General features: G+C 35.2%; 2 protein-coding genes and 1 non-coding gene across 6 annotated transcripts; 2 read left to right on the forward strand and 1 right to left on the reverse strand.

The window, feature by feature from the left end:
• The first annotated feature begins 3,742 nt into the window (after nt 1-3,742).
• DCL1 (dicer-like 1) lies at nt 3,743-37,979 on the forward strand. The gene is made up of 20 exons (XM_039027565.2): nt 3,743-5,572; nt 5,673-5,786; nt 12,074-12,284; nt 12,403-12,797; nt 12,875-13,106; nt 30,854-31,026; nt 31,112-31,234; nt 31,321-31,481; nt 31,770-32,003; nt 32,087-32,237; nt 32,324-32,506; nt 32,769-32,930; nt 33,025-33,120; nt 33,222-33,850; nt 34,097-34,197; nt 34,287-34,486; nt 34,568-35,488; nt 36,845-37,009; nt 37,131-37,504; nt 37,588-37,979. Exons 1-20 carry the CDS (start codon nt 4,403-4,405, stop codon nt 37,763-37,765), a joined length of 5,973 nt encoding a protein of 1,990 aa, XP_038883493.2. The 5' UTR covers nt 3,743-4,402; the 3' UTR covers nt 37,766-37,979.
• Nucleotides 37,980-80,839: 42,860 nt separating this feature from the next.
• Nucleotides 80,840-80,946, forward strand: LOC120070368 (small nucleolar RNA R71). The gene has a single exon (XR_005479864.1). It is a non-coding gene; the product is annotated as a small nucleolar RNA R71 (small nucleolar RNA).
• A 33,772-nt stretch (nt 80,947-114,718) lies between these two features.
• LOC120079344 (basic helix-loop-helix (bHLH) DNA-binding superfamily protein) lies at nt 114,719-117,588 on the reverse strand. Of its 4 annotated transcripts, none has more exons than XM_039033537.2 (4): nt 116,795-117,588; nt 116,007-116,549; nt 115,503-115,877; nt 114,719-115,117 (listed from the first exon to the last, which is right to left on the reverse strand). In XM_039033537.2, the coding sequence occupies exons 1-4, from the start codon at nt 116,897-116,899 to the stop codon at nt 114,983-114,985; spliced, it is 1,158 nt and encodes a 385-aa protein (XP_038889465.1). In that variant the 5' UTR covers nt 116,900-117,588; the 3' UTR covers nt 114,719-114,982. The 4 variants fall into 4 exon arrangements, with proteins under 4 accessions (XP_038889465.1, XP_038889530.1, XP_038889608.1 ...); XM_039033602.2 differs by having other exon boundaries at nt 114,719-115,170; XM_039033680.2 differs by having other exon boundaries at nt 117,181-117,525.
• Nucleotides 117,589-144,179: the final 26,591 nt, after the last annotated feature.

The raw sequence follows: 144,179 nt of genomic DNA on the forward strand, positions 1-144,179 counted from the left end.
TAACTCTTTACACCGAATTAACCCTCATTTGTTAACTATCGGGTCACTCCATTAAAGCCCACTAGTTACACTCTCCTCACTGTAGATATATTGTGTCCACTCGATATAACTATAATTAGTAAGTTAACCCTTCACAGGTTGTTTGTAATAAGGGCTGGATCAAATGATTGTTTTATCCCCGGGATTACCTCTTGTTCCTTAAGTTCCACTGATCATCTAATGAACAATTTGTTTGTGATCCAATCAACAAATAGAATCCCTCTCAGCTAATGAGAGGGTGGAGCCCCTTATTCAAGACCTGAAATCAATACTTAAGGGAACAACCTTTCTATTATCCCTGAAAGTGGGTAGGAGTGAATTACATCTTGCACCAAATTTCCCCAGCTATCTACCCGGTCTTACCCCTGAAATGGGAGACTTATTGAGCCGGCGTTGTTAAACCAACCCTCACCCATGAAAATCTAAAGATAATCCCAAATAAACAGAAGTTCATAGTTAGCTTAGGATTAGGGTCAAGTTACTTAGGTCATCGTTTTGAAATAGTCAGTTTTAAACAGTAAACAACGTTATAAAGTAAGAGTGACTTATTTCTTGGTCCGATCTTATGCAAACTCATTACACAGGATGTCCCCACTCCTCATGTCACCACGTGAACGAATTAGGATCACTTCGTTTGTAGCACTTTACAACTTCTTCTAACAACTACAGAGTGGGCCGCATCCGATAATGTTACTAGAATAAGGCACCCAACCTTATTCATATACTATATTTTGTCTATTTATTCGAATATGATCTGCTCTTATGTCTCCACACAAAGTTCAAGTACTCATGTAATAGTCGTGGATCTTTTAGTTTATTAGATTTATTTCTAAAACTAAATAAGCAATTCACATCTTCATTAACAAATTTATCGATTTATAGAATGAGTTTATTATTTACAAACCACGAGTTTTAGGACATAAAACCCAACATTAGTCTATCACGCTTCTAACGTATCTAGACTCATTAGTGACAATTTGCTGTATTAGGATATCAATTTTTTTATGAAATATTTGCAAATGGTATATATGATTTAGTTACTTTATTTAATTAATAAATGCATGTGGTAGCTGATTTGCTATATTTTGCAAATGAAATATCTTTTGAACTGGGATCTAAATGAGACAAATGATGCATTCCTTGTAGTTTCTTTTTCCAACTTTTTAATTCCTCCCCTGTCTCATTAAAATGACAACAGGCAAATCGTGCAGTAAATACATCACCCGCCGGGGGTTCGAGATATTTAATAATTGATGGGGAATCATATCTAACATATATTCTTAACCTCCTTCGAGGACTCATCTTAGTATGGTGGAACAATTGGAACATATACTGCACATCCAAAAATTTTCAGCTGGGAAATATTTGTCTCATGGCCATAAGCTAATTGTAATGACAAGTACTTATGATAAGCTATTGACGTAACATGTATAAGTGACACTGCATGAAAATTAGCATGTCCTCATATAGATGTAGAGAGCTTAGCTCTCATAAGCAATGGTCTAACAATTAACTACTAAGCAATAGATGCGTCTATCAATACCATAAAATATTTAAATGGACCCACTTGGTGGGTTAATAGGTCCACATATATCACAATGAATTCATTATAAAAATGTAGGTGATTCAGTGCCCACTCTGACTGGTGATGGTTTAATGATTATTTTTTCTTTAGAGCAAGCATCACATGATAATTCATTAGATTTAATGATCTTCTAGCTCTTCAATGGGTGTTCATTTGAATTCTCAACAATTCTCCTCATCATTGTAGACCCTGGATGACTTAATCTATCATGCCAAATTGTAAATATGTCTGAATTCATGAACTTCATGTTCATTGTTACATATGTTTCAATTACTAATATATGAGTATAATATAATACAAAAGATAAAGTAAACAACTCTTCCAGTATATGTTTTTCTTATGAGACAGTAGATATGATATGAAGATACTCCATATTATTCTTTTTATTAGTCACAATATGATAACCATTGCAACGTATATCTTTAAAACTAAGTAGTTTTCTTTTTGATTGACTAGAGAACAATGCATTGTTCATTGTAAGTTTTGTTCCTCTAGGAAAAATAATATTTGTTTTTCCAAAGCCTTCAATCAGGTTTGCAGAACATGATATCGTATTGACTTTTGCTTCCAACATTGTTAGTTTGGAAAAATATTTTCTATTTGTAACTATTGTATGTGTAGTTGCACTGTCTGCTAGACATATATCTTATTTACTTATTTTGAGTCACCCAACATATGAAAATGATCCAAATTTCTCCATTAAAAGAAAATAATTACAATAAGAAAAACAACATTTGGAATATACAAAGGTGAACATCTACTAAGAGGAAAAAAAAAACATGGAGATGGATTAAAAAACAACATTAAGTCTAGATATTTCCAAAGTCAAAGAAAATGTTTAATGTTCCATCAATTCTGATGATTTTCTCTTCACAATATTCAAAGAAGTCTGCCACATCCAAATTTGTTATATGAGATGAGTCAAATATGTCATTATCCTTGTATGCAAAATTTGCTACTACATTTTTTCCTTTTTCTTTCAGGGAGACTTAATAGAGATCAACTAAGTGTTTTGATGTACGACGGGTATGTGACCAATGCTTAGTCATTCCATATCGGAAGCATTTATTTTCAATACTTTTGTGGAGGTTTTTTCCTCTGTTGTGATCATCATTTTATGTGGTTTTTTTTTTTTTTTTTTTGTTTTATATATAATTTGAATGACTAGAACGACCACCACGAAAATAATAAATATTTATTCCTCTGTCACGATCACGACATCGACTACGATTATTAACATTCCCAACATTCACTTCAGGGAATGGTGTCGTTCCAGTTGGTCAAGATTTATGATTTTTCATCAATAACTCGTTATTTTGTTCAGCCACAAGAAAACATTAAATTAGTTCTGTTTAAAACCTTTATCTCGATATTGCTACTGTAGGAGCATATCCGAAATATAAAAAAATATCTTCTCTAACATATTGATTTAAAATTTTGGAACTTCAAATGCATCCATTTACAGATTTACGGAAAAAGAATTATTTTCCAAACATCACATTTTTATGGCATCCACGTGAATCTTGGCATCAAGCAATAATTACAAATAATTATTACCATTAATATAAAATACTACAAATTCTAGGTTTATAATATTTTTATAGTAACAATATAAAAAAAATATTATATTTATATTAGAAATTTAATATATATTAGATATGTAAAAAAATATTTAATCTATTAATTATAATGAAAAGAGAAAAACCGGCATATCTTTAGGACTTATCTTTAGCGAGGAAAACGATAAGAGCTCGTGTTGATGATGTGTTGTGAAATTAAGGAGTACAATACGACTACAGATACCATTAAAATATAATATTAAAATAATGTAATATAATAATAAAATAAAATAAATAAATATTAAAATAAATTAAACGTAAAACATAAATATATGAAATAAATAAATAACAAAATTAAATAAAGAAAAAAAATGGATTTCTTAAATTTCTCAAATTTTTTTTATTTTTGTCCAATATGTATCTTACAAAATCCACTAAATTTCACTATTTATAGACAATTTGATAAGTAAAAAGTAAATTGTATAAATATTAATAATATGTAATATTTGAGATGCATAAACAACACCTTGAAAATAGAGACATGACAACCTTGTCAATTAGTATTATCATAATATTCATAATAGAGGGATAATTAATAATGAAAATTGTATTTCTCGTAGTGGAAAAAAGAAAACCGCGACAGGGAATGTGTCTGGGTGCTTCGGAGCTTAGTTTGGGGTATAGCAGCAGGAGCTTGAGAGAAAGTGAGGAAGCAGGGGAAGTTGCAGAAGCAAAATCTGAGGGACAGAGACATGAGAGAGAGAGGGGAAGACGAAAGTGCGTGGGGTCAAATTCAAACAAGTATTTAACAGAGGCAGAATAAGGCGTTTGATAGGCCGTGGAATCTCAAAGAATCACGCTCAAAGTTTATGGGTGTTTAGGGTTTCTCCACCCCCTACTTCCAACCCCAAAATCCTTAACTTTTGCGTGCTTCGTACGGTCTATCACTCTCCCAACTTTCTGCAACTTATTCTCCTTCTCTCTCTCGCTCTCTCTGCGTCTCTCTCTCCATTCCTTCATTCCCCAGCTTCCGCTCCATCTGCGTCAACCATTCACTGCCGAGCATTTTTCTATCTTTATTGAGTTTTCTATCTTTTTGTAGAGATTTTGTCTTCAATTCGATTTTCTTTTATGCCTTTTACTTTTTTTATTCAAGTTCCAGAAATTGAAATTTCTTAGTTCTTGTTCGCTTCTAATTTATCTGTTATACTAGTCTGCTATGGAGGATGAGACTAGGGTTCCGGGAAGTTTTAGCAGCGAGCCAACATGTTCACTGGGGGTTTCTTCTTTCTGGCTTGATGCCTGTGAGGATATCTCCTGCGACATCATCAATGATTTTGTGGATTTCCACGCGTCTATTGCCCCCGGATCCTCAGCTGAACACACTTCCGATCAACAGAACCTGGCCAACGATTTTTTTGGTGGAATTGATCACATTCTTGACAGTATCAAGAACGGGGGAAGCCTCTCTCCGGTAACTTGTAATGGCGATCGTGATTGCACCGTGGGGGAAGGCTTTTTCATTGAGAATGAGGCATCTGGGGTTCGTGGTATGCCGGTTGATAGCTCAACTGTGCAGTCCAATGGTGTACAGATAGAAATTCTTCAATGTAATGGGCTGAGCAAGGATAATCTTGATAATGGTCGTCATATCTGCGAGCGCTATGAATCTGATGATGGGTTCCAGCAACCAAATCGATATGAAGGGCTCAGAGTTGTTGAAATCCCTAGGAGAAATGGAATTCAAAAACATGAGGGGAGTAATGATGTGCCGTTGAGAGATTGGGGTTGTGATAATGAGGAGAGAAGCAATAAGAGACCTCGTATTAGCAATGGCAACAATGAGAGGCATTATGCAAACAGGGGACAGTGTCCATCTAGGGATAGAGAAAAGTTTCACACTAGGAAGAGGTTGCGTGACCGAGACGAGATAGGTAGAAGGGAAAAAGGTTATTTTAGGAGGAGAGAGCATTATTGTACAAGTGGAAGGGATTCAAGAGATAGGGATTTGGGGGAGCGGGAACAAAAAGGTTATTGGGAGAGGGACAAATCAGGGTCAAATGACATGGTTTTTCACTCAGGGATGTGGGAAGCGGATCGTAACAGAGAAACAATGACTGATAATGACAAAAACCTGGAATTCCAGGGAACTGCGGAGAAAAGTTCCGAGGAGATTAAAGAAAAAAATCCTGAGGAACAAGCTCGTCAGTATCAGTTGGATGTTCTTGAACAAGCTAAGAAGAAAAATACTATTGCTTTTCTCGAAACTGGTGCTGGGAAGACACTTATTGCTGTTCTTCTCATTAAAAGTATTTATAATGATTTACAAACTCGAAACAAGAAGATGCTTGCTGTATTTTTAGTTCCCAAAGTTCCACTTGTCTATCAGGTTAAAAAACAAGTAACTAATGTTCAATAGAGTAATATTGCCTCCGGTAGCTGTTCATTGTGTAAGGAATTGACTGTATTATATTTCTCTGTAATTTCAGCAAGCTGAGGTTATACGTGAGAGAACTGGCTATCAAGTAGGTCATTACTGTGGTGAAATGGGTCAAGATTTTTGGGATGCTAGAAGGTGGCAGCGTGAATTTGAAACCAAACAGGTAAGAGCTCCTCTTTGAAAGCATATTATTCATCCTGTATAGCTCCTTGAACTTTTAATTTCATCAAATCGAACCCTAAACTTAAAAATATGTTGCCATTTTTAAACAAATGTTTAATTTTCACTTAATTCACCCACTAAAATTAACAAAAGTATCTCTCAAAACTTACTTATTTTGATAAAAACCAAACCTTACGCAAAAGGAAGTGCAATTAATGCATAAGATCGACATTTGAATAGATATTTCAAAACTCACAAATTTAAACAAAAATCATGTCGTTTTTCTTTAAAGCTTCATTAATCTTGTACTAGATACGTGCTTCATATTCGTTAGATGCAGTTGATTTTTTTTTTTCCAAAAAAAATTAGGGCCAAAATTGACATTTTCCCTCTATCCGAGTCTGGAACTTTTGAACCTACGCTTCACACAAAAAGTAGGTCTTTTATTTCTATACGATTTGTTACTCCATTTTATCATATTCAATGAATATTCGGTTATGTTAATCCATTTGATCTAATAGAAATCAATCACGTCAGAATGAAGCCAAAGTGTAGTTACCCCCTTAAGTCTTTGCTTATAATTTTTCTTTGTAATTCTACCAATACCTTTTAATGTTTTTCAATTATGTTTTTGTTGGATATGAGTAAGGAAATACCATTTGAATGGCTTCGAGCCGTACAAAAAAGGGTAAAAACGTAAATGACAAATGGACAAGGTTTTTTTTTGCAAAACAAAAGATCATACAAAAGAAGCCCTTCAATCTAAGTTGATCATATTAGTAGAGTAGTTATAAAAAAACTTGTGCAAACTATACATGGTCATAACTAAGTATAGTTAGAAAATCTATACTTATTTGAAAAATTATAGAGTTCATTTCCATCCAAATATACACAGAAGAGTTCTCGAGGTGTTTGACCAAAACAGCCTTTCTGTCTTTAAACCACCAACACAAATTTGAGGGGAGAAATGGATGTAAAGGAGCCTTCTTTAGACCTTACCTATGTTTATGTGGAGAGTAAAAAATTGACCTCGTTTGGGCATGAACCTTCATGGATTAGGTTGCCCAACTTGGTGGCCAAAAGACCACCAACATAAATTTGAGGGGAGAAATGGATGTAAAAGAGCCTTCTTTAGACCACCTATGTTTATGTGGAGAGTAAAAAATTGACCTAGTTTGGGCTTGAACCTTCATGGATTGTTGCCCAACTTGGAGGCCAAAATTCCTCCATCTTCGTGAGGGCTAATGGAGCTGATTTGGCTGAGAAAATATGGTGCTAGATGTCCTCTTACCTTAAAATAGCTCATCCTTGAGTTAAAAGCTAATGAAGTTGATGAGAGATTGTATTTAGTATTGAGGCTGGCGGTGTGATCGAACGGAGAGACGCGGCTGTGGGTGGTGGCGTGAACGAAAACAGAAAGGAGGGGAAGTCGGCGTTGTGCGGCTGGAAGAGAAAGAGAAGATGAAAATTTTTCCTCTGGCACGCTTCTCATGGCAATTTCCCTTTTCCATTCCAACAAGGAAATCTCCTTAAATCCCTCAACCAAACAAACTTTCAAACTTAAATTCAAATCTTCAACATCCTTTATCAAAATAAACATTAATCTATTTTTCCTCCACCCAAAATAAATTCCAAATAAAAAAAAATCAAAATACAAAAAAAAAAAAAACCCAATTCACATAAGATACTCAAATTGTAAAATTATCTTAAAATTTTGGAACCTCATACTTAGCGCCCATATCATATCCTACAAACTAATCACTATATAAAAGGATTCAAGGCTAAAACACAGCCCTTGCAAAGAAGGAATAAAGATACAAGAAAGACAGCTTCCAAACAAAAGTACTACAACAAAACACCAAAAAGCAAACAGCCTAAAAGCAAGAGCAAATATGCTGTAAAGATAAACGCCTGCCAGCTTAAACAAAAATCTTGAATGGAATAGGCCTCAAAATGCTTGGATTGAATACACCACAAAGAAGCATTCCGTCGGGCGACTTCAAAACGTTCTGACCATCCAAGGATTTTATCATGAAACACCCTTTGGTTTCTCTCAAACCACAATTCAGCCAACAAAGCCTGCATTGATCCAAATCAAATGAAGCTTTCTCTTTAACTGAGGACCAATTAAAGAGATCATAAGGAACTTCTTTTGGGAGGGCCACAAAGATGGTAAGACAAATCACTTGGTAAAATGGGAGCTTGTCTCTAGAAAGCAAGAAGATGGAGGACTTGCGTTAGGAGGCTTGAAGGCTTAAAAGCATTGATCCAAAGCATTGATCATAAGGAACTTTTTTTGGGAGGGCCACAAAGGTGGTCAGACAAATCACTTGGTAAAATGGGAGCTCGTCTCTAGAAAGCATTGATCCAAATCAAACGAGGCTTTCTCTTTAAATGAGGACCAATTAAAGAGATCATAAGGAACTTCTTTTGGGAGGGCCACAAAGGTGGTAAGACAAATCACTTGGTAAAATGGGAGCTTGTCTCTAGAAAGCAAGAAGATGTAGGACTTGTGTTAGGAGGCTTGAAGGCTAGAAACTTTACTTGGTGTTTTTAGCTAAGTGGGGATGGTGTTTTATGCACGAAAACACCTCTCTTTGGAGACAAGTTGTTAAGAGTATCCATGGAAGATGTATTTTTGATTGGCACACTTCCGGAAAGGTAAAGTGTAGCCTTCGTAGTCCTTGGATAAGCATCTCAAGATCATGGTTGAAAGTGGAAGTGTTGGCAGCTTTTAAGTTAGGAAATGGCAGCATAATAGCTTTTTGGCATGACCCCTGGGTAGACAATATTCCCCTTAAAAACAACTTCCCATCCTTGTTTGGAATAGCTACCAACCCAAATGGTTCAGTTTCGAATCATTGGGATCCTCAAACATCTTCGTGGTCCATCACTTTCAGAAGGCTCTTAAAGGAAGAAGAGATTTTAGAGTTCCAGAATTTGCTATTCTTGGTCCAAGAAAGAATTAATGAATTGTCAAGACTCTCGCACATGGTCCCTAGAAGCTAGTGGCTCCTTCTCAGTAAAATCACTGGTCAAACATCTTTCTTTGGCTTCACCACTCGCTATTTGCCTTCAGAAAGCATTATGGAAGTCCAATAGCCCTTGGAGAGTAAATATTACAGTTTGGATCAGGCTTTTTGTAGCCCTTAATTGCTCGAGTTTTACAACAGAAGTTGCCTTCCCATTTTCTTTCTCTCAATTGGTGTGCTTTATGTAAATCAGAAGGGGAGATCTCCAACACATTTTCTTTGACTGTGCTTATGCCAACAATTGTTGGAGAGCTCTTTTTGAATGCTTCACCATTTGTTGGGTCTTTGATAACGTTTTCAGGGATAATGTGCAGCAGATCCTTGTTGGGCCTTTCTTAAAAAAATCTTCAATTCTGTTGTGGACTAATGCTGTAAAAGCTTTGCTCGTTGAACTTTGGTTTGAAAGAAATCAAAGAGTGTTCCAAGATAAGGAAACCCCTTGGTTTGCTCGGTTTGAGGCTGCTAAACTTAATACTTCACTATGGTGCTCTCTTTCTAAAGCATTTGCAGCCTACTCTCTACAAGATATATGTTTAAATTGGCAGGCTTTCATCCATATGGACTTGCTCTCTTTCTAAAGCATTTGCAGCCTACTCTCTACAAGATATATGTTTAAATTGGCAGGCTTTCATCCATATGGACTGACAGAAGCAGGAAGTTGGTGGACTCTGTTTTAGAGCTTAGTGTGGTCTTGCCTCTTAGGATTTTGTTGTTGATTTCCTTTGTATTGTGTTTGTCGATGGTTGTATTTAGTATCTCTTTTGTTGCTTTGTAAGGTTTTCTTTTAACTTTTTTCTTTGAGTTAGTTGGTTTGGATGTGACGAGGGTGCTTAGGGGGTGTCAACCTAGTTGAGATGTCCGGGTGCGCCTCCTGATCCTTAGTTCTTTGTCTTTTTGCTTCAAGTACACAACTCCTGTACTTTCTTTTTATAAATAAATAAAAAGGCTTGTTTCCTTTTTTTTAAAAAAAATGAGGACCAATTAATATCTGCCGTACATTATCTCTAAAATCATTGCTAAGCACCCATGAGTATTGAAAAAATTGAATAGTTTCCACCAACACTTAGCTGAATATGGGCAAGTGAAAAAGAGATGTCATAGATCTTCTGCATTGTAAGCACATGGAAGGAGACAAGCAACTAGAAGACAGCTTGCGATGCATAATTAGGGAGACGTTTGGTAGACCAAAGACCATTATCCACACAAGATGTTGACACGTCTTGGACAATTTGACTTCCATAATGCCTGATAGATTGATTTGTCCAAAGGGGAAGATGGAGATAGATGTGCCGAAAGAGATTTCATGGAAAAAATCCTACTCCCTTCTAGTTTCCAAGATCTTTTATCAAAGTTTTCTGTCACTTTTCTATCTGAAATTTGCCCAAGCAGACTCTGATACTCAATAATTTCCTCCTCTTTAAGCAAGCGACGAAAGATAATTGACCAGGAAGCCAAAGAATAATCCCTTAAGTCTTGGGTACAAAATATTGAAAGGAACCATGCCATCCCAAGCATCCACCCAAAAAGCAATCTGGCTGCCATTTACAAGATTATACTTAGCTAGAACATCCACTTTCAGCCAAGTCCTAGAAATGCTTATCCAAGGACTTCTCAAACTTCTTCCATCTTTACTTGCCGCATGCCAATTATAAGAGTCTTTACCATGGATGCTTCTAACAACCTGGCACCATAGTGAATTTTCTTCTTCCATATATCTCCAATCCCACTTTGCTAAAAGAGCCAAGTTTTTTGCCTTAAAGCCTCCCAAACCGAGACCTCCATCTGCTAGAGATCTATTGACTAGGCTCCATTTCACTAGATGGTTAACCTTGCTACCATTGTGACATTCCCAAAAGAAATTTCGCAATATTCTTTCTAAGTTTGAAATAACAGTTTCTGGCCTCAAGAAAGTTGACATGTAGTAAGTTGGAAGATTAGACAACACTGATTTACATAAAGTAGCTCTCCCTCCACTGGACAGGTTGGCATGATTTTGTCTATTACCGGTTGCCAAAGAGAAACCTGTTTAGGGTAGCCTCCCAACGATAAACCAAGGTAGAGGAAAGGCATATGAACAGCTTCACAATTCAAACTAGCAGCAGTGGACAGCAGCTCATTGTCATCCACATTAACACCACACAAGGCAGATATTTCCCAATTAATCTTCTGATCTGAACGAACAATTCAAGAGATTCCTTTAAATTCACTAGCATATTATTGTCATACTTACAAAATATCAAGGTGTCATTTGCAAATGGAAGGATGGAAACATGGATCTTCTCTTTTCCCACTACAAAGTCTTCAAAAAGACCCATTTCGATGAAGGTTATCCACTAGAACTCCCAAGACTTGACTAACTAGAAGAAAGAGGAAACGCCAAAGGGGATCACCTTGCCTAATTCCCCTTGATGCAAAACTTCATCCCCTTGGTCTACCATTAATGAAGCCTGAATATCTAGGGTTCTTAACACACCCCATAATCCACTTAATCCTCCAGTGCTATTCAAGATCTTTGTCTTAATTGGAATGTTATCTTTCTGTCGTAATTTCTGAGTGTATGATTTTATATTCCCTTTTAATGGTTCTTGTGTTTTGAGCATTAGTATGTTTTTCATTATATCAATGATTATTATTATTATTATTATTATTATTTTAAATTTTTACCTTTTTTAAAAAAGAGTTATGCAACTATTTGACAACTTAAGTATAGCTTAACTGGTTAAAGCATATGCTCTCGACCAAGTGGTCAAAGGTTTGAGTCATTTCACCCTCACTTATTGAAATTGAAAAAAGAATTCTGTAACTATTTGCTAGGTCTTATTCTTTTAGATTTGATTTCTTTTATGTATGCATTGGCTTTGTTTCTCCTTTTCTTGGGTTGTTTTTTTGTGCAGTTTTTGTTCTTTTGTTTTCATTCATGTCTCTCAAAATGAAAGTGGTGTTTCTTATTTAAAAAAGGGATTATATGTACTGGTGCCTTATCTTTCTTGGAAGCAAAGGTTTATCTGGGTTGCTTTTATCACTTGTCAATCCTTGTGTAAACATGCTCTGTTTCTTGTTTGTTCTGTAGCTTTAAGAATTTTGCTAAAACATACTTTTTGATTATTAGAACACTTCAATGGTAAGAATAAGAATAAAAAATTGGGAGTTTTGTTGCTTTAAAATGCGTGACATACATGAAATTCTATTTAACCATTCATGTTATGGTCCACTGATCAACGTGGTGTCATGCAATATAACTTTACTTCAAATGCAGGTTCTGGTTATGACGGCACAGATACTGTTGAACATTTTGAGGCACAGCATAATAAAAATGGAAGCAATCAATCTGCTGATTTTGGATGAGTGCCATCATGCTGTTAAGAAGCACCCCTATTCCCTAGTTATGTCTGAGTTTTATCATACCACACCAAAGGAGAAGAGACCATCTGTATTTGGAATGACTGCTTCGCCTGTTAATTTAAAGGGTGCGCGACTTTGGGCTTCTTCTTCCAACTCTAGTTTACATGTTGAAGTCCAATATCTTGGAGTTAGTAATAGTTAATTTTTTTGTTGTGATTATTGCTTTAAATATGCCATACACAGGTGTTTCGAACCAAATAGACTGTGCAATTAAGATCCGTAACCTTGAAAGTAAATTAGATTCCACAGTCTGCACAATAAAAGACCGCAAGGAGTTGGAAAAACATGTTCCAATGCCATCGGAAGTTGTTGTGGAGTATGACAAAGCTGCCACTTTGTGGTCCCTTCATGAACAGATAAAGCAAATGGAAGTGGAAGTTGAGGAAGCTGCAAAATCAAGTTCTAGGAGGAGTAAATGGCAACTTATGGGAGCTAGGGATGCTGGTGCTAGGGAAGAGCTGCGCCAAGTTTATGGTGTTTCTGAGAGAACAGAAAGTGATGGTGCTGCTAATCTAATACAGAAGTTGAGAGCGATCAATTATGCACTTGGGGAGCTGGGTCAGTGGTGTGCTTACAAGGTTTGGGTTTATAAGTATGTCTGACAAGATATAGTCTTAACTTGTTCGCCGAATAATCCCATCTAGCATTTTGGCAGGTTGCACAGTCCTTTTTGACAGCTTTACAGAATGATGAGAGGGCTAATTATCAACTGGACGTCAAGTTTCAGGAATCCTATTTGAACAAAGTTGTCGCTCTCTTACAATGCCAGCTATCAGAAGGAGCTGTTTCTGACAAAGATGGTAAAGCTTCAATTTATGAGGAAGATGTCGCTAATAACAGATCAAATCATGATGAGATCGAGGAGGGGGAACTTCTTGACAGCCACGGTGTGTATGATAGAACTTCTTTTTGCTGTTTGGACTTGCATGCTAACTAGGCCACGTGCTCTCAGTCAGCGACTTGGCAGGTTGAAGGCGTGATCACTGGAAAAAGAAAAAAATGTTTATTTTTATCCCCTCCTTGCTCTACATAAAAAATGAAAGAAAGATAAAAAGAGGAAAGAGAAGAAAAGAGAGTAGTAATGGATGAAAACTACTCTCCAAGAACATATCTTGGCAGAGTACTCCGTGAATATCAGTAGTTCATAATGCTATTCTAATTATGTTGCATTAGATTGCTAATTAAATGCCATTAGTTTGACAAAACAGATTTGGAACGGGCAAGGGGGTTTCATCAATCGCTCAGGGGACATGACCTCATTCCTATTATGTTGATATACTTTTATTTGTTTATTTTTATGAAATCAAGTTTTCATCAAGAAAAATGAAAGAATACAAAAGTACAAACAAAGAGGCATACAAAAAGGCATCTTAGAGAAAAAAGGCAAACTACTAATTGGACAAAAAAAGCTTCAAGCCAAAATGATCAGACGTAGTGAATAATTACAAAAATTCTGAAATCAATCCTCAAAGGGAAGCAATGTACCTAAGAAGTGATCAAACATCCTCTAAAAATCTCTCCAAATGCCAAAAGAAAGAATCCTATTGTTTCTTTTCAAGCCAAAGGCCATAGAGGACTACAAAGAATCACACTCTACATTTCTAGCCAAACAAACATCAAACAAGTGGGAAAAAAAATCCCATATTGACTAGGCAAATTGATGCTCCAAAAGGCGTACTATTATAAAGAGTGTTCTACTAGGGTACAATAGTCCAAGGTTTTCACCCTCATGAGCAAACTTGCCAAACAAAAAAAAATGTTTTTATTTGGAATGTTAGTCTTCCACAGCTAGGAAACAGAGGGAAGCATAGAGGGAGAGGAATCACAGAAAGTTACATTTCCCAAAAAAAAAAAAAAAAAAAAAGGGAGGAATCCCACAAAGTTAGGGGTGGCAGATTGAGGGGCTTTGGGAAGATGGGAAAATGTAGTTGGATTAGAGTAAATTAAGATATGTAGATCAAATCCGTAATTAATTAGGATTATGATTGGTTTTCTTGATTGTTTAGGTTTACGATTAGTTTCCTTGGTTTATTAGAATTAAGATTACTTTCTTTGATTAGTTAAGATTAGAATTAGTTTGCTTTTAGAGGAATTATCTTATTGTATTGATAACCTTTGATTTATAATAAAGACTTTGATTTTATTGTTGGAGATTTCTCTCCTCTATTCCTTTAGGCTACATCAATTTGGCATCCGAGCTAACGTTTTAAGCCAATATTGGCTGCCATCGGTGGAAGACCGAGAAACTCTTGGCGACGCAAATTGAAAGAGTGAATTTTGTGAGCTGTTCTCGTTGCGAAACAACGCACACCTAATTAGAGAGAACCCTTTAAATTCAAGAAGAGCAAGAACAAATTTGAAGAATCATTCAAGAATGGAGTTCTACAATGCTAGTAGAATGCAGAAGTCCAAAAAATACTCTGTTGGTTATGTAAAACGACGAAGAAGGGTGGAAGCCTATTGAAGAGCTTCTGTCACTTCCTACTACAATTATCCTGAACCTAGCAAAGTAGTTGGCGTATCATAAGTCAATCCCAAAGCACTAGAAGAAATTCAAAAAGAGAGACCAATGTTCGTGGTATTTTGTAAAATGATGCAGAATTTAGAACTTTCAAGAAGACAACAAGAATTCGAAAAGGTTAGAATTGCAAATACTGTGAGTAACACATGAAATTTGAATTGCAAATATTGTAACACTCATGAAATTCAAGAACCTAGCCGGAGCTATAAAACTGTGCAAGCAAAAAATGAAACAGAATTTAGGAGATTTGAGGCTTGAGTGTGAAGGAGTGGTAAGCAAACACGTTGAGATTTAGGACTCTGAGTGTGAAGGATGTTGTGGATGGCGAAGAAGAAAAATCAATTGAAAAAGAAAACCCATACTCAAAGTTGCACAACCTATGTATTGACAAAATTGCGAGCAAGAAACAAGATGGGATGATGGGATGATGGTACCTAAAACCCTATTTGCAGTTCAAGGAAGAATATGCGACTGCTTTCAACCAAATACTTATCCAACCTGGCCCGACTTGTTTTGGTATTTTTCTTTTCGACCCACAATCTACGTATTCCAACGTAACTCCCTCGATTTTGGCCCCATGACCCGTGCAATCTGACCAAACTTTTGCTTTCTTCTTTTCTTTTCCTTAATCCGTCCAAGGCTGATTACAAAACATCAGAGCCCATTCTTTTTACACAATTAAGTCAACCCATTTTTAACTTTGGATATATGAGAGCTTCTTTTGTTAAAGTCAACAATTTTCTCTTCAAAGCACACTATTACTTGCATTCAATTAGCTTGGAAGATGAATATCTTCCACGTTTTACGACGTTTTTTGATGTCGAGGATGTTTATTATTATTATTATTATTTTTAATAGTACTCATTTTCTTTCTAAAACTTGAGGACAAGTTTTTTATGGGAGGGATAGAAATATGTAGTAGGTTAGAGTAAATTAGGGTATCTTGGTCAAATCCTTAATTGATTAGGATTAGTTTTCTTGGTTTATTAGGATTAGAATTAGTTTCTTTGATTAGTTATTTAAAGCCTTGTGGAAATCAAGTTGTCCTAGAAGAGTAAATATTCAATTTTGGTGATGATATTTGGAGCTGTTTATTGTTCTCAAAGTTTGAATCATGCTTAGTGGGCTCGCCATTAATCACAAGTTCAACATTTGCAAGATATTGTGGTGGAAGTTTTTCTTCTATTTGTTTCGGGCTTTTTCGAGTTTAGGTTTTCTGGAATTTGGGTTTCTCTTGAGTTATGTGTTTAATTGGATTGTTTTATTTTTTCTCTAGAGTTTATCTTTATGATGTAATTTGGTCCTAGCCTTGTATTGCATGCTTGAAGTTTCTTCTTTGTTTCCTCTCATGTACTTTGAGCATTAGACTCTTTCATTATATCAAAATAGTCTCGTTTCCATTTCAAAAAAAAAAAAAATAAAAAAATAAATCAAGATTAGGATTAGTTTGCTTTCTAATTCTTTATAAATAGAGGAATTGTCTTCATGTATTGATAACTTTTTATTCATAATAAAGACTTTGATTTTATTCTTAGAGATTTCTCTCATTTATTCCTTTAAGCTTCATCATGGGAGGGTTATTGCTTTATAGGAAAGTTACGTTACGGGCCATTAAATGGGTATTGAGCTCTTGGATTTGGAGGTTTTTGGAACTTTAGAATTAAGAAGCAACTGCAGCACCTTGAAAGTTTGGAGGTGGGGAGGGGCGAAATGAGTCTTTTAAGGAGGAGAGGGCGAGTTTGTGGAAATGCAAAAAGGAAAGTGGACTAGGGATGGGGACTGTAACACAATCACAAGGGTGGAATTGTGCCTACGAATGAAATCTTTCAGAAGAGTTGTTTTCTTCCTTAAATCAAACCCCCTAACATTCCATGAGATGATAATCATTTGGGAATGCTATCCATCTACACCATGGCTATTATTCAACTTGTCATAATTGATTGATGTATGAAGATTTGGATACTCTCCAATCCACTTATTCTGTTTCGTAGTCTTGGTGGGTTTCTTTTGGTTACTAGGAATTTTATTATATTATATAATTTTTTAATAAAAGCCAAAATATTTCATTGAATTGAATAAATGCAAAGAGACTGATGCTCAAAGATACACTAACCTTTAGTGGGTGTTTGGAGCAAGGAGTGAAATAGTGAGCTCCAAGTAGTTATGAAGTCTTGGGAGTTGTGAACTCTTGGGGCTCACAGTGTAAGCAGTTGATAAGGTATAAAATTGATGTTTTTTAGTAGTGGGACCACAAACTCCTTGGGCCAAACACACCCTTAAGAGATGAGAGAAACTGATAAAAACAAAAAGTAGACAATACTATTGAGATACAATGAAAGGAAAAAACACACACACACACACAAAAAAAAGAACTCTTATAACCTAACAAACCAACATCAAAAAGAAACCCAAAGCCATAGATCATAATAACTTTAAAGCCAATGCCAACTGAAGACCCGCGAGGAGACGGGGAAAAAGGTCCATGAAGACCAAAGGTGAGAGCTGCAAACTGTAAAACAACCCAACTTCTAAATGGCTGCTTCCAAGCTTGCAAACTGCAAGGAAAAATATCACAACTTCTTCAAAGCAAAACAGTAAGGCTTAGTCTCAAGCTCACGGGAATTTCACAATATTAGTTCCAGCCCTAGACCAAACCACCTAGCTAGACTTCAACAAAAGGAGAACAAGGTGGAATTGATTTCAATTGCAAACTACATTTTTCAATTAAAACACATAATTTGATAGAGATTATGGGTGGTTTTTCTGCTTGAACATTTTCACCATTCTGAAACAAGGTACCAAAACCATCTGCGAAGTAAGCCCCTGAATTAGCATCAACAATAAAATCTACTTGTATCTGAGAGTTCATAATATGCTCCCTGCTTACACCAACAGCGGATTCTACATCAGAATCATAAATAGAAAGATTGTCTTTAGGAGGGGAATGACTAAACTCCTTTAACAAAAGAAATATTTGATCTCGGGATATTGATGACTGATTGACTGAAATTCATACCAGGACGCAATGAATGTAGAATGTCTACTAGCTGTGAATTTGCTATTAAGAGACCTGCACAAGACTCCTCAAGAGCATCTGAATTGTACTCTAAATGTTTCTTTGTAGATAGCTGCTTCTTTCTTCAACAGGTAAAAAGAGGTTAAATTGATAGGGAGATCTTTCAATGTCCATAACCTCTTACCGCTCTTTAAATCAACAGACTATGAAGTGTTAACAGAAACTTCCAAAGGAAAATTTTGATTCCCTTTGGGAAGCTGAACTGCCTCATTCCGAGTTAAAACAATATGAGTTTCCTTGTGTAACTGAACGGGAATAGAATCTTCAATTAAATCAGTTACCTCAAACACATCTTCATCTCACTTAACTTCAACGAATCTTGCAATTTCCAAAGAGTTTGAAAAATCTTTGGAAAATAACTCACCTTGAAGGAAATTTGGAGGGTCTAGTAGAGAAATATGACCAAATCTAAGATGAAAGTTGGAGTTAGTTTGATCTTTAATTTCTATTTCAGCAGGAAGAAAAACACACAAATTTCTTAACTTCAATACAAGCTTCAGAGCAATCCAAAAAATTCAGGGTTTGAGAAGAACTACTAACCAAATCCCCAAGGTTTTCCCCAATGGCTTCAAATGTAGGACGTGTCCGAAAAGGAAAAGGTAAGTTTTTTTTATTTTTATCGAAAGCCAACCTCTATTACTCACAATGAACTTCGGATGAGAATGTGCATTATAAGACCAATTTTCTACTTTCAAATGGAAGTTACCAATTTCCCGTCATTTGCCATCAAAGTCCATATCAGCGAAATTTTCATCAAGTTTTATCAATGCCTTATCAACATCAAAAGAATTGATTAGAACTTTAGATTGAAAATGATCTTCCAAAAAGAGGCAAATATCTTTCCATGAATAGGAGGCAAACAATTTAAAACTAGAAATTGATTGTCGAAGTTCATACTCAACACTTCCCGATATTTCCTAAACCAAAATGCGAAATCAATGTCAGATGGAGTACTACTTGAAAAATTATTAAAAACCTGCTAGAAACGTCCTGAAAGTTTTTGGGGACCTTCAAATCATATGAGAAAGTTGAAACTAAAGACTCACCAAATCTAATCTGACCAACCCCAAACCGAGGGGAGGAGAACCAACATGACTTCACTTTGTTAAGAAAATCTCTAATCATCTCCCAGAAAACCATTCATCCTTTCTTCAAGAAACCAACAGAAACATGCAGATTTTTCTTGCCACCAGTAGGGGGCCAAAATAGCAGATTTAGAATACCTTTCGTTGAACGATTTAAACTTAGCCAAACGAATGAATCTATAGTTGTTCCAGCCTTTCCTGGAGAAGAATCCATGAATCGAATCCTATAATAACTTAACCAAGGCTAGTTCAAACCAACCGAAATGAGAGATTGAAAGGAATATCTTCTGATTATTTCTTGAGTCATCAATAATAAACATGTTCTTCTCACAATTGGATACTAAAGGAGTAGTTCATGCTTCAAATTATCCTTATGTTTCTCCTTCTCTTTCTCATTATGTAAATGAATAAATGAAAAGAGACTAATGCTCAAACTTCAATGATACAAACTTTGCAGGGAGTGAAAAATTGAACCTTATAGAACACGAAAGGAACCACTACTATACAAAAAAAAAAAAAACTTTCACAACGAAAAACACTGGTCAAACCAAACAAAAAGAAGCTAGTAAAAAGAAAGACCGAAAGATCAATCTCACACTTATGGTTTCCATTTAAAAATTGAGTAAAAAATGCTCTTGAGAACCAAAAGTTTTGGACGAGCTGAGCCCAAAAGGAAGAGCTACTTGGGAGAAAAATAGAATGAAGCCTCGAATCAATAAGTGAGAAGCAATTAACCCAAAACACCAATGATGAAGACAAGAGTCTTCGAGAAATGATGAAGACAAACCACAAATGATGAAGATAAGAGTCCCGGAGACAATCTTGAAAGAATGATGTTATTAATAATGAATATAAAGTTGAATAGAAAAGCTTTTTAAATAGGCAAAACATGACTGGCTACCTATTGGAAAGGTAAACAACTAGAAACTATCGTTGTAAAATAGTCCAACCAAACGAACAAATAAAAAAAGACTTCCCAACATATAAACTAATAATAATTCTTAAAAATACTCCTACATCAATTCTTCCCCACCAAAAAAACTCGACCTTGAGTCAAGAGGCTAAATGGAATTCATCAGGAGCATAATAGGGTGGTAAGTCAACAATATTGAAGGTAGAGCTAATGTGAAAGAAGGTGGAAGGTCCGCCTGATAGGCATTCTCGCCAATTTTGCTTATGACTTGATATGGGTCAAGTCGTTTGTTTGTAAGTTCCCACCGGTAGCCTTGACTTCCTTAAGCAAACGATCACCAAATCTCCCAATTGAAACGATTGCTTGCAATTGTGAGCATCTGCTTGAGCTTTATAGGATTCAATAATTGCTTCCAAGTGTTCCATGACCTCTTAGTGAAATTGTTGAGTTCTTTTAGCTATTTGCTCAGCTTCCTTACTACGATCAATGGTAGAGGGAAGGTTAATGAGATCGCTAACTGTGACATGGGAGTTTTTAGTATATACAACCTCAAATGGACAGTTCCTTGTAGATTTATTTTGCTTACTGTCGTAGGAAACTTTGGCCTGAGCAGGGCAAATATCCCATTTTTCAAGGGTTTTCACCACTAAGGTATCGTAGGAGGTTGCCAAGGATTCTATTTGTAACCTCCGTCTAGCCGTCAATTCGAGGGTTGCTAGTTTTGCTAAATTTCAAGCTTGTTCCAAATTTATTCCAAAGGTTCTTCCAAAAGTAATTCATAAATTTGATCTCTATCTGAAACAATGGTTTTAGGAATGTCGTGTAATCTAACAATTTCCTTGAAGAAAGGTTAACAATATAAGGCATCCACCGTTTTTTTTTGTGCAAGCAATAAAATGGGCCATTTTACAGAATGCATCCATGACCGCAAAGATAGAACCATATCCTAGTTGAGTCCTTGGTAAGCCGAGGATGAAATCTATTGAATGATCTTCCCAAATAATAGGTGGGACAGTCAAGGTGTACACAAACAAGTGTTTTGAGATTGACCTTTAGAAGTTTGACAAACATAAGATCTTTTGTTAAAACTAGCTATAAAACACATGCGATGCACGTGGCTAGAAGTCTTTAGAATATTAATTTTGTTGGTAATTTTTCTATAACTAATGAATATAGATTTCATTAAGTTTAAATAATAAATATATGACATAAGAATTAAAAATAATAAAATATCTAATGGCTAAAACTATATATGATCTTATTTTAGGTTAACTCACAACAAATATAAAATGACTTGCGCGTGTTTGAGAATCTTTGTAACACTTGGAACATAAATTTTGATGGTGAAATAAATTTTGAATCAGTAAACATTTCATGGGAGTATAAATTGTAAATTTTTTGGCATGAAATTAGAAAGTGATGAAATAAGAATATATACACTTCTTTTTTACATGTGGGAAATGTGTCCCACATCTACAATTTGCCAAGAATATAGTGTCTATGCTCCTATAGGTGTCTCGGTCTTCTTGGTTTTTTGGAGGATTAAGATCCCCAGGAAAGTAAGGTTCTTTACCTGGAAAGTTCTTCATGGTGGTGCTAATACGATGAATTGGCTGATGAGGAAATTACCTTCGCTTGTTGGGCCGTTCTGCTGTTTTCTTTGTTGGAAGGCGGAGGAAGACTTGGATCATATCCTTTGGCAGTGTGAGTATGCTAGTTCAGTTTGGGAGCTGTTTTTCCAGATGTTTGGCATCTCTCTGTCTCGTCAGAGGGGTACTCGTAGATTGAGTAGTTCCTTATCCATTCGCCGCGAGGGGAGAAGGGTCGTTTTTTACGACATGCTGGATGTGTGCTATTTTATGGACTTTGTGGGGCGAGCGGAATGACAGGACTTTTAGAGGGAGGGATAGGGACCCTAGTGAGATTTTGTCCCTTGTTCGCTATCACGTTTCTTTGTGGGTTTTGATTTTGAAGATCTTTTGTAACTAATTCCATAGACATTCTTTTTCATAGAGTGTCCATGTTTCATAGTTATATCCCAATGGACAAGGATTGCCGCTTCGAATATCATTCTTTTTTTTATTTGTGATGGAGTGGCTATATCATCAATAGTATATTATCAAAATACTTGAGAATTATACATCTTTCCAGAATTTGATAGATACTTAGGTGAATCATGGCCTCTCCCCCCTCTCCTTTCTCTTTCTCTTCTTCCTCCCCACCTTCCTCCTGTTAGCCTCCCCTCTTGTCAACCTCCATTGCCATCCAGATTTCATTCTCACCTAATTCCTCACGTTTTCCCAAGTTTTCATTCAAAGTCTTCAGAGTTATTGTTGAATATGGAAATCAAAAGTGAACACTTTTACATTGAGATTAATTTGTAGGATATGATGAGGGCGCTAAGAGGGTGTCAACCTAGTCGAGATGCTTGGGTGCGTCTCTTGATCCTTAAGTATTATGCTTTATGCTCTTTATATATATCCCTTGTACTTTGAGCATTAGTCTCGTTTAATTATATTAATAAGAAGATTTTTTTTTTTTTGTTTAAAGAATATGGAAATCAAAAGTAGTTGCATTAGGAATATTTATTTCGATATTTGGCATGAGGACAACAATTTTATCTTAGAAGATTCGACTTTTGAGAGAGATTTCTCTATCTTTGCAATGGTTTGAAGAAAGGTTAGTGGAAATGCTTCAGTCTCCCATCAAGGAATTCTTTCAAAAGAAAGATAGTGTTAAAAATAAAAGAGTAGGGAAGAGAATAACAACCCAATTATGTGGAAACTCTAGTACAGGGAGAAAAACCACAATATAGAGTCTTTTCTTATTATTTTTATCTGATACACTGAATACATAGGGACACACTCTATAAATAGACAGTAGGAAACCCTAGGGGTCTACACAATTACATAAACGTCCCTAGGTTAATAACCCTATTTCCAACACTCCCCTCAAGTTGGAGCATAAATATCAACAAGGCCCAACTTGCTTACACAATAATCGAAGCTTTGTCTCAGTAACCCTTTTGTAAGCACATCAACAACTTGTTGATTTGAAGGAATATAAGGGATGCGTATGTTTCCACTGTCCAACCTCTCCTTTAATGAAATGTCTGTCAATCTCTATGTGTTTAGTTCTGTCATGTTGAACCGGGTTATTTGCAATACTGATGGTAGTTTTATTGTCACAAAACAATTTCATCGGAAGCTCATTATCTTGTTGGAGATCTGATAACACTTGCTTCAACCAAATTTCTTCACAAATCCCCAGACTCATGACCCTATACTCAGCCTCAGCACTACTTCTAGCAACAACTCCTTGTTTCTTACTTCTCCAGGTGACTAGATTATCCCAGACAAACGTACAGTACCCAGACGTCGATTTTCTATCAACAACAGACCCTACCCAGTCGGAATCAGTGTAGGCTTCAACAGATCGTTTATCGGTCTTTCTGAACATTAGACCTTTGCCAGGAGTTCCTTTTAGGTACTGGTGGATATGTTCAACTACTGTCATATGATCCTCACATGGAGCTTCTGTCTGGTGCGGCGGCTCCCATGGACGGCGGGTCTCTGTCGATTGCAGTTGGACGACAGAAAGTAACTCCAGTAGGGCTGCTTGAAAACACTCTTTTACGGCCGCTCGAATAGCAGCCTTCATGTCAAAACTCGAAGTTCCATCAGCAGAAGATGATTGTGCTTGATTCTCTTCCATAACGGCTAGGGTTTCGTCGCCTAGCTTTAATACCATGTTAAAAATAAAAGAGTAGGGAAGAGAATAACAACATAGTTTCGTGGAAACCTTAGTACAAGGAGAAAAACTACGATATAGAGTCTTTTCTTATTATTTTAATCTGATACACGAAATACATAGGGACACACTGTATAAATAGATAGTAGGAAACCCTAGGGGTCTACACAATTACATAAACGTCTCTAGGTTAATAACCCTATTTTTAACAGATAGAAATGAGTTAGAAATGAGTTAGAAGTGATTCAGCTAGCAAAATTTCGTACTGCAAAGGGCTGGTTTTTGGAGTGTGCTTTACGGCCTGCTACTGGAGGGAGATCAAACTTACATGTTCCAGCTGGTTTTAACAAAAGGGGTTGGCTTGTATTCTGGGAAATGTTAAGAGATTTTCTCACTTCTTTTGGAAGTTTTCAAGCTAAGATATGATCAAAAGTGTTGAGAGTTTGTTCAGCCTAACCTGAGTGTTGAAAGATTGGACAAGAGAAGCTTTGCTGAAGTCGTTTCAAAGGATCCTTCCAGTCCTACAATCTTATTTCATCTACTGCAAGAGTTGCATTGGAAAAGTCGTGTGTTAAAAATTCTTAGTTTGGGTTCGAAAGGAGAAAGAGGTGGTGAATTTACAGCTTGATTCCATATTGGTAGTTACTAGAATGAAAGCACATTACTCTTGGATGAAGATAAAATTGGTTCTTGAAGACTTTTTTCAGACTCCTTTATCAATTAATCCATTTATGGATGATAAGGTTTTGATCAAGGGATCCAAAGATCCAGTCTCATATCTTCATAGGAAAATGGAATGTATTTGATGATTTGCACCTTAAAATTGAAAGTTGGTCCAATTACCTTCACTTCAAATTGGAAGTTATCAAGTGTTATGGTGGCTCGATAAAGATAAAAAACCTCCCATTACCATATTGGAAAATCAGTATTTGAAGCTATTGGCAAACAATTAGGAGTTTTATTAGCCATTTTTTCTCAAACTCTTCATGGCCTTGAATCTTGATTATTCTTCAACATTAATAAAGATTGAAAAGAATTTGTGTGGTTTCATTCCAGCTTCTATGAGTATTCAAGATCTTATTCTTGGTGCCTTCTCTATTAGCTTTGAAGATTCCTATTTTGAAGAAGCCCAAAGGTCAGAAATTTCCAGTTTTGAAAATTTTGGATTTGAAAATTTCTCGAACCCCTTAGATATTTCCCGAGCTGATTTAATTCTCAAGGATATGGAAAAGTTTCCAGTGGTGTTGGGCAGTTCAAACATTACATTATTGCATGGAAAGGGCTGAACTGTGAAGATAAAGTCTTGGATCTCAACAGCAGATTTCTCTCTCCCCTGCATTAATTATTTTGGATGCTCAACGATCTGATTTCTTCTCCCTTCCAAAGCATTGTGCTGGAATTGAGGATTTTAATGCCGATTCTGAAATTATAGTTGTCAACCTTCCAATTTCTCCCCCACCTTGCAGTTAATGTTGCTTCTCTCTCATCAATTTCCAAGGAGGACTTAATTCCTTCCTTTTCAGATTTAGCAAAGGACAAAGAGAAAGTTGAAAACCCTCAACATCTCTCTCCAATAGTCGAGCAAATTTCCAAGAACGAGGGCACCCCAAGGGTTTTATTGGAATATAAATTTCTCCCGCATGATATTAATGATCAGACAGTGCAGCCACCTATTTCCCCTGATATTAAAGGAGTAGATTTATCATCAACATCTAATTCGGTGGCAAACAACTTTAGAAATCCATTGGAGGAAATGGAAGGGTCAGATTCCCATGCTTTCAAAATTCCTCAACATAAAATTGAAAGGCCTAGCTTCTTTCCTTCTTTTAAAAATTTTATTCTTGTAAACGTGGGGCCTAAGTAGTATCAAACGGTGCTGATTTCAACTCAGATGTGATTGAAGCATATTGCACTCTTGCCCAAGTTCGAACATTAATTAGAGAACATCCCGATATTAGAGGTAAATGCTCAGACCATACTGTTACAAGAATGTTTGTTCCAATTTCAATCTAGTTAAAGATGTTCCATCCATTTCAAGTCCAAAAAGTCATTTGATTGAGGAAGAGTCTGATGATGAATCTTTGGTAAGTGTTACTAGTGAAGAAACGAATATTTTGGTTCCAAATTCGGCCTCAGATCAGGAAGACATTTGTTTTGGGAAAGAAGTAGCAAATCTCTTTCAAACTCCACCACTCAAAAAGTCACCTCAGTTATCCTCATGTAAGCTTTCCTTAATTAAGTCTCATCAAATTCCTTCTAAGTTCTCCTCCCTTATTGAAGCCTATGGTTTGAAACTCGGTACGGTCATTCATCACTAATCAATATAATTTTGTTGGAGAATAGGAAATTCTGAAATTTATATAATGATCTAGAAGAGGTCTTGGGGTTTTTTCATCTAAAGTTGGTGGTCTTGGTCAGGGTGGCTTACAATAATTGATTGTCTCTTCTTGTTTTTTGCGGTTGGAGATTAATTCATGTCTCAGATTCTAGTTGGAGGAAAATGATCCAAGGCTTACAATAGAAAAGTTCTTTTCTTATGTTTGTTGGTTGGTCAGAATGGTTTGAGTCTTTGGGAACGGTTGCTTATTTTTGGGTTGGAGAATCAATGACATGGGCTAATTTATTTTGGAAGGCATTGAAGTTGTAGATTTGTGGATTTTCAGCAGTTGCTTCTTGTTCATTCAAGTTCAAAGCTGGGGTTATTTATCCCGTCCCTTTCTTCATTTGGCAGCAACTGGTTTTATGGAAAAAGAAATTTTCAAAGGCCTTTTAAAGTTATTTTGTCCCAAAAGTTCATCTCTCCTTCCATCAGGCCATTATTCTATTATTTTGTTTGAAGCTTTAGTCAATTTTCCATCTGCGTTGGGTTTTCAGTGTTCCTTTGGCTTGCTCTTTTTATCGTTCTTTTTAAAGTTCAAAGATTCTTCGGTTCTTATTGATGTCCTCGTTCTATGATTTATGTGTATTTTATCTCCAAATCTCTGGTTTAATTGGAGTGCTTTTATTTCTTCATTGTAATGCATGGTTTTCTGGGTTTGTTCTTTTTAAGTTTTCTGGCTCTTCACTTTGTTTCTTTGTAATTTGAGCATTGGTCTCTTTTCATTTTATCAACGAGAAGTTCTGTTTCCATTAAAAAAACAATATAAATCATTAACTAACCCATGAAAAATCTTTGATAATTATTGGTTTTGCTGGCTTGTGATTCAAAAGGATTTATTTCCCTCCTACATAAATAGCACAAACGATGTTATTAGAGTAAATTTGATAATAAATCCAAATAAGGAATATATATGCTAATACCTTTGTTTTAGATCTTTTGAATCTATCAAACTTGATTATGTTGCTCATCACTATTGTTGCCATGTGTAGTTCTAACACTGAATAAAAATGTTAAACTCAAACTCAAGCACAAGAAAAAATGGTAAAACTTTTGGTTCAAGTAGATAAATAAGGTATCTAAGATTGTGATAAAGTCGAAACCAGAGAAATCTAATCTAAGATCTAAGATCTAACGGAAAATAATAAAATAATAATAATATAAAATTTCACGAACTAACAAAAACTACATGGTCAACAACAATGTTCTACGTAATCAGAATTAAAATTTGAAAATACCCAAACATTGTTAGTGTTTAAAAACAAATCTACTAATCAACAAAATTTCTGCTAATGAACAATAATTAAACAAAATTTAAATATGAAGATAACCATTATACCTTTTCGTTAAAGAAAATATGTTCATGGATTACCAAGGATTCATTTTGGCATGACCAGTATTTTTTTTTTAAATATTTTTTATTTTTTTATTTTTTTATGAAGAACAAAAACTTCAATTATCATTCTATAATTCTATAATTCTTTCTATCATGCCAAAGAAAAACAGGAAGGTCTGTAGGAAAGTTTGCATTGATTCTTTGTAAAGTATTTAATTATTATGTGAAGGGTTGTGTACTTATTTGTAAGGGATGTGTCTATATGAATTTTAGTTATTATGTGAAGGGATGCATCAAGAGAATTTCACGGAATCCGAAAAGGGGTGATTACTTATTTATCTATTGGCAAGGTGTACCCTTATGTGAGGGAAAATAGGAATTAGGGGATGTGAGGGTAAAATGAGAATTGTGAAAAATTTAAGGGCCAAAAGGAAATGTAAAAATTCTCCCTTATTGCTCTATTTATGTACATTATAGATATAGATTATTGATATTTTTGCGTAACTTTGACAAAAAAGGCAACATTCAGAAATAGAAAGAAAGGAGAAAGGAGAAACTCTTGTTTCCTTAGAGTAAAACTCTTGTTTCATATGTGCTCCATTTTGAACGAGCTGCTGGAAGTGAAGAAAGGAGAAACAACGTCGAAAGCTACAACACCCATAGAAAGATTCACCGGAAGGCTTCAAAGGAAATTCCAACGGAGGAGCTTCTGATGACAAAAAGCTGAAGAACAATAAATCAACTTAAATTCATACTCGAAATCTTGAGTTCAATCTTAATTTGTGGTGACTTGAGGCCTGATCTTTATCATCTGTGAACCACACTCCTCTATTAAGGAATGAAATTTGGATGGGATTGAGGAAGGAGTTAAGGGATACTTTTTCACTGATGCTATTGTAAGTAAAGTCTTATTCGAACTATCAATTGAGAAGAGATTATCAAAAGCTTCCGTGAGAGTCTTCATTAGGAAGATCATATAACTGAGTATTAGCTAATTGCTCATCGACCTCCTCACTACTCATACTAACCTCATATCTGCAAAACTTGAATTCCCATTATGATCAGATTGAGTGGAGTTAGACGCCTTAGTAATGGTAGAGGACAAAACATTTTTGGTAAATACAACATTTGGTCTTGGAGGAATGAATCCTGTTATAAGTGTATGGATTTAAAGGAAGTGAAGAAGGTTGATATAACTATTAACTTTGTGAGAAACGCAAACCTTAACGTAGCAGTAAAGAAAAAAAGAAAACTCTAGGAGGCTCTGATACCATGTACTCTATACTTTTGGAGAATATTCTATCTTATTTTATTCAGAATAAAGATACATATATATAGGCAAGCAAGAAACCTTAATCTAGGAAACATATAATTACAATAAAGGATTACTATACATAATATTCATAGTATTACAAATTCATATTATAACGATTGAATACATGAGAAAGGTTGATGTAGTAGGATTAAGATAAGTTAGGGTATTATGGTCAAATCCTTAATTGGTTAGGAACTTAGGATTGAGATTAGTTTCCATGATTGATTAATTAGGATTAATTTCGTTGGTTTATTAGGATTAGGATTAGTTTCTTTGACTAATTTAGGATTGGGATTAGTTTCTTTGGTTAATTAGAATTAGGATTAGTTTGCTTTCCAATTCTCTATAAACAGAGAGATTGTCTTCTTGTATTGACAACTTTCGATTCATAATAAAAACTTTGATTTTATTATTGGAGATTTCTCTTCTTTTATCTCCTAGGCTACATCAATTTGGTATCAAAGCAACCATTTGGGCCAACGTTGACTGCTATTAGTGGAAGATCGGGAGACTCTTGACGACGTAGATCGCAAGAGGGAGTTTCGTGAGCTGTGCTCGTTGTTGAACAATTCACATCTATATCGGGGAACCCTTTAAATTTTAGAAAAAAAAAAAAAGATGCCGAGATTTTTTTTTTCAAGATTTTGCAAGAATGGACTATTACCGATCAAGGAAGACGGCGAAGAAAAATTATAGCAGTTGGTATAGGCAAGAAAGTCAAATTTCCTCCCAAAAGCAGTGTTGGAATTATGATTCAAGTGATTTAAAAGAAGAATTCCAACATAATAATTTCGCCCATGCTCAATTTTCTTAAAGAACCTATCATTATCCACATTTGAAATTTGATTATAGTGATTCTAGTGATTCCGATGAAGATTCTAAAGCAGTTTTGAACGGAATAACAAGGCGACATTATCAACAAATAGGCCGACGATCTAATCAAACCAGTTTCTCAAGAAATCGACGAAAGAATTGGGAGTTAGATGATTCAGAAAATGATTCAGAGTGTGAAAGAAATTATTATCATAGACATGAAAGAACACCCATGAATCATTCCAACACAAATTTGGAGGTCGAAATATTTTCAAGAAAATAGAAATATTCAAATGAAAATATCTATCAAGAGGACTTTCAAAAGAGAATGAATGAAATTCGGGTTCTTTTGGAAAAAATTCAAGAAAGACATAATTATAATCTTCAAGATTTTTCTAGAAACCATCAAGAATCACATTTAGTCACTCAAGAAGGTAAAAAACTCATCCAAATGGGTTGTGAAATTGTGCAAAACATGAAAGGAGTAGAAGAAAAGAAAAAATCTATTGAAGACGAGTTGAATAAGAAAGGTACAAAGATCAAAGAGGAGTCTACGTTGGAAGAAGAAAAAATCGATGGGACTAACACGGAGGTTGCTCAATTCGAACTAGATGATGAGGAACTATTAATCGATGAAATCAACGATGGAGGTGTTGGTGAACATGAAGGCACTGGAAAAATTGTCCATTTGGTCAGATAAATTAACTGAGCCACAGAATCAACCACAATTACCTCCACTGCAAGAGAATATAGCAGAAATTAGCCTTGACCACCATTTTCGTTTAGAGATGCGTCAGTTCGAGTGACTTACTTTTTTATTTTTATATTCATTTTCGTTTTAAAACTCGAGGACGAGTTTTTTTTGGGAGGGATAGAATGATGCAGTAGGATTAGGATAAGTTAGGGTATTATGGTCAAATCCTTAATTGATTAGGATTGAGATTAGTTTCCATGGTTGATTAGAATTAGGATTAGTTTCCTTGGTTTATTAGGATTATGTTTCTCTGACTAATTAGGATTAGGATTAGTTTCTTTGATTAATTAGAATTAGGGTTAGTTTGCTTTCCAATTCTCTATGAATAGAGAGATTTGTCTTCTTGTATTGATAACTTTTGATTCATAATAAAGACTTTGATTTTATTATTCGATATTTCGCTTCTTTTATCTTCTAGGCTACATCAGAGGTTTTCTATTTATAGAGAATAAAATTCTAAAAGGAAGCTGAAAAGGAGAACTAAAATCCAAATAGGAAGTTGAAAATGATTAATCAAGGATTAAGACAAGATTAATATGAATTTATCCCAATCCTACTATTACTACATCATCCCTTGCGTACAGAAGTTTGGCCCTTGTGTACATAACAGATGCATCACAAACACACTGTCGTATCAGAATTTGATGGTAATTGTTTGATGTTCTTAAATTTTGCTTTATTTTGTACCCAACAGTTGTCTCCGGTGGGGAGCATGTAGATGAGATAATAGGAGCTGCTGTGGCTGATGGAAAAGTGACTCCGAAGGTGCAATCACTCGTTAAAATCCTGCTCAAGTATCAACACACTGAAGATTTTCGTGCCATAATCTTTGTTGAGAGGGTTGTGTCTGCCTTAGTTCTTCCAAAGGTGGATTATTTCATCAAATAATTCTCTTGATTTAGCACCTTCTCATCATCTTATTTCAATATGTGATATCATGTTCATTTTGCAGGTCTTTGCAGAGCTTCCGTCTCTAAGTTTTATAAAAAGTGCAAGCTTGATTGGTCACAACAATAGTCAAGATATGCGGACATGTCAAATGCAGGACACTATATCCAAATTCCGGGATGGTCGTGTATGTGCAATTATAGATCACTCTTCCATTGAAAAATGTGGATTTTTTTATTGGACTCATAATTGTAGACATTGTACATCTTTCAGGTGACACTATTAGTTGCTACTAGTGTTGCTGAAGAAGGACTTGATATTCGACAATGTAATGTTGTGATGCGCTTCGACCTTGCAAAAACAGTCTTGGCATATATTCAATCTAGAGGTCGTGCCAGAAAGCCGGGTTCAGATTATATTTTGATGGTCGAGAGGTACTTCATTTACTTGCATGTCCAACTTTCTGGCTTTTAAGGTCGTAAATATTTGTAAGTCTCATATGCATCTAATTCTCTTGTGGCTATAAATCCTCGGATTAATGATAATGGTTCTGAGATTTCCAGTTGTATATTCCTCTATGTTGATGAATAGAAAAGGTTCCCATGTTTGATATCCTCTTTTAGATGATTATCTGTTGGTAAGGTATCTTTATTGGCTGTCTGTTTATGATGTTTCAAATATTTGTAGATGTCAATAGACTGAGGTTTTTGTAAGTTGTACAGGGGAAATTTGTCTCATGCAGCATTTTTAAGGAATGCTAGAAATAGCGAGGAGACCCTGCGTAAAGAAGCAGTGGAGAGAACTGACCTTAGTCATCTTGAGGATACTTCAAGGTTGATTTCCATGGACACAGCACCAGGTACTGTGTATCAAGTTGAGTCAACTGGTGCTGTCGTTAGCTTAAATTCTGCTGTTGGTCTTGTCCATTTCTACTGCTCGCAGCTGCCTAGTGACAGGTTCTGTTTTTGTATTATACAAACTGGTTTCCCCATTTTTGTATTATTAGATGATAATTAAATATATATTTTTATCCTACTAGGTATTCCATTCTTCGACCTGAGTTTGTGATGGTGAGGCACGATAGACCAGGTGGTCCAACTGAGTACTCTTGCAAGCTTCAACTTCCTTGTAATGCACCATTTGAGGATCTGGAAGGTCCAATTTGCAGCTCAATGCGCCTCGCACAACAGGCATGTTATCATTTTATCCAAAATTTTTTATTCCAGGTTTATCTTTATAGGCCTATAGCATGACCTTAAACATCTCTATTTAGCAGGCTGTTTGTTTGGCTGCTTGCAAAAAGCTCCATGAAATGGGAGCATTTACTGACATGCTCTTGCCAGACAAAGGAAGCGGAGAGGAGAAGGAAAAGGTTGAACAGAATGATGATGGAGATCCACTTCCTGGTACTGCTAGGCACAGAGAGTTTTATCCTGAAGGTGTAGCTAATTTTCTCCAGGTTTGTTTCCTTTCAACGTAATTTGGTCCAGGATACTTTCCAATTCTTTTACTATGTAGGTGACTAGAAGAGCAACCCTTTTTGTTGATAATTAAACTTTGAAATTAGAACTTTTTGCAGTGTTGTTTATGTGCAGGATAGCAATGAGAAGTTTTCTTTGTTTGATTTACTTTATGTTTGTCACTTTGTTATAACTATTAATTTGAAGGGTTTTTCTCAAGTCGTTTACTATTTAATGGAGGGTGGATGGTTTCATTTATAGGGAGAATGGATATTAACTGGGAGAGATACTTTCAATGATTCCAAATTGCTCCATCTTTATATGTACACTGTTCAGTGTGTCAACCTTGGCTCTTCTAAAGATCCGTTCTTGACTCAAGTTTCCAATTTTGCAGTACTTTTTGGCAATGAGCTGGATGCAGAGGTGGTTTCTATTTTTCAATTCTAGTCTATAAGCATCTCTCACTCTCGCACACAATCATGTGTATGCACTTATTCACATCATTTACTTTTAACAGGTGTTATCGATGTCGATGGATCTTTTTATTGCTCGAACTATCACTACCAAGGCATCTCTTGTCTTCAGGGGTTTATGTCATATTACTGAAAGCCAGGTTAGTCATCAATTTTCTCACTGCATTGAACGGTATATTTTATTTTCTGTTGGCTTTTGCTATTGATCCATGAGAAAAATTTGAAATGTGGCATTGTACAGTTGGTATCTCTCAAGAGCTTTCATGTAAGATTAATGAGCATTGTGCTGGACGTGGATGTGGAACCTACTACCACTCCTTGGGATCCTGCAAAGGCTTATTTATTCGTCCCTGTTGTTGGTGATAAGTCTGAAGATCCAGTGAAAGAAATTGATTGGGATATGGTTAAAAGAATAATTCAGACGGATGTCTGGACCAATCCCCTTCAGCGTGCTCGGCCAGATGTCTATCTTGGCACAAATGAGCGAGCATTAGGTGGGGACAGAAGGGAATATGGATTTGGAAAACTGCGTCATGGTATGGCTTTCGGACAGAAATCTCATCCTACCTATGGTATAAGAGGAGCAGTGGCACAGTTTGATGTTGTGAAGGCATCTGGTCTGGTACCTGACCGTGGGGCTGTTGAATTGCAAAGGCACCCAGATCTACCCAAAGGCAAACTTTTGATGGCTGATACTTCTATGGCTGCAGAAGATTTGGTAGGGAGGATTGTAACGGCTGCTCACTCAGGGAAAAGGTTTTACGTGGATTCGATACGTTATGATATGACTGCAGAGAATTCCTTTCCGAGGAAGGAAGGGTATCTTGGTCCCCTGGAATACAGCTCATATGCTGATTATTACAAGCAAAAGTATAAGACAATTCCAGTTTTGAATTGCCTTGTGGTTGGCCTAACTTTCTTGTATCTTAAGCCGTTCTTTTTTGCATGGACCTGATAGCCATAATGCAATGCTAATGTTGTGCTGGAGAGAGAAGTTATTCTAATCTGCATTGGAAGAATGTAATATTGTGGAAGTTTTTTACAGATTGGAAGAGCTTTCTTTTCTACTTGCACAACAAAAGGGTTGCATTTGGCTATTATGTCTTTTTTATTCAGGTATGGAGTTGAATTAGTATATAAGCATCAGCCTTTAATAAGAGGACGTGGTGTCTCGTATTGCAAGAATCTCCTGTCCCCTCGGTTCGAACATGCGGAAAGTATGCTGTCATTTTTTCACTATACTTTCTCAATGTTTCCTATTTATTTGCTTGTAGTATTGGGCTGATGAAGCACCTTGTCTGATCAGGTCACGAAGATGAATCTGAAGAAACTCTGGACAAAACATACTACGTTTATCTCCCCCCTGAGCTGTGTCTGGTACATCCACTGCCTGGATCACTCGTTCGTGGTGCACAGAGATTACCATCTATCATGAGAAGAGTTGAAAGCATGCTGCTTGCTATTCAGTTAAAACATATGATAAACTACCCTGTTCCTTCCTCTAAGGTAATATTAAAAAAAAAAAAAAGGATCCTGCACTTGTTTTTTTTTACCAACCACTTGACATTTGTATTCTATTAACTGCAGATCTTGGAAGCTTTAACTGCTGCCTCATGCCAGGAGACGTTCTGCTATGAAAGAGCAGAACTGCTGGGAGATGCTTATCTGAAATGGGTGGTTAGTCGATTCCTTTTTCTTAAATACCCTAGAAAACATGAGGGCCAGCTTACTAGAATGAGGCAACAAATGGTCAGTAACATGGTCTTGTATCAATATGCATTGAGCAAAAAACTTCAATCTTATATACAAGCCGATCGTTTTGCTCCATCTCGATGGGCTGCTCCTGGTGTGCTTCCCGTCTATGATGAGGATACGAAGGATGGGGAATCATCCTTCTTTGATCAGGACAAATCAAGTTCTGATGGTATTAGCGAGATGGATCACCATCTTGATGTTTTTGAAGATGGTGAGGTGGAGGACAGAGAGGTGGAAAGTGACTCTAGTTCTTACAGAGTCCTTTCTAGCAAAACTCTTGCAGATGTTGTGGAAGCGCTCATTGGAGTTTATTATGTTGAAGGGGGAAAGACTGCTGCAAATCACCTTATGAGATGGATAGGGATTAAGGTCGAGTTTGATGCTGATGAGGTTGAGTGTGGAACAAAACGATCAAACCTTCCAGAGAGCATACTTCGAAGTGTTGATTTTGATGCATTGGAGGGTGCCCTGAACATCAAGTTTGAAGATCGTGGTTTGCTGGTAGAGGCTATCACTCATGCTTCCCGACCATCTTGTGGCGTTTCATGTTATCAGCGGTTGGAATTTGTTGGTGATGCAGTCTTAGATCATCTGATTACTAGGCACTTGTTCTTTACATACACAGATCTACCCCCAGGCCGCTTAACTGACTTGCGAGCAGCTGCTGTAAACAATGAAAATTTTGCACGAGTTGCTGTTAAACACAATCTCCATATTCATCTTAGGCATGGCTCAAGCGCTCTTGAAAAGCAGGTATCATACGTAATCCTTTTTTATTTGGTTTGCTTCTTGTACTTTGGGTATCATTCGATTCTTTTTATTAATAAAGAAATAATTTCATTGATGAAAGAAATAAAGAATTAAAACTCCAAACACCTATAGGTGAAATAAAAAAAGCTCTACTAGTGGAGACTGGAGATTAAGTAGGAAAAGCTATAAAGAGTAAATGGTTGCTTGTTCTTGCACCAGAAAAAAGCAGTAGAAGTTCCAAAAAATGATAAAAAAAAGAGTAGGAAACCTCTCCGAAGAGACGACCATTCCTAGCACCCCATAGAATCTAGAAGAAAATACGATTGAAAGCGAGCCAAATATCCTTTTAATGCCATGAAAAGGTTAACCGGCCGAAATATTTTTCAGGAGGTGTGAAGTATTGTTGGGAAAAGGTAAAGACCAACCAAAAGTTTCCTCCACAGGCTCTGAGGCTCCTGAGTATATCTCCAAGTTCACATATCCAATAAAGCCAAGTTTAGATAGTTCCTATACTTTCAATAAATCTTTAAAATTAGTCTCTATTTGTTAGTTTGAAGTTAGTTATTTTCTTGCAAGAAAAGATACAAGGTGAGCATATTTCCAAGATTCATACAAGGCTGATGGAGACCAAATATTTTGTTAAATTTGAAGGAATAAAATTATTCTTTGTTTTGAATATGTGCCATTTAGGTCTTCTTATATAGGAGAAAGTCCTCTTACAAGTTACAAATAATGAGAATAAAGGTAATAAAGGATAAATATTTAATATTTAAAATTTATACACAAAATGAATCACAAATAATTGAATTCTAACATGTTTTGAAAACTATCAACACTAAACTAACTGCAGGGATAAATTTTAAGCTTTTATCAAAAGTATAGGGACCAAAATTTGATATTTGATGGTGAAAAGACTACAATGAAATGAAACCTAAAGTACAAGGATCAAAATGATATTTTAACTTACTATTGTTAATATGCAAGGTCACATGTCACTTTTTTATGAGGGTCAGAATTGGCTCAGAAACTTATTTTATCTTAAAAGAGGAATTGCTATTATGTTCTATCTCTTCACTACAAATTCTACGAGTTCAATCCATTTTCAATTAACTTTCTTTTATCTAATACAAAATGAGTCATTCTAAATCACATCTCACAAAAGGAAATGCTATCTCAATGTTTGAAACTATGCAGCATTTCCAGCCTGAATGAATAAGAAGATATATATATTTAAATTGTAAAACAAAATAAAAAAAATGCTTTAAGTGCTTAAAAGGGAAAGAGAATGGTTTCCATAAACATCGACTTGTATTGGTTGTGGTTAGCAAACCATCAAGTATGACCGACCCATGTATGCAGATTAGGGACTTCGTGAAGGAAGTTCAAGATGAAGTACTGAAACCTGGTTTCAACTCCTTTGGCTTGGGAGACTGTAAAGCTCCAAAAGTTCTTGGTGATATTGTTGAATCCATTGCTGGTGCTATTTTTCTTGATAGTGGACGTGACACTGCTGTTGTCTGGAGGGTTAGTCTCTCTCTCTTTCCCCCGGGACTTCTCAATTTAAATATTATTTTCTAGGTAAAAAAAAAAAAAGGCAAATTGCCAATACTATCTTTTCCTTTTTACTAAATATTATATGTTGTAGGTATTTCAACCACTGTTGCATCCAATGGTTACTCCTGAGACACTTCCAATGCATCCGGTTCGTGAGCTGCAAGAGCGATGCCAACAACAGGCAGAAGGTCTGGAGTACAAAGCAACTCGCAATGGCAATTTAGCTACAGTTGAAGTTTTCATTGATGGGGTCCAGATTGGAGTTGCTCAGAATCCTCAGAAGAAGATGGCACAGAAACTAGCTGCGAGGAATGCACTTGCTGTTTTAAAGGAGAAGGAAATGGATGAAGCCAAGGAAAAAATTGAAGACAATGGGAAAAAGAAGAAGAATGGCAATCAAACATTCACTAGACAGACCTTGAATGATATCTGTCTACGTAGAAATTGGCCCATGCCTTTCTATAGGTGACGAAATTTTCTCTGTAATTAACTCCTGTCTATTAAGTACAGTACAATATTGCTAACAGCGATTGGTTTTGCATGTATAGGTGTGTGAATGAGGGTGGCCCTGCACATGCAAAGAGGTTTACCTTTGCCGTGCGGGTGAATACTACAGACAAGGGATGGACCGATGAATGCGTGGGAGAGCCTATGCCTAGTGTCAAAAAGGCCAAGGACTCTGCTGCAGTTCTGTTGCTGGAGCTACTGAATAAATTGTACTCATGATTCCACCGGTGCCAATGTGGACATAAATTGTGTAAAAATGTGTAGAAATTTTAACCTCTTGGATTGATTTTGGAGGGCCAACTGAATGACAACACATCTCATTATATTCGTGGTTTGTAATATTTTATGGTGAAATTTTCAATCAGCACCACTGAAAAGCCGAGTTAAGCTCGCCTATTATCCGATTTATACAACCATGCTACATTGAATGTGAGTTTCATTTGTTCTTATCCTTATCGGGCTGCTTCAACCGGCACTTTTATGCCTTTCGGGATGGTCATTGCCACCAAGTACGAGAGAAGATAAAAGAGATCATCTGCCTAAAAGGTACTTTTACTTTTAAATCCGTGGACCTTCCTTTTATTTGAGCTTGTGGATGTGATCAATTGAACTGAGTGGTTACAATTCTTTTTTGATGGCTTCTATCATTGATAATATGTTATTAGTGATAACTTCTAGGTATTTCACTCACACTTTAATTCAAGATTTAATTTTATTAATTAATTAAATTCACTAAATTGACTATTAAATCATCAAAGATTAAGCTATCAATGATAGGAATATTAGTGACTACCAATGATAGACTTTCATCATAGATTATCAATTTTGAAACATCACTCAAAGTTGTGAATAGTTATTAATGAGAATCTTTTATATTGATCATCAATGATAGGAATATTAGTGACTACCAATGATAGACTTTCATCATAGATTATCATAGAATCTTTTATATTGATCATCAATCATAGACTTTAATCATTAATAAATTTCTATTATTGATATCTATCCAAGTTTGATATACTAATACATGAATATGATTTATATCTATGTTGGTTCTATCACTAATCACTAAAAATTGATATTACCAATACATAAATACACATGTTTTAATTTGTGTTCTTCATTTTGGATTATCTATGCCATTTTTCAAGTTTATTACTGATAGATAGATTTTATACTCTTTGAAGTTCTATAAAATGAAAAAAAATTATTAGTATGTTTGATAACTTTTTTATTTCTTATTTTTTTTTTGAGAAATAAGCTTGTTCAATAACTCTTATCGTTTCTTATTTTAAACTTTTAATAAATGTTTCTAAAAATGGTATAAATTTGAGGACTAAAAGAAGTTTTTTTTTTCAAACATGTTTTCATTTACTATTTATATTTAACGTTTAGCTACAATAATCAAACTTGATGGTTGACTTGTTGGTATTAAGTCACTAATGAATTAGGTATTTTCAGGGTCTTGGATTTGAAATGGACATCATAATTCTTTTTTTTTCCCTTTTTTTTTTTATGTTTCTAGTGGGAAAGAAAAGAAAAAAAATGGAGGAAGGAAAGAAAATAAAAATAATAAAAAAACGAAGAAAGGAAAGAAATCAAAGAGATATGGGAGAAAATGAAAAGGAAGAAAGGAAAGGAAAAATCTGAAGAAATGGAAAAAAAATAAAAAATAAAAAAAGAAGAAAGAGAAGAAGAAGGCATACAATAAAATAAGGGACGGTAAAATTGGAAATTAGAATAAAAACCAAAAGTTGACTGGTCAACACTTTCATATTTGTAAATATTTTAAAGAGATATTATATTTTTAGATTTTTTCCCTTATTTTGTTATCTATTACAAATATTGTAAACCCATAAACTTAAATTCCTAAATATCTATGTTTGGAAGTTTGCCTTGTTATCTATTGATTTAAAAAGTATGGTAAACAAGTTAGCTTAATTAGTTAAGATTTGAAGGAAGTAGCCAAGTTTAAAAGAAGGAAAATCATCTAACTAGCTAAGCTTTGATGCGGAAGAGCTAAGCTTAAGTGTGGAATAAGATATTCTAAGAATAGGAAAGGGAGCTCTCGGGTGAATTTGGGTGGTCTCCAACACTTTCATAGAATTTAGAGAGCAATGGAATTTAGAGAGCAATAGAATTTAGAGAGCACTGGAAAAGGAGAGCCATGATAAAAAAAAAAAATTTCATGCTGAACAGGATTATTCGCAATACTTATCGTTGCTTTATTGTCACAAAAAAAATTTCATCGGTAGTTCACTGTCTTGATAAAGATCCGTCAACACTTTCTTCAACCAAATCTCTTCATATATCCCTAGGCTCATGACTCTATACTCATCTTCAACGCTACTTCTGCCTATAACCCCTTGTTTTTTACTCCTCCAAGTAACTAGATTACCCCAGACAAAGGTGCAATACCCAGACATCGACTTTCTGTCAACAACACAACCTGCCCAATCGGAATCGGTGTAAGCTTCAATACAACGTTTATCAGACTTTTTGAACATCAAGCCCTTACCAAGAGCTGTCTTCAAATATCTCGAAATGCGCTCAACAGCTGTCATATGCTCTTCATAAGGAGCTTGCATGAACTGACTAACAACACTTACTGCATAAGATATATCAGGTCTAGTATGGGGTAAGTAAATTAATTTCCCAACTAGCCATTGATATCTCTTTTTGTTGATTGAAACTCTGCTATTCATAATGCTAAGCTTTGCATTGTACTCCACAAGTGTGTCAGCTTACATCTAGTCATACCTGTCTCTTTAAGCAAGTTTAGAGTGTATTTTCGTTGAGAAACTGAAATATCCTCTTTGCAACTTCCATCTCGAGATAATATCTCAATTTTTCGAGGTCTTTAAACTCGAACTCTTCGGGCATTTTCCCTTTTAAGTCTCATTATCTCAGTTGCATCATCACCAAATAGTACTATGTCATCAACATAGATAATGAGGACCACAATCTTCCCTGACATAAACTTCTTGGAAAACAACGTATGATCTGAGTGCCCTTGATTATTGATGACATGCAGAAATGCACGTCATCTTAGGCCGTTTATTTAGAATTATGAAGGCTGTTAAGCAGAATATGCGACAATTATGTTAGGAATTCATGATAAAATAAGTTTGCGTCGTTCAACATTAAGAATCTCGGCTAACCCACTATTATACGGTATTATGCGTTCAATTGTCTATTTTTGTAGCTAACGCAGGAATCAGACGCAGATGCGGAAGCCAAGCTATCGCAAAGACGACCGTATGCGGAGAATTTCTCTATCGCAAACGCAAACGCATACGTTCAATGCATGGGTGTTACGGTAATCAACTGCATGGGTCCATCGTATAGGAGTTGCGATCGTCAAGCGATTGCGGTCATCGTGTAGAAGTTGCGGTAACCAAGCGAATGCGGTCATTTCAAGATTGCGGCTACACGATGATAACCATAATAGCAGGATTACCACAAGGTTGGTGGAATGGAAGCATCAACGCATATCTCGGGAAAATCAAAAGATGATGTTGACATTTCACCTACCATGCCGTTAGCAGCCGAGATTCAGAAAAGAACCAATGCACCACTAATGTCAAAATCAGAGCAGGTCCATTAATGCTGTCAGCGATCAAGCTCTATAAATAGAAGCCGCCGAGCATAACTTCAAACCATCCAAGGTTTCCATCCAAGGTTTTTCGCCTGAGGCTCGCCTTAGGGCGGATCCTTGTGATCCAGACGAACACGTTAGAAGAAAGCTTGAGAGTTTTTCATCTCCTTCATCCATTCCGAGTGACGACAGGAGGCTTGGTCAGAGTTAGATCTCGAGAGAGTCAGCTCCACCGCCCTTCCATGGCACCACTGGTAGCCTTGACACACATCTGCTGGAAGCAAGACATTGCTTCCAGCTGGCCCTTTCATTTTCTCTTCTTTTCTTATATTGTATTGTATTACATTTTGGATTAAGAAATTAATACATTGGGTGTTCTATGCATTTCTATATTTCCTTCGATTCCATCTCCATCTTTCTTTACTTAGCATCCTTAACTTTCATCGCATCACTTAGTGAGATTGCTAGAGTATCACATACTTAATCATGTGGCATAGGAATATGAAGCATGTAGCAAACCACCGGGAGGTGTGCGTTGCATGAGTGTGTGAGAAAACCTTATTTGCTTAGTATGAAGTTGTAGCAACGCTTGTCTATAAATGGAGCAATGCTTGTCTATGAGTAAAATCAACAACAACTAACTGCCTGGGAGGGTAAGTGGTTGATCACATTAAGTTGTGTAAGCAAGTGTTCGCTAGAGATAGGAATAATCTTACGTCAACCAGGCTTTTGCGACCTTGTCTTATGTATGCGTCAATCACACCTTTAGAGCTACTCAGGAGATAGTCTAAAGAAAGAACCTAAGACTCGGGAAAGCTAGGTTAAAATCGATGCTCGGGAGAGCTAGATTAAGATCGCATAAGCAAGAATGGGGACTTAGGAATAAGTTCCGTTTGCTAATACAAATCATGTGCATTTGCGGCGGGCGTGTATGGTATGAACGCATTAGTTGGCGTTGGCTGAGGTTGCCCTTGCGGTCAAGCTTAGGGTTGCGATGAAGACATCTTCACATTTTATCTATTTTTCCATGCATTTACTACGTGTCAACAGTTGTTGTGTCTCTACCTCTCATTCATACTTCCAATGCTTTGTCTGTCAGTTAGGAGTAGGAGTAGTTATCAGCTTATACCCCTCATCATTCTTTTATTCATCTGTCGCATACACATTACCGCATACGTTTAGCTACAAGTCCTTGAGTTCGACCTCGGATCACCCGAGAAACTTGCGTTCGCGTTATACTTGGCGTGAGCGCAAGAAAACTTGTGACGGGAACGCATGGTCATCGCATACATTCGTTAACGTATAGTTTCATTCCAACGCATGACCACCGACACATGAGTATCAACGCATAACCTTAAGACATGCATTGCATATTGTGCTCATTTAATTTTTGTCATCAATTATGCCCTTGGGATTTAACAAAGGTAGTAAATCTGTCAAACTAAGCTCTCGGAGACTATTTCAACCCATACAGAAACTTCCTCAGTCTGCAAACTCGGTGCTTAAACTGACTTTCGAAACTAGGGGGAGGACTCATGTAGACTTCCTCTTCTAATTCCCCATTAAGAAACACGTTTTTTACATCAAGTTGATGAAGAGGCCAATCTTTGTTCACTACTACTGATAATAACACTAGGACGGTATTAGGCTTGACCACTGGGGAGATGAGTAGTCTATTCCAAAGGTCTGAGTAAAACCTTTGGCAACCAATTTAGTCTTGTATCTGTCAATCATCCCATCAGACTTGTATTTGATGGTAAAGACCCATTTGCATCTAACCATCTTGTGTCCTTTGGGAAGGGCGACCTGATCCCATGTTCCGTTCTTCTCAAGAGCTCTCATTTCCTCTATAACTGCAGCTTCCCACTCAGGAACTTCCATTGCCACATGTATGCTACTCGGTATCATTGTTGTATCTAGGCTTGTAGTTAGAGCCTTGAACTCGGGTGATAGGTTACTGTAGGTCATGTAACTATGCATAAGGTATTTTGTACAGGACCTAGTGCCTTTCCTCAGGGCAATAGGAAGGCCAAGAGAAACATCATGACTCCTTACCTTGTTTGCTTCTCACCACATTTGATAGCTTGTCCCAGAGTTTCATCTTCTGAAGGGTCTTTCACACATTCATCCTCCCTTGTAACATTTTCACCTTCTAGAGTTGTTTCCTCAACACTGTTGTTTTCAACTGTTTCTGCATAGCCTATAGTGTTCTTGGCATAGCCGTCGGCAATCTCTTCGTAATAACCCATACTGCAAGCATTATTCTCAGCACAAGTCCTAGTATCATTTGAGGTAGGAATACTACCTGGAGTTGACACTGGGTCAGACTTATGGACCGGAGCCGGAGTAGCAACAGGTGGCACTGTTTCCTTCCTAAGATTTTTCCTATAGTATGTTATCCACAGGATTTGATTGGTAGGAAGGACCGTGTTATGACTGCTTATGACAGGCTTAGGTTCAGGTGACAACTCTAAGGGTATTGAAAATGTGGACCAATTAGTCTCTTCATTAGAACTCTCCCCCTGAAGATGACTAATAGGGAAAAACGGTTGATTCTCAAGAAAAGTTACATCCATGGAAACGAAGTATTTTTGAGAAGGAGGGTGATAACATTTATACCTACGTTGATGGAGAGGATACCCAATAAACACACATTTCTGAGCACGAGGAATGAACTTTGTGCGATTAGGACCATGGGTATGAACAAAGGCAACACAGTCGAAGACCCGGAGGGGTACATCAGGGATAAGGCGGGTGGTTGATTACGACTCTTTGAAGCAGTCAAGGGGATTATGGAAGTTTAAAACACGAGAGGGCATGCGATTAATTAGATAGGCGATAGTATGTTGGGTTTTATGTCCTAAAAACTCGCAGTTTATAAAATAATAAACATCTTATAGTATCAATATACTTGTTATTGATTTCATAAATTGTATGAAAGTCTAAATCCAATTAACTAAGACCTATGACTATTGTATGAGTACTTGAACTTTATGTGGAGACATAAGAGTGGATCAGGTTCGAGTAAATAGTCAAAATGATCTATGGTACATGAATAAGGTTGGGTACCTTATTCTGGTAACACCATTAGATGCGACCTACTCTGTAGTTGTTACAAAGAGTTGTAAAGTGCTACATATGATGTGATCCTAATTTGTACATGTTATGACATGAGGAGTGGGGGCGTCCTATGCAATGAGTTTGCTTAAGATCAGGACCAAGAAATAAAAGAAATAAGTCACTCTTACTTTATAACGCTGTTTATTATATAAGACTGACTATTTCACCTAGATGACCTAGGTAACTTGATCTTAATCCTGAGTTAACTATGAACTCCTGTTTATTCGGGATTGCCCTTAGATTTGCATAGTTGAAGGTTGACTCAACAGCACCGGCTCAATAAAACTCCCATTTCAGGGGTAAGACCAGATAGATAGCTGGGGACATAGGGTGTAAGAAGGAGTTAACACCTACCCGATTTAGGGATAGGAGAAAGGTTATTCACTTAAGTATTGAATCCATGTCTTGAACAAGGGGCCTTACCCTCTCACTGGGCTGAGAGAGTTTGATTTAGTGATTGAATTACAAACCAGTTGTTCATTAGAGGATCAGTAGGGACTTGAGGAATAAAACATAATCTCGGGGGTAAAACAGATATTTGACCCAACCGTTATTACGAACAATCTGTGAAGGGTCGACTTGCTGATTATGGTTAAATCATGTGGACATAATATATCTACAGTGAGGGAGAGTGCAACTATGGGCTTTAGTGGAATGACCCATTAGTTAATGAATGGAGATTAATCTGGTCTAATGAGTTTAGCTAATTAATTTCGGATCGTTGGAGCCCATGATCTGTAGGTCCGCGAGGTCCCCTACCATCTCGTAACGGATTAGCTCTAGAATAGCGTGATAAATTAATTTGAAACGTTCAAATTAGAATGAAGGGAATTAGTAATTACATGAAATATAATTACATGTTTAATTTGAGAATTAAATGGAATAGGAGAATTTATATATATTTAAATATGATTTATATATATAAAGATGGATATGTATTAAAATTAATTTAATATTTGATATTAAATTAATTAAGTTTTATTTAATAATTAATTTTTGAAATTAATTAAAATTTTCATTTTTAAAATCAAAATGGATTTTATAAAATCAAAATTTTATTTTTGAAATAAAATTTGAAAATTAGAAAACAAAACACATAAATGGAAAATGAAGATTTTCCATTATCCATCTTTGAAGTAGCTCACACATAATGCATCTTTTTGGCCTTGTCTTCTCCAAGCATGAGTTGCAACTCATGCAGGTCTCTCCTTTGCATGTTGATATGCAATATAATGAATAGATTGGAGTGAAAATCGATGATGCAATCTATAGAGAAATTCAGTGAAAATTCGGGTTGAAGAAAGAGTTCTTCAACAAGATTACTGCATTGAGCATTTCTCCTTCATCCCTTGATTCAAGCTTGTTTTGAGTCCCACAATTCAATCTAGAGCACCAAGAGAATAGTAGGGAAGATCTTAAGGTGGTCTACAACAAGATTTGTAGAAGATAGCAGTTGGAGAAGAAGCTTTGAAGAAGTTCTACAAGAGGTATGTCTTGAAACTCGTATTTCTGCAAGAGCATGCTTAATATTTTGCCAAAATTAGTGAATTTGAATGCTTATATGATCCTTGTGTTTCTGTTGTTACTGATACAATCCTACAATTGGTATTATAGCATCAAATAAGTATTCAATTTGGTTTAATTTTTGTTTGGTGGGTGTTTTATATGAGAAATATGAAACTGATGCACTGATATGGTTTTCTGAGTTTTGACATTTTAATTATCTTTAATTTCTCATTTAAATTTGTAATTGGCTCTTGTTTGATGAGCTTTTATGTGTTACAAGAGTCTGTAATTTATTTGGAGTCATTAGAGTTGAAATTAAGATGTAATTGAAGAAACAAGCGAAGGAGGTCGAGCTGCTGTTCTAGTTTTTCAGCTTCTGCTCAAATTCGTTGTTGAGGTTCCAGTTGCTAAGCGATCGTCTAGTTCTAAACGCTACACGATGTGAAGAAAAGCTAGACGATCATATAGCAATGAGCATTGGTCATTGTGATGTTGAACGCTAGACGATCGTGTACCTGTAGGAGCTAAACAATGCGTTCAATTTGCTATATGATAGCGTTAATCGATCATTTAGTTTTGGCGTGGGAACTAAACGATATGTTGAATTTACTATACGATGGTACTACACGATCATCTAGGAACGATGCCCGTTAAGCGATGCGATGAAGTGCTACGCGATAGTACTAAGTGATCATTTAGATGCGGAGATAAACGATCGTGTAGACGATGTGTTAAGCGATACATTGAAGTTTCTATGCGATGGAACTAAACGATCGCTTACCTACGATGCTGAACGACGCGATGATGTTCTATACGATGGAGCTAAGTGATCATTATGACATGAAGCGCTAGACAATGGTGTTAAGCGATCGTTTAGTTCTATACAATAGAACTAAATGATAGTTATGCGATAGCTAAGCGGTAGCTAAACGATGAAGTTGAACGATCATGTAGTTCTATACGATAGAGGTAAGCGATCGTTTATCTTCAGCAGACACTAAGCGATCATCTAGTTTTATGCGATAAAGCTAAACGATCGTTTAGTTGAGGCAAACACTAAGCGATCATGTAGCCTTTTTACAACACAAGGCGATGGAGCTAGATGATAGCCTTCAACGCTACACGATCGACCTTTGCAAGACTTTGAGGTTGGATCGAGAGTAACCGGTTCGATTGGTTTTCTCAAGGTCCAATCCGATTTAGCCTTAAAGTATTTTTGACTGGTCAGGTTCAGACTTTGATGGTTTGATTTAGACTCATCCAGTCCGGTTCAAGATGTTTGGGTTCGGTTTGGAGCAGTTCGAGTGGTTCAAAGACGGTTTTGAAGCTGATTGTAATAGTTAGACTTCTATTTGCTTGTTTTTGCCAAAACTAAAACCATATAAGTCCGTGTTTAATTATTTATGCATTTGATGTATATTACAATTAAATAAATCTTGTATGTGCATATAGTATGCCATTTAGATTTAAAATCCCACCATAGGAAGCATGCTACATGCATTAAAAGTATGTTATAATTGTTATAATATATAATATGCATGTTAAGGTTTCTTGTATTTAATATAAATGTTATATTAAAATGTTGAATGCCTTATGTATGTTATGGATGTTTAGCATATCTAAAGTTTTATAAGTTATTATAAAATTGAGTTAGACATTTAAAATTCATAAATAACAACTGCATGCTCACGAAGGTTGACTACCTGTTTTAATGGTTAAAACTTATAAAACCTGGTTATAAACTCAACCGATATATAATCCTGTCTAAGGTTGGGTATTTAAGTTGACGGTTTACGGAACATCTCCTATAGGGATTATGGCCGAATTATTAAGCATTAGTAACCGATTTTATGAGAATACGTGAGTGATGTGAGGTAATAAAATGGTTTATCACCTAGACATCATAGGTTAAAATCCAATTATAAGAGTTATACTTGGATAAACCGCATAGACTTAAGATTGTTTTATTAGACGAAATATGATTTACTAGTTATCGAAGCAGGTTTAGTGGAAAACGATAAAATCTGGATAATTGATTCAGGTGCCGATAATCATGTATGTACTATCTCACTGGAAACAATTTCCTGGTAACAGTTGACAGAAGGTGAAACAATATTTAAGGTAGGGACCGAAGAGATTGTTTCAGCCAAAACAGTGGGAGATATGAAGTTATTTATAGGAGATAAGTACATTTATTTAAAAAATGTATACTATATTCCTTCTATGAAAAGGAATATAATTTTTGTCTCTTGTTTGCTAGAATAAAATTATAAAGTTTATTTCGAAAATGGTGAAGTGTTCATCAAAATGGGAAATAAACAGATTTGCTCTACAAAATTAGAAAATAACTTGTACATGTTAAAACCAACTGAGGTCAAAGCTGTTTTGAACATAGAGATGGGACTCATAAGAAGAGGAAGATTTCTCCAAAAGCCTATCTTTGATAGAGTTATTAGAAATTGGATTCTTTGATAGATTAATCTACCAAGTATAAATCTACCGAATAGAACACTTCAGTGGCAGTTTAATAACTTCTATATGATAGAGTTATTAGAAAACTTCAGTAGGAGATTAATAACATATACGATACGTTAATTTTAGCTCCCACGTCTCTAAGAGTTCACAATCCAGATTTAAGCAGTACTTCGTGTCACCCTGGGAGTGACCTCCATTCAGAAAGTATTTTTTTTTATCTTAAATCTAGATTTCGGTGAATAAGAGGAAGTTTTCAAATATAAGTCTTTTATACGATATATAGATTTCAACTGCCACGTCTCCACATAGTTTACATTGTGAGATTCATACGACGCTTCGTGTCACCTTGGGAGTGACCTCCATTCGGAAAGTATTTTGTATGAGTCAATATCAAAGTAAACGAAGGAAGTAGTTCATAGTAAGTGGGTGAAGGATATGTGTCAATATATTCTATGGTCTTCTCTATTACTCTGAACCGTGAGATTCCTATGTTGCGCCTGCTGGTTAGCTTTAAGTGGCCCTTTGCTAGTCGTTTAACGACGACTATCTCTACGGAGGGTTGTAACATAGGATTTGGAATAACCTAGGCTTCAGTAAAATGAATAGGGTTTTATAGTTTTGTCTTGGATATTGTCTTCAATTTCGGAGGTAAGTTCATACCGTTCTATAAGATCTGAAAATGGCGGGTCACACTTACAAGAATTACTAAGTTGTTAGTAAAAATCTTGACCAAAAACGATAATTAAATGACTATAAGAATAAGAGTTATTCTGGGGATAGTGTTTGGTCAAAATTGTTTGTTTTATGAAAGAGTATCTGACTGCCTCTCGGTAGCACATATTTTGACTCACTAAAATATCGTTGCAAATAAATAATGGTTATGGGTACATTATTACTTTATTGAAAAAACTTGATTTTGGATTTAGTTACAATTTGTTAATTAGAATTTATTTGAATTTTATTAGCATGTCAAATTCTAGAATACTCACTTCTGATGTACATAACAATAAAATCAAATCAACAAATAAATTACTAGCGGTTAATTGCACCAAAAGAGTTTTAACAAAGGATTATCCTCTATCTCCCAGCTCATCTAAAATTATGAATTATGTAGATGAGATTGCTGAATTCGAACAACGTGATAAATATGATTTACTTGTTATCAAAGCATGTTTAGTGGAAAACGATAAAATTAGGATAATTGATTCAGGTGCCGATAATCATGTATGTACTATCTCACAAGAAACAAGTTCCTAGAGACAGTTGACAGAAGGTGAAACAATCTTTAAGGTAGGGACTGGGGAGATTGTTTCAGTTAAAGCAATGAGAGATATGAAGTTATTTATAGGAGATAAGTACATTTATTTGAAAAATGTATATTATATTCCTTCTATGAAAAGGAATCTAATTTTTGTCTCTTGTTTGCTAAAACAAAATTATAAAGTTTATTTTGAAAATGGTGAAGTGTTCATCAAAATGGGAAAGAAACAGATTTGCCCTGCAAAATTAGAAAATAACTTGTACATGTTAAAACCAACTAGGTAAAAGTTGTTTTTAACATAGAGATGAGACTTATAAGAAGAGGAAGATTTCTCCAAGTGCCTATCTTTGGCACTTGAGATTGGGTCACATAAATCTCAACATGATTGAGAGAGTGGTTAAGGACAGTTTTCTAAACAATTTGGAAGACATTTCATTACCACCATGTGAGTCCTGTCTAGGGTAAAATGACAAAAAAATCTTTTTCTGGAAAAGGTCTTAGAGCAAAAAAAAAACCCTAGAGCTGATTCACTCAGACCTTTGTGGGCCTCTAAATGTTAGAGCAAGAGGAAGGTATGAATATTTCATCAGTTTTATGGATGATTATTCCAGGTATGGGCATGTTTATCTAATGCACCAAAAGTCTGAAACTTTTGAAAAGTTTAAAGAGTATAAGACAAGTTGAGAACCAATTAGGTAAAAAGATTAAAACATTTTGATCGGATCGAGGTGGTGAGTACATGGACATAGAATTTCAGAACTATTTGATAGAACATGGAATTCAGTCTCAACTCACAGCCCCTAGCACATATCAGCAGAACGATGTGGTAGAAAGGAGAAACGGAACCTTGTTGAACATGGTTCGTTCCATTATGAATTATGCTCAGTTACCAAATTTATTTTTGGGGACACGCAGTTGAGACTGCAGTATATATTTTGAACATGGTTTCTTCGAAAAGTGTTTCTGCAACACCTTACGAGCTCTAGAGAGGACGTAAAGGAAATTTATATCACTTAAGGATTTGGGGTTGTCCAGCACATGTGTTGGTGCAAAATCCTAAAAAATTGGAACACCGTTCAAAATTATGCTTATTTGTAAGCTATCCAAAAGAAACTAAAGGTGGTCTCTTTTATGATCTTCAGGAAGATAAAGTATTTGTATCGACAAATGCAACCTTCCTGGAAGAAGATTATATAAAGAACCATCAACCTCGCAGTAAGCTAGTAATAGAAAAAATGTCTAGTGAAAAACACTTCAACAAGAGTTGTTAATAGAGCAGGTTCGTCAACAAGAGTTGTTGATGAAACTGATATTTCACATCCTTCTCAAGAGTTGAGAATGCCTCGTCGTAGTGAGAGGGTTGTGCAACAGCCTAACCGGTACATGGATTTAATTGAAACTCAAGTCATCATACCAGATGATGGTTTAGAGAATCCATTGTCTTTTAATCAAGCAATGAACGATGTGGACAAAGACCAATGGATTAAAGCCATAGACCTTGAAATGGAATCTATGTATTTCAATTCTGTCTGGGATCTTGTAGATCAATATGATGGGGTAAAACCCATCGGTTGCAAATAGATCTACAAGAGAAAATGAGACCAAGCTAGTAAGATACATACCTACAAAGCTAGACTTGTGGCAAAAAGGTCTACCCAAAGAGAGGGGTTAGATTTTGAAGAAACCTTCTCTCCTGTTACCATGATAAAGTCTATTAGAATACTCTTGTCCATAGCCACATTTTATGATTATGAAATATGACAAATGGATGTCAAGACAACTTTTCTGAATGGCTATCTTGAAGAGAGTATCTATATGTCTCAACCAGAATGGTTTATATAGCAGGGTCAAGAGGAAAATGTTTGCAAGCTTAATCGATCTATTTATGGATTAAAACAAGCTTCTAGATCCTGGAATATGAGATTTGACGTTGTGATCAAATCTTATGGCTTTGAACAAAATGTTGACGAACCCTGTGTATACAATAAAATCATTAACAAAATTGTCACTTTTCTGGTGTTGTATGTTGATGATATTCTACTAATTGGGAATGAGGTAGAATATCTAGCTGATGTTAAGAGATTACTGACTTCACAATTTCAAATGAAAGATTTGGGAGAAGAACAATATGTTCTTGGAATCCAAATAGTAGGAAATGAAATCGGAAAGTAGGAAATGAACTGATCAGATGAGCCGATTAGATGGTTCGTGGCTCCCGAATTGACAATCCATGGTTTTTTACCATTGACACTAATAAGGCCAAAGGACTGAAACGTACCTGACTGTACAATTGCATTGACACCAACGACACGTGAATTATTCTGACCATCTGCTGGAGGTTGAGTCTAAGTGTTGCCACCTGTTGAGTCATTTACAAGGGCATGCCCAGGATTTGACTTGTTATGTGACTGTCGCCGTCTGCTATTTGGAGGTTTCCCATGCAACTTCTAATACTGATCTTTCATATGGCATGGCTTCTTGTAGTGTTCACAGAAAGGATGGGGTTTGATACTTTGCTTATCACTGTCAGACCCGAAAGACTTCGTAACAAAAGCAGTGACATCTGTTGAGGGGATCACTGGATTGTTCATTACGTTGGATTGATCTTCTAGACGTATCTCCGAACAAACCTCCATGAGGGAGGGTATGGGGCGTTGGCCCAATTTTCGACCACGAACAACATCGAACTTCGAATTTAACCCAACTAAAAAATCATACACTCGATTCGTTTCTTCAATCTTGAAGTGTTGGACTCCCCCACAGGGACAATCCCAGACCACCTCTTGACACAAGTTCATTTCCTGCCACAGAAGGGATAATTTGTTAAAGTAGGATGTCACATCCATCGATCCCTGTTTACATTCATGGACCTGTTTGCGTAATGTGTACAATCGAGATGCATTTTGTTTTTTTGGAATATAGCTTCTGCACAACATCTCAAATGTCTCAGGCAGTTGCAGCATAAAGTAATTGCTTGCCAATCTGAGGCTCCATGTTGTTAACCAGAACCGAGCGCAACAGAGAGTCCTCTCCTTTCTAGATGCGTTCTTGAGGGTCCCCCGGCCTCGATTTCGGTATCTCTCCCATTAAATATCTGAATTTATAACGTGTTTCTAGGGCCATTCTGACTGATTGGGTGCAGAAAAAATAGTTCTGTCCATTTAGATTTGCTCTAATCATAAACCTTGCAGAGTTACACATTGCTTCAGACAAAATATTTGTTGTGGGTAAGGCAGGGAAGGAATTTATCAGATTCTTTGAATACATCGGTAGGTTGGCAGAGAAATCTGGTTGGACTGGATGTAGGTTTATACCAAGAACTGCATTGAGTGCTGCAATCTGCTGCTGAAGGTGGGCAAATTCGTGTTGGACCTCATTTGGAGAAACTTGACAGGTCCTGCACTGCCCTAATTCCCTGGAACCAGCTTCTGTCCAAGAAACTGAGAAGAAGATTACCCACACTCAAAGTCCATTGACTGACTAGTACTTGCACCGCCATTGGAAGTCACTGGGATAAGACCGTGAGTTACGCCACTGCCTCTTGGCATGACTGGAAGACCTTGCTGGTCGAGGAAGACCCCACGACTCGAATGAAGAAAGTTTCCATTGGTTGAGCTGCTCGGGTTGCACGGAGGGCTACTCAATCGGTGCAGCTGGAGGCATGCGTAGGTCGGCTGGAGGAATCGCCTGCCGCTGTGCCTGTCGGAAGGCCAATCTGTTGACTGAAGGTCGACGACTGGAGCATCTGTGTTTAGACGACATCGATCGGATGCGAGCTACAGAAAGAACCGACTGGATCGACGCCGATATGAGGAAGTGCAGCGGTTAGCGGTTGGAGCGTCTATGGCTGGACGAAGCTGATCAGGCACGAGCTGGATGAACGACCGGTTGGATCGATGTCGATCTGCGGGAGTACTATGGTTGGATGGACGTCGATCTGGTGGGCGACGCGGGCTGAGTCGGCATAGATCTGGAGTGTCTGGATGACTTCGCTTGGGCGACTTGAGTCAATCTGCTGGGTAGCTCCACTTGTTGTAGTCGTCTGAAGAAGGTGAGGTTGGGCATTCTGGAGATACGTTTCAACTGCTGCCTGTATTGTGGTAGCAATATCGACGCTCGTGGCTTCTGAAGAAGACTGTGGTTGATTCTCATCATTGATGTCTAGGGTTTCGTCGCCATGTTCTGAAACCATGATGAAAAAGGAAGAAGAAAGAACATAGATGTTTACGTGAAAAATCTTAGGCCAGGGAGAAAAAACCACAATAGTAGACTTATTTTATTATTTTCTGATACACTGAAAACAAGTAGGCAGCTGAAACGGTTGAAGAAGCAAGAAACTGACCGGGTAGCTTGAAGGTGGGCGTTGAGCTAGCGCTAGGGTGTGTGTACACCTCCGCATAGGCGAGACGTACGAGGTTGAGTGGTAGAGGAAGTGTCCAACGCCTAAGGGTGTGCGTGTGCCCATCTGCATGCATAGTGTACTTAGCTCACCAAAGACTAACATTGCACCTAGTCTTGGAATCTAAGCATTGGTAAGTTAAGTGGAGTCCTTAAGGAGTGTCAAGTCTTACTTAATATTAAGGGTAAACTCAAAAGGAGGCCTAAAGTATTAGGTCAGATAAAGTAAGTAAACTCAAAAGAGAGCTAATGTCATTAACCCAGGGTTATTTACTTATGTGACAGGTCTTCAGATATGTTCCAAAGAATCATCAAATTTGTTACAACCCATAAAGGATAAATCCCTGCTTCTACAACTGTAATAATTTCTTCAATAGAGTAGTAGCCTTGATGAGCTCAACAGTACCTGTGGATTTTAAGTGACTTCATATCTGTTGCAATTTTACATTCCTATCCTCACTTTACTTTTCTCATTCAGGGTTATTGCTGTAATTTGAAGCCTCTTTGAAGATTTGTTTTGGTTTACACGATTTTTTGATGAGTGCTATGAGCTAGGGACTCTATAAATATTTTGCCTCTCTCTTGTAATCTTCAAATTGTATTTAATAATGAAATATTCTCCCTCTTTGATTTTATCATTTGATAAAGTGGATGTAGATGGAATCGTCAAACCACTATAAATATTGTGCATTTTCTCTCTTCTCTACTTCTTTTCATGTTCATTCTGTTTTCAATTTGTTTCAAAATTTTTATCAGAGCATTTGCTAGGTAAAGGATCCTAGCTAATCGCTTCGATTCTCCTCTCGTTTCTGTTATTAATCACCCTTTTTCATTCTTAGTGTTGTTCGCAGATGTCAGCAAAATTTGAGATCGACAAATTAACGCTTGATGTGTAAAACCAACGCACGTGCCATCCTCTCTTCACATTAACATGGACTTCTCTCGTCCTTACATTTTACCAAACTCTCAAACAAACTGGATTAGATTTCTTCAAGTTCTTGGGCTTTATTTCGCATACAAGACTCAACATGTTTCCACACCAAAAGTTGGTTGTGACAAAGAAAATCCTCAAGGAGGAGTGTTGAATTATGAGTTTTTTTCTTTTTCACCTTTAGTTTCAGATTTTAATGCTTGAAGTTATTTAATTTATTGTTTTATTTATTTTTAAGTTTTTAAGTTTTTGCTTTTAATATGCCTTTAATTTGTAAGTTATTAAGTTTACCCTTTGTCCCTACAAAAGGGTGATGTCTCATGCAAAATATGTATCACAACGTTGTATACCATACTTTGAGTATCACAATTTTGTGTACAACAATTTGAGTACCACAATTTGTATATCATCATTTTGACTATTATATTTATTGTATCACATTTCTTATACAACATTCGGTGTATCATAATTTTTGGTATCACATTTTATTTATCACCAATCTTTTTCCTCCTTCAATCAAAAAGTTTGAATTTCACTCTCATTTTTCATTTTTATTCTCTTTGTTTAACAAATATTGAGACATTCATTTGCTTCCACAAATATTTATTTTTTCCATCAATTTCATTTTCTTTGATTTTTTCAATAGTGGTATGAAAGCTACTTTTATTTTTCAACAAAACTGCCTATCATTGGCCATTTCAAACACAATTGAGCTATGCTTGTTCTAGATGACAACAATAGCCAATGCAATGATCCACATTTCCATTGGACTGTGTCTTTGAGAACTTATAAAAAGGAGCTAGAAGCAAAGCTAGCATATTTTATGTTCATATATAATAGCACTAGGAACCAACTTCTCCAAACTTCCCTCGTTAATTTGTTTACAATCCCAGATAACATGGAGCTCTATTTCAAGAGCGTTTCTCAAATAGATTTACCTTAGTAAGAAGGGCTCGAATACAAGCACACCATAGAAGACTTTTGTTTTTGAAGGGACGGAATAGACATCACATTTTTCTACTATGATGCTCCGTTGATGTAGAATCCCCATAAGCAAGATCTTAAACTAACTTGTATCCACTTTCTAATCATAGTGTCAGAAAAAACAATCCACGAAGGGAGTGTGAGCTAAAAGAATGCTCAAAATTAATGTTGCATCCTCCTGTAAGAAAAGATCCACAATCTTTTTGCCATTTCAATTGTTGTTACTAATCAAGCTATCAACAGAATGGTTTTAACAATATCTCTTCCGGTAGGAAGGAGAGTGGATTTGAAGTGAATAAGATTGGGCCACCTATTAATCGACAAAGTGGGAATTAGAAGGTAATACATTCAAAGTTTAGCTTTTGAAGGAAAAGAAAGGTAAATACCATTTTAGTTATATACTTGTTCATTTTAGTCCATATACTTTTAATAATCTAATTTTAGTCTCATACTTTAAATAAATCCTAAATTTAGTTTCATTACAAGTTTATTTTTTATTTTTTATTTTTTAAAAACCTTTTTGTTATATATTAGCATTTTGACTATAAATTTTAGAAACATACTCACGTATCGTATTTTTTTAAATGAAAATTATTATTATTCTTTAACCATTTCAGTAAATATTAATTTTGAGGGACTATATTTAATATTTATCGAAAAGATAAGAATTAAGATTGAACAATTGAAAATTTGAGGAGTAAGATCTAGATGCAACAAATTCTAAATTACAGAAATTAAGATGATATTTTAATCTAAAAGGAAAAAGAAAAAAAAAAGTAAGCTTTAGTAGAATTTATATTAGAGTTTGATTGTCAGATCTTTTTTAAAAATATTGTACTTCAAAAAAATATTTAGAAAAATATAGTTATTTACAAAATATTTATGAAAATATGGATATTTTTCTTGATAAGAGAGATCTGAAGAAAAAAAAAAAAAAAACTGGTTGCTGCATAGAGCGCAAGTTGAACTTGCGACCTACCTCTTTTTTTTTTTTTTTTTTAATTTTTTTAATTTTTAAATTTATTTATAAATTTTTGGATGAGGTTCATGTGTGGAAACCTTGATGAATGAAATGACCTAAATATCCTTATTTTCTTTGTCGTTTATGATAACTATATTTTAACTTAATTTCAACCATAAAAAACTTTATTTATTTTTTGGTTTCAAGCAATATGTATTACACTCTCAACTTTTATATTTGTATCAAATAAATATATAAAGCAGTTAAGTTTATATTTAATAGATCTCCAAATTTTACAAAAGATTAAAAACCATTTTTAATCTATAAACTCTTGTAAAAGTAATAATTTAGTCAATAGACTTTGGTTTGTAACGTTTTAGGTCCTAAACTTTACTATGTAACAGTTTAGTTTCTTGTATATTAAATTTTGTAATAGTTTAGTCCCTATCGTAGAAATTAGTATTAAGATTTAATCAGATTTTTTTTTGTATAAATAAACCGATGAACAAATAGAGACTCAATGTTTTATATACTAAAATATCTACCTAATAAATATAATTGAATATGACTCATATGTAGGTTAAATTAAATTGTGATATTTAATTTAGTAATTAATTAATCGAAAGATTAATTCATTATTACTTTAATTTTATTTAATTGAATTAAAACTATAGGTTATGTGAGAGATGCTCATCTAAATATGATTTAAATGAAATTATTAATTAAATTAGATGAAAACTTTATGGGTTTAGTTCAAATAACCCACACCAACCTGAACCATTGGGAAACATTAAGTTATTGTATTGATAATACATTTTAATTAACATTGCATTTTTTTTTCTTATTCTATAGGAAATAAAATAATAATAATCTATTTTATCTATCTATGCTATCTAAAAGAGGCTATGGAGAAGAAACATTAGATTTCTCTTTTAGCCTATTTTAGTGATTGATTATAGGGTTACCATTCATTTGATTTCCTCTCTTACCCCTTTTAGTTGACGGTGGATATAGGGAGATCGTAGGTAATTTCACATTTAAACTATTAAATAAGTTTTTTTTAAAAAATACCATATTAAATACTTTGTTTTATCATTGAAAGTAAATAATGATATTTTGGTTAAAATTAAAGTTTGAAAATTTATTGAAATAAAAAAAAATAAATAAGTCTATAGGTTTCAAAATATTACAATTTTACCTTTGACATTTGAGTTTTCTTTCAATTTGGTCCTTAGTTTTCAAAATTTATATTTTTAACATTTCCATTGAATACTTATTTTTCGTCTTTAGTGTTAATGTATGTTAATGAATTTAATTAATTAAACGAATTACAATTAATCAACTTTCACTATTTTTCATCACTTTTAAAATTGAATTTAAAACTTCACGTCATAATCATTTAAAATTAATTGTGATTAAAAATGTAAATCATTTAGTCTAGAGACCAAATTGAAACAAAACTCAAATCTTAAATGTAAAATTATAATATTATTAATTTGAGCTTTTATGTGTATAAGTATAAGTGATACCAATTTAATTTAATAGTTAGTAATTATTGAATTATATATTAGCTTTTATTTCTAATTGCATCAAACCGTAACCTTTGCTTTATTTACAACATTTGATTAGTTTTAGATTTTGCTATAATTTTTAATTGTGTTCACATTATGTTTGAAAGTATATAAGTTACCATTATATAAGAAAAAATATATAAATGAAATGATTCAATTTGAATTTTTGATTTAACCTATTGGTTTAAGAAAAAAAAAGAAAAAGAAGAAAGAGAAAGAAAAAACGTGAGTCATGAGTGAAGATTATTGAAAATTGGGAGAGAAAAGAAGAGAGAATGTAATTATTGTAAAACTATAATATTTTTCTAAATATTTTTAAAAGCATCACATTTTCATAAATATTTCCCGAAACTACAATATAATTCCAATTTTATCGATATCGTCCCTCTCTTCACAACGAGGCACGTAGTCAAATAGACAAGTAAGCTGCCAGAAAAAATATGCATGATGTTTGTTTAGGGACAGACTTCGAAAAAAGAGAAGCTGCGACTTACCACCAGCTTTCCTGTTTCTTAAATTAAATGCTAAAATGGGATATTTGACAAATAAATATATATATATTAGCAAAAGTTCGAACACTTGGAAAACTTTTTGCCAAATTAGTGTATTGAATTGAATCCAGTCTTTTGAAAAGACCCATACAATATAAAATTCGTGATTGGTTGCCCTGATGCAATCCAATATCTTTTGAAAACATTATTTTCTTCGAATAGTCGTTATTTTTGTTATTTTTTTTTATTTAATATTTGAATGGAAATCAAACTCAAAATTTAAAAGACTAAGGGTGTATTTGACCTAAAGAATTAGGAAGTAAGAATTGGAAAGTAAAAGTTGTGAACTCCACTCCTTATTTGGTCCAAGAAATTGGTGGATCTCAGGACTAAAAAAACATTCGATTTTATATTTTATTAACTTCTTACGATTTTTTAGACTTCATAACTTCTCAATTTTCACTATTCTACTTCTTACCCCAAATACCCCTAAAAGTGTAACATTTTGAAATCTAAGTACGAAATAAAACCTAGATCCAAAACTTAGACACAACATTTTTTGTTTGTTTGTTTTGTTTGTCTTTTAAGATAAAAAAATGTTCTTGTATTTTGTCTTGAAGATAAAGAAGATTGACTTCAAGATTTACACTTTTAACATCAAATTTTCACTAAATACTCACTTTTAGTCTTTGGCGTCAATGCCTGTTAATTAATTTTAAACAATTATAAAGTGAAATTCTAAAATTGATTTTAATAATGATTATAGAATAATGAAACTTGATTAACTATGGCCATTTGGTAGTCATTTTGTTTTTTTTTTTATTTTTTTATTTTTTCTTTTGAAAATTAAGTCTATGAACACTACTTCCACCTCCAAATTTCTTCCCTTTGTTATCTACTCTTACCAACGGTTTAAAAAACCAAGCCGAACTTTGAGAACTAAAAAAGTAGCTTTCAAAAAATTATTTTTGCTTTAGAATTTGGCTAATAATTCAACCATTGTACTTAAGAAAAATGCAAATCATTATAAGAAATGTGGATGAAATATGCTTAATTTTCAAAAACAAAAACAAAAAAACCAAATGATTACCAAACATGACCTATATTTCTCTTAATTCTTTTAAATCAATTAATAGACATGAACATTCAACATTGAAAGTGAGTATGTAATAAAAGAATCGATGTTTAAAATATAAATCTTGAAATTTAAAGATCAGATTGAAATAAAATTCAAACTTCAAAGGTAAAATTGTAATACTTTGAAATCTAGGGATTGAATTGAAATGAAACTCAAAATTTAAGAATTAAAAGTGTAACATTTTGAAACCTAGGCACGAAATAGAAACTAGACCAGAACTTAGGGCCAAAAATATATTTTTCCCAAAAATAAACTAATTTATCTTAAAGAAAAACAAAAAAAAAAAGTTGTGACTTTTCACCATAAGTAAACAAAACATAAATGGATGAAAAATTGAGAAAAAAATTTCAAATTTTAAATATACAAAAAAAAAAAAAAAGAAGAAAAAATCATTTGAAGAAAATATATATATTTTTTTATTTTAGAAAAAGAAGTGACACAACCCAACACAAATTTTGGATGGTAAGGACAAAAGTTCTACAACAATTTTACAAATAGTTTTTAGAGTGCCCAAAAGTTTACTAATGTTTATGTTAAATGCCCTAATTTAACATTATTTTTTTTGAAATAGCCGATTCTATGAAGATAATGAGACAAAAAGAAAAAAAATACAAATATCCTCTTTGGCTAACGAAGAAAGTCAGGAGGTAAAGGAATCGATCAATAGAAATGGAAAGTTACAGACTCTAGTGGTGTGAGATAAAACATAAGAAGAAAATTTAGTAACAGATGCTTGAGCTTCATCAATCCATACACCAATTTCATTTCTAAACACAAGTTTAGATTGGATAGAATTAATAGTTGTCAAGGAGTCTGATTCAATTATGAGATTTTGGAATCCAAGCTTACAAGCCATTGAAAGATTGTTGGTAACAGTCGCAAATTCAACGTGGGTAGGGTTTTGAAGAGGACGCAATTCTTGACCGAAAGCAGTAACAATAATGGGGCATTTAGAGTTACATATAAGTGCTCTATTACGAAATCGACAATTAAAGAATACAAAAAGAAACGTAGAGATAGAGAAGATCGACACACAGATATACGTAGTTCACTAACAGTGTGTTACTATGTCCATGGGCAGAGGGAGAACAATATTATTAGAGAAAATGTTTTTAGAAATTACATCAAAACGGCACTTCTAGGTTAGAGAGTTTATATAGTGCACTACTCTAAACCCTAGGGTCATAATCGTAAATAACTACACATAAATTTGAAGCGCCAACAAATAAATTAAGGCATTTCAACGTGCTCCATAGCTAGAAGACAATGTGTCAGGGTACCAAGCACCATCAGTATTGAGCTTATAAAAATCATGTGGATGAAGAGAGCGAGAGGTTAGAGTTTTTTTCTGAGAGGCCTTAATTTGGTCCGAAGACGAACGATGAGAATGAAAATTTTGAAATTCTTCAATGTAAGAAGAAATCTAACTTGGTTTGATTGTTAAAGGGGAAGTTGCATTATCATGAAGAACAGAGGTTTTGTCATTCAAAATAGCCCAGCATATTGTACAAGCTAATGTGAGTTCAGAAAACCTAAGAATGGAGCACCAAAAGTCCCATATGTCAATTATGAAGCTTCTGAAAAGGAGAAGATTAAAGGCTTTAGGAATGATAAAAGACCAAATTTCCTTAGTTTGAGAATAAAGTATGAGAGCGTGCACAATTGATTCTGACTTTTTATTACAACAGGGATAAATGGGTTAGTAGGATACTCCTTTGTCAATAAGCCTGTTGGAATTCAGAAACATGCAACGGAAGAAAACAAGATCATTAAGCATTCTAATTCCTTAATTTTGACACTAAAACTAAGCATGTTTATAGGGTAATAAGATAGTTTCAAGAAACACATGCCTTTGAAGAATTCCTCTCCGATCCAAGCCGCTCCTCACGTATTCTCAGTTTCAAATCTTTAGTGAACCACCAAGAGATTTTTTCTACTATTCTCAGTCTTGAATTTGAGTGGTGGAACTTCAAATTGAAGTGAATTTAAATAGGGCTTGAAGTGGGTTTTGGGTGAGGAGGAATTTCTGCAACAGTTTTCTAAAAACTTAGAAAAATCCTCCTCTCCAATTTCAAAGCTTTTATTCACCAAATGCATGCATGCACTAAAAGCTTTCAATGACATCTCAAAGAAACAATTGGAGTGGGCTAAGTGAATGGTTTTTGACAAAACACATCAAATTTCCAACTTTGATGGAAATTTTCACTACAACCATTAATTTCCAACTTAATTTGGTTTTAATTAATTCAAAATTAATTATCAAAAACCAATTTCTCAAATTGAAATGAAATTGAAAATTAATTTAATTTTAATTAATTAAATATATTTAATTAATTAAATAATAATTTAATATCAAATATTAAATTAATCGCACACCTAATTTTAAACATGAATCTTATTCATATAATTAATATTTAAATCAATATTTAAATATTATTAACTCTCCAATTTCGTTTAATTTCGATAAATTAAACGTTAAATAATTATATCAAATATAATTATGCAAACCCTAATTTTTGAATGTGAATTTATTCAAATTCAAACCTATTTTCAATTTGAAAATTTTCAAATTGAAATACAATTTGTACAATTCAAATTGATATCATTCCAAATTCACTCAATTCATTAATTCAAGGTGTTCATGTTTTACGAGCTAGTAGAGGAACTTTATGGACCTACAGTTCATGAGCTCTAACGATTAAAGATTAATTAGCTAAAACTCTTTAGACCAAATCAACCAGAATTCGTTAACTATCAATTCACACCACTATAACTCGACAGTTGCACTCTCCTCACTGTAGATATACTTGTATCCACTTAATTTAATCATAATCAGTAAGTTGATCCTTCACAAGTTGTTCATAATAACGGTTGAGTCAAATGCTGTTTTACTCCCGAAATTACGTCTTACTCCCTAAGTTCCACTGATTCTCTAATGAACAATTAATTTGTGATCTAATCACTAATTCAGATTCCTCTCAGGCTAATGAGAGGGTGGGACCTCTTATTCAAGACCCGAATTCAGCATTTAAAAGAACAATCTTTCTCCTATCCCTCAATTGGGTAGGCATGAATTTTGTCTTGCATCCTATGTCCCCAGCTATCTATCCGGTCTTACCCTTGAAATAGAGACTTATTGAGTCGACGCTGTTGAGCCAACCCTCACCTATGCAAATCTAAGAATAATCCCTAATAAACTGGAGTTCATAGTTAGTTTAGGATTAAGATCGTATTATCTAGATCATCTAAGCGAAATAATCAGTCTTAAACAGTGAACAACGTTATAAAGTAAGAGTGACTTATTTCTAGTTTTGATCTTACGTAAACTCCTTGCATAGGATGCCCCCATTTCTCATGTCAATACATGAACGAATTAGGATCACTTTGTTTATAGTACCTCACAACAAATTGTAACAACTATAGAGTGGGCCGCATCCGATAGTGTTACCAAAATAAGGCACCCAACCTTATTCGTATACTATAGATCATTTTGACTATTTACTCAAACCTGATCTACTTTTATGTCTCCACATAAAGTTCAAGTATTCATATAATAGGAATGGATCCTAGTTTATTGGATTTAATCTTTACAAGTGCAATTTACAAATTCAATAACAACTTTATTGAATAAATGTTGAATAACATCTTTATTGATAATAGAAAATGTTCAATTCTACAAACTGCGAGTTTTAGGACATACAACCCAACAAAGCCGATATCTAGTAGGTAAACAGTTTCTGAGAGCTTTCCACATGGAGAGCATTATTTTATTATGAATATTGATCTTCCATAAATGGTTCCAAGATGAAATGGGTAAAATGGTTGGAAGAAGATGCAGGAAATTTGTTGTTGTAGGCTAAACGATAACCATTCTTAACATTGTATGATCCATCATTTAAGTAGTGTCATATCTATGAGTCTTGTTTAGGAGATGATTTGAGGGAGATAGAATGAATAACATTGACATTTTTTTTTGAGAAAAATATCAAGATTGGTATAGTAGGTTTTCTCACTTAAAGGATATATTGAGATTTGAAGAGTATTTTGATTAATGTTGAGCTGTGAAAGTATAAGGATATTCTAATAGTCAAGTCTAAACATTTGTTAAATTGATATTCACATAATTTTTAGCAAGCATTTTATCTTGCCACCCTTACTTTAGTTTATTATGATTATTGTTTATAAAGTTGTAGTATTAAAACATTCAAACCACTACTATTTGTAAATCACTTTTTACACAACATTGAAGGAAATGTTGTGAAATAGCTTTAGCATTCTTGAAACATCAAGTATCCTGATAACTTGTAGAAATACAAGTTATTAATTATTTCCTATTTTGAATAATCATGGAAATTCAGTAGAAAATGCATTAACTTGAGAAGAAAATTATGTAAAAACACTATCTCCGTGTTTAAACAGTTGCAAAACTATTTATCCAGAAATGTTACAATTATAAATTCTTTAAATATAGGATTTGAACATAAAAGAATTAGAACTTGTTAAAAAAAGTTGATGTTACAGTAGTTGAATGCATAAGAAGATCAAACCAACATAACCATGCACAGGAAGCAGAATCATGCGTTGAAAGGATTTATGATTCAAGAAGATAATCGACGCATGTATAACCCCTAAACCCTTTCTAATTTTCCTTAAGTTAAATTAAAGTTAGTATTTCAATTTAAACTTAGTAAATTTTAGGTTGTAGTTTGGAAGGGTATGTGGTCTAGGCGTTGAGCATATTTTAGGAAATGGGGAAATAAAGGGTGTTAGTGCAATGAAGGAAGTGTTGCCTAAGTGTGGGGTAAAAGGAAGTTTAGCAAGGGATTTGAATTTATGAGAGGAAGGAGCTATGCATTGAACAAGGAAGTGATAACGGGCAGAAATGCATGTTATTACATTGCTAAATTATTAGACAATGAGGATTTGCGTTGATGAAATATGTTATATTGCGTCCAAAAAGCATTAAGTTTATAATATTGTGGTCGCATGCGTTCATCGCATAGAAATAATTGATTTTTGTACTTTTATGTAGAATATGCATTGACGCAAGGCAGAAAGAGCGATCACAAGAAATCAATGGACGAGCGCAGCATTACCGCAAGGCTTTGCGGTGATTTATGTTCGCAAACATTTGCTCAAGAAGGATTTCCGCATAGAGCCGGCACAACTTGGTGGGCGCATTTGGGTGAAAGACATAATTAATCACGATAGGAAAGAAAGTTGATGACGGTTGAATCCGAATTAAGTTGATAGCCGCTAACGATAACAAGTACACTCAGCTTTTCGGTGATAAATATTCGGCGCATCAGTTAGAGAATTAAAGCCATCCCATCTGTGCAATCATAAGAGGGAAGCCGCGTTCAGGAGTTCGAAGAGTTAGAGAATTTTTCCTTAGATAGTTTAGTTTTATTCTTAGATTTTCTTTTGTTTTAAGACGGAAGCGAGAGAAGGAGGTTGTGTCGACAGATCGTTCCGGTAAGCTTGGGAGAGCGACAGAAGCTTCAAGATCAGAGAGAGGGCCAGCTCCTGCGGAAGCAAAAATATCTTTTGAACCGAATAGAGATTACCAGTGTAAAAGCCTCGGTTAGCAAGGGATTGCTACCGGGCTCTCTACCTTTACCTTCCATTATTATTTTGTATTCAAACTCATTTATAGAAATGAAATTTTCTTCTCTATATCTGTTCACTCTCTGTTTATCACGCATGAGTAGCTAAATCTGTTGAATGGGTTGAGAAGCATTTAGCTAGCACAACTGGGGATCTTCAATTTATGCGATTATCTTATATTATGTATGCTTCATTCGTCCATTAGAGATACTCAGAAGGGTAGTCTAAGGACAAGATCTAGGCTTGGAAAAGTCAGGTTAGAATCTAGGCCCGGGAGAGTTAGATTAGAATGCATAATCAAGAGATAGGAGCTTAGGAATAAGCACTATTTGCTATTAACGCATCGCATGCATCCTAGAGATAGAATATGATTGTGTGCGGTCACCTTGCCTTTGTGCATCTTGCATCATCGCATAGGAAAATAGTAGAGACTTAGGAATAAGCTCTATGGACACTTTTGCATTTAACACATGCATCCTAGACTTAGGAGCACCGCATTTGCATTGGAAAATGACTTACTGTGCATGGTTGTAGCATGATCGCATAGTCTGATGCATTCCCAGGTAACGCTAGCTAAAGACCTTCTCAACCCATTCATCCGTATACTCAGTGCATCTATCACACAATCAAACTTTCCTTAAATCTGCCGCATTTGTTTATTTTTCATTACTGCAATCAACAAAATGGAATGAAATGCGATGATGGAGTTGTGTTGAGCAATCCAGTGGAATCCAAGTGTAAACCCGACTGAGTTTCCTGGTAAGTCCAGGGTCGAACATAGGGACTTGGAAAAACGGTATGCGGTGATAATTTTTCACGAAAACCTTGCAGTAACCAAATAAATCAATAGTTATTGTGATTGTTGTTTGCGGTAATGAAATAACTAAATGTGGTGGATTTGAGAAAATTTTAATTATGCGATAGATGCACTGAGTATTCAGATGAACGGGTTGAGAAAGTCTTTAACTAGCGTTAACTGGGAATGTGTCAAATTATGCGATCATGCTACACCCATGCAGAGCAAGTCATTTTCCAATGCAAATGCAGTGCTCCTAAGTATATGACGCATGTGTTGAATGCAAAAGTGTCCATAGAGTTTATCCATAAGTCTCTACTCTTTTCCTATGCGATGATGCAAGATGCACGCAAAGATAAGGTGACCGCACACAATCATATCCTATCTCTAGGATGCATGCGATACGGTAATAACAAACAATGCTTATTCCTAAGCTCTATCTCTTGATTATGCGTTCTAATCTGACTCTCCCGAGCCTAGATTCTAACTTGACTTTTCCAAGCCTAGATCCTGTCCTTAGACTACCCTCCCAAGTATCTTTAATGGACGAATGAAGCATACATAATATAAGATAAACACATAGAATGAAGGTCCCCAGTTATACTAACTAAGTACTTCTTAACCCATTCAACAAATTTAGCTACTCTTGCATAATAAACAGAGAGTGGACATGTCTAAAGAAGTAAATTCCATTTTTATAAATGAGTTTAAGTACAAAATAACAATGGAAGATAAAGGTAGAGAGCTAGTAGAAATCCCTTGCTGCCTAAGGCCTTGACACTGGCAACTCTATTCGGTTTAAAAGATATTCCTGCTTCCGTAGAAGCTGACCCTCTCTCTGATCTTGATGCTTCCGAAACTCTCCTGAGCTCACCGGAACGATCTATCGGCACAACTTCCTTCTCTCGCTTCCGCCTTAAAATAAAAGAAGAACTAAGAACAAGACTAAGCTAAAGGAAATTTCTCTCAGTGTTCGAACTCCTTTTCTGAAGGTTGCCTTCGGTATTTATAGAGCTTTCAGGGTGAAAGATGACTTCTCTCTTATGATTGCACAGATGGGATGATTTTAATTCTCTAACTGATGCGCCAAATATTTGTCACCGAAAAGCTGAGTGTAGTTGTTATCGTTAATGGGTTGTAAACTTAATTCGGATTCGACCGTCATCAGCTTTCTGTCCCATCGTGATTAATTATACCTTTCACCAGATGCGCTCACCAAGTTGCGGTGACTCTATGCGACAATCCTTCTTGAGCAGATGTTTGCGAACATAAAGCACCGCAAAGCCTTGCAGTGATGCTGCGCTCGATTGTTGATTTCTTGTGATCGCGCTTTTCGCCTTACGTCAATGCATATTTTGCATAAAAATACAAAAATTAACTATTTCTATGCGATGAATGCATGCGATCTCAATGTTATGAATTCAATGCTTTTTGGACGCAATCTAACATATTTTATCAACCCAAGCCAACATTGTTTAAGAACTTAGCACTGTGATAACGTTCATTTCTACCCATTATCACACCCTGATGCGTTCTTTATTGAATAGAAATATGGATTATATGCGTTGATGGAATTACGTTGTGCACTCAAGTTTCCCGAGTGGAATCCAAGTGTAAATTTCTCCAAGTTTCCTGGTAAGTCCAGAGTCGATCACAGGGACTTGTGAAAATGGTTTGTGTTGATAATTTTCTTATGAAAACTTTGCGTTAACCGGTAAATAAATAAGATGGTTGGTTTGTTATTGCATTAATGAAAATAATAATAAATGCGGCAGAGTTCGAAAAGAGTTGGCAACGGAAAATACGATGAATATGTGGTGAACGGGTTGAGAAGGGTTTCGACTAACACTCCCTAAGTTGCGTTCATGCCTTGCAATCATGCAACATGCATACAATAATAAACCACCTTTCGGCATGAATGCCACGGCTTCTAAGGCTAGAACGCATGTGATAAATATGCGATAAGTCTACAGGGTTTACACATAAACTTCTATTTCTATTTATGCTATGACAACATGACATTCACACAAATATGCTACTGCATAATATCATTCCTATTCCTAGGATGCAAGCGATGAACGTTGACAAACAGAGCTTATCTTTAAGTCCTTATTTCTTGTTTACGCAGGCCTAATCTTGCTCTTTCAAGTCAGATTCTAACCTAGCTCTCTCGAGACATTAGGTTCTTTCTTTAGATTCTCTCTCAAGCAACTCTAAAGGGATGTTTCGCACAGAATAAAACAAGACAATCGCAAGCAATGAACTTCCTAGATCATGTTAGCTTAGTTCCTCTCAACCCATTCAACTTGTTTAGCTACTCATGCGTATTAAGAGAGTGAGCAGATGTAGAAATATAACTTCCATTGAATAGATAAAAGATGAAGTACAGAATAACAATGCAAGTATAGTAAAGAGCCTGGAGCAATTTCTTGCCACCAGGAGTTACACTGTTCTACTCGTGCTCTAATGATATTCTCGCTTTCGCGAGAGTCAACCCGCTCTCTACTCTTACGCTTCAAGGTCCTCTTTCGAGTTGCCTTGGATGATCTCCGACATCACCACTCTTCTCTAGCTCCACCGTGAAATGGAAAAAAAAACTATGAACAGATGTGTGAACTTGTAAGGCGATGAAGTAATCGACTGCTTAACCTCTTCTCTGAAGAATGCACTTGGTATTTATAGGGCATCGAAGGTGAAAGGCGGCTTCTCTCTCTTGGCTGTACAGATGGGACTGTTTTAATTCCTGACTGATGCGCCGGATAATTGTCACCGATAAAGCTGGATATACTTTGTGAATGTTATTGATTGTCAACTTAATTTGGATCCAACTGCTGTCAGCTTTCTGTCCCATCGATCTTAATTGTCCTTTCGTCCGGATGCGTCCACCATGTTGCGGTGATTCTTCTTGGGTGAATATTTGCAAGCGCGATCAACGCAAATTCTTGCGGTGAAGTTGCGCTCGACCGATGAAATCCTATGATCGCAATCTCTGCAATGCGTTAACACATATTCTGCACAAAAAATACAAAAAACAATAGTTCCAATGTGCTGATGCACGTGACCGCAATATTATAGATTTTATGCTTAATGAACGAAATTTATCATTTTTAATCAACACAATCCAACATTGTTTAATAACTTAGCACTATGATAACGTGCATTTCTGCCCGTTATCATACCCCCAAATTTAAACAATACTTGTCCTCAAGCATAAGCTAAAGATTCCTATAGCAAGTCCACCGCAAAATTCTTTTCCTAGATTTCTCAAGGATATTTCATTCAAATCCTATATACTAGAATTTTCTTAAGTCTTATTCAAGTCTACTCTTAAAATATTTCTAAGACTTAGGGACTGCAAGTTTAACTTTCAAAAGGACTTTATTGAATTCTTGGGCATTGCATGATTTATTTCAACAAGAAAAATTTCTACCGGGGTGACAAAAGATTTATCCTTGCACAAAAATTTTCTTTATTGCTTTTTTTTTTTTGACCTTGCGCTGATCCAAGTGCTTTGCCTTCGTTTTGGCTTGCCTCCACGGGTGTCATGCAGACATCCAACTACGAGCAATGCTTTCTCAGACTAAACTCATACCGATTTGGCATTGGAGTTGCGGTCATCGATTTATGCGTTGATCCTGGTAACTTACTTTCGTTTTGGCTTGCCCCCACGTGTGTCATGCGGACATCCAACTATGGGTAAGTGCCTTTCACAACTTAACTCTTATCAACATGGGTTTCCCCTTTTCGTTGACAATGGAGTTGTTATTCTAAAAAAAAAAGGTATTTTTTTTTAGAAATGAAAATAGCAAGATCGAAAAATAAATACCTCACCCCCAAATTTAAAATGCGGCAATGTCCCCATTGCCAAAAGATTAAAATAACTTATGTGATGTTCTAGAATACGTTGTCAAGAGAGTTTGAAAGAAAACTAGCAAACCCCTAACTTCTAGAAATATTTTATGAGGTGACTATCTTAAGATTAAGTTGACTCTAATATATACGAAAGAAATAGAAGCATATTTTTCATCATTGAAATCTTACTTGGTAAAGAAACAGAATGCGATAAACTACTAAATTTATCTATTTGTTAAATGATTGAGGTAATCAAGAAGGATGCAGTGATAAAACTTTGAAAAGTGACATGCAATGTGATAGCGCAAAATTTGAAATAAAGATAAGGAAGAGTACACCCCCAAATTTTGCACCGTCGCCTGTATTGTGTTGACACATCCATCCTTGCTGCGATCTTTCTTCTGTGCGTTGCAGTGATGGAATAAGATGAATGCTTCTTCGCGTGACATCGCCGCAATCCAGTGCCTCAATCGTTGTAAGAAAACAAAGAGATGGTGAAATTATTTTAAACAAAAGAAAAATCGTTAACGCAAATTAAATCTTTTTTTTTTAGAACTGAAAAATGAAAAGATAGCTGAAAGATAGTGAAGATTCTGAGTTAGTGGAGAAAAGAGTTGAAGACTCGAAGTTTTCCCAAGCTTGCGTCCCTGAGAAATTGCGATCATGTGACAATGCAGGGACCACCTACTTCCTTCTTTATTCAAAGTTTCTTAGTTCCATGGAGTTGACTTGGCGATGCCAGTCTTCTCCATGGTATACCTTGACTCTCTGCCCATTGACTTTGAATATGTTGGTACCATCATCATTTGATAATTCCACCGCGCCATGCGAAAGTACTTGTCGAATTATAAACGGTCTGGACCAACGAGACTTTAGCTTTCCCGGGAAGAGTCGCAGACGTGAATTGAAAAGCAAGACTTTCTGTCCAACTTGGAGGTTCTTGCTGCATATGCGTTGATCGTGCCAGTGCTTAATGCGCTCCTTATAAATTTTCGCATTTTCATATGCGTTGTTCCTCCATTCTTCTAGCTTGATCAATTTCATTTTTCACACTTCTTCTACTTCCTTTAAATCAAAATTTAGTTTCTTGACCGTCCACAATTCTTTATATTCCAGCTCCAAGGGCAAGTGACACGCTTTGCTGAATACCAACACATAGGGGGACATTCCTATTGGTGTTTTAAATGCAGTCCGGTATGCCCACAGTGCATCATCAAGCTTCACTTCCCAATCCTTCCACGAAGGTTTTACTACCTTTTCAAGTATCAATTTAATTTCACGGTTGGACACTTCAGCCTGGCCATTTGTTTTACTACCATTTCAAGTATGACATTTGTATTTGCGCAGCAACTCCTTTATATGGTGGTTGAAAAAGTGTGATCCTTCATCACTTATGATGGCACGGGGAGTACCAAAACGCGTGAAAATATTTTTCTTCAGGAACTGGGAGACTATTGCCGCATCACTCGCAACGAATGCAGTTGCCTCTACCCACTTGGAGACATAGCCAACGACTAATAAAATATAGTGCTTACTGTTTGAAGGAGGGAATGGTTCAATGAAATCAATACCCTATACGTCAAATAATTCCAGCTCCAAGTTAGTATTCATCGGCATTGCATTCTTCCATGAAATATTGCCAGTGCGTTGACACCAATCACATTTCATTGCGTAGTCAGCAGCATCCTTGAATAATGAAGGCCAAAAGAATCCACTTTGCCAAACCTTGGCTGCAGTGTGCTATTCTCCAAAGTGCCCTCCATAAGGTGAATCGTGGCAGTTTGACAATATGCATTGTTGAGCAGCATCTAGTACGCATAATCGAATGATTTGGTCTGCACCTCTTTTATACAGATTCGGCTCATCCCAATAGTAGTGTCTGCATTCATTTTTGAGCTTCTTCCATTGATGGTAGGTGTAATCTTCAGGAAATTGTTCATAGACCAAATAATTAATGATGTCCGCATACCATGGTAGTTCTTCTATGTGAAACAGCTGCTCATCCGGGAACACGGAACTCACTTCAAATGTATTGTGGTTAACTTCAAGATTCTCCAGTCTAGACAAGTGATCCGCAACTTGATTCTCTGTCCCCTTACGATCAATTATCTCGATATAAAATTCTTGAAGGAAGAGAACCCATCTGATCAATCTCAGCTTTGTGTCCTTCTTTGTAATCAAATATTTGATTTCTGAGAGATCAGTATGAATGAGTACCTTGGTTCCCAATAAGTATGCCCAGAATTTTTCCAACGCAAAAATCACAGCCAGGAGCTCTTTTTCAGTGGTGGTGCAATTAAGTTGAGCAGGGTTCAGGGTTTTACTCGCATATGCGATGGGGTGCAAAATTGTTTTCTTCTTTTACGCTAATACAACTCCCATCGCATACCCGCTTGCGTCGCACATGATTTCGAATGGCAGTGTCCAATCCGATGCAATTAAGATGGGTGCGGTAATCAGCGCATCCTTTCAAATTCGAAATGCGTTGAGGCAATTGTTGTCAAATTCAAACTTTTCTGTTTGCCTCTAGAAAAGTCTTTAACGAATCGTTTGTAGAATCTGGCATGCCCAGGAAGCTTTGTACTGCCTTCACGTTTGTTGGGGGTGGAAGCTTTTCAATTGCGTCAATCTTTGCTTTTTCCACCTCCAACTCTTCTCTAGAGACCTTGTGCCCTAACACTATACCCTCTGTCACCATGAAGTGACATTTTTCCCGATTAAGCAACAGATTCATCTCTTCACACCTTTTCAGAATTTTCTCCAAATTGGCCAGGAAGACTTCATAAATGTTCCCATAAATGGAGAAGTCATTCATAAATATTTCTACTGAGTCCTCGAGAAAGTCTAAAAAGATTGCCATCATGCACCTCTGGAACGTGCTTGGCACATTGCAGAAGCCGAACGACATGTGGTGGAAAGCGAATGTCCCATATGGGCAGGTGAATGTGGTCTTGTCTTGGTCTTCAGGAGCTATCATGATTTGATTGTACCCGACATATCCATCCAAGAAGCAGTAAAAATCATTCCCTGCTAGTTTGTCTAGCATTTGATCAATGAATGGCAAAGGGAAATGATTTTTCCTTGTGGCCGCATTCAGTTTGCGATAGTCCATACATATGTGCCATCCAATGATGGTTCTTTGCGGTATTAATTCATTGTTCTCATTGGGGACTACCATCATTCCGCCCTTCTTAGGCACACATTGCTTGGGGCTGACCCACGTTCTATCTGCAATGGGATAGATAATGCCCACATACAGCCATTTGATAATCTCCTTTTTGACGACCTATTTCATCGTAGGGTTAAGTTTGTGTTGATTTTCAATGGTTGCTTTATGGTCGTCCTCAAGACAAATGTGATGCATGTAGTACGCGGGGCTAATTCCTCTAATATCAGTGAGCGTCCAACCGATTGCTCGCACATGCTTTTTGAGAATGCTCATCAACGCATTCTCTTAATCTACATTAAGTGCGGAGGAAATTATTACTGGCAGCTTCTCATTCTGCCTCAGGAATGCATACTTTAGATGTGTTGGTAGGTTTTTTAGTTCAAGGGTTGGTGGCTCTACGAGAGAAGGTTGCGTTATTTTTTTTCTTCCTTCGGCTCTTCTTCTTACGTTGCGATCGATCCTTCTTCTTTGTTTGTTTTTGCTATGATCGCATTGCAGGCAGCTACAGATGCATCGACATCCTCTTCTTCATACTCTTCATTAGACTTTTCTTCTTCAATTGAATTTACGTCATCTTCCGAATCTGGCAGGTCTTCCTCATCAAGAAATTTCATGGCATGAATTATATTAAATTTGAGCTTTTGTCCATTTATGCTCAAAGTGATCTGGCCCTTGTGCACATCAATTTGAGCACGACCTGTTGATAGGAAAGGTCGCCCCAAAATGATGGGCACATTTTTATCGGCCTCATAATCCAGGATGATGTAGTCAGCTGGCAAAATAAATTTATCAATTGTGATCAGCACATCCTTCACCTTACCCTCTGGATGAACCAGAGATCTGTCGGCCAGTTGGAGAGTCACGGATGTGGGCACAAGTTGCCCCACATTTAGTTGTCTAAAAATCGACAGCGACATCAAATTTATGTTGGCCGCTAAGTCACACAAAGCTTGCCCAATATAGAGTCCTCCTATGGAGCAAGGAATAGTGAAGCTCCTAGGATCGCTCATCTCCGGTGGGATAATAGATTTGGAACTTTTTGTTAATGTCACCGTGGAAAATTTTTCAACGGCTCTTTTCTTGGTTACCATGTCTTTCAGAAACTTGGCATAGCCAGACATTTCCTCAATCGCTTCATTGAAAGGAATGTTAACATGTAATTGCTTTAACATAGATAGGAAGCACTAGTACTGTACCTCTTCGCTTTTGTTCTTCTTTAGCCTCTGAGGGAAAGATGGTAACTGGACTTTCACGGTTCTTGTTTCATTTGTCTTTGAGGTTGATGCAACCTCAGGTTCTACTGCTTCATTCTCTTTTTCTTCTTCTTGCGTTGCTGCAATCGCAAGATCAGCTGCGATGGAGGTTGATCTGTTCTGATCCTTCTTTTCTCCCTCCACAGTCTTTCCACTACGCAATGTCACAACCTGACATTGCTTCTTACCGGAACCCTTGGGTTGCGTGGAAGCTCGGTGAACTTGGCAGTGCCTCTTGCGGTCTACTTTTGAGCTCATTTGCGATCTGACCCATTTGCAATTCAAGGTTGCAGATGGATGTAGCCTGACTTTGAAGCACCGTCTCATTTTTCTCTATATATTGCTTCAATAGGCCTTTTAGGGAATAAGATTGCGGTGGTTATTGTGAGCTACTTGCTTGGTTGCTTCGTTGATCGTTGCTGCGTTGAAAGAACCCTGGTGGCCCTTTTTTTTGTGCCACAGATGGAAAGTTTTGTTGTGGATTCTTCAAAGCAAAGTTTGGGTGGTTTTTTCACCCGGGGTTGTAGGTGTTGGAAAAAGGGTCGTTCTTTACAAAATATACAAATTTGTGGGTTTTGTGGACAATCTTCCATCGCATGGCCATCACCGCAAGTCACACACCTTGCGGTGTTTTGACTTATTGCGTTGATTTGCCCACCTTGCAGTGTTGGGCTGCTGATCGTCATTCCTTGAATCAAATTCATCATTGCGGTCATTTTGTACTGTAATAAAACAATAGCACCGTTATTTGCGTCAAAATCTTTGAGTCTTAATCTCTGGTCGTTCCCTCTCCAATCTTCATGATTCTTGGAGATGCGATCCAGAATATTTTTTGCCTCATCATAAGTTTTGTCAAGTAGACCAGCAGCTGCTGCCACATTGGCAGCGGTCTACGAAGCAGGATTCAGACTGTGGTAGAAAATTTTCATCTGAAGGCAGTCTGGCAGCCCATTATGTAGAAAATCTCGAACCAACCTTTTAAACCTCACCCAGGCATCACTGAGCGATTCGTTCATGTTTTGTTCAAAATTAGTAATAAGCTTTCTTCGTCTCGCGTTCTCTATAGGTGGGACATACTTCTTCATAAACTTCTCCACCACCTGTTCCCAAGAAGTGATCTCTCCTAGTTCGAGTGAATCAGCCTATTTCCTAGCCTAATCACAGAGAGAAAATGGAAACAGCGTTAGTCGAACCTCCTCAGCAGAGATGTTCGGGAACACAAAAGTATTGCAGATTTCAATAAAACTTCGGAGGTGGGCATGCGGATCCTCACCACGCCTTCCTCCGAATTGACCTGCAGCATCACCGATTTTATTTCAAATCTACTTCTGCCTAAGGCAGGCCTCATGATTCCTAGAGAGAAATCATAGATGTTTGGCGATGCATAGTCACTAATGAGCCTATTGCGATCGTTGGCCAACAAAATTGGATTTACAATGACATTGTTGTTATTTGGTGCTTCATTCCTAAGCTGCTCCACCATCTCTTCTTTATCGGATTGTGGTTGCTGTTGGTGGTTCCTTAGTCTCCTCCTAAAAGTCCTCTCAATCTCCGGGTTGTAATTCGCCAGAGATTGAGAGTCCTGCAAAGAAATAAAAAAAACTACCGTTAACAAACTATTTTGCCGAAGTCCCCGGCAACAGCGCCAAAAACTTGATGCGTTCTTTTATTGAATGGAAATATGGATTATATGTGTTGATGGAATTATGTTGTGCACTCAAGTTTCCCCAGCGGAATCCAAGTGTAAATTCCTTTGAGTTTCCTGGTAAGTCCACGGTCGATCACAGGGACTTATGAAAATGGTTTGCGTTGATAAGTTTCTTATGAAAACTTTGTGGTAACCGGTAAATAAAAAAGGTGGTTGGTTTGTTATTGCGTTAATGAAAATAATAATAAATGCGGCAGAGTCTGAAAAGAGTTGGCAACGAAAAATACGATGAATATGTGGTGAACAGGTTGAGAAAGGTTTCGACTAACACTCCCTAAGTTGCGTTCATGCCTTGCGATCAATAGTAAACCACCTCTCGGCGTGAATGCCATGGCTTCTAAGGCTAGAACGCATGCGATAAATATGCGATAAGTCTACAGGGTTTACACATAAACCTCTATTTCTATTTATGCGATGAAAACATGACATTCACACAAATATGCTATTGCATAATATCATTTCTATTCCTAGGATGCACGCGATGAACGTTGACAAACAGAGCTTATCTTTAAGTCCTTATTTCTTGTTTATGCAGGCCTAATCTTGCTCTTTCAAGTCAGATTCTAACCTAGCTCTCTCGAGACATTAGGTTCTTTCTTTAGATTCTCTCTCAAGCAACTCTAAAGGGACGTTTCGCACAGAATAAAACAAGACAATCGCAAGCAATGAACTTCCTAGATCATGTTAGCTTAGTTCCTCTCAACCCATTCAACTTATTTAGCTACTCATGCGTATTAAGAGAGTGAGCAGATGTAGAAATATAACTTTCATTGAATAGATAAAAGATGAAGTACAGAATAACAATGCAAGTATAGTAAAGAGCCTGGAGCAATTTCTTGCCACCAGGAGTTACACTGTTCTACTCGTGCTCTAATGATATTCTCGCTTTCGCGAGAGTCAACCCGCTCTCTGCTCTTACGCTCCAAGGTCCTCTTTCGAGCTGCCTTGGACGATCTTCGACGTCACCACTCTTCTCTAGCTCCACCGTGAAATGGAAAAGAAAACGAACAGAGGTGTGAACTTGTAACGTGATGAAGTAATCGACTACTTAACCTCTTCTCTGAAGAATACACTTGGTATTTATAGGGCATCGAAGGTGAAAGACGGCTTCTCTCTCCTGGCTGTACAGATGGGACTACTTTAATTCCTGACTGATGCGACGGATAATTGTCACCGATAAAGCTAGATGTACTTTGTGACCGTTATCGATTGTCAACTTAATTTGGATCCGACTGCTGTCAACTTTCTGTCCCATCGATCTTAATTGTCCTTTCGTCCAGATGCGCCCACCATGTTGCGGTGATTCTTCTTGGGTGAATATTTGCAAGCGCGATCAACGCAAAGTCTTGCGGTGAAGTTGCGCTCGACTGATGAATTCCTATGATCACAATCTCTACAATGCTTTAACACATTCTGCACAAAAAATACAAAAATTTAATAGCTCCAATGCGCTAACGCACGCGACCGCAATATTATAGATTTTATGCTTAATGAACGCAATTTATCATTTTTCATCAACACAATCCAACATTGTTTAATAACTTAGCACTATGATAACGTGCATTTCTTCCCGTTAGAACGTGCATTTCTTCCCGTTATCACACCCCCAAATTTAAACAATGCTTGTTCTCAAGTATAAGCTAAAGATTTCCTTTAGAAAGTTGACCGCAAATCTCGTTTCCTAGATTTCTCAAGGATACTTCATTCAAATCTTATACACCAAAATTTCCTTACACCTTATTCAAGTCTCTTTCTAAAATATTTCTAAGACTTAGGGACCGCAAGTTTAACCTTCAAAAGGACTTTACTAAATTCCGGGACATCGCAAGATTTATTTCTCAAAAAAAAAAAAAAAAAACTTTTCCACCAAGGTGTCAAATGATTTTTATCCTTGCATATTTTGACATTATATTTGTTTTTCTGACCTTGTGCTAATCCAAGTGCCTTGTCTTTATTTTGGCTTGCCCTCATGTGTGTCATGCGGACATCCAACTACAAGCAATGCGCTCTTTCTCAAACTAAACTCATACCTACTTGGTAACGGAGTTGCAGTCATTTACTTATGCGTTGATTCTGGTGACTTGCTTTTGTTTTGGCTTGCTCTCATGTGTGTCATGCGAACATCCAACTACGAACAAGTGCCTTTCACAACTTAACTCTTATCAACATGGGTTTCCCTATTGCGTTGACAGTAGAGTTGTTATTCTCAAAATGTATATATATTATTATTTTATTTATTTATTTTTCATAAAGCTAAAAATAGCAAGGTCGAAAAATAAATACCTTACCCCGAAATTTAAAATGAGGGAATGTCCCCATTGCCAAAAGGTTGAAAGAAGTCATGCGATGTTCTTAGAAAGCTACGTAAAGAGAGTTTGAAAGAAAGTTAGCAGACCTGTAACTTCTAGAAATATTTCATGAAGTGACTTTTGTAAGGTTATGTTGATTCTAGTATATATGAAAAAAATAGAAGCATGTGTTTCATCATTGAAATCATAATTGGCAAAGAGTCAGCATGCGGTGACTTACTAAATTTATCCATGTTAAATGATTGCAGTAACAAAGAGGATGCGGCGATAAAACTTTCAAAATTAGAATGCTATGCGATAGTGCAAACTTTGGAATAAAGTTAAGGATGAATACAACCCCCAAATTTGTGCTGTCACCCACATCGTTTGTTGACGCATCTTGCTTTGCGGCGATCTTCTTCTTTTAGAGTGCGGTGACGGAATAAGATAAGTTGATTCGTCATGGAGCGCCTCCGCAATCGTTCGCCTCGATCGTTTGCATAGAAAACATTGAGAGGGTCAACTTATTTTTAACAAAACAAAATCATTTACCGCAATCGTTCAACACGATCGTTTTTTTCTTTTTTAGAATAAAGTGCAGATAGATAAATAAAAAAAATAATTGCGATAATAGATAATAAGGAGTATGATGAAAGTTCATGAAATATTGATGCAAGAAAAAGGATATTCAAAAGAGTTGCGTCCCTGATGAGGTCGAGTTATATAGTAACTCAGAGACTGCTTATTCCAAGCTGGTCTTTTCACGTCCATGGTGGCTTTTCCCTCTTTTCTTTTTCCTATGAATGATTACAATCTCCCTCTTTCGTACATCAATTTGAGCACGACCGGTCGAAAGGAATGGTCGTCCCAATATCATGGGCACATATTCGTCTGCTTTACAATTCAAAATGATGTAGTCTGCCGGCAAGATGAATTTATCAATTGAGATTGTGGCATTTTCAACTCTCCTTCAGGATATATTCGTGATCTGTCTGCAAGTAGAAGAGTCCCTGTCGTGGGCATGAGTATGTCGATATTCAATTGTTTGAAGATTGATAGCGGCATTACATTTATACTCGCCCCAAGAACACATAGTGCTTGGCCGTTGTAGACCCCTCCGATGGAGCATGGTATCATGAAGATTTCCGGGCCACCCATTTTAAGTGGATCATAGCATTTTGCGTTGCGGCTACTGTTGCGATCTTTTCTTCATCATTTTGTTTCTCTTTCAATCTTTGCGAAGCTGGTGGTAGCTGGACTTCTTCTGTCTCATGTTCTGGAGGCTTGAGGGTGGACGCAAGTTCGGGGTTCAATTTCTCGAGTTTTTCCGAACTATAGGTCAACGGGTCCTTGGTTGTCACCGCATTCAAGTTGGTCGCGATGGGTTCCTCCTTTACTTCTGCAGTCATATTGTCGCTTAGCATGGAGACTACTAAGCATTGTTCCTTCCCAGTACCCTCAGCGTTGCTAGAAAGCTCAGTTGAGCTCGACAATGCTTCTTACGGTCTATTTTTCAGTTCGCCTGCAATTTATCCCAGCTGAAGTTCGAGATTTCGAATGGACGTTGCTTGATTCTGAACCACTGATTCATTTTTCTCAATGTACTGCTTTAACAAGCTTTCTAAGGACGAAGATTGTAGTGTTGTGAGCTGCTAGCTTGACTATACGTTGGACCGTTGTTTTGCGGGAAAAATCCGGGTGGCCCTCTTCTCTACACCACTGGTTAGAAGTTTTGTTGTTGATTCTTCCACGCAAAATTTGGGTGGTTTCTCCACTCGGGGTTGTATGTATAAGAATAGGGATTGTTCTTTATGAACCATACTGACTGTGGGTTTGCTGGGCATTCTTCCATCGAATGAGCGTCTCTGCAAATGACACAACTTGTGGTCGTTTGAGCAATTGCGTTGACCCGCTCTTTCTTTGCTCCCGTGTTATTAATTATGATGCCTTGAATCAAACTCATCATCGTAGTTATCTGGTTCTGCAGGGATGCGATGGCCCCGTTGTTTGTGTCATTATCTTTAATTCTTAATCTTTGATCGCTTTCTCATCAATCCTTGTGATTTTTGGAAATGCAATCAAGTATACTCTTTGCCTTCTCATATGTTTTGTCTAGTAGACCACCAGCGGTCTGCGAAGAGGGATTCAGTCCATGGTAAAAAATCTTCATTTGAATGGAGTTTGGTAAGCCATTATGTGGACAGTTTCTCACCAACCGCTTAAACTTCGCCCAGGCATCACTGAGCGATTCGTCATTTTCTTGTTCAAAATTTGTTATTAATTTCCTTCTCCTAGCATTCTCAGTTGGTGGGAAAAACTTCTTCATAAACTTTTCCACTAGCTGTTCCCACGAAGTGATCTCTCCAGGCTCGAGGGAATACGCCCATTTTCTTGCCTGATCACACAAAGAAAATGGAAACAGAGTTAGTCGAACTTCTTCGGTAGAGATTTTTAGGAACACAAAAGTGTTGTAGATTTCTATGAAGCTCCAGAGGTGGGCGTGTGGGTCCTTGCCACGCCTTCCTCCAAACTGCCCAACAGCCTGGATCATCTGCAACATTACCAGCTTCATTTCAAACTTCGATCCGTCTAACGCTGGCTTCATGATTCGTGGAGAGAAATCATAGAGGTTAGGCGACGCATAGTCTCGAATGGGTCTATTACGGTCATTTGCCAGAAGGATGGGGTTGACCATTATATTGTTCGCGTTTGTGGCCCTTGCTTCGGATTGTTCCGCCATTCTTGGTGTTCTCTCTTGTTGTTGGTGGTTGTCTCTTAGTCTGCGTCGAAATGTTCTCTCAATCTCTGGGTCATAGTTCGCCAGAGATTGAGACTGCAAAGAAATCAGAAAAATTACCGTTAGCACACTAATTTTCCAAAGTCCCCGACAACGGCGTTAAAAACTTGATGCGTTATTTTATGAGGTGGAAAAATGGAATGAAATGCGGTGATGGAGTTGTGTTGAGCAATCAAGTTTTCTTAGTGTAATCCAAGTGTAAACCCCACTGAGTTTTCTGGTAAGTCCAAGGTCGAACTCAAGAACTTGGGAAAACGGTATATGGTGATAATTTTTCATGAAAACCTTGCGGTAACCAAATAAATCAATAATTGTTGTGATTGTTGTTTGCGGTAATGAAATAACTAAATGCGGCAGATTTGAGAAAAGTTTAATTATGCGATAGATGCACTTAGTATGCGGATGAACTGGTTTAGAAAGTCTTTAATTAGCGTTACCTGGGAATGTGTCAGACTATGCGATCATGCTACACCCATGCACAACAAGTCATTTTCCAATGCAAATGCAGTTCTCCTAAGTCTAGGATGCATGTGTTGAATGCAAAAGTGTCCATAGAGCTTATCCCTAAGTCTCTACTATTTTTCTATGCGATGATGCAAGATGGACGCAAAGACAAGATGACCGCACACAATCATATCCTATCTCTAGGATGCATGCAATGCGGTAATAGCAAACAGTGCTTATTCCTAAGCTTCTATCTCTTGATTATGCGTTCTAATCTGACTCTCCCGAGTCTAGATTCTAACCTGACTTTTCCAAGCCTAGACCTGTCCTTAGAATACCCTCTCGAGTATCTCTAATGGACGAATGAAGCATACATAATATAAGATAAATACATATAATGAAGATCCCCAGTTATGCTTGCTAAGTGCTTCTCAACCCATTCAACAGATTTAGCTACTCATGCATAATAAACATAGAGTGAACAGATCTAAAGAAGTAAATTCCATTTCTATAAATGCGTTTGAGTACATAATAACAATGGAAGATAAAGGTAGAGAGCCTGGTAGTAATCCCTTGCTGCCCAAGACCTTTATACTGGCAACTCTATTCAGTTCAAAAGACATTCCTGCTTTCGCAGGAGCTGGCCATCTCTCTGATCTTGATGTTTCCGACACTCTCCCAAGCTCACCGGAATGATCTATCGGCACAACCTCCTTCTCTCGCTTCCGCCTTAAAATAAAAGAAGAACTAAGAACAAGGCTAAGCTAAAGGAAAATTCTCTAAGTGTTCGAACTCCTTTTCTGAAGTTTGCCTTTGGTATTTATAGAGCCTTTGGGGTGAAAGACGACTTCTCTCTTATGATTGCACGGCTGGGATGACTTTAATTCTCTGACTGATGTGCCGAATATTTGTCACCAAAAAGCTGAGTGTAGTTATTATCGTTAGCGGCTTGTCAACTTAATTCGGATTCGACCGTCATCAGCTTTCTGTCCCATCGTGATTAATTATGCCTTTCACCAGATGCGCCCACCAAGTTGCGGTGACTCTATGCGGCAATCCTTCTTGAGCAGATGTTTGCGAACACGAATCATCGTGAAGCCTTGCGGTGATGTTGCGTTCGACCATTTATTTCTTGTGATCGTGCTTTTCACCTTGTGTCAATGCATATTTTGCATAAAAATACAAAAATTAACTATTTCTATGCGATGAACGCATGCGACCGCAATGTTATGAACTTAATGCTTTTTGGATGCAATCTAACATATTTTATCAACGCAAGCCAACATTATTTAAGAACTTAGCACTGTAATAACGTGCATTTCTGCCTGTTATCAGTAACCCAAGAGTAAAGCAATAATTTGACCCAGTTGGTGTTATGGACACTCATGAAGAACTGACTTGCTGTTATTAATCTATATCTATGAAATATATTTGAAATGATAAGAGTGAAACTGTGGATCTTTAGTTGATTGTACCCGTAATTACGAATATTGATTAATTTGGTTAATGAATTTAGCTAATTAATCGCATATCATTAGACTTTCTAATCTATAGGTCCCAGGTCCATTTGTTAGCTCACTAAAGGATATTAAAGAGGAATGATTTGAATTGTTCAAATCAATTTGAGGAAATGGTATATTAATGTGATTAATATGTAATTGATTATGGATGTGATCTGTAATTTAAATTAAGTTGGAGAGAAATATTTGAATGAGATTCAAATATTTAATTCAAGTGAATTAGATTCATAAGAATTAATTAATTAAATAGAAAGGTGATGCACATAAACATACAATGTTTATTTATATTAATTAAATCTGTACGTTAAATTGGATTTAATGTATAGATGGTTATTTAATTAATGTGCTAATTAATTAAATAAATTTTATTTAATTAACTGAGCACGAGGGTAAATTTGGGAATATTTGGAAAAAGGGTTAACCCTTCTCCATATAAATTCTTCCTTATGGCCCTTTTAGGGCAAAAATTGATTTTGGTGAGATTTACCCTAGCCAACACAAATCCTCTCTTTACACTCTAAGAGAAATTTCTTTACCTCTTCCCTTTCCAATTAGTTAGACACCACCTATTCTTTTATTGGAATCCTTGAGAATAACAAGGTTATTCTCATGGTCGTGTTCAAGTTTGATTTAGAAGAAGTTCGTGCCAAGATCGAGAGGATTTTTTGTGGAGCTCGAGAATCTTCAAAGGTAAATAGAACATTATATTAATTGGCATATAGAATTCCAGGACTATATGATAGAACATAGAATTTAATCCCAACTTTCAGCACCTGGTATACCTTAGTAGAATGGTGTATCAGAGAGGAGAAATAGAACCTTATTAGATATGGTTTGTTCTATTATGAGCTATGCTCAATTGCCTAGTTTTGAAGGTAAGTAGTAGAGATTGCAGTTTACATCTTGAACAATGGTCCCTACAGTTTACATCTTGAACAATGGTCCCTCAAAAAGTGTTTCTAAAATACCTTTCAAGTTATGGAGAGAGCGCAAATCGAGTGTACGTTACTTTAGAATTTTAGGTTATCCTCCACATGTTTTAGTGACAAATCCTAAAAAGTTGGAACCTTGTTCACAGTTATGCCAATTTGTTGGTTACTCTAAGGAAACAAGAGGTTATCTGTTTTATGACCCTCAGGAAAATAAGGCGTTTGTATCGACAAATGCTACATTTTTCGAGGAAGATCACATGAGAGATCATAAACCACGTAGAAAAATAGTATTCAGTGAAGCTGCTGAAGAATCAATAAGGGTTGTTGATGCAGTTGGCCCTTTATCAAGAGTTAATGAAGAAGCCAACACTTCAGGTCAGTCTCATCCTTCTCAATCGTTGAGAGTACCTCGACACAGTGAGATGGTTGTGGTACAACCTTGTTTGGGTTAAAATTGGTGTCATTAATTCAAATTAACTCAAGACAAATGAAATTTATTAAGCTCAAACTACAACTAAAACTAACAAGTAGTTATAGCAGAAGTAAGAGGTCGATCCACAAGGAACCTATATTAATTGGCAAGATTTGACTTATGAATTCAACAAATTGGAGGGGGGGGGGGGTTTGTTTTAAAGAATTAAGTAAAATCAAAATAAAAGCAATTGTAACAAAAATCGTAACACAAAATTTCTCTCTCTCTCTCTCTCTCTCTTTTAATAAACATTCGATAGAGAGAGATTCTTGGGAAATTTTTATTAGCTAAGTTAGTTCTATCACTAATCTTGAACAAGTGCATGAAAATTCAACATCCCATAATCCAATAGGGTAAAAACTCTAAAGACTCAATTAGCTAATTGACATTTACCATACCAATTAGCCCTAATCTAAGTAAAAAACACTTCAATTCAGCAAATTCATGTTCTTTTCTTAGATTGCTTTAGAAAATAGGGTTTTCATGATTATGAAATTCAAAAAACATATTAGAGTAAATTTTAAGAACTATTTGATTGAATATTCTAAATTAAGAAGTTCAAGAAATAATTTCGGAAAAGAAGTCCTAATTAATTCAAGAAAACATAATTTTTGCAACCTATCTTACTATTATGCAATAGTGCCAAGCAAGAATTGCATACAAGAAACTAATAGAATCAAAGCGTCAACTTTTTTCCATTAATTTCTATTCAAATTCATCACAAGAATATTCAAGAATGCAGAAAATTCAAGAAAATTACACAAAAGATCTCATGAATTTAATCTTAAACTAAAGATTTCCCAAGAAAATTACTTACCTAGCTATAAAATTGACAAGTCTTGAAGGAATCTATTAAAAAATTGATGCAAAACATGATATAATTCACAAAATGATTTGTGAATTTCACAAGAAATCTCTCTAGACAAACAAATTTCGTAGGTTTTTCTCTCAGAATTTCGATATGAAAATTCTCTCTATCAAAAAAACAAATTCTTCTTTCTCTATTGAAAATTTGAAAAAAACGAAGCTTATATTTGATGCTGCGACCCTACACTGACGTTGACTCCAATGTTGTGTTGTGCTAGGTGAGCGTGCGTTTTATTTTTTTTCGTCAATGTTTGGAGCATTGCAACGCTGGGTATAGGGTTGGCTTTGACCCATTGCAACGCTGCCCTGTTTTGCAACATTTTGGTGCATTCTTTCTTATAGCATTGAGCTAGCATTGAACCTAGTTATAGAGAGAGCATTATGATGCTCTGAGTGGTGTTGAAGTGTGTAAATTTGTTTCTTTTGATGGGTAAAATGGTAATTTGTATTTGCTCTTCTTCTAAGTTGATTATTTTGACTCCATTAAGTTCGAAATTTTTCGTAATGACTCCATAGGTGTTGGGGTTGAATTTTAGCAAAAAAATGAACATTTTAAGCAAACAATTAAGATAAATTTGAGGGAATTAACACTACGAACATATCTCTTTTCAAGACCTATCAAACTTAACCGTTACTTGGGTTTAAATGAAACTTAGGTTGTCATACCAGATGATGGTGTTAATGATCTATTGTCCTATAAACAAGTAATGAATGATGTGGACAAGAACCAATGGGTCAAAGCCATGGACCTTGAAATGGAGTCTATGTACTCCAATTCAGTATGAGAACTTGTAGATCTACCTAAAGGGGTTAAACCTATAGGGTGTAAATGGATCTATAAGAGAAAGAGATCTACCCAAAGGATGTGTCAGATAATTATTAGAAGGAGAACTGAAGAAGAACTGAAGAACAACCAAGTGAAGTTTATAAATAGTTCAAGTCTCACACATTAAATTTCTTCTTCAGTTAGACTCTTTGGTCATTCTCTAACTCTCCAAAAGCCTATAATCTGTCTCACCATCATCTTCAAGCTCTCAAGTTTCATCTCTTCTTTAAGAATTTTGGGTGGGAGCTCAATCTTCGACTTCAATATAGGGAGAATCTTATCATCCATTTTATCAGCACAAGTGTAACAACCAACCACAAGAGCCAAATGAAGCAGGAGACTATGATCGGTGGCTTGACACTCTTACTTCTCCAAACATCTATTTTTGTGTTCTATCTATTTAGATTGGTGTACTAAATCTCGTATATTCTCGTAGTTTGTAAACTTGTGTAAACAAACTGTTGTTAATAAAATAATTGTTATTTTATATGTGCATTATTAACTCAATCTAATAAACTAATATCCTAAGTTATTTTATGTAACTTAAACATGTATATGGTGACATATCAGTGGATCATGTTTAAGTAATAATTTGAATGGTCTGTAGTATATGGATAAGGCTGAGCATCTTATCTTGGAAACATTATGGATATAGCCCGCGTTATAATTGTTACAATTTCGTAAAGTGTTACAAATGACCTGATCTTGATCATTCATGTGAAGACATGTGAGTAGAGGTATCCTATACAAAGAGTTTGTATAAGATCGGACCACAAAATGATTAGTCTCTCTTTCTAACATCAATTACTAGAAGAGACTTGCATTTCATTATGATTATTGGGGTTGATGCCCTAAAGTCTCGTGTTCTGTAGTTTGTAAACAGTTTGTACAAACGCTTGTGTTGTTAATATATGATATTTACTTCACATCTTGTATTTTTACTCATTTGCTTGTTTTATTTGCCTTACAACAAACCAATAAACATAAAATCCCTGGTTATCTGTATGTGACGCAAGCATATATGTGGTGACATACAAGTGGATCATATCTTGAGTGATAACCAAAATGGTCTGTAATATATGAATATAGGAGGGAAACCTTATCCTGGTAATGCTACGGATGCGGCCCGCTTTGTAGAATGGTCACAAGTGTTGTGACTTGTCGTAGATGGTCTGATCCTGATCACTCGTGTTGGGGACATGCGAGCGGGGGCGTCCTATACAAAGAGTTTGTATAAGACCTGACCACGAAGTGTTAACGTCTCGTTATATAACACTGTTCATGACAGAGACTTCATTTCACTAGGATGAACATAGGTAACATGACCACAATCCTGAGTGAGTTGGGAACTCCTTCCATTGAGGGCAGTCCTTTGATTTGTATGGGTGCGAGTGGCCAGGTAGCCGATTTAAACCTACCATTTTTGAGGATTCGTCTGATTTGGGAGCTAGGAACTCAGCTACACAAGATGGAATTCACTCCTTCCCCGAGGCAGGGGTAAGTAGATAGATAGCTCCTTTAAGGGCTGATTCCAGGGCTTGAACGATGTGGCGCCACACACATTCTCTTGGCCCGAGAGGTGTTCACACATAGTTGGACTATGTTGTATTGTTCATTAGAGGAATCCCATGGACGCGGTATGCGATGCATGTTTCTAAGATATGCGTTGATAGTTATACGTCAATGGTCATGCATTGGACTGATAATGCATTAACGAATGTATGTGATGACCATGCGTCTTGCCACAAGTTTTCTTGCAATGGAACCAAGTATAATTCCAATGTAAGTTTCTCGAGTAATCCGAGGTCGAACATAGGGACTTGTAGCTATATGATTGCGGTGATGTGCATGCGGCAGTTTAAATAAAAGAATGGAGGGGATGTTGTTAAGTTAATCCTACTCCTACTCCTATCTAATAGACAACGCAATGAGAATATGCATGAGAGGTAGAGATCCAACAACACTTGACATGAAATAAATGTATGGGAAAATAGATAAAATGTGGAGATGAATTCATTGCAATACTTAAAAGTGACCGCAAGGACAACTCTAGTCAATGCAAACTAATGCAATCATGCAACACTCATACAATAACAAACCACCTCTCGATGCGAATGTTACGGCTTCTAATGCTAGAACACATATGATGTATGTGTAGAGGTGTCTATAGAACCTACACATAAGCCTCTAATTCTTGTCTATGCGATGATACACAAACAAGGCGACCACATATCATCATTCCTATTCCTAGAATGCATGCAATGTATTGTTGACAAATAGAGCTTATCTCTAAGTCCCTATCTCTTGCTTATGCTGATCTAATATCACTCTCTCAAGTCTAGATTCTAACCTAGCTCTCTCGAGTCATTAGGTTCTTTCTTTAGACTCTCTCTCGAGTAGCTCTAAAAGAGTGTTGGGCATAACATAAAACAAGACAAACGCATGAACTTGGCTGACGCAAGATTACTCCTATCTCTAGTGAACAATGCATGCATCGGTTAATGCGACCAACCACTTATCCTCCCAGTCAGTTGATTGTTGCTGACTTTACTCATAGACAAGCAATGCATTAGCCTATAGATAGGCATTGCAATAGCTTCACACTAAGCAAATAAGATTACTCACATACTCACACAACGCACACCTTTCGATGGGTTGCTACATGCTTCATATCCATAATCCACATGACTAAGTATGCAATACCCAAGCAATCCCACTAACTGTTGCAATGAAAGTAAAGATGCTAAGCAAAGAAGATGGAGATGAAGTCGAAGGAGAGAAATGCATTGAAAAATAGATTGTATTAATTCCTTAATTCCAAAATATCATACAATACAATATGAGAGAAGAAAGGAAAGGAAATGACCGGCTGGAAGCAAAGATTTGCTCCCAGCGGATGTGCGTCAAGGCTGTCGGTGGTGCCATGGATGGACGGAGGAGCTGACTCTCTTGAGATCTAGCTCCGATCGAAGGCTCCGGTTGTCACTCAGAATGGATGAAGAAGGTGAAGAACTCTCAGCCATGTTCTCAGCGTTCGTCTGCATCACGGGGAAAATCTCTGATTTGAGGGATAATCTCTGGATGATTTGGATTTCAACTCGTCAGCTTCTATTTATAGAGCTTGGGTCACCGACAACATTAATTGGACTGCTCTGAGTCTAACGTTCAGCGCATTAATCCTTTCTGAACCTTTGCCACTAACTGTGTGGTAAGTGAAATGTCAACATCATCTTTTGGATTTTCTCAAGGTAGATGCGTTCATGCTTTCATTTCACCAATCTTGCGTTGATCCCATTAGAATTCTTTGTCGCGTAGCCACAATCATTCAATGGCCACATTCGCTTAATACCGTAACTCGACATGATGATTGCGATTGCTTGACGAGCGCAACTCCCATGCGATGAACGCATACGATTGATTACCACAAAATCCATGCGTTGATCGATGCGTTTGCCTTTGCGATGGAGTGTTTCTCCACATGCGTTCGTTTATGCGGTGGTCCAGTTTCCACGTTTGCGTTCATTTCCTGCATTGGCTACAAAAATAGAATATTGAATGCATAATTAGTGCAAAGTAACGGGTTAGCTGAGATTCGTCATGCTGATCGATGCAAACTCTTTTTCTCGTGAATTCCTAACATGATTGCCGCATATTCTGCCTAACAACCTTCATAATTCTAAGTAAAAGAACTAAGATGGCATGCATTTCTGCATGTCATCATACCCCCAAACTTAAAATCATGCTTGTCCTCAAGCATGCATTATACTCAAGAAATTTTAACTCATCTTCATGCTTTCTTTTGCGATGACCAGCTTCTCAAAATATAATTTACACACACCTTTGACCAATATCGCAATGCTCTCCTCCACTTTTGCTGCTTCTTCAAAAAGATCTTTTCTAATTTAAATCCGACAAGCCTTTGCTAAAAATTTTTTTTTCATTTATCGCAATTTTGTATTTAGTTTTTGAGAATGTGTTCATTAAAAAATACTTCAAAATTTTGCGATGACTTATTCAAATGCGGCGTTGAACCTGGTTACGCCCTTCGTTTTGGTTTACCCCCACGTGTGTCATGCGGGCATCCAACTTCGGTTGCGTTCCATATTCAACTCAACTCTTGTCTCATTTGTTTTGGCTTGCGTCAGACAAAGGAGTTGCGCTCATGTACTGATCTTTGCGACTTGCCTTCGTTTTGGCTTGCCCCCTGTATGTCATGCGGACATCCAACTTCAAGCAAGTGCCTTTCACAGCTTAACTTTTATCATGGGTTTCTCCATTGCGTTGACAATGGAGTTATTATTCCCAAAATCTCACTTCAACTATTTTTTTTTCAATGATCGCAATATAATGAACGCAATTCTCCGAGACTGCTGCCACCCCCAAACTTAGAGGTTGGCAGCGTTCTCACCACAAAGCTAAAAACAAAATTACAAGAATGCGATAATAAATGTTTGAACAAAGGTTTGCACAAAATAAAACTTAAGACTTTCAAAATTTGAAGAAGCTAATGAAAGTAAAGAATGCCTTGCGTTGATTAGTTAGAAAATGCGGTGAACTATACGTACCATCATAGAAACATTGCAAAACAACGCAATCGGGAAAAAAGAATTTCAAAAGGATAAGGCATACAAGATAACAAGAAAAGACCTTAGGCGGAACAACGCATGCGCTCATGCTTTAGAATCCATGTGATTGAAGCCATACGTTGAAAGCTGAAAGGAATTCTTCCGTTGAACTATGAATCGAGGAGACTTATTGTTGCACCTACAAGAGCAAGCGTACCATAACCAAGGAAGCAACCATATATCCAAAATAAAAATGAAAATAAAAATAACCTATACTAAGAAAGCAATTTAATGATAGAGTGGAAGACGTCCCTGGAAAAATAAGAGTGTTGTCACCGCAAGAAGTCTTCCTTGCAGGAGATGGTTCTCAACTGCTTGGGTCAAGTTGCCCTAACCACTGGAACTTCCGGCAATTGTTAGGCGCATGCGGCCGTCATGTGCTTAGAATTACCTTAAGCTCTTTTGTGACTGATTGCCCTTCTACCTTGGGGTCAACATTGGCTTTCAGCGCATCGCTTACACTTCAATATTGTTTGCAACCTGGTCGCACAAGCTGCAATACTCTCAAGATAAAAATTTTGCTCGCAGAGACACAAAACTTAACAAACATTTAGCTGGCAAGTCCTTGGCAACAGCGCCAAAAACTTGATGGCGGGAAATTAGAAGTCAATTTTACTCGACAACCAAAATCTCGTGGACGCGGTATGCGATGCATGTTTCTAAGATATGTGCTGATAGTCATGCGTCGATGGTCATGCGTTGGATTGATAATGCATTAACGAATATATGCAATGACCATGCGTCCTGCCACAAGTTTTCTTGCGATGGAACCAAGTATAATTCCAACGCAAGTTTCTCGGATAATCCCAAGACGAACACAGGGACTTGTAGCTATATGATTGCAGTGATGTGCATGCGGCAGCTTAAATAAAAGAATGGAGAGGATGTTGCTAAGTTAATCCTACTCCTACTTCTATCTAACAGACAACGCAATGAGAATATGCATGAAAGGTAGAGATCCGACAACACTTGACATGAAATAAATGTATGGGAAAATAGATAAAATGCGAAGATGAATTCATTGCAATACTTAAGAGTGATAGCAAGGACAACCCTATTCAACGCAAACTAATGCGATCATGCAACACTCATACAATAGTAAACCACCTCTCGGTGCGAATGTTACGGCTTCTAATGCTAGAACGCATGCGATGTATGTGTAGAGGTGTCTATAGGGCCTACACATAAGCCTCTAATTCTTGTCTATGCAATGATACACAAATAAGGCAACCACATATCATCATTCCTATTCCTAGGGTGCATGTGATGCAGTGTTGACAAACAGAGCTTATCTCTAAGTCCCTATCTCTTGCTTATGCCGATCTAATCACGCTCTCTCGAGTCTAGATTCTAACCTAGCTCTCTCGAGTCATTAGGTTCTTTCTTTAGACTCTCTCTCGAGTAGCTCTAAATGGTGTTGGGCACAACATAAAACAAGACAAACGCATGATTGGTTGACGCAAGATTACTCCTATCTCTAGTGAACAATGCATGCATTGTTTAATGCGACCAACCATTCACCCTCCCAAAAAGTTGATTGTTGCTGACTTTACTTATAGACAAGCAATGCATTAGACTATAGATAGGCATTGCAGCAACTTCACACTAAGCAAATAAGATTACTCACACACTCACACAACGCACACCTCTCGATGGGTTGCTACATGCTTCATATCCCTAATCCACATGACTAAGTATGCAATACCCAAACAATCCCACTAACTGTTGCAATGAAAGTAAAGATGCTAAGCAAAGAAGATGGAGATGGAGTCAAAGGAACAGAGAAATGCATTGAAAAACAGATTGTATTAATTCCTTAATTCCAAAATGTCATACAATACAATATGAGAGAAGAAAGGAAAAGTAAATGATTGGCTGGAAGCAAAGATTTGCTCCGGATATGTATAAAGGCTGCCGGTGGTGCCATGGATGGGCGGAGGAGCCGACTCTCTCGAGATCTAGCTTCAATCGAAGGCTCCGGCCGTCACTCGGAATGGATGAAGGAGGTGAAGAACTCTCAGTCATCTTCTCACGTGTCTGTCTGGATTGCGGGGAAAATCCCCGGTTTGAGGGATAATCTCCAGATGATTTGGATTTCAGCTCGTCGACTTCTATTTATAGAGCTTGGGTCACCGACAACATTAATTGGACTGCTCTGAGTCTGACATTCGACGCGTTAGTCCTTTCTGAACCTCTGCCACTAACGGCGTGGTAGGTGAAATGTCAACATCATCTTTTGGATTTTCTCGAGGTAGATGCGTTGATGCATTCATTCCACCAATCTTGCGTTGATCCCATTAGAATGCGTTGTTGCGTAGCCATAATCATTCAATGGCTACATTCGCTTAATACAGTAACTCTACATGATGACTGCAATCGCTTGACGAGCATGCGATGGATGCATACGGCTGATTACCGCAACATCCATGCATTGATCGATGCATTTGCCTTTGTGATGGAGTGTTTCTCTACATGCAGTCGTCTATGTGGTGGTCCAATTTCCATGTTTGAGTTCATTTCCTGCATTGGCTACAAAAATAGAATATTGAACGCATAATTAACACAAAGTAATGGGTTAGCTGAGATTTATCATGCTGATCAACGCAAACTCTTTTTCTCGTGAATTCCTAACATGATTGCCGCATATTCTGCCTAACAATCTTCATAATTCTAAGTAAAAGGACTAAGATGGCATGCATTTCTTCATGTCATCAGAAGAAGGTGAAGAACTCTCAAGCGTCTTCTCATGCATTTGTTTGCGTTGCAGGGAAAACCCTGGGTTGCAGGGGTAATCCCCGGACTAGTTGGAATTCTGTTCATCAACTTCTTTATATAGAGCTTGGATCGCCGGCAACATTAATGGACTGCTCTGATTCTGACATTCGCGGCATATTAGTCTTTCTAAATCCCTGTTGCTTACGGCATGGTAGGTGGGATGTCAACATCATCTTTTAATTTTCCCGAGGTAGATGCGTTGATGTGTTTATTCCACCCACCTTGCGTTTATCCCATCAGTATATGTTATCGTATAGCCGCAATCGTACAATGACCGCATTCGCTTAATACCGAAACTTCTAAATGATGACCGCAATCGCTTGACAATCGCAACTCCTATGCGATGGACGCATACGACTGTTTACCGTAACATCCATGCGTTGATCGAACACGTTCGCCTTTGTAATGGAGAGTTTCTCTGCATGTGGTAATCTATGCGGTGGTCCGGTTTCCACGTTTCGGTCCACTTCTTGCGTTAGCTACAAAAATAGACAGTTGAACGCATAATAACGCATAATAATGGGTTAGTTGAGATTCTTAATGCTGAACGCCACAAGCTCATTTTCTCATGAATTCCTAACATAATTTCCACATATTCTTCTTAACAGCCCTCATAATTCTAAGTAAAAGGCCTAAGATGACATGCATTTCTGCATGTCATCACACCCCCAACTTAAAATCATGCTTGTCCTCAAGCATGCGTTATACTCAAGAAATTCTAACTCACCTTCTTGCTGTCTTTTTGCGATGACCAGCTTCTTTGAATATAATTTACACACACCTCTGACCATCACCGTAATGCTTTCCTTCACTTTGGCTGCTTCTTCAAAAAGATCTTTTCTAAGTTTAAATCTGGCAAGCCTTTGCTCAAAAACTTTTTATTCATTCACCGCAACTTTTCATTTAGCTTTTGAGAATGCATTCGTTCAAAATAGTTCAAAAATTTGCGATGACTTATTCAAATGCGGCGTTGAACCTGGTTATGCCTTTCGTTTTGCCTTACCCCCACGTGTGTCATGCGGGCATCCAACTTCGGTTGCGTTTCATATTCAACTCAACTCTTGTCTCGATTTGGCTTGCGCTGGACAGAGGAGTTGTGCGTATGCATTGATCCTGGCAACTCACTTTCATTTTGGCTTGCCCCCACGTGTGTCATGTGGACATCCAACTACGGGTGAGTGCCTTTCACAACTTAACTCTTATCAACATGGGTTTCCCCATTGCGTTGACAGTGGAGTTATTATTCTCAAAATTCTCTTTGCAATTTTTTTTTCCTTTTTTTATGATCGCAATACAAATGAACGCAATTCTCTGAGACCGCTGCCACCCCCAAACTTAGAGGTTGGCAGCGTTCTCACTGCAAAGCTAAAAGAAAAATCAATAGGAATGCAGTAATAAATGTTTGAACAAGGGTTTGCACAAAATAAAACTCAAGATTTTCAAAATTTGAAGAAGCTGATAAAAGTAAAGAATGCCTTGCGATGATTAATTAGAAGATGCGGTGAATTATATGTACCATCATAGAAACATCGCAAAACAATGCAATCGGGAAAAATATAATTTCAAAAGGATAATGCATAAAGGATAACAAGAAAATAACCTTAGGCGGAACAACGCATGTGATTTTCCGTTGGCATTCACGCGATCGAAGGCATGCATTGAAGGGTGAAAGGAATTCTTCCATTGAACTGCGCACCGAGGAGACTTATTGTTACACCTGCAAGGAACAATCGCACCACAACCGAGGAAGCAGCCATATATCCAAAATAAAAATAAAAACAAAAATAACCTATACTAAAAAAGCAAGTTAAAGATAGAGTAGAAGACGTCCCTGGAAAAATAGGAGTGTTGTCACCGCAAGGAATCTTCCATGCAGGAGATGGCTCTTAACTGCTTGGGTCAAGAGGCTCGTCTTGACCTTTGGAACTTCCGGCAATTGTTGAGCTCATGTTGGCCACCATGTGCTTAGATCTACCTTCAACTCTTTTGCGACTAATTTCTCTTCTACCTTGGGGTTAATACTGGCTTTCGGTGCATCGCCTACACTTCAATATTGTTTGCAGCCTGGTCGCACAAGCCACAATACTCCTAAGATAGAAAGTTTTCCTGTAGAGACACAAAACTCAACAAACAATTAGCTACCAAGTCCCCGGCAACGATGCCAAAAACTTGATGATGGGAAATTAGGTGTCAATTACTCGACAACTAAAATCCCTTGGACGCAATATGCAATGCATGTTCTTAAGGTATGTGTTGATAGTCATGCGTCGATGGTCATGCGTTTGAATGAATATGCATTAACAAATGTATGCGATGACCATGCATCCTGTCATAAGTTTTCTTGAGCTCACGCCAAGTATAACGCGAATGCAAGTTTCTCGGGTGATCCGAGGTCGAACTTAGGGACTTGTAGCAAAATGAATGCGGTGATTGTGCATGTAGTGGTTGAATAAAAGAATGGATGGGAAGGTTTCTAAGCTAACACTGCTCCTACTCCTAGCTAACAGACAACACAATGAGAATATGCATGAGAGGTAGAGACACGAAAACTCTTGACATGAAACAAATGAATGGAAAAAATAGATAAAATGCGGAGATGTTTTCATTGCAATACTTAAAATTGACCGCAAGGGCAACCTTAGTCAACGCAAGCCATGCAATCATTCTACACATACTTGAGCCTAACTCTAGGACGTATGCGGTAGGTATGCGAAAATGTCGAGATGACCGCATACAACCACCATATCCTACTTCCTGGATGCATGCAATATCATCTCCGTAGGGTGCATACGCTGTGTGATAGCAAACAGAGCTTATTCCTAAGTTCCCTATTCTTACTTATGCGTTCTAATCCGCTCTTTCGAGTCTTAGATTTGGATTTTAGACTACTCTTCCGAGTATGCCTAAGTGATGAATAATGCGCTCATAAGACAAGGTAACTGCATGAACTTGGTTGACGTAAGATTATTCCTATTCTTAGTGAACAATGCATACATTGCTTAATGCGACCAACCACTTACCCGCCCGGGAAGTTGGTTGTTGCTGACTTTACTCATAGACAAGTGATGTGTCCGCCTATAGACAGGCGTTGCTACGACTTTGCACTAAGCATATAAGGTTTTCTCACACACTCACGTAACTCACACCTTCCGGTGGTTTGCTTCATGCTTCATATCCCTAATCCACATGACTAAGTATGCGATACTCTAGCAATCTCACTAAGTGATGCAATGAAGTTAAAGATGCTAAGTAAAGGAGATGGAGATGAAGTCGAAGAAACACAGAAATGCATTAAAAACAAGTTGTATTAATTCCTTAATCATAAAATGTCATACAATACAATATAAGTGAAGAAAGGAAAATGAAATGACTGGCTGGAAGTAAAGACTTGCTTCTAGCGGATGTACGTCAAGGCTGCCGGTGGTGCCATGGATGGATGGTGGAGCTGACTCTCCCAAGACCTAGCTCCGATCGAAGGCTTTAGTCGTCACTTGGAATGGGGGAAGGAGGTGAAGGACTCTCAAGCGTCTTCTCATGCATTTGTCTAGGTCGTAGGGAAAACCCTGGATTGTAGGGGTAATCCCCGGACTAGTTGGAATTTTGCTCATTGGCTTCTTTATATAGAGTTTGGATCGCCGACAACATTAATGGACTGCTCTGATTCTGACATTCGCGACACGTTAGTTCTTTCTGAATCCCTGCTGCTAACGACGTGGTAGGTGGGATGTCAACATCATCTTTTGATTTTCCCGAGGTAGATGCATTGATGCATTCATTCCACCCATCTTGCGTTGATCCCATTAGTATGCGTTATCGTGTAGCCGCAATCATACAGTGACCGCATTCGCTTAATACTACAACTTCTACATAATGACTGCAATTGCTTGACAATCGCAACTCCTATGCGATGGACGCATACGGCTGATTATCGCAATATTCATGCGTCGATCGAACACGTTCGCCTTTGCGATGGAGAGTTTCTCCACATGCGGTCATCTATGCGGTGGTCCAGTTTTCGCGATTACATCCACTTCTTGCGTTAGCTACAAAATAACAATTGAATGCATAATAACACATAATAACGGATTAGCTGAGATTCTTAATGCTGAACACCGCAAGCTCATTTTTTCGTGAATTCCTAACATAATTGTCATATATTCTGCTTAATAGCCCTCATAATTCTAAGTAAAAGGCCTAAGATGACATGCATTTCTACATGTCATCACATACCCAATCGTTTAGTGCCACTCATTTGCTACATGATCGTCTAGCGCCTTTGCTCTCACACACTTAAGGCTGCCGTAAGCCTTATCAACACATCATGCCTTTCAACCCATGCGTTCATCCTTAGTACCAACGCATAGTTTATCCTTGCCTTCAACACTTAACCTTTACAAGGCTTGGTAGCTACACACGCAACCTCATGCATCCACACTTCTCCATCAATGCATGCCTACTCTTTGTGTCTATACTTAGCCAATTTTCACTTGTTATATTATCTAAAACTCACCCTTGACTAAGTATTTCTAACACTTAAAATTTTCTTCCTCCATCTGCCTACTTTCTTTACCTTCTTTCATAATTTTACTTAACACGCTTGTTACTCACTTATGTAGGAAAAATGGAGTACGGGGTTGACACACCTAACCAATATTCCTTCCATTTTGGGGATTCGTCTAAGTGGGGAGCTGAGAACTCAACTACAGAAGATGAAATTCACTCATTCCCTTTGTTAGAATAAGTAGATGAATTGCTCTCTTAAGGGCTAATTACGAGTCTTGAACAATGAGAACCTTCACTCTTTCATTGGTCAGAGAGGGGTTTAGTCATAGTGGAACTATGACTAATTGTTCATTAGAGAGATTAGTGGTACTTAAGGAGTTATATTTAACTATAGAAGTACAATGTTAATTTCGACCCAATTATACTTATGAGCAATTTGTGAAGGGTCGATGCATTGTTGATTGATTATATTCAATGAACACAGAAAATATATCTACAGTGTAAAAGAATGTAACTGTCAGTCTTTAGTGAAGTGACTGATAGTTAATGAATGCTGATTAATTTGATTAAAAAGTTTAATCAATTAATCTCATATCATTAGAGCTTCAATCTGTAGGTCCATAAGGTCCAATTTTTAGCTCAATAAGGTCTAATGAGAATCAAACTAATTTTGGTTTAATTTTGAATTGTTCAAATTAATTAAAGAAAAATAATTATATGAGATACAATTAGTATAATGTATGTTGAAACATTATATAGTTTAATGAGAGAGATAAGTATTTGAATATGATTCAAGTATTTATTATATGAATGAGATTCATATTAAAAACTATGTGTTAAAATTAATGTGAATATGATATATAGTAAATCTATATAGTTTTATGAGAGAAATAAATATTTGAATATGATTTAAATATTATATATACGAACGTGATTCATATATAAACTATAGGTTAAAATTAATATGGATATGGTTCATATTTATACTATAGTTATATGAGAGAATAATAAACTTTAGGTTATATTATATGTGATATAATAAATTGTGGATTATATATTATATAGGATATAATATATAGTTTAATTGTATTAGTTAGTTAATATAATTAAATTAAAAATTGATTGCTTAATTTTGAATTAAAAAATCAATAACTCCTTTAGGAGTTATTTCTTCCTCTCTCATATATCTTTAATTTTTGGCGGAGGAGTTTCAGGGTGGTGAAGAAAAAAACCAATTGTTGGTTTTCACGTGAAGTGGTTCACAGGAATTTTCTCTCCTTGATCTTGATCTTCCTTTTATCCTCTCTGGTTTGCTCTCCCAAAAAAAAAAAAAACTTTCCCTTCACTTAAATCAATAAGAAGCCTACAAACTCTCCTTTGGTTCCCTCCTTGAGAATACAAGGAAAACCTCTTATGGTAGTGTCCAAGAAATTTTTGTATTCTGTGATTGTGGGATTGTTCGTGACGAAAAGGGATTTCTCAGTTCGTGATTTGCTGTGAAGAGGAAGTGAGAAGACCAGATCTTCAAGGGTAAGTTTAATTTCTTTCCTTTTCCTCTTTGTTATTTGTAGTAGCATGCTTAAGGGTGTACGATTTATCCTGTTAGTTTCCATTATTCCTTTGTTGAATTAAGTTTTGTAAAACGATTTCAAAGACATAAGTGATCACTCACTTCTGCTATGAGAAATTGATTCTTTTCACTATCTTGAATTTGTATTAAGATATTGACATTGTGCTTATACTTCATTATTGACATTGTGCTTACACTTCATTCTTAATATAAATTATGATCTCTATCATTCTTCATTCATCCATAACCTCACTTTTCTCCATAATGAGTTGCTAAATTCTTAATGGGTTGGGAAGAGTAACTTAATATTTTCACGATTTTTGTATAAGTGGAAGTTTATCTTATTTAATGTGGGCAAAATTTCATTGCTTGAATTCATCTAATCAATTGGTATAAGTAGAAATAGCTAACTACTTGATGGAACAAGTGACTATGGAAATCATTAAACAAGGAAAGTAATGGCTTTAGAAATAAAGTTAATATTTTGTTTGTTTTAACTTAAGCATGCATTTTAGAGATAAGATTAATGTGTCATAAACACTAAGAAGGGGTTACTACCTTGTTAAGTTAAAGATATGAATGGATCCTTATGGAAAAACTCGAGTTAATGTTAGTAAATTTTCTCAACCCTACTTTACTCACTGATTTTTAGTCTCCAACACAAGCTTTCTTTGTGCTATGTGATGACGAGCAGAAATGCACGTCATTATAGGCCTTTTATTTAGAATTATGAGGGCTGTTAAATAGAATATGCAGTGAATATTTTAAGAATTCATGAAAAAACGAGTTTGCATTGATCGGCATTAAGAATCTCGGTTAACCCACTATTACGCGTTATTATGCGTTCAATTGTCTATCTTTGTAGTTAATGTGGGAAGCGGACGCATACGTGGAAGCCGGGCTATCGCAAAGACGATCGCATGCAGAGAATCTCTCCATTGCAAAGGCGAACACATATGTTTGATGCATGGGTGTTACGGCCATCAGCCGCATGCATCCATTGCATAGAAGTTGCGGCCATCATGCAAATGCGGTCATCGAAGAGAAGTTGCGGCCATCAAGCGAATGCGGTCATCGAATAGGATTGCGGCTACATAATGATGACCATAATAGAAGGGACGACCACAAGGTTGGTGGAATGCAGCATGAACGCATACCTCGGAAGAATCAAAAGATGATGTTGACATTTACCTACCATGCCGTTAGCAGCAGAGATTCAGAAAAGGACCATCGCGCCGCAAATGTCAGAATTAGAGCAGGCCCATTAATGCTATCGGCGATCAAGTTTTATAAATAGACGCCGATGAGCAGATTCAAATTATCAAAAGTTTTTCGCCTGAGGCTCCCTGCCTTAGGGCGGATCCTTGTGATCCAGACAAAAGCGTGAGAAGAAAGCTTGAGAGTTCTTCACCTCCTTCATCAATTCCAAGTGACGACGGGAGCCTTTGCTGGAGTCATGACTCGAGAGAGTCAGCTCCACTGCCCTTCCATGGCACCACCAGTAGCCTTGACACACATCTACTGGAAACAAGACATTGCTTCCAGCTAGCCTTTCCATTTCTCTTCTTTCCTTATATTGTATTGTATTACATTTTGGCTTAAGGAATTAATATATTTTGCGATCAATGAATTTCTATATTTCCTTCGATTCTATCTCCATCTTCATTTACTTAGCATCCTTAACTTTCATGGCATCATTGAGTATGATTGTTAGAGTATCACATACTTAATCATGTGGCATATGAATATGAAGCATGTAGCAAACCACTAGGAGGTGTGCATTGCATGAGTGTTGTGAGAAAACCTTATTTGCTTAGTGTGAAGCTGTAGCAATGCTTGTCTATAGGCGGACGTAATACTTGTCTATGAGTAAAATTAGCAGCAACTAACTGCCTAGAAGGGTAAGTAGTTGATTGCATTAAGCAATGTAAGCAAGTATTCACTAAGAATAGGAATAATCTTACATCAACCAGGCTTTTATGGTTACCTTGTCTTATGTATGCATCCATCACACCTTTAGAGCTACTCGAGAGAGAGTCTAAAGAAAGAACCTAAGACTTGAGAGAGCTAGGTTAGAATTGAGGCTCGGGAGAGCTAGATTAAGATCGCATAAGCAAGAATGGAGACTTAGGAATAAGTCCGTTTGCTATTACACATCACGTGCATCAGCGTCAGGCGTGTATGGTATGATCACATTAGTTTGCGTTGGCTGGGGTTACACTTGCGATCAAGCTTAGGGTTGCGATGAAGACATCCTCACATTTTATCTATTTTTCCATGCATTTTACTATGCGTCAAATATCTCTCATTCATACTTCCACTACTTTGTCTGTTAGTTAGGAGTAGGAGTAGTGCTTAGCTTATAACCCCCATTATTCTTTTATTCATCCGCCACAAACACATCACCGCAAACATTCAGCTACAAGTCCCTGAGTTCGACCTCAGATCACTCGAGAAACTTGCGTTCGCATTATACTTGGCGTGAGTGCAAGAAAACTTGTGACAGGAACGCATGGTCATTGCATCTGAGATCAACGTATATTTTCCATTCCGACGCATGACCACCAATGCATAACCTAAGACATGCATCGCATATTGCATTCCCACTAACAATAAAAATAAACTAAACTAAGAAAGCAAGGTAAAGATAGAGTAGAAGATGTCTCTGGAGAGATTGGAGTGATGTCACTGCAAGGAGTCTCCCATGCAGGAGATTGCTCTCAACTGCTTAGGTCAAGGGGCTCGCAACACCTATGCGTCGAACGTATGCGTTTGCCTTTTGCGATGGAGAGATTTCCTGCATGTGGTCATCTTTGTGATAGCCCGGCTTCCGCGTATGCGTCCGCTTCCTGCGTTAGCTACAAAGATAGATAATTGAACGCATAATAATGCATAATAGTGGGTTAGCCAAGATTCTTAATGTTGATCGACGCAAACTCGTTTTCTCATGAATTCTTAACATATTCGCCGCATATTCTACTTAACAACCCTCATAATTCTAAATAAAAGGCCTATAATGATGTGCATTTCTACCCGTCATCACTATGTTATCACCATCAACACATCTCATTCCCACATTCAACACACATTTAAACTCTCAATATATCACACTCTCACCATCACTTTCTCCATTCACCTTTATATTTCTTTCCATTTATCTTTAAGTAGTTCTCATTTAAATTGTATAAAGATCCATCAACGTATTGATTATTTGATGCCAATAACATACTCATTCATTAAGACCAACATTGATTAATTGTCACAAAATCTCCATGTTCGACCTTGGTACTCACTAGGAAACTTTAATCAAATTTATACTTAGGTTTGGTTGGAGAAAACTTGCATTTAATTAAAGCAACAAAGCAAATAGTATAATCATTTCAATCAATCATTTTTCTAATGCTCAACATATCCCTATGGAATCGACCTTGGAATACTCTAAGTACTACTTGCTATTGTATTAATTTATACTTGGGTTGATATAATAGGTGATATAACTTGTGCGATTATAAACATAAAAATCTAACCATACAATACATAGAATATTTTGGTAGTAAAAAATAGTTGTCAGAGGCTTTAAAGAAAATAAGATTATCATCAACAAACAGAAGATGGGAAACACAGGAGGAGCCAATTTGGCTATAGAGATACTTGTGATATGTTTAGAGTTTGCTACATGACTAAGAAGATAAGCGAGACTTTCAAAATAATTTTTTTTAAAAAAAAAAAGATAAAGGAGAAAGAGGATCACCTTGGTGAAGACATCTAGTTGGATGGATCATACCTTTTTCTTGATTGACCATTGATGAGAAGTGAAAATGAAATAGAGGTAATACAATTCATTATTAGGATTATCCATGATGGGTGAAATCCAATTTTTAACATAATAGCTTCTAATAAGACAACTCAACCCTGTCAAATGCTTTACTCATATCTAGTTTAAGAGCTACCATGTCTTTTTTACATTGCTTTCTTTTCAAGAGAGTAATAATACATTCATGAGAAATAATAATGTTGTCAGAAATAGAGCAAGAAAATAAAAAAGCTGTTTGAGGAGAAGAAATTACATTAGAAAGAATAGGTTTCAATCTATTGGCAAGGACTTTATAGATAATTTTGTATGAGACATTGCGAAGATTGATCAAACGAAAGTTAGAAACACTAGATGGATTTTTAGTTTTTAAGAAGTTATTATTAAGAATAGTAAGACAACATGAGATGTAACATTACTTACTATACTCTAATATTTTTGAAAAAATAGAACAAGGAAACCATCGGGGCCAGTGGCCTTTGTAGGATACATATCTTTTAAAGTCTTTTCAATTTCCTCTTTCGTGAATGGAGTGATAAGAGTTTTTTTTTTCCATCTTGCTTGTAATCATCATTGGAACTTTATCAATAATCTTTCCTATATCTAGGAAAGAAGGGTAGTTAGTTTGAAATATATTGGAAAAATAAGTGGTGAAAATACCTTCAATACGTTGGAGATCTTCTTACCATTATTTTGATTCGTCGAGGATGCCTTTGATTTCATTCTTCTTCTTTCATTTAGATGCTTTTTGGTAAAACCATTTGGTGTTGGAATCTCCTCATTTGAGCCATGATTCTCTAGATCGTTGCTTCCGAAACATTTCTTCCTTAAGGAGGTTGTCAAGCTCAAGCTCTAAAGTATGTATAAGATCAAAAGGAGTAGGGTGAGAGTCGTAAGCTCTTTTAATAAGTATTTTGGAAGCCTCAAATATAGATTTGAAATTTATGGTGATTGTGGTTTCCCATTTTTTGAGATCAGAGGAAGTATTAAAAAGGATATCTTGGAGGTCTATGGGATTAGAGGACAGAGAGTCCCAAAAGCCAGCTTTTTGAATAATATCGTGGCATATGTCATGAAGAGACCAATGGCTCTTCGAATTTAAAAGGTTTAATAAAGGGTTGACGAGTTTTGATTTTGGAGGCAAGAGAGTTAAGTTCAATAGGTCTGTGGTCTGATTTTGCACCAATCAAGATAAGTGTTAGTGATAAAAGGGAATAGGAGTTTCAAGCTTGCATTGCCTAAGAATCTATCAAGTCTATCAAAATAGGAGGTTCGTCCTGCCAACGGTTGCACCATGTAAAAGTATCACCCTTGAAGCCTAAGTCAGGTAGACCATAATCAAAGACAACATCTCTAGAATTGTTCATAAGATTTTCATCTTTAGGATTTCTGAAGGGATTTTGAATCCTGGTAGAAATATGTGATCACATTTTTTGATTTCTTAAACGAATTAAAAATACAAATAATCAAGAAAAGGTTAAGCAACATAAGCTTTACCAATCCATAATTTCAGCAAAATCTTGTCCTCAAACCAATAGTCCTCTCTTTAAAGTCTTCCTTTTCCATGAGATCTTGCTATGACTGGATCCAACTTGTGGTAACCACTTTTGAAAGATGAGAGGTATTAAGAGAATCTGTTTGTAGATATTTTAAATTAAATATTAGATAACATCTAATAAAAAAAATATCTTTTCATTTAATATCTCATATTAAAAGATATAAAATATTTAAATTATATTTAAATATTTATCTTCTGAATATTCTCTTTAATTTGAATCTTATTCAAATTAATTAGCTGATTATTTGAATTACATTCAAATAAGTTAATTCTCCCATTTTCTATTTAATTCAAATATTATTCAAATTAAATAATTTATTTATTTATATGGATCTCATCTAAATAAATTAATTCTCCATGTTATAAAGTAATATTCAAAATCTCATTCAAATAAACTTTATAATAAAATATTTATTTAATTGTATACAAATCCAATACAACTAATATTGGAAATTTGAAATGGTTGGCAAATCCAAAATGTATAATTAGGATCGTGCCTTCAACATATGAAAAATTGTAGATATGGCAAAATTCTCAAATTTAAATCTTTGTTTATTCCGTATTCCAATTTTTTTCTTTTAACAAATCTATGTTTTTTGGTATATAAGTCAACGAATATATCACATTTAAAGTATATCAGTTGTGTATTGTTCTATTGATTTGTATACTTTTTGTATTTTTTGTTTGTGGCAATATGAGTTATTACTCAATTTATTTTTGTATTTGTTACATTTTTTTTATCCCTTTTATTTTTTTCCTTTTTAAATGATATTGTTTCTTTCATTTTTAAGTATAAATGTACAAAAGGCTAAGGAAATTCAATCTAAAGCTCATTAACACTTAGTTTATTATACTCATTTTGACAATTTGGGTGTGTTTGGAACAACTAGAGAAAAAAGTGTATTTTAAAAAAATATATAGTTTTATGATTTTTTTTTAAAACAATCAAGTAACGTGTCATTTTCGACCATGTATTAATAGTATATCAGTGTCTATTAATAGTGGATCAAGTGTGTATCAACAGTGTATCGGACGTATACTAGTAATGTGTATCAAGTAGATCAAGTGTATCAAATGTATATCAATATTGTATCAAATGTATCAAGAGTGTCAACTGTACCAGGTGTATCACATGGGTTGAGCTTGTATTTTGCATTGCAAAAGCAATAAGTTTGGGCTATGGGCCTAATTTTTAAAATTTATTTTGACAAATCAATAAGAAGCCCATTAATATTTTTCCTCGTAAATTTGAACATTTCAAATTTCCCTTTCAATATATTTAATCCTTGCTGGTCCATGGTGTAAAACCCGAATCCTAATCACTTTAAACAAAAGTAAGTAATATGATGTCTTCTAATGAGTTAAATGAAGCCATGTTTAAGGAGGGATAGAGGATGGAAGCAAAAAGAAATAAGCTCTTGTGTAGCTAAGTGTAAACCCCGAATTCTAAGTTTCCTAAACAAGCATGTTTAGCCAAAGAAATGATATATTAAATATCTAATAAGTGAAAACCCATGTTATTTATAAGAGTTGTTGAGAAAGAAAAAGAAAAACACAAAATAAGAAAACTCATTTATTGGTTTGGTACGTGGCGGTTAATTCTTGAATTCGGGAGGCGGCAGGAAGATTAAAAGAAAGAGAAACTTCGAAAGCTTGGTTTTGGCAATCTACCTGAGAAAATTTAGTAAAATTAGTGCCATTTGAAAGCTGGGAGAATTTAGTTTTCGAGGTCGTCTTGTCAGAGAAATATTTCAGGAGGAGAAGAACAAGAAGTGAAGAAAGTGCAGAGGAGGCAGAATCATGGATTAATCAGGGCTCGAGGTGAAGATTGGAAGCTCTAAACCAAACTATAAAGAATGTTTAGCTGAAATTTTAAGGTAAGAAAGTTAACTCAATTATAAACAAGTTTTTAGAAGGAAGTTTCTTCAAAAGAGGTCTAGATTTGGAGTTATGAATTTTTGAAATTGTAATAGAGAATCTGTGCATAAGCAGACAGCTGCTTAAGAAGAACAAGCAAACAGCTCACCATAGAGAGTTATAGCGAGATATGAAGAATGAGGATCTCGCTTATAAAGGAAATCTCGCTAATTTTATGCTGAGGATCTCGCTTATAAAGGAAATCTCGCTAATTTTATGCTGAGGATCTCGCTTTAGAAGGAAATCTCGTTAGAAATTGGGCTGAATCTCGCTGGTAAGGTTAGTATCGCTAGGATGAAAGTCTGCCAGGAAAAGCCTGATCTCGCTGATCTCGCTTATGAAGAGGATCTCGCTCATGAGGATCTCACTAGTAAAACTGTCTTTGATATGAAAGTTCCATTAGGAAATGAACTATTTGAAGTATTTTGCTAAGAAGTCTAAGTAGTTAACCAGGAATTATGTCCTTTCAGGCTAAGAATAGCTAAAAGAGGTGTATAATCCGTTAAGAGGTCAACGAGCTGTGAGGAACTATGTGATGCTTTAATGTTTTAATGATTTAGAAACTATGATTTCTTAGAAGATATTTCTCATGCTAAGTGTTCACATGAAGTGCCAAGCAACATATGTTTGAAGCTATTTCTCATGCTAAGTAAAGCATATTTTCCACAGAAATTGACATGATTTAAATATGTTATCTTGTTCAAATACTTTCAGCATGTTTTAGTAACTCCATTTTCTTGATGTTTACTAGTGTAGGAGTTTTCCAAGTATGTTTTCCATGTCTAACACATGCTAGTGGTTTTTACAAGCTGGTTCAGTGTGTTTTAAGCCAACTTATTTTACAAAGTATGAAGCATGCGTTAGGGTTAAAGCTAAAGTTGAATGAAGCTTGATATATTATGTTTTAAATACCTAAGATTGTCAAAGTACAGACGTTGGTATTTCTAAACATAATGAAAATGGATACTAAAGGTAGGGAAGGCATCCTAAAGAGTTTCTATGCTATATTTGAAAACTATTCTTTTAATGCTCTTTGAGAACTTGATAGCTTAAGTGAGCCGGATATTGAAGGTAAGGAAGGTATTCGAATAAATGTACCAAAGGTGTTGACGGTACATAAAAAACACCATGTACATGTTGGTAATACGACGTCAAGGGATTGAGCAAAAGGGTTCTCCCCGACTAAGGTTGACGTTGAAGGATTGAGCAAAAGGGTTCTCCTCGACTAAGGTTGACGTTGAGGGATTGAGCAAAAGGGTTCTCCCCGACTAAGGTTGATGTTGAGGGTTAGATCTGGTAGTTCACTCTCAACTAAGAATAAATGGAGGTCGAAGTATGGGTCTCCTTACCAGCAAAGGGGAGGCCGAAGTATGGGTCTCTTGGCCGGTAACAGACGTTGGGAGCTAGAGCGATGTATGCTCGTTCTCAACTAAAGAATAGTGATGTTTAAGATGTTTTAAAGGTTTTGTATACACGGTTGCTTGATACATTTTAGTTCCAGTATTATGTTTTTGAGCTTTCAGTTTAAGCATGAGATTTATGTTTTTATTAAGTTACTTACTAGGCTTCTAGCTCACGTTTTCAAATGTTTTTTTTTCAGGTAGCGGTCAGATTTCTCAAGATTGATCTTGCTGCTGCTTGCCACTGAAAAGCCCGGCTTGTTCAGAAGAACTTAGGTTGATGACTTATTTATGTACACATGTTTTGAGAGGGACTAGGGCTTTGATAGGAATGTTTTGGGCCATTTATGAATATTTTTCCATAGATGTTAAGTCATGGTTGTATGCATGTGTTTATGTATCTTTGTAGAACCTTAAGGGAGGCTTGTTGTATGCGTATACTACTAATGTGTTGAACAGGTTGGTATTTAGAATAGAAGGCTTTGGTGGTGGGTACTGGCAATAGGGTTAGTAACTACCACGGTTATATCCTCATCCAGATTAAAAGGGTAATCTGGGAGGGAGTGTGACACATGGTGAGCTAGCAAGGGGACTTTATGGATCTATAGATTATAAGCTCCAATGATAAAAAATTAATAATTAAACTCTTTAATTAAATTAATCTTCATTCATTAACTACAAGGAAAACCACTAAAGATCCGTAGTTGAGCTCTTATGCACTGTAGGATATGTTGTATCCATGGATATAATAAATATAAGTAAGTCAATCTTTCAATTGTTCATAACTATAGTTGGGTCAAATATCCGTTTTACCCCTGTAATTATCTCTTTTCCTTAAGTACCACTGATTCCTCTAGAACAATTTATTTATGGTCCAGTCCCTCTTGGCCCAGTGAAAGGGTGGAACCTTTGTTCAAGATCCAAAATCAGCACTTAAAAGTACTACTTGTTGGATTTTATGTCCTAAAACTTGTGGTTTATAAACTAAAAAACTTATTCTGAAAATTCAATAAGTTGTTATTGAATATATGAATTGCTTATTTCGTTTTAGAAATAAATCCAATAAACTAAAAGATCCATGACTATTACATGAGTACTTGAACTTTGTGTGGAGACATAAAAGTGGATCAGGTTCGAGTAAATAGTCAAAATGATCTATAGTATATGAATAAGGTTAGGTGTCTTGTTCTGGTTCACAAGTAGATTTGGAGAAGACTTGTAGCTGAATTTTAGATTCAAGTGGTTCTACAAAGGTATGTTATGAAACCTTCTTATTAGTTTATGAGCTGCTTAATTTATAGCCAAAATTAATGAATTAGAATGTTTATTGATTCTTGTTGCTTCCACTGCATGCTAGTTTAGTCCAACACTACTCATCTACTTACCCTATGCGGAAAGAAGTGAATTCCATCTTGTGAAGTTATATTTCCAACTCCCCATTTAATCAAGTCTCCAAAATGGTAGGTTTATTGAGTTGGCAACTCAGGCCACTCTCGCCCGTGCAAATCAAAGGACTGGCCTCACAGAAAGGAGTTCATAAATTATTCAAGATTAAAATAGAGTCGTAGATGATCATCCTATGAAATATTAATCTCATCAATTAATGGATTTACAAAGAGAGATTAAATATTTTGCAGTTTGGTCTTATACAAACTCTTTTGTAGGATACTCCACTCACATGTCTCTATATGAACGGTTTGGATCAAACCATTGTAACTATTACAAAGTGGATCATATCCATAGTGTCACTAGGATAAGACACTCAACCTTATTCACATACTATAGTCCTTAAGGTTATTTCTTGAAGCATGCCAACTACATACTGTTAAGATTATATGTAATACCCTCGGATTTTTCTGGTTAATGGATAAATTAATATTACATAATTAATAATAAAATTAATAGACTAATTAATTACAAAACTTTAAGGCACAAATCTCAATAATTTTCCCCCTAATTTTTCGGAGTGTCACAATATTTCATTAAGATCTCCACCTAATTCCACATCATTTCATTAAATGCACCAGTTTAGCATTTAATTCATATTTATCTACATATTTCATGGAAAATTTTATTTTTCAAATTTTATTATGTACGTTTTTTAACTCATATATATATATATATATATATATATATATATATATATATATATATTGCAAAGGTATTGTAGTTAAAGTGTGGGGGTGGAAAAATCGAACCTCAGATCTCGAGATCGATAGTATGAATACTGTACCAATTGAGCTACGCTCTTATTGACATTTAACTCATATTTTGGCACATCACTATATCACAAATTAATTTATTTGTTGGATCTCACATTATTCTTCATTGTTGTTATTAATTAATGATAAAATATTTTTTCCCTCACACTTCACATCCTTCCAAGTAGCTCTCTCTCCCTCCCTCCCATGCTAGAGTCTATCTATCAAACTAAGGTCCTATTTGGTAATCATTTAATTTTTTAATGTTTTTTGTTTTTAATAATTAAGTCTATAGATACTACTTCCACCTCCAAATTTCTTCATTTGTTATCTATTTTTTTTATCAATGATTTAAAAAATCAAGCCAAAATTTGAAAAATAAAACAAAATAAGCTTTTAAAAACTTATTTTTATTTTTAGAATTTGGCTAAGGATTCAACAATTGTACTTAAAGAAAATATGCAAATCATTATAAGAAATGAGGAGGAAATATACCTAATTTTAAAAAACCAAAAACTAAAAACGAAATGATTATCCAATGAAGTCTAAGAAATTGACTTGGAAATTTTGCTCCCTCTGTGCATGGCATTTTTGGAGAATGGATCAACTATTGATATGGTGTTTTCTTTGAATGAAACCAAAATTAAAGTTGAAGGCGTATGCTTAAAATAGAGGATATCATGCTATTACTTAAATATCTACAAGATTTATTATTCTTTATCACATTTCTCTAATAAATAGGCAAAGTACATCTACCTTATAATCACTACAAGAATTTTGGATTTTAATATCGGTTGAAAAAGTGAAATCGGATATATATGGTCGGTCTTTTTTTTTTTTTTTTAAGTGAATCTTTAATGTCGGTTTTAAACCGACATTAAAGACCTGCTTAGGTTTTCCCTCTTCACTCTCCCCCTATTTTCTTTTTCTTCCCATTCTCACACTTCCCTCTTCAGACCTCTTTCTTTCTCACTTCTCTCTTCCAAATCCTTGCCATTCATTTGTCGATCGTGTGGGTGAAGAGTTTGTCGTGGTGTAGATCTGGCTTCCGTGCAGTTTTGTTCATCGTGCAACCCATGCCACTGTGATCAGTCGCCCGGATCTCCTGCTCGTTCTGTCAAAGCGCCATAGCCAACTCGGATCTGATCGTAGGTGAAGCTTGTTCTGTTGAAGCGCCACAGCCCGGTCTGCTGCTCCCTCTTTTGTTATTTTTCTGTATCTTATACTCTCGGTTTGATAAATAAGCACCCAAACTTGATACACTAATCATGTGTCTCCAAATCTAAATTTCATATTCCCACGTGGTGTGTGCCGCCATTCGTCGTTCGATTTTCCCTCGCTGCGTGTCTTCAGATCTGCCGCCGTTCGTCTTTGTCCACCGCGCTGCCGTCCATATCAGTATGCTCTTCTTCTCTTTCCTCTCTTAAACTCACAGCAATTTTTGTTCTTATGTTTACGCCTCTCAACTATTTGTATTACTTGTAATTTATGTTTTCAAGGGCTGAATTATTGTACGACCTTTTAAATTATAATTTTATAGCAGAATTTGTGGATTAAATGTAATAGATTTGTAATCCATACATAAATAATATGTCATAGCCACAGTGTTTGATGATGATGTGTCATGTTATACTTTTTGACCGAAAAAATGGATTCGGCAACAAAATTTTAAAAAACGGATAATAATTGATAAAAGGGACAGATTTTGGGCTTCAATATCGGTTTAAAAGGGCTTAAAGAGATTTAATGTCTGTTCCAAATTTCATTAAAGGGCTTTAATGTCGGTTGCAACCGACATTAAAGACTGTATTATTAAAGCCCTTTAATGTCGGTTTAAAACTGACATTAAAGACAACTGACATTAAAGGGTTTTAATAACACTATGGTAAAGCCCGAAATTCTTCTAGTGAACAAAATAACATAAATGTATAGCTAACTGACTTAACAAATTAATTACACATTAATATTCTCAATTTAAAAAGCAGTATTATAATCATACATCATATATAGTTGTATTCTTGTGCAATCTAAAGTGCCAAACAAAGGTGTGGTATGCAAAAAAAAAGTGGATAAAAAGAAAGTAAAAATATTGTAATAGATGACTATTTGGGAAGACTACGAGGCTCTATGGTTCTTTATTAGTGGACAAGATTGTTGGAAGTATAATTCACGTTCCAACATCCTCTAAAAATTAGAAAAATCATGGACAAATCATATAATTGTGAGTCTATCCTCTAGAAAAATCAAAGATATGCAATGGTAAGTAATTTTGAACATGTGGAGGATCTATTATCTTTAATATGTTAGGAAGTTGACAATCAAAGATGAACAAAAAATATAAACTAAAAGAAAATCAACACACAACTTTATGTCGTTTACTAACAGTATATTAACTACATTCAAGGATAGAGAGAGAACAATTTTATTAGAGAGAAAAATTCAAATTACAAATCAAGAGACGTCTCTAAGATTAAAAAAATTTATATAGCACATTTCTCTAAATTGTAAGACTAAAATTATAAATAACATAATACAAATACAACATAGATTTAGGGTTTGGGGTTGAAGGGCATTCCAACGAAATGGTATTGCAACTTGTAGTTAGGAGAGAAATTGCTATGCCTATGTCTTCTAGTTGCTCCAAAAAATCACAATTGGGGGGAAAAAAGTGAATATGATTGAGTTATTTTTAACCAAGTTTAAGAACAAGTTTAGGAGTGGATTTGAAATTGTAAAAATTACTTTTGTATAAAATATCTCGAAACATGTCAAACCATTCAAAACTAATTTGTTTAGGAAACATTCAAAATTTTAAGAATATGATCCTACAAAACTCAAAGATTAAATTGATTTTGAATGATTTAAAATATATTTTTGAATGATTTTAAATATAACAAAAATAATTTTGACAATTTTAAAATCAGTTCGAAATCTTAAAATAAATGTGAGTTGATTGTTAAAGTCATACATCAAAATAAAAATATAATTATTTCAATCAATCAAAGAATCATTTGAAATGACACTCTCTAAAATACTTTTTCTAAAGAAAAATGGATTTAAATGACAAAATTATTAAAATATTTTTAAATATAATAAAATATTATTGTCTATTAATGATAGACAATGATAGATATCTATGAGTCATAGTGATAGACATAATGTTTATTAATCAATCACATTTTACCATATTTATAAATAAATGGACTCCTTTTTCTATATTTAAAAACATACTTTATTAAAAATTTATTTATTTATTTATAACTTTTATAAAAAATTTAGAAGACATTTGAGACAAAAATTATCATCAAAATATAATAACCACCTTTTGATACAGTAAAAACTATTTCAAAATCTCTTATTAGCGTCAACGCTATTTCAAAATCCTCGTTTGCTGGTATTTAGCATTTACTATAATTATTACTATTTTACGTTTATTATTATTTTTTTATTATTTGCTATTGTGTTTACTATTTTCTTTTCAAACTAAAATAGTTTACATCTCAAACATACTATTATAATTTAAACTAAAATAATCTATACCCAAACATAGACTATCATAATCTAACTATAATAACTAACTCATTGTCCCAAACAATTTCTTAAAAGTTGGTTGCAAACAAATTCAAATTATTTGCACCTATGGTGTGAAATGTTTTATCAATTCTCCACTGCTCAAAGTCAATGTAAAAATTCGTCTGAGAAAAGAAGTCTGTAAAAAGGCAACAACTGAATCTGCTAAATGTAAAAATGTAAAATGTAATGATGAGATGAGTGAGTGTGTTCTCTCATCCTCTTTCCCGTGGGCCCCGCAAACTCAAATCCCAAAAAGAAAACGAACCAAAAAAAGTTGTATTAATATAAATTTATTTCGTAAAATATTTCTGAATTTGCGTAAAGTAGGAGACGACAGACACTTGTTTTAAGCAGTAAACATCAACCTTCCTGCCATTCTGACCAACCCATCTGCGGTACACTAAAGAACAGTATTCGAGGTGCCCACACGCACCCCAACTTAACCTCATCCTTATTTTCTTGGCTTGCCTTCTCTTTTTAACTTCTTTTTTTTTTCTCTCAAAGGGAAGTAGGGGAAGAGAAGGGGTCCCTTCCATAGTCAGCGACTGCCACTGCACTGCCTGAAGTTTGCCTTTGCCTCATTGACCAGTCTGCCATCGTTGATAAAACTGAATATTTGATTAACCGTTGCTGCAATCTGCTCCGCTGATCCTAGCTCACATTCATCTTCTATCTGGATTCACACCCAGTCAACACAAGACCCCCCTTGTTAAAACAATTTTACTCCTGTCCCAACCGAATCAATAATCTTCATATTTCTTATAGTCAACTTACCAACAGGAACGGTTCATGCAATTATAAAAAAAATGCATACTCTTTTCATTATTGTTCACATATATATATGTATTGGAAAAAACAAAAAGGGGAGGAAGTGGGAACAGAGCCGGCCTCTTGGAAGTTGGAACTAGAGGCCCTGTGGTTGAATTCCAAAGTCAGACGAGTTGAGGCTGACTACAGATGGAGGGCACAGAGTAGCAGTCTACTCTTTTCCCCCTCTTATGTAAACACTAAAGAAGAAAAAGAAGTGGAAATAATAGAATTGAAGAACAGAGCAATACCTTTAGATTGAAGGAGTAAAGCATGGCAGCAGTGGCTTGTGAGGTAGTAATATTGAGATGCAAAACTGTGAGCCTAAGATCTTCCAAAGCAACAATGGCTTTCAACAACTGGCCTTGCCTTTTGGGGCATTTTATCTTTAAGTTTACATGGGTTTGAATCATTGTAACCTCTATCTCAGCCACTTCTGACTTGAGCTCCGCGCAAACCCCTTCTCCTATTCTCCCATTTGAAGCCACTCCCGCTTCTGACTGCTCACCCTTGCACCCAGTTTCCGCTCCCTTCCTTTCTTTCCTTAGCGCTTCCAAAGATTCAAGTAGCTGCTCCAATTCCTTCACGAAGTCTATTGCACCCCCAATTATGGATGCCTGGTCACCCTTCATGTGCACAAAAAACGCGTCAAATCAACATATGTGACATTCTTAGTTAATCAGTACTGGAGAAAACATGTTCATTCAAATTTTTAAAAAAAAAAAAATTCGATATTTTATTAAAGAATGGTATACCCTTTGTATATAGGAGGTAGGTATGAGGGACTTGATAACGTTGAGATGGTCGTTCATTTGCCGTCTCCGGTTGCGCTCGACGGCAATATGGGTCATTCTTTGGCTTTCTACTTCTTCCTTGTCCTTTGTTGGTTTCGATCTCTTTCGCTTTCTTCTTTCCTTGGTGACCGGAGGAGCTTTTGCCATTTGGGCCCGGCATAAGCCTTGAATTTGGTTGCACTCTGAACTCACTCCCTCCGAATTTGGAGGTTGATTTTGGTCCTTCGTTTCTGAGTTTATTGGTGAAGAAAACAACTCTACAAGCTCCTGAATTTTACTAACTCCCTCTTCCCATGGTTTGTTTAGGTGCTGCAACTTCAGCAAGCTTTGAAAGTTAGGCTCCTTGTCCTTGATTGATTGCGATTCCACACTCTGCAGCATCTGAAGGAATGGTACTTTATCTTCCAAACTTGAGGTTAGGAAACAGACTTCTTCTGATTCTTCAAATCCCAAGTTTGTGAATTCTTGTTCCGAGCAACCTGTCTCTGAATATTCACCATAAAACTGAAAAGAACAGAATCCAGAGTGAGAAGAGGAATATAATAAGAAATAAAGCATGTTCACTGAAAGTACAAAGTAGAGATTTTAATATACTTCCTGGAGAAATCACACGAAGCCATTCAATGCAACGCATTTGAAGAATTAAATGAATGCAGTGCACTTGTTTTGAAAATGCTAAAAGTGGGTGTCCACGGAAAAGAAAAACGGAAATAAATAGGAAAAGCTAAGAGATATAGCATTTATCATACGCAAGGATTAATGGGTCCTTGGAGCCTCTCCATCTGAACAGCGGAGCAGGTGTTGAAGTGTATTAATTTAGCCTTTCTACTTCTCTGTCTAGAGGTAACCAACATACATTCCACGAATCCACAGTGATACTAACAAAACAATAGCATTAAATGTAAAACCCAATGAGCAGAAGGAGACCCCATATCAGCCCAAAACAAATTCCTTCGTTTCTGGAGCAGTTGATACTCTATATAGAATAATATTAAATGCTATGGCTAGAGGAGAAGAATGCTGTTGTCCGAAGAGGAAGGCGAGAAGTTAAACAGTGACGAAGAGGAGGTAGAAAAGGTAATGAAGACAAAGAAAGGGCGGTAAATAAATAGACAGAGAGTTGAAGAAGATATACTAGTCTACAGCAAGTCCCCCATACACTTGAAACTTGAAACTTGAAACTCAAACTCAAACCAAGTTGATGGCTCCAGAAGGAGAGATAAGAGAAGAGAAAAGAAGAGCGTGTTAGTTTAAAATGGCCCAAGCATTATTGGCGGTGACAGTTTTGTCCAGCAGCGGAGACAGACAGTTGTGGGGACTCTCTTTCCCTCTCTCCATAGCTTCAGAAACGAAAGTGAAGGAGGCTACGGAAACGCCCCTGTGGATTATGGAGTCTGCCGCTCGTCTCATGATGCGCCATTCACATCCCTCCCGTCTTCCTCACATTTGGGTTTCCTACTTTCCTTATCTTTTTTGGATCACAAATTACAGTACACATTTTCTTTATCTATTTTTGGATCTTGGTATGTCGTTGGATTTGGTTGATTTTGGTCTTTGTATTTTTTGTTTTTAAATCTTGGTCCTTCTCTTTTTAAAATATATATTTTTTTTCAATATACTTTTAATTTTTGTTCATTTTAATATGTATTTTAAAAAGTTGACCTTGATGTTGTATTTTCAAATTTTAGTTTACTTTGGTCATTATAGTTTCAACTTTAGTTCATTTTGGTTATTAAACTTTTAAAAAGTAACAATTTTTATTCTTTAAAAATGAAAATGAAGGGACCAAAGTGATAATTTTTTAAAAGTATAAGGACAAAAAATGAATTAAAAGTAAAAGTAAAATGACTAAAATGAACCTTTTTAAAGTATATGGACCAAAATGAACAAAAGTTGAATGTATAAGAACCAGAATGAACAATTTGAAAGTATTAGGACAAAAAGAACCAAAACCAAAAGTATAGGAACTAAAGTAGTATTTAAATTAACTCATGTATTGTAAGGTCAATGCAATTAAGATTTTGATAGTCAATTTAGACAATTTGGATTCTGGTTTAGGTTTCCAAATTCACTAAGTTCAATGAATATATATTTGGTAAGCATTATGGATTATATTTTTTGAACATTGTTTTTAGATTTTGTAATCTAAACAATGTTAATTTTGAAAACAATATTTTTATGTTTTCAATATATTCAGATTTTGAATTGAAAATTTTAAAGTGCAAAATTATATTAAAAAAATATAAAAATATTAACAAGTATAATATTTCATGTTATAAACTCAGTTATTTTTGTTAAATTAAAAATATATATATAATATTATAAATATATGATATAATTTTCTTTTAACATAAACCAAGTTCACATATTCATAAGTAATAGTTTATATTCAAACTAATACACTAATTATAACTAGTTTTATGGTTTATAAATATATTATTAAACATGTTTTGAACAATTTTATAAATTAGAATTTAATTTATGAATTTAACATAAAATACAGTTCTATTTTGGTTGAATTGATTGTTGTTTTCAAATTGCTTACTAGAGTCTATTTTATTTTTAACACTAAACATTTTACTTTTCATTTCTTTTCAAATAATCTTTTCGATAATATTTATGTTATAATTACGATGGAAAAGTGATAGTGACTTGTAAAATGTTTTAATTATGTCCTTAAAAAAACCCTTAACCTTTGACATTGTTTCATAACAACGAGTTAAGACGGGAATGGAGAGAAAGGGACATATGATCAAATTCGCAACTACCAAACCTTGGGACAATTTTCTCAATAGATTTCCTACGTTTTGAGTATAATTTTGTTTTTCTTTCCTTTGTCAAACATTTTTCTTTGATGTTCTCCAACCTTCACATACAAACTCTTTTAATTGATCTCACTCTTTTACAATCTCTCTCTCATAATATTCCTCTCTTAACTCATATTTTCTTTGATTTTGCAATGTTTGATACTTTATAGTCAAACAGCTCGTTGTTGATGTTTATCCACACGTAACTTTTCTCACAATATATGTGGCTTCTTTTATTGTTTCAACCACAACTCTCTCTTAAATATATATTTTCTCTGATTGATATTTAAATAATGTGGCTTGAACCCTTCAACTTTTTTACAGCACCACGCGTAACGTTTATTTTTGAAAAAAGAAAGTAAGGAGTTATCTATGGCAAATTATCAATGTTACAGATAATATTATAGCATTCTACAGGACAACTATTAAATATGTAGAATAAGTAAAATAATGTCAAATATTGGTAACCCAGTTCGATGTAAATCACCTACATCTTGGGAGGTAGTGTGCCCAATAAAGATAACTTCACTAATATCAATAATAAGTAATTATAAATCAATACTTATCTGTAATAGATGCATAATTATAGTGACTCTCGTATAGTTTTATCAATCAATCAATAACCTAGGCTCCCCTAGAAGTGAGACTCCTTATCATATTATCTTAGGCTCCCCCTAAGATGTATTATCAGTGAAGAAAATTTTAGGTTTTCCCTAAGATCGAGACTTCCTCTCTATATGATTTGAGCTCCCCTCAAATTGTGAGACTTCTGAAGGAGTATGTGAATACCTACAAAGGAAAGATTGTGTCTCAATTTTTATTTTACAAAACTAAATTAATAGAGGAAGAAAACTAATATACCTTTACTCTAATTAAGCATGCTTTCACAAAAATTTGGAGATGAAGAAGGATTAAGAATGACTTACCCTTGAAGAATGATTTCTTCACGTTTCCTCTCCAGTGTAGTGCTCGAACGGTCTCCTTCTCCCTCGAATACCGAACTAACAAACACAATAAGAATTGCTCCAAAATTCAAACCTACCATGAGGATTTCTTTGTTATCTCTAGGTTGAGAATCGTTTGAGAGTTTGTGGACTTCAAGAGATTAATTTTGTAAGGGAGAGTTTTTTTATTTGAGAGCAATTTTTTTACAGAGAAATCACATATAGAGATCCCAAGAACAGTATGAAGCATATCAAAATCAAGATATCTCTCTAACTACTTTGTATATTTCACGTTGGTTATGTGAGAGTGGGTTGAGGGTAACTCCCTTCCCAATTTTAAATTTGAAAATTTTGAAAAATTCAAAATTTTAATTTTAATTAATATATATATTAACTAATTAAATATAATATAAATATTAAACCATATGTTATATCAATATAACACATAATCTATAGTTTATATTATATCATATATAATATAACCTATAGTTTATTAATCTCTCATATAATCTATAGTTTTTATATAAATTACATTCATATAATTAACATTTGAATCATATTTAAATATTTATTCTGTCATAAAGTTATATAATGTATCAACATACATTATATTATATAATATGTTAATTTATTAATTTCATTTTTGGAACTTTAATCCAGAATTTTGGTGGGTGCATGATGCATTTTGAATGTATAGATTTTTGCATATTGAATTGTTTCGAACTTGGCCTAGAATTTACTACTTTAAAGGTGTTTAAAGTTGTAATTACCTAGTGTTTTGGGCATTTAAATTAATGTAATTGGGTCTATAATGATTTGTGTCGTTCGTGATGGAGTTTTGGCTTTGATTTGGTGAAATTTTGGAGCAAGAATGAAACAAATCGGTGAATGGCTGAAGCAGAGCAGGCTTTCTGCCTTACAGCGTCACAACAATTTAGCCACAACGTTGCAATGCTGCAGCGTGGCCCAACGATGCGGTAACATAAAAGCCAATGTTGCAGCATTAGCATCAAAGTGTCAACGCTTTGGATGGTTTGCGTGTGCGTTAAGAAATCTCCAGATTGTGGGTTTAAGCATCCTTAGCAGTTTCTTTGCAGTTTTTCATTTTTTACTTATTAATTTGTACTAATTAATTATTTATTGTATCTTTATGAATTAAATTAATATAAATGTTATATTAATTTAATTAATGTTTAGGATGACAATTTCAATCAAATATTGCTATTCTATTGAATTATACATAAGATGTATGATTCTAATTATTTATATGTCATATTGTATGTCATATAATATAAATCTCACCATAGGATAAACATAAAATCATACATCATTTTAACATAAAAGTTATATTATATAGTTGCATGATTAAGTTAAGCATGCCCATGCATCATATTTAATATAAGAGTTATATTATATGATTGCATGGATAGTAACATGTCCATGTATCATATTTTATTATAAATATTATATTTGTATGATGAATAATATAAGTGTTATATTATGTGATGGGAGTGGTATTTATTCTCATTATTTGATAATATAAATGTTATGTTATATAATAAAAAGAAAATGCATGAAGTATGACAATACCTTAGAAATATAATTGTTATATTTTTATGTATGTCATTAGATGCATGGCTTAGGTTTTAATTGTTTCATTAAACTTTATAATAGTTATAAGTTAAATGAAAATAAAATTAAAATCTATAATCAAGAGTTTCATGCAAACATAGGTTAAAATTAATTTTAAATGTTTTAAAACTAATTTCACCTAGACCTATGTTAATATATTTCTAATATGATTAGAAATATGATTAATCTTTTAATTTCCTTTTAAGAGGATTAAATTAGAGTAAATAAATGATTAAATTTGTAACAAATGTATCTATAAGGAACCTTTGTCTTAGGTCAGTTCTATCTAGGCTAGGGTATTTAAGTTGACAGGAATGGAACACCCCTACTTGAGAACTTACCTGGAAGATGAATTAGATAGATTTGTTTCAAGCATGCAATGCATGATTTGTTGGGTTGTATGTCCTAAAACTCGCAGTTTGTAAAGTTGAACATATTCTATTATCAATAAAATGTTATTTAACATTTTTTTTCAATAAAATTGTTATTGAATCTATTAATTACATTTATAAAGTCTAAATCCAATAAACTAAGATTCATGACTATTATATGAATATCTGAAATTTATGTAGAGACATAAAGATGGATCAAGTTCGAGTAAATAGCCAAAATGGTCTATAGTATATGATTAAGGTTGGGTACCTTATTCTGGTAATACTATTAGATGCGGCCTACTCTGTAGCTATTACAAGTTGTTGTAAAGATACTACAAAAAAAGTGATCCAGATTCATTTATGTATTGACATGAGAAGTGGGGGCATCCTATGCAATGAGTTTGCATAAGATCGGACCAAGAAATAAGTTACTCTTACTTTATAATGTTGTTTACTGTTTAAGACTGATTATTTTGCTTAGATGACCTAGGTAACTCGATCTTAATCTTAAGTTAACTATGAACTCTTGTTTATTCAGGATTATCCTTAGATTTGCATGGGTGAGGGTTGGCTCAACAGCATCGGCTCAATAAACTTCCCATTTCAGGGGTAAGACGAGGTAGATAGTTGGGGACATAGGGTGCAAAATGAAATTTTCGCCTACCCGATTTAGGGATAAGAGAAAGGTTGTTCTCTTAAGTAATGTATCCAAGTCTTGGACAAGGGGCCTCACCCTCTCACTAGCCCGAGAGGGATTTGGTTTAATGATTAAATCATAAACCAATTGTTCATTAGAGGATCAGTTGGAACTTAAGGAACAAGACGTAATATCGGGGGTAAAACAGCATATTGACCCAACTGTTATTACGATCAACCTGTGAAGGGTCGACTTATTGGTTATGGTTAAATCATGTGGACATAAATATATCTACAGTGAGGAGAGTTGAGTGCAACTATCGAGTTATAGTAATGTGACTTGATAGTTAACAAATACTGATTAATTTGGTCTGAAGAGTTTTAGCCAATTAATCTTAAATCGTTGGAGCTCATGATCTGCAAGTCCATAAGATCCCTTTGCTAGCTCGTAAAACATAAACATCTTCAATTATTAAATTGAGTGAATTTGGAATGATATCAATTTGAATATGTTCAAATTAAAATTAGGGTTTGATTTGAATAGGTTCAAATTTGAATTAGAGTTTGTATAATTATATGTGATATAATTAACGTTTAATTTATTGAAATTAAACAAAATTGGAGAGTTTATAATATTTAAATATTGATTTAAATATTAATTACATGAATAGGAAAATTAGGCGTGTGATTAATTTAATATTTAATATTAAATTAATTAATTAATTAAATATGTTTAATTAAGTAAAATTCATTAATTTTCAATTTTAATTCAATTTAAGAAATTTGATTTTGATATTTTAGATTTTATTAATTATGAATTAATTATATTATTTTTTAATTAATTGAATTTTGAAATGAAAAATTGGAAAAATTGGATTAAGTAGGTTTTGCCCACAAACATCTCAAGTAGGTGTTCTTCCTACAAGCATACACAAATCCCACCTTTAATTGAAGTAGGTGTTGGCCATTTGATGGCTGAGGAGTGCTTGCATGCTGAAGAAATATAAAACTCTCTCAATTTGCCGAATAGAGTCAGCTAAGAAGAGATTCAGCTGGAAAAATTAGTTTTCTGCTACTTCATCTTCTTCCTCACAAACTCTCTCAACTTCCTTCACCAAATTCACTCAAATTCGAGTTCCACCACTCAAATTCAAGGATGAGAATAATAGAGAAGATCTCTTGATGGTTCACTGTCGATTTGGAGTTGAATTGGAGTGGAGCAACCTGGAATTGGAAGATTTTATCAAAGGTAAGTTCAACTTGAAACCCACTTTAGTTTTTCTGAAATAGTATGTTTTAGAACTCAAATTAAATGTAATTAGAGTGCTTATTGATTCTATTTGTTTCTGTTGCATGCTTGTGTATTCTATCATGATTAATGTTTATTAAAATATTTAATGAACATAAATCAATATTATTAAACTATCCAAAGTAATTATTACGTTGGGCAAAGTTAACAGATCATTTAGATAAATTTATTAGCCTAATTTACCTAAGTTATGAACCCTCATTTGTAAAACATTCAGTGGGAGGAAAATGATGTATCCGATACTTCAATTTCCTTTTCATGTTTCTCCCTAAATAGTTTAGACTGTGAGATCTATGCTTAGGCTTGAGACACTTTTACTTGTGTCCCCCTACGGATAGTGTTCACGTAAGTCAATACCAAGGTAAACAGAGAGAGTGTTTATAGTAAGTGAGAGAGGGAAGTGTGTCAACACATCCCACGGACTCCTTCATTGGTTTGTGTAAACTTTCATGCTCGGCCTCGAGACACCTTTGCTTGTGTCCCCCTACGGATGGTGTTTGCATGAAATTTTATCCAAACTCTAGAAATGGATAGCATTACTTTAGTTTTTGCCCCAATCGATTTTTTCCTACGGTTGGCTCATTGGGGCAGAACTCTAGACTCTAAAATGAAAAGTTACATTTACAAGAAATTGTTAATTAAGTTAATGGTTTATTAATATGGTAACTAGATGTTATAGGAATAAAGAGTTATTCAGGTGTAACATTTGGTAGAGAATGTCTCAATCTAGTAAAGGAATGATTGACTGCCCTTTGGTGATTTTTATTTTGACTCACTGGAGTATCATAACAATAGAAATTTTACATTTATATGAAAGGGATTCATATTCAAATTAATGGGTTCATCTTTAAATTTCTTTGATGAATTAGAATGGATAATAGATTGCATATAGTCGATTCATATATTTTTATATAATTCAAAGTTATGTCTTTTTCTCTAAAAGTTTTAATTATCGATATAAGTCAAAAAAATTTATGAATATATTACATTGAAAATTTCATCAACACGTAATAGCATGTAATTTTGTCTTTTAGTTTGGAAAATAATTTTCAAAAGAATTGTTGTTATTTCATGAAGTGTCCATGAATAAACTTTGCAACGATAGCTTATTGTAATTGTCTATATAACATATGATGTGTCTTGATAAAAATATGACAAAACGTATTGATGTTGGAGTCATGAGAAGCTAAATGACCTACAAAGTTAAGTATTATTGGGGTTCCAAGGAAATTATAATAACTAGAGCTAATGAGAAAAAAGTTTCCTAATTAGATTGGGATGTCAATTGTTGAGAGATTTTGGAAATGTCTCAAAAAGAAGAAAAATGAGAACAAGTAAATCTAATTTACTAGGTTATGGTGGAGAATACAAATTCACACCTTGATAGCTGAATAATGATTCACTATCAGAATTTTTCTTCATTATAATTAGATTATAAATCTTGGCAAATGCTTATTTAGGTAGAATAGTTCTACTAATTGACAACAAGATGCTCATCTTAGTTAAAGTAGTGGGAGGCATTAAAATGTTATTTAATTTTGCTGACTATGGTGCTTTTATCACCATAAGAGAAATTCTATTTCTCTAAGCTTTATTACTAAATATTTCATAGTGTATGAATAATTAGTGATTAGACATGTTTTTCAAAAGTCATTTTTGAAAACATGTTCACTTTAATTAAATGCATTTTGGTACATTAAAATGTAATGATGTTTATTTATGATGAGTATGGTATTTTTATCACCATAAGAATCATTTAGTTTCTCCAAGGAAAATTATTAAAATATTTCATAACATATGAATACTTTTGATAATTAGACATGTTTTCAGAAGTTGTTTTGAAAATATATTCGACATTAAATATAAACATTTTTGTATGTTAAAGATTAACACAATTACTACTCATTATAAGAGTAAGTATTAGTGAATCTAGAAATAAAGACAAATTTTATTCTCCTGAATGATACATGACTTTGGTTTTTATGACAGTTACAAATAATTTTCTAAGAGTTAGAGTTAAATTATTATTACTTGTCAAAAGTCTTACTTCTCATGCAGGTGTGTCATTAAATCTTATTAGATAAGGTTATCTAGCCAATATGAAACTTTTTTTCTTTGACCCAAGTGGTTCTATGTTAGAAATGTTGGGAATGGCCTAAACTTGCCGTTCGTAAATGTTGTTAACATATTCTATTTTTCAATAAAAATGTTGTTGAGTTTTTATTCAATAAATCACTATTGATATTGCATCTTTCTATGAAAATCCAAATAAACGAATCCATAGCTATAACATGAATACTTAACTTTATGTGGTGATATAAAAATGGATTAAGTTTTAGTTTGTAGCCAAAATGGTCTATAAGTATACCAATGAAATTGGGTATCCCACCTTGGTGACACTATTGAATGCGACCCATTTTGTATACTGATACAAATGATGTGATAAAAAAAATTATTCATGTAGAGACATGTGAGTTGAGGCATCTTATGCAATGAGTTTGCATAAGACCGGACCTCGAAATAGTGACTTTTCTCTATAACAACCGTTTACTGTTAAAACTGACTATCTCAAACTTAATGACCTAGGGTAACTCGGTCTTAATTCTGAGCTAACTATGAACTCCTGTTTATTCAGGATTATCCTTTGGTTTGCATAGATGAAAGTAGTCCAACAAGATTGTCCAATAAGCCTCCCATTTTGGGGATAAGATTGGATAGATAGCTGGGAACATAGCCTTGTAATAAGAAATTCACTCCTATCTGATTTAGGGTTAGCAGATGGGTGGTTCTCTTAAGCACTGATATCTTGTCTTGAACAATGGGGTCCCGCCCTTTCATGGAAGAGAGGGTTATGATTTATAAATTGGACTATAAATCAATTGTTCAATGGAGGATCAGTGGGAGCTTAAGGAGCAAGATGTATTTATAAGGGTAAAATGGTAATCTTCGACCCAACTGTAAATACGAACGATCTATGAAGGATTGACTTATCGATTATGATTAAAATGGACAGAAATATCTATAGTAAGAAGAATGCAACTATTGAGCTATAGTGGAATGTCTTGGTAGTTAACGAATAGTGATTAATTCGGTTTAAAGAGTTTAACCAATTAATTAAAAGCCGTTTGAGCTCATGATCTTTAGGTCCATAAGGTCCCTCTACTAGCTCGTAATTTGGATTAGTAAATTGAGTAATCTTGATAAGATTTGAAATTAGGGTTTAGAATTTGAAATGTTGACATTCAATTAGGGTTTCTATTTATTGTATTTGATACAATTAAAATGTTTAATCTTATCGAAATTAAATGAAATTAGAGAAATGATTAATGTTTAAAATATAATTTAAATATTAATTGAATAATATGAATTTCCTTATTAATTTAATATTTAGATATTAAATTAACAAAATTAATTAAAAAAGTTTAATTAATTAGTTTTATTTAAAAATTAATTTTTGAATTAATTTTTTTTTATAAAACTAATAAATGATATTAAATAAGTTTAATATAAAAATGGTTTTAGAAATCATTTTTGGAAAAATCTTTCGAAAATTGTTTTTCAAAGTGGAGATTTCCAAAATGTTGGAAATCTCCATTTCGTATTGAACTTCCTTATTCACATCTCCATTTTCTCCATGAAGTAGGAGCTGTCCTTCATGTAAGACATGAATTTGCATGGTGAAAGCTTTATAAATTGGAGTGCTCAGCTGAATTATGATTCATGCTTACAAGAACTTCAAAAGGAACTCCACATAATTCACCAAACCTTCTTCATATCTTATATACTTCCAACTAAATTTAGTATTTTCACCACACAATCCTTGCAATAGAATAGTAGAGAAGATCTTGGTGGTTGTCTACTTGAAGTTTAAAGCTCTTTCACGTGGAACTTAGCTGGATTTGAAGAGGATACTTCAAAGGTATTGTGTTCAGCAAACCCTATTCCGTAAAGGTTACTTTGAAGCATGTTTTAAACTCAAATTAAATATGATTAGAGTACTTATTGGTTATGTTCTTCCTTCGTTGCACGTTAATATGCTCTAACAAGAAAGCATAAGTCTGATTTCATAGATAATCCATTAATATGATTGATGAGTATTTATGAATAAATGTATCTTGTTCTAATGCAACTCAGGTCTTATTTTCTCTAAAATATTCAGAAGAAATTAGACTAAAGTTTAAATCACTTAGGCAAATGTAGTGTGACACTATGATCTGATCATAAATAGTACCAGATATTTGGTGTACTAAGCCTAATTGGAAAAGATGCGATGACATCTCGACTTGGAGCATTCGATACAACTTGGGTGAAATTATGCTGCAGTAGGAGAAATATGGTCTTGTTCAACCTAGTACATTTTACGTTCTTTGTTGAACCTAGTCTTAATGTTTTTAAATTACACTGATGTCTGACTCCATTAAGGTAATGCGACATAGATTGCATTGTTTTAAATGTTATTTCTGCCAACATATTTACAAAACATTGTTGTATCATGGAAGTGTAGCCTGTGTTGATGAATTTATTTCAAGTAACACCACATAATAGTTAACAGCTTTTTGAAGACTTCCATTGATGAGGGAAAACTCAAAGGATATCCATGGGTCTATGAGAATAAAGATTGGAAGTGTAGTATTTGGAGATATAGATCTTCAAAGTAAGACTTGTGGCGTCAGGTGAAAACACACACTATAACTATTGGGTGAAAATGGATTATGAGTCAACTTTCTTCTCGGTTTCTATAGCAGATTCATTGTTCATTCATTATTGCATATGAGATATGTAAAAATAAATACTTTCTTTTATGAAAAGGAGTTTAAAACATCTATACAATTTCAAGAAAATTTTTGATATAGTATCATAATCAATGATTTTAAGCAATAACGGTATTCTTGTATAGGCAAGAAAATGAAATGTGGATATTTATTTGTTTTATATTGATATTTGCTCACTATGAATGAAATAAAAATCAACATACATGTTTTGATTGTTCAACCAATTTGAGATAATTGATTTGAAATCATTTTATATATTAAAAAAGTCCACATACAGATGTTTAGGACATATTGTTTAATTTGTCTCATGTATCTTATGTTTACAAAGTAGTTGTTTAATGTTCGATGTGATTGCTAAAGATGGAATGATAATGTACCAATCTACAATGACGTTGACATGCCTAAGGAAAATATTTCTTAAGATGTAACACCCGGACCCTCACAGGATTCCTTAGGGTGAAAGAATAACTCATAACTTAAGTCTTGGAAAAAAAAAAAAGTTTAGCTAAGTGTTAAAAATTTCAAGAGTTGGAAGCATAGTAGGTTGGAGGACAGAATTTTGGTTAAGTGTCAAGACTATGCTTTGAACCTAGCATTAGCCTGGAAATGGAAGAAAACAAATTGGCTAAGTGTTAGGGAACAAGGTAAACGCCTAGGACAAGGAAGAAAGAGGAAATTAGACTAAGTATTAAGCATGAAATGAGTCATCTCGGAGTTAGAAGCACAACTGGAAATGGTAGGAACCTTGGACGCAACTTGATAACACCGAAAATGTATTATCTTCCTCTACTTAATTTGAGATTTTTAAGCTACTTTATATGTTTAAATTGATTATTTTGTCGGACTCAAATGTACAAGCAGTTGAATGAAGCGTTCGGGGCAAAAAAATGTTAAGATGGCCAAGATAGGAGCCAACTTGAACAAATGAAGAAAGAAGGCCAAGAAATTAAAGTTTTTGAAGGAATGATATATCAAACAATGGAAGACTACAAAATCAATAAGCACTTAAACTATATTTAGTTTGAGTTTTAAGCATGCTATACACATAATATTCAAAAGATGGTTTGAAACACATATTATCTTTGAAGATATCCTTAAAACATTCGACAGAGATCTACCAAGAAAGAGCTTGAAACAGCGATAGGACTACCACCAAGATCTTCTCTACTATGCTCAAGCTGGAATGTGTGGTGAAAATAATTGAACAAGTTGAATTGATGAAGAACGAGAGTAGGGTCTTTGGGTTATCAATTTAGAAATTATATTTTTCATTCTCACTAATCTTCAAGCACGGTGCTTCAATATATAGGTAAAAACCATGCAAATGTATAGGGTTGCATGTTGGACAGCTCCAGCTTGAAGATCATCACCAAGAACAATTGGAATTCGATGATATTCCATCAAACATGTTAATGGGTTTTTCCAAAAATTGGAAAAACCCATTAACCTAAAACGATTGGAATTTGATTATATTCCATCAAACATGTTAGAGGGTTTTTCCTAAAATTGGAAAAACCCATTAATCTAAAACGATTTCAAAAAATAATTTTGTTTAAATTAATTTTATAAAATTAATTCAAAATAATTAATTTAAATAAAACTAATTTTAATTGATTTTTAAAAATATTAATTTCATATCTAAATATTAAATTAATAAAATATTAATATCACAAATGAATCAATTTTATATTTAAATCATAATTCAAATATTAATTGATTTTTCAACTTCGTTTAATTTCAATTAAATTAAATGTTTATAATTGTATCATATACAATCAATCAAAAACCTTAAAAAAATGAATTTGAACATTTCAAATTCATAACCCTAATTTCATAGAACAATACTTAATTTGTTATTCTAATTTAATGAGCTAATAGAGAGACCTAATGAACCTACAGATCATGAACTCCAACGATATGTAATTAATTCGTTAAAACTCTTTAATCGAATTAATTACTATTCGTTAACTATCAAGATACATCATTATAGCTCGATAGTTGCACTCTCCTCATTGTAGATATATTTCTGTCCATTTAAACCATAATTAGTAAGTCGATCATTTACAGGTTGTTTGTAATTATAGTTTGATCAAAATTACCATTTTACCCCTGTAAATATATTTCGTTTCCTAAGTTCCCACTGACCCTCTAATGAAAAATTCAATTCATAATACTACTTATGAATCATGTCTTTCTTTATCATGAGAAGGCGGGGCCCCGATTGTTCAAGACCTGTAATCAGCACTTAAGAGAACAACCTACTTACTAACCTTAAAAAGGGTAGGAGTGAATTCCATGTTGCAAGGCTATGTCCCCAACTATCTATCCGGTCTTATCTCCAAAATAGAAGGCTTATTGAGCAGTGTTGTTGAACTACTCTCACCGATGCAGATCAAAGGATAATCCCAAATAAACAGGAGTTTATAGTTGGCTCAGGATTAAGATCGAGTTATCCTATGTTACTTAAGTATGAAATAGTCAGTTTTAACAGTAAACGGTTGTTATAAAGAAAAGTGACTATTTCGTGATCCAGTCTATATGCAAACTCATTGCATAGGATACCCCCATTCACATGTCTGTACATGAATGATCTGTAGATCACATCATTTGTATTACCTATACAAAATGGGCCACATCTAATAGTGTTACCAGGATGAGATACCTAATTTCATCCATATACTTATAGACCATTTAGGCTATATACTATTAACTTGATCTTGTTTATGTCACCACATAAAGTTAAAGTATTCATACTATAGCCATGGATATGTTTATTGGATTTTCATAATAGAATGCAAAATCAACAATTTTATTGAACAAAATACTAAATAATATTTTATTGATAAATAGAATGTTTAACATAAAATTTATGAACTACAAATTATGGGACATTCCCAACAATCTTCCATTTGGACTAAAACTCCAGTGAACAAATATATACAATACAATGTCGATAAACATAAAGGAAAAATACAATAAACTAGGGCATTCTTTAATACCATAGATATTCTCCCACTTGCCCTAGATTATGTTGCTCAGAGTCCTAGTCTAACCAGGTGGCCTTCGAACATTTTAGCCTAGAAGACCTTCGTAAGTGGATCAGCAAGGTTGCCTTCAGAGGCTATCTTTGTGACGACCACGTCTCCTCGATGTACTATCTGTATGATGAGATGGTACTTTCTCTCAAAATGTTTTTCACGTTTGTGACTCCTTGGTTCTTTCGAGATGGTAACAACACCACTATTATCACAATACAGTGTGATAGGTAGGTGCATATCTGGAACTACTTCTAAGTCAGCCAAGAATTTGCGTAGGCATATTGCTTTTTTAGCGGCTTCACATACGGCTACATATTCTGCTTCCATTGTGGAGTCAGCGATACAACGTTGCTTAATGCTTCTCCAAACTTTAGCTCCTTCATTGAGAGTGAAAACTGATCCTGAAGTAGATTTCCTTGAATCCACGATAGTCTGGAAATCAGAATCAGTGTATTCGATAAGGATCAAATCCTTAGTCCATATACAAGCATATAGTCCTTGTTCTCCTTAGATACTCGAGAATGTTTTTTACAGCAGTCCAATGACTGTGTCTTGTTCTTCTTAAATAGTTCTAGAATCGTAAATCCATATACTCATCACCTCGATCAGATCAAAATGTTTTAATTCTTTTACTTAACAAATTTTCTGTCTCGGTCTTAAATTCTTTGGACTTTTCAAGAGCTTCAGACTTGTGACTGATTAAGTAAATGTAGTCATATCTCGAGTAATCATCAACAAAATTGACGAAATACATATAGCCTCCTCGTGCTTTTACATAATCGAACCACGTAGGTCTGAATGTATTAGTTCGAGAGGCTCTTTGGCATGAAGACCTTTGTCAGAAAAATATTTTTTTGTCATTTTTTCCTCAAGACATGATTCACATGGAGGTAAAGAACTATCTTCTAACTGACTTAGATGACCGTTTTTTTACTAATTTCTCAATCCTATTGAGATTAATATGACCAAGTCAGAGGTGCCAAAGATAGGCATTAGGAGAAATTTTCTGTTTTATTATTTTGAGTCTCAACCATTTTAAACATCTTTATATTTAGAATGACCTTTGCTTTAGTTGGTTTTAATATGTACAAGTTATTTTCGAGTCTTCCGGAACAAATATGAATACCTCTTGAAAAAACAAACACTTCATTAGAATCAAAAGATATTCTATACATATTTTCTAGCAGACAGGAAATGGAGATTAAGTTGCTTTTCATCTTAGGTACATAATACACATTCTTAAGTAAGATAAAAGACTCTCTACAAAATAGCTTGACATCTCCCACTACATGAGCTGAAATGACTTCACCCATTTCTACCTTGAAAGTCATTTCCTGTTTAGAAAGTTCTCTAAAAAAACTAATTTCCTATAGAAAAGTGAAAACATGATTAACGGCGCCTGAATCTAATATCTAGGTTTGGTGAGTATTCTCCTCTAGACATGTTTCAACTACCAGTAAATCTGATTTACCTTATTTCACCTTTTCCGCTTTCTTTTCAGCCAAATACTTTGGGCAGTTACGCTTCCAGTGCCCATCCTTTCTACTATGGAAACATTTTCCTTTGGGAGTCTTGTCTTTGTTTTTGTTTTTCTTAGCAGTGGTTTTCTTATTCCTTTTACCCTTATTCTTCATTTATACAGATTTATCTTTTGAAGAAGAAGGAACAGACTTTTTGTTATTAGTGGGTCTTGTTCCAGACTTACGACCTCTTAAAAAACTTCTTAGATTTAGAAATAACATTTACTTCTTTTTCTTTAAGTTTCATCATAGACTGATATGTCTGTAATTCATTCAACAACGTAGTCAAATTATAAGTAATTTTGTTCATAACAGCATTAGTTCTGGATGGCAGATAACTCTCCGAGAGAGATTCCAATATCATACTTACTTGACTTATCTCATCTATCACTTACCCATGAGCCTCAACAACATTAAAATGGACTATCATATCGAGAACATGTTCTCTTACATTGGAATATCTTTCATGTGAGTACTGTAGACATACTTAATGGCTTGATGTCGAACAGAGGATGACGGTTTTTCGAACATCTCTTGAAGTGACGCCATTATCTCACAGGCGGTGGGCATTACCTCGTATTTCTTGTTAAGTACATTAGATATACTTGTTCAGATGTAGGCCTGAGCTTTCTTATTAGCCCTAACCCATCGATCATAGATATCCCAAACATTTCGTTTCGCTATTGTACTGGGAACCAGAGGACATTCCTCCGTCAACACAAACCCAAAATCATCCAACTCTAATATTGTATTATTGTTGGATTTCCAATTTGAATATCCTATTGGGATGTACTAGAACTCGTAGTTCGTGTTAAATATTCTATTTATGAATAAAATATTGATGAGTATTTTATTCAATAAAGTTGTTGATTTTGCATTCTATTATGAAAATCCAATAAACATATCCATGACTATAGTATGAATACTTTAACTTTATGTGGTGACATAAACAGGATCCAGTTAATAGTATATAGCTTAAATGGTCTATAAATATATGGATGAAATTGGGTATCTCATCCTAGTAACAGTATTGGATGCGGCTCATTTTGTATAGGTAATACAAATGATGTGATCCACAGATCATTCATGTCGAGACATGTGAGTGGGGGCATCATATGCAATGAGTTTTCATATAGACTAAATCACGAAATAGTCACTTTTCTTTTTAACGACCGTTTACTGTTAAAAATGACTATTTCATACTTAAGTAACCTAGGATAACTCGATCTTAATCCTAAGCTAGCTATGAACTCCTGTTTATTCGGGATTATCCTTTGATCTGCATGGGCGAAAGTAGTCCAACAACACTGCTCAATAAGCCTTCCATTTTGGGGATAAGACCGGATGGATAGTTGGGGACATAACTCTGCAAGATAGAATTCACTCCTACTGGTTACCAGATAGGTTGTTCTCTTAAGTATTGCGTTATGGTATTGAACAATTGGGGCCGCGCCTTCTCATGATAGAGAATGGACACGATTCATAAGTAGTATTATAAATCGAATTGATCATTAGAAGGTCAGTGGGAACTTAAGAAACAAGATGTATTTACAGGGATAAAACAATAATCTCGACCCAGCTATAATTATGAACGACCTGTAAAGGATCGACTTACTGATTATGAATTATGTGCGCAGAAATATATCTATAGTGAGGAAAGTGCAACTATCGAGCTATAGTGGTGTGTTTTGATAGTTAACGAATAGTAATTAATTCGATTAAAGAGTTTTAATGAATGAATTACCGATTGTTGGAGCTCATGACCTGTAGGTGCATTAGGTTCCTTTACTAGTTCATTAAATTGGAATAACAAATTGAGTATTGATGTATGAATTTAGGGTTTTCGATTGATTACGTTTATTTTAATTGAAATTAAATAAAATTGAAAAATCAATTAATATTTAAATTATAATTTAAATATGAAATTGATTTATTGGTGATATTATATTAATTTAATAAAACTAAATCAAAATAACAATGTTGTTTGGAAACATTCTTAGTTAGTGGATTTTTCCATCTTTGTAGAAAAATCCATTAACCATATTGGAGAATCACCAAATTCTATTGCTAGTCTTCAAGCTGGAGCTGCCTAACATGCAACCTGTTACATTTGCATGGCTTTTACCTATATATTGAAGCTTCATGCATGAAGATCATCGAGATACTGAAATATAATTTTGGAATTGACAACCCTAAAAACCCTGCTCTCGTTCTTCATCAATTCAACTTGTTCAAGTGTTTCCACCATTCCAGCTTGAGCATAATAGAGAAGATCTAGGTGGTCGTCCTCTCAGTGATTCAAGCTCTATCTTGGTGTTTTTCAACTGATTTTTTGGAGGATTCTTCAAAGGTAATATGTGTTTCAAACCCTCTTATGAATATCATATGTAAAACATGCTGAAAACTCAAATTAAATGTAGTTTAAGTACTTATTGATTCTGTAGTCTTCCGCTGCGTGTTATATCATTCATTCATATCTTTCACCGTTAAACTTATCGGAAGCTAGTAGTTGTATGATTCAATTTGACATTGCTGAAATAATTTAAACAAATTCTATTAAACTTTATGCATCTAAATCCAATTTTAGCAAAAAAAATAAAGTACCCAATAAATCTTTATTTATTTACAACAATACTTTAATGATTTACAACAGTTACAACTGAGGGGCAGTCAACAATTTCTCCATTGAAGCAAGACAAATTCTTGACCAAATACTATATCAAAATAACTCTTTACTTCTATAGTTCTTTTGGTTATCATTTTCGGTCAAGATGTTTACTAACAATTAGTAATTCTTGTAAGTGTGACCCGCCATTCCTAGATCTTATAGAACGGTATGAATATGCCCCGAGATGGAAGACAATGCCCAAGACGGAACTATGAGACCCTATTCATTACTGAAGCTTGGGTTGTTCTGAATCCTATGTTACAACCCTCCGTGGGGATCACCGTGGTTAACGACTAGCTAGTGCCACCTAAAAACGATTGGCTAGGAGATCGTTGGACAATGTTGACACATTTCCTTCACCCACTTACTATGAACTACTTCCCCCATTCACCTTGTTATTGACCCATGCAAACACTTTACGAATGGAGTAGTCGTAGTAAAACCAACACAAAACCGAGTATGGATCTCACAGTGTGAACTCTTGATGACGTGAGAGCTAATAACTATATATCGAATATATGTTAATCTCTCACTGAAGTGTTCTAAATGTTTGGGTATCTATTTACTTAGGTTTAAAATCGGCTAACATTTAAACAACCTAAGCCTATGTCATTTTTATCCAAGTATAACATTTATATTTGGATATAACCCTACGATATCTAATTGTTTAAACCAGCTTTAAACCTCACACCGCTCATGCAAGCTCATAAAATTAGTTAACAATGCTTAATCTTTCGGTCATAAACCTCAGGTAGAAGGTGTTACGTAAACTGTCAACTTAAGTACCCCCAGCCTTAGACAGGTTTATGAACCGATTTGAGTTTGTAACCAAATTTTATAAAGTAACAATTTATTTTAACGGTTAAAACTAGTTGTTAACCTAAGTGAGCATGCTGTGTATCTTTGTTATGGATTTTAAAGTCTAATTACTTTTTATAACAACTTACAAAAATAGACATGCTAAACATCCACAACATTCATGAAAGGAATTTAATATAATATTTATATTAAAAGAAACCTTATACATGCATACTATATATTATAACAATTGATAATATATTTTCAATGCATGTAACATGCTTCCTACGATGGGATTTTAAATATATATAGCATACTGTATGTATATTCAAGATTTATTTAATTATAGCATATATCGCATGCATAAACAACTAAACACATATTGATACGGTTTTTAGTTTTGGCATTTTTGAGTAAACAAAAGCCTATGTATTCCAAAAAATAGTCGACAACTCTAAACCGCTTCTTGACTGCTTCAAAAAACTCCAAAACAGGACCCAGAATGCTTGAGCCCGATGTGAATTACCTGAACCGGGTCAATCAAACCAATTTTGAACATGAATCGGGTCAAGTTTGAAGAAAATCGGTCAAACCAGTCAATATTCTTAAACCTATTCAAGAATCTCGCTCCTGGCTTGAAATCTCATTCGAACTTGACTCAAAATCTCACTCGATCTTGAAATCTCGCTAGGACTTCCATCAGAATCTCGCTCGAGCTTGAAATCTCGCTCAAACTTGATTCAAAATCTTGTTTGAACTTGATATCTCACTCAAAATTCCAAAAGAATCTCGCTCGAGCTAGAAATCTCGCTCAAACTTGATTCAACATCTCGCTTGAACTTGGTCCAATCTCGCTGAAAATTCAAACAGTAGCTAAAGAACTGAAAATCTACTTCTTGACCTTCTTCACTTCTTTCTTCAATTACATCCTAATTTCAACTTCTAATGACTCCATATGAATTATAGAATCTTAAAACATATTAAGGTTCGTCAAACAAGAGCCAATTACAAGAGAAACAACATAATTGAAAGGATTAAAATGCCAAAACACTAGAAAAACCATATCAACATACTATTTCATGCAATTCATGAATAAACACCCACCAAACTCAAATTAACAATAGTTAAGCACTTAAAACATGCACTGATACCAATTGAAGGAATGATATATCAAGCAATGGAAGACTACAGAATCAATAAGCACTTAAACTACATTTAATTTGAGTTTTAAGCATGTTGTACATATGATATTCAAAAGAGGGTTTGAAACACATATTACTTTTGAAGATAACCTTAAAAAATTCGACTGAGATCCACCAAGAAAGAGCTTGAAACAATAAGAGGACAACCACTGAGATCTTCTATACTATGCTCAAGCTGGAATGTATGGTGGAAACACCTGAACAAGTTGAATTGATGAAGAACGAGAGTAGGGTCTTCGGGTTATCAATTTAGAAATCATATTTTTTCATTCTCACTGATCTTCATGCATGGAGCTTCAATATATAGGTAAAAACCATACAAATATATAGGGTTATATGTTAGGCAGCTCCAGCTTGAAGGTCATCACCAAGAACAATTGGAATTTGTTGATATTCCATCAAACATGTTAGTGGATTTTTCCTAAAATTGGATAAACCCATTAACCTAAAACGATTTCAAAAAATCATTTTGTTTAAATTAATTTTATAAAATTAATTTAAAATAATTAATTTAAATAAAACTAATTTTAATTGATTTTTAATAATATTAAGTTAATATCTAAATATTAAATTAATAAAATATTAATATCACTAATGAATCAATTTTATATTTAAATCATAATTTAAATATTAATTGATTTTCCAATTCTATTTAAGTTCAATTAAATTAAACGTTTATAATTGTATCATATACTATCAATCGAAAACCCTAAAAAAAATGAATTTGAACATTTCAAATCCATAACCCTAATTTCATACATCAATACTCAATTTGTTATTCCAATTTAATGAGCTAATAGAGGGACCTAATGGACGTATAGATCATTAGATCCAACGATTTGTAATTAATTCATTAAAACTCTTTAATTGAATTGATTATTATTCGTTGACTATCGTTGACTATCAAGATACACCACTATAGGTCGATAGTTGCATTCTCCTTACTATAGATATATATATGTCTATATAAACCATAATCAGTAAGTCGATCCTTCATAGGTCGTTTGTAATTACAGCTGGGTCAAGATTACCGTTTTACCCTTGTAAATACAGCTCGTTCCTTATGTTCCCACTAATCCTCTAATGAACAATTCGATTCATAATACTACTTATGAATCATGTCATTCTCTATCATGAGAAGGCGAGACCCCAATTGTTCAAGACCTTGAATTATCACTGAAGAGAACAACCTACCTGTTAACCCTAAAATGGGTAGGAGTGAATTCTATCTTGCAGGGATATGTCCCCAACTATTCATCTGGTCTTATCCCGAAAATGAAAGTCTTATTGAGCAGTGCTATTGAACTACTCTGACCCATGAAAATCAAAGAATAATCCCAAAGGTTAGAACTCAGGAGTGGTGGGCTTTGACTATTTTGATTTGAGGGAAAGTTTTGGTGGAGGAGGTAGATTGAGAATTATCTCAAGAACACAAGATTACAGAACACTTCTGTAAAAACTCACAATCGTTCAACAAATTGCAACTTAGAAGAAGAAGAAAAACTGTTTTTCTTTTATTCTCATTTTTTCCATAAAAACCATAATCACCCACTAAAGTGGCTGGAGAAAAAAGATGAGGAATATTATTAAAAAAAATAATATAATATAAATAAATATGATAACTAACTTATCATATTATATTTATATTAAATTATATATTATATCAAATATAACATATAACTCATAGTTTTAATATTGTATCACATACAATTTAAACTATAGTTTCTTTTCTCTATTTTATGAAATTTGATATAAATCATATTTATATTAAATTTAACAACTATGAATCCAATTCGTAGAAAATATATTTGAATCTCATTCAAATATTTATTTCCTCCATTAAGCTATAATGTATCAAATATAATATGAAAATTATATCATCTATAATGGAAACATGTTAATTATATCATATATAATTAAATCCCTCTTATTAATTTGAACAATTCAAATTAACCCAAAAACTGATTCTCAACTAAATCCTTTTGAGTTACCAAGGGGACCTTATGGACCTGTAGCTTGAAGCTCCAATGGTATATGAATAATTAATTAAACACTTTAATTACATTATTCACCATCCATTAACTGTCGGACACTCCACTAAAGACTGACAGTTGCACTCTTCGCACTATAGATATATTTTTATGTCCATTGAATATAACCAATCAACAATACAATGACCCTTCATAAATTGCTCGTAAGTACAGCTAGGCCAAATTACCATTTTTCCCCTGTAGTTACATCTAATTCCTTAAGTACCACTAATCTCTCTAATGAACAATAGATCATAGTCCCACTATGATTAAACCCTTCTTGGGTCAAGAGAGGATGTGGCACCACATTGTTCAAGACTCGAAATCAACCCTTAAGAGAGCAATTTATCTACTTACCCCTACTTCGGGAAAGGAGTGAATTTCATCCTGTGTAGCTATGTTCCCAACTCCCTAATAAGATGAATCCCCAAAAGGTAGGCTTGTTGAGTCGACAATCTGGCCACTCTCACCCATACAAATCAAAGGACTACCCTCATAGGCAGGAGTTCCCAACTCACTCAGGGTTTAGGTCACGTTACCTATGGTCATCCTAGTGAAATGTAAGTCTCTATTATGAACGGTGTTATATAATGAGACTAAAAATTTCGTGGTCTAGTCTTATACAAACTCCTTTGTAGAATATCCCTGCTCGCATGTCTAATACATGAATGATCAGGATCAGGTCATTTATAGTACTTTACAATAATTATAACACCTACCAAGTGGACCATACTCATAGTGTCACCAGGATAAGGTACCCAACCTTATCCATCTACTATAGACCATTTATGTTATCACTTAAACATGATCCACCCGTTTGTCTCCACGTATATGTTTAAATTACAATGATAACCATGGATGTTAGTTTATTGATTTGTGGTTAATGCAACTAAAATATCACACATTTTATAGAAAAAATGAATAAAATATCATATATTTTATTAATCATATAAAAAGTTTGTTCAACAATTTTTACAAACTATAGGACCCTACAAGATTTAGAGCATTAACCCCAACAGTTAGGAAGTCATATGTTTCTTGATTTTTGAGGCTTGTAGTGCTTTCCTTGCTACTTGATATTCTCTTTTGGTGCATGACCCACATTTCTGAAGGTTCTAAACAGTTGTATTTTGCAGAAATTTCCAGGGAGGAGCGAATAATGAAGAGAGAGAGGAGACAATAAGCTACACTTGATAGAGATATTCGTGTTGAAGACACATCCAGAGAAGAAAGCGTCCCTGAAAATGTACCAGTAATGGTTGAACGTGAAAAGACTCTTAGGGAGCTCGTAGCACTATACTTAACTCAACAGCCCCTATGCATTGCGTATCTTAAAACGATAGGTAACTTCGAGCTTAAATCTTAGTTAATTCACTTACTTCCTGCATTTTCTGGTCTATAGGGTGAAGACTCGCCTAAGCAATGAAGGAATTCTATGTGGCATGTGAGGGATGAGACCGAATGGTGACTCAAGTGAAGGAACTCTAATGAGAAGAGAACCTTGAGGAGAAGCAAGATCGTCCTAAATACATTTTTCATTTAATGTAAGTTTACAGTAAATCAAGAACAAGATATGCATTTACATAAATTATAGCATGCATTAATGAAGGAAAACTTAGGGTTTCAGAAATCCTTACCTTTGAAGACTATTCTTCAAGAATTCCTCGAACAAGTCACGAACGGATCTCCTTCTCCAAAAGGGACACCACCAAATGGAGCCTTCTGTATTCTCCTTAGGGATTGAGAATGGCAGAATGTGTGGGCTCTGCCTTAGGGTTTTGGAAAAGGAAGAAGATGGAGAGGAGGAGAAGAAATTTTCTTCTCTTTTCATTTTTCCAGAGAGAACTATTCTCTTAGTGTTTCATGGAGGAAGATGAATGAGCACCATCCCTCTCTCTCACCCCTCTCACCATGTATTTGGCTGAGAGAAATTAGGGGGAGGGAGTTTTAATTACTTCCCTGTAATTAATTAATATTAATTTAATAAAATAAAATTAATAATAATTATACATATAATAACAACCTTATTATATGTATATAAACTATATGTTATATCCCATATAACACATAATCTATAGTTACATATTGTATCAAATACAATATAACCTATAGATGTATTTTCCTTCAACTATATATGACATTTAATATAAATCACATTTATAGTAAACTCACTCATATGAATCTCATTCATATAATTGATATTTGAATCATATCTAAATATTTAATTCCTCTAAACTTATTTATAGTATTTAATATAAATCATATTTATATTAAATTTAATTACATGGATCTCATTCATATAATTAGTATTTGAATCCTATTCAAATCTCTCTCATATTACCTTACATTATAATGTATGAAATACATTATATTAATTATATCACATATATAATTAATTTAGTTAATTATATAATATATAATTAATTCTCTTAATTAATTTTAACACTTCAAATTAATCCAAAAATAATTCTCAATTAAATCCCTGTTGAGCTACAGAGGGGACCTTATAGACCTGTAGATTGAAGCTCTAACGGTACTTGGATAATTTGTTAAACTTTTTAATTAAATTATCCAACATCCGTTAACTGCCGGTCATTCTACTAAAGTTCGACAGCTGCACTCTTCGCACTACATATAAATTTCTGTGTCCATTGGGTATAACCAATCAACATTGTGATGACCTTTCACAACTTACTCGTAAATACAGCTGAGCCAAAGTTACCGTTTTTCCCTGTAGTTACATCTAACTCCTTAAGCACCACTGATCCCTCTAAGGCTAGTCCAACTATGAACAATAAGTCATAGTCCAACTATGACCAAGTCCCTCTAAGGCTAGGAGAGGGTGTGGCCACTATGTTCAAACCCTAGAATCAGCTCTTAAGAGAGCAATTTATCTACTTGCCCCTGTATCAGGGAAGGAGTGAATTTATCTCTTTCCCCTATATCAGGGAAGGAGTGAATTTCGTCTCGTGTAGTTGTGTTCCCAACTCCCCAGTCAGACGAATCCCCAAAATGGTAAGTTTATTGAGTTGACAATCTGGCCACCTTCACCCATACAAATCAAAGGACTGCTTCGTGAGTAGGAGTTCACAACCCACTCAGGATTTAGGTCATATCACCTATTGTCATCTTAGTAAAATGTAAGTCTCTATTATTAACGGTGTTATATAAAGAGACTAATTATTTCGTGGTCCGGTCTTATACAAACTCTTTGTATAGGATATCCCTGCTCATATGTCTCTACATGAATGATCAGGGTCATATCATTTATAGCACTTGACAACAGTTGTAACACCTACAAAGCGGGCCATATCCGTAGTGTCACTGGGATAAGGTACCCAGCCTTATTCATCTACTACAGATTGTTTAGGTTATTATTTAAACAAGATCCACTTGTATGTCTCTACATACTTGTCTAAATTACATAAAATAACCTAGAATCTTAGTTTATTAGCTTGAGTATATGCTTATAAAATAAAACTTATTTTTATTAACAACAATATTTTTATACAAAGTTTACAAGCTACGAGATTATAAGAAGATTTAGAACACCAATCCCAACATCAAGATGAAATCAATACGAGGGCATTCCTCTTTTCATTAAAGGGAGATGCCAAGGAGTGGCTCTACATCCTTCCGCCTGGGAGCATCACATCTTGGGAAGAGTTGCAGAGGTAGTTCTTGGAAAAGTTCTTCCCAGCATCTCGAGCTGCCAGTATTTGAAAGAAGATCTACAGTATTATGTAGTTCGAAGGGGAGACCTTTCACGAGTATTGGAAACGATTCAAAAATACTTGTGTGAAGTTTCCTCACCATCAGATCTCAAACCAGCTGTTGATCCAATATTTTTATGAGGGGCTGATGCAGACTGACAAGAGTAGCATAGATGCACCTGCAGGAGGAGCCTTAGTCAATAAAACCCCAATTAAGGCAATGAAACTGATAGTTATCGTGGTAGCAAATTCTCAACAATTTGGCACTAGAGCTGCAGTTAGTGTAAAGTTGGCCAACGAGGTAAGTGAACTTAGGAAAAAATATCTGACTTGGTTTCTATTTCTAAACTGATGGCGAAGACAGAGAATGGATAACCTGCTATCGTTTGCCAAATGTGTCATGGAGTTGGACACACAACTGGCATTTGCCTCAATGCTCTACAAGGAGCAATACCTGAGGTAAATGCTGTTGGAGGCTACAATTTCAATGGAAAAACAGACGGTGGGACTGACTCAGTCAAACATACAATCCTAGGTGGAGGGATCACCCAAACTTTAAATGGGGTGGACAGAACGAGCAAACTCAGCCTAATCATAAAGCTCAGTCTAGCTCAAGTATGTCCTTGAAAGATATTGTCAAAAGTCTTGCCGACCACTCTTTTAAATTTCAGCAGGATATAAAGAATGTCAT

This window comes from Benincasa hispida, chromosome 1 (genome assembly GCF_027475165.1).
Source record: "Benincasa hispida cultivar pf3 chromosome 1, pf3_genome.v1.1, whole genome shotgun sequence".
Taxonomy (NCBI): Eukaryota; Viridiplantae; Streptophyta; class Magnoliopsida; order Cucurbitales; family Cucurbitaceae; genus Benincasa; species Benincasa hispida.

Bases quoted from the DNA above. Each gene is read 5' to 3' on its own strand.
- LOC120079344 (XM_039033537.2), bottom strand. From the start codon at position 116,899: ATGTTGGTTACCTCTAGACAGAGAAGTAGAAAGGCTAAATTAATACAC. The intron at 116,550-116,794 runs GTATGATAAATG...TGTTCTTTTCAG, and splicing joins AAGGACCCATTAATCCTTGC to TTTTATGGTGAATATTCAGA. The intron at 115,878-116,006 runs GTATACCATTCT...GTGCACATGAAG, and splicing joins CTACCTCCTATATACAAAGG to GGTGACCAGGCATCCATAAT.
- DCL1 (XM_039027565.2), top strand. From the start codon at position 4,403: ATGGAGGATGAGACTAGGGTTCCGGGAAGTTTTAGCAGCGAGCCAACA. The intron at 31,482-31,769 runs GTACTTCATTTA...TAAGTTGTACAG, and splicing joins TATATTTTGATGGTCGAGAG to GGGAAATTTGTCTCATGCAG. The intron at 32,931-33,024 runs GTGGTTTCTATT...TACTTTTAACAG, and splicing joins GCAATGAGCTGGATGCAGAG to GTGTTATCGATGTCGATGGA.